The 110,386-nt window shown below is 40.3% G+C and overlaps 2 protein-coding genes and 1 long non-coding RNA gene across 3 annotated transcripts; 1 reads left to right on the top strand and 2 right to left on the bottom strand.

Moving 5' to 3' along the window:
- Positions 1–13,983: 13,983 nt before the first annotated feature.
- On the bottom strand, positions 13,984–14,488 carry LOC110674422. Its single transcript, XR_002498849.1, has 3 exons — positions 14,413–14,488; positions 14,230–14,331; positions 13,984–14,161 (listed from the first exon to the last, which is right to left on the bottom strand). It is a non-coding gene; the product is annotated as an uncharacterized LOC110674422 (long non-coding RNA).
- Positions 14,489–20,524: 6,036 nt separating this feature from the next.
- Positions 20,525–21,888, top strand: LOC5571978 (replication factor C subunit 5). Its single transcript, XM_001660030.2, has 3 exons — positions 20,525–20,750; positions 20,909–21,574; positions 21,640–21,888. The coding sequence occupies exons 1-3, from the start codon at positions 20,654–20,656 to the stop codon at positions 21,867–21,869; spliced, it is 993 nt and encodes a 330-aa protein (XP_001660080.1). The 5' UTR covers positions 20,525–20,653; the 3' UTR covers positions 21,870–21,888.
- Positions 21,889–37,143: 15,255 nt separating this feature from the next.
- On the bottom strand, positions 37,144–110,063 carry LOC5571976 (coactosin-like protein). Its single transcript, XM_001660031.2, has 3 exons — positions 109,599–110,063; positions 38,231–38,554; positions 37,144–38,107 (listed from the first exon to the last, which is right to left on the bottom strand). The coding sequence occupies exons 1-3, from the start codon at positions 109,647–109,649 to the stop codon at positions 37,991–37,993; spliced, it is 492 nt and encodes a 163-aa protein (XP_001660081.1). The 5' UTR covers positions 109,650–110,063; the 3' UTR covers positions 37,144–37,990.
- Positions 110,064–110,386: the final 323 nt, after the last annotated feature.

Here is a 110,386-nt window from a genome sequence, read left to right as displayed (position 1 = left end):
GGGTTCACTATCTGACGTTTTAGCGGTGCCGTGTTATTTATGGGACCATGGACCGATGCACGTGTTCACGAATTTGACGTTTGAGCGGTGCCGAATTCACTCGTTACCATGGTCACGTAAATAACACGCACCACTCAAACGTCAGATAGTGAACTCGTGCATTGGTCCATGGCAACCAGTGAATTCGACACCGCTCAAACGTCAAATAGGGTCTATGGTGAATTATGAACTGAGCCCAGCAGGCGTGGCGATGGGGATTCATTCGAGAACCATAGTCAGTTGTGTGTGGACGTTTATCTCTTTTGAAGTGCGCGAATTCTGTAATCGAATAAATCTTATTATACCAACTTGTTATCGTTATTTTGTGTAAAATACCACATATTCTGGCGACGAGAAGAACCTACGCTGATTCCTGCCAAGCGGAATAATGTAAGTAAGAAAAATCTGAAAACTTTTGCAAAAGTTGGGACATCAGAGAGAAAATTTTCAAACAAATAGTTGCCATAGCGACGGTTTGAACATGCTGTGTCGGGCTGTGAAAAGTTCGCCTTAGAAGGGAACATGCTTCAATGAAAAGTTCGCCTTAGAAGGGGACTTGCCTTAGCGGCGGATACGATCCGTCGGGTCAGGCTGTGCAAAGAAAAGTTCACCTTAGAAGGGAACTCGTTCAAAGAAAAGTTCGCCTTAGAAGGGAACATGCTTCAATGAAAAGTTCGCCTTAGAAGGGGACTTGCCTTAGCGGCGGATACGATCCGTCGGGTCAGGCTGTGCAAAGAAAAGTTCACCTTAGAAGGGAACTCGTTCAAAGAAAAGTTCGCCTTAGAAGGGAACTTGTTTCAAAGAAAAGTTTGCCTTAGAAGGAAACTTGCCTTAGCGGCGGATACGATCCGTCGGGTCAGGCTGTAAAAAAGGGTTCGCCTTAGAAGGGTGTAGTAGATAAAGGGTTTATATCAAATATTAGGTGAATCAAAATGATTATTGATACCAAAAATGAGAGTCAATTTTAGCGTGTTTGACATGCAATCGAAGCATGCTATAATGAAAGAAACGAAAAAATGCTATAATGAAAAAAACGAAAAAAACTTTCCGATAGCTTTTACATGTGATTTGAAGATGTGGTGGTGCTCGGGTTGAGTTGCATACTTCGGCATGAGTGGAAAGCGAGAGGCTAGGCAATTATCCAGTCTGTCGGCTTCGGGACGACGCCGGTCTATGTATGGTTTTAGATGTTGAAAGTGGGGTGTATAGTGTGCGGATGTGATGATGGCTTCGGTTCTCCGGAAGAGAACGAACATCGCATTCTGCGTTGGGGAGACATTCGTTGAGCTTGCGATTCACTTGAAACGAAAAAAAAACGAAGTTGGAAACCGATCTCGAATCGGTACCGAGCATTAGAAGAGGTACGAAGTCACCAAGAAGGCATAGGAAGGGCATTCTGTTGGCTAATGTTAGCTCGACCGGACGTGTTGAATCGAAGTTCCGTGTTTCTTAAATCGAGGTTAATGGGCGTTAGCCGTTGATTAAATCAGGAGAATTAAATGATTCGGCAGATTCTTAAAAAAAATATATTTAGTCACGACAATGGCGCAGTGGATGTTCCCTTATTGTAAGTATCTAAGTGGTTCTGAAACCAAAAAGAATGGAAACAGACGTTATGTGAGTAAGAAAAAATGGCGGCCTGTTGTCAAGCCACGTGGGTAGAAAATTGGAGGTGAAACATTTCGATTTTATTAGCTATGGAATATTTTAGTGTAAAGGAAAATATAGAAAATGGCATCGAAAAGTGAAGTGCAATAAAAAATAAATGAATTTCGAAAAAATAGCTTTCCGAAAAAATATCATAGCGAGTGGTCTATGAAACTTAAAGAAATGACTGCAATTTCCGGAGCGAGAGGTCTCCGTAGTGTGAAAAAAAACTAAAAAAAAATAAGGGAGCGAGAGGTCTCCGAGATAAGATAAAAGAATGCCAGAGCGAGAGGTCTCTGAGACTGAAAAAAAAACGAACACAGATGATCGAATGACGAGTCTTAGAATATCTTATGCTTGCTAATGGGAAATGGAATTTACTCACACTGTCCAATGAACGCTTGCCACATTCATTGGTGTGTGAAAGGAATTCTGTTTCATGGTATATTTGAGGTTTGTCAATCTACTCATGCACAGTAACAGATGCTTGTCACATCTGTTAATGCTTGAGTAAATTTTCAACAGAATCGGAAATTTATTTGGATTTGATATTGATTGGATTGAATTTTGATTGGTTTTGGATTAGATTTGGATTGGATTTGGATTGTCACATCTGTTAATGCTTGAGTAAATTTTCAACAGAATTGAAGAAATGGTTTTGGATTAGATTTGGATTGAATTTGGATTGGATTTGGATTGGATTTGAAGTTTGTCAATCTACTCATGCACAGTAATAGATGCTTGTCACATCTGTTAATGCTTGAGTAAATTTTCAACAGAATCGGAAATTTATTTGGATTTGATATTGATTGGATTGAATTTTGATTGGTTTTGGATTAGATTTGGATTGGATTTGGATTGTCACATCTTTTAATGCTTGAGTAAATTTTCAACAGAATTAAAGAATTGGTTTTGGATTAGATTTGGATTGAATTTGGATTGGATTTAGATTGGATTTGAAGTTTGTCAATCTACTCATGCACAGTAATAGATGCTTGTCACATCTGTTAATGCTTGAGTAAATTTTCAACAGAATCGGAAATTTATTTGGATTTGATATTGACTGGATTGGATTTGGAATGGATTGGATTTGGATTGTCACATCTTTTAATGCTTGAGTAAATTTTCAACAGAATTAAAGAATTGGTTTTGGATTAGATTTGGATTGAATTTGGATTGGATTTGGATTGGATTTGAAGTTTGTCAATCTACTCATGCACAGTAATAGATGCTTGTCACATCTGTTAATGCTTGAGTAAATTTTCAACAGAATCGGAAATTTATTTGGATTTGATATTGATTGGATTGAATTTTGATTGGTTTTGGATTAGATTTGGATTGGATTTGGATTGTCACATCTTTTAATGCTTGAGTAAATTTTCAACAGAATTAAAGAATTGGTTTTGGATTAGATTTGGATTGAATTTGGATTGGATTTAGATTGGATTTGAAGTTTGTCAATCTACTCATGCACAGTAATAGATGCTTGTCACATCTGTTAATGCTTGAGTAAATTTTCAACAGAATCGGAAATTTATTTGGATTTGATATTGACTGGATTGGATTTGGAATGGATTGGATTTGGATTGTCACATCTTTTAATGCTTGAGTAAATTTTCAACAGAATTAAAGAATTGGTTTTGGATTAGATTTGGATTGAATTTGGATTGGATTTGGATTGGATTTGAAGTTTGTCAATCTACTCATGCACAGTAATAGATGCTTGTCACATCTGTTAATGCTTGAGTAAATTTTCAACAGAATCGGAAATTTATTTGGATTTTATATTGATTGGATTGAATTTTGATTGGTTTTGGATTAGATTTGGATTGGATTTGGATTGTCACATCTTTTAATGCTTGAGTAAATTTTCAACAGAATTAAAGAATTGGTTTTGGATTAGATTTGGATTGAATTTGGATTGGATTTAGATTGGATTTGCAGTTTGTCAATCTACTCATGCACAGTAATAGATGCTTGTCACATCTGTTAATGCTTGAGTAAATTTTCAACAGAATCGGAAATTTATTTGGATTTGATATTGATTGGATTGAATTTTGATTGGTTTTGGATTAGATTTGGATTGGATTTGGATTGTCACATCTTTTAATGCTTGAGTAAATTTTCAACAGAATTAAAGAATTGGTTTTGGATTAGATTTGGATTGAATTTGGGTTGGATTTAGATTGGATTTGAAGTTTGTCAATCTACTCATGCACAGTAATAGATGCTTGTCACATCTGTTAATGCTTGAGTAAATTTTCAACAGAATCGGAAATTTATTTGGATTTGATATTGACTGGATTGGATTTGGATTGGATTGGATTTGGATTGTCACATCTGTTGATGCTTGAGTAAATATTCAACAGAATCGGAAATTTATTTGGATTTGATATTGATTGGATTGGATTTGGATTGGATTTGGATTGGATTTGGATTGGATTTGGATTGGATTGGATTGGATTGGATTGGATTGGATTTGGATTGGATTTGGATTGGATTTGGATTGGATTTGGATTGGATTTGGATTGGATTTGGATTGGATTTGGATTGGATTTGGATTGGATTTGGATTGGATTTGGATTGGATTTGGATTGGATTTGGATTGGATTTGGATTGGATTTGGATTGGATTTGGATTGGATTTGGATTGGATTTGGATTGGATTTGGATTGGATTTGGATTGGATTTGGATTGGATTTGGATTGGATTGGATTTGGATTGGATTTGGATTGGATTTGGATTGGATTTGGATTGGATTTGGATTGGATTTGGATTGGATTTGGATTGGATTTGGATTGGATTTGGATTGGATTTGGATTGGATTTGGATTTGGATTGGATTTGGATTGGATTTGAATTGGATTTGGATTGGATTTGGATTGGATTTGGATTGGATTTGGATTAGATTTGGATTGAATTTGGATTGAATTTGGATTAGATTTGAATTGGATTTGGATTGGATTTGGATTAAATTTTAATTGGATTTGGAATGGATTTTGATTGGATTTGGATTGTACTTGGATTGGCTTTGGATTGGATTTGAATTAGATTGGATTGGAATTCGATTGGATTTCAATTGGATTTTGATTTGTATTGGATTTATATTGGAATCGAATTGGATTTGGATTGAAATTAGATTTGGAGTGAATTTGGATTGGATTTGGATTAGATTTGGATTGAAATGGGATTGGATTTGAATTTTAATAGGATTAGATGGTATTTGAAAATAGACTGAAACAAATTTAATTGATATTAAAAAAATGGGTTTGCATGTCAATGTGTATTTCAATCAAATTCAATTAATTTTGTAGTTGATTGGATTCAAATGGAAGAAACACAATATGGAAAAAAATAAAGCTTGGTGTAAAGTTGGTTAATTGATTGGTACTTTTGGTTTATAAATCAAAATAAAAGCTCTCATCGCTTCATAACTGTAATTACAGCTGAATCTAGAAACAAACGAACGAAGATATTTTGTATATCCTGAACTGAAATCTTTAAATAGAGTAGAAGGGGGGAATATTGTAGTAGATACTTCGAAGAACGAACATCGCATTCTGCGTTGGGGAAACACGGAACTTCGATTCAACACGTCCGGTCGAGCTAACATTAGCCAACAGAATCCCCTTCCTATGCCTTCTTGGTGACTTCGTACCTCTTCTAATGCTCGGTACCGATTCGAGATCGGTTTCCAACTTCGTTTTTTTTTTCGTTTCAAGTGAATCGCAAGCTCAACGAATGTCTCCCCAACGCAGAATGCGATGTTCGTTCTCTTCCGGAGAACCGAAGCCATCATCACATCCGCACACTATACACCCCACTTTCAACATCTAAAACCATACATAGACCGGCGTCGTCCCGAAGCCGACAGACTGGATAATTGCCTAGCCTCTCGCTTTCCACTCATGCCGAAGTATGCAACTCAACCCGAGCACCACCACATCTTCAAATCACATGTAAAAGCTATCGGAAAGTTTTTTTCGTTTTTTTCATTATAGCATTTTTTCGTTTCTTTCATTATAGCATGCTTCGATTGCACGTCAAACACGCTAAAATTGACTCTCATTTTTGGTATCAATAATCATTTTGATTCACCTAATATTTGATATAAACCCTTTATCTACTACAAAGGGAACTTGACTTTGCTACGGAAGCGAATGGAGAATAAGCTATAATTTACTATAAAACATTTCACTAAGATCTCCCAAAGTTTGTAATAGTATTTTTGAAATAGTGACGCGATCCCATAACATTTTGTCTGTAATTCACTTAACGCAGATGGAAGACCAGTTGTTCAAACTACCACCGTTCGAATGCGACAATGTTCCAATAACGGAGTTGCGCCAGTCATGGTTCGACTACAAGAGACAGTTCGAATACATCGCCGCTGCAATGGACAAGAAGAAGAAGAAAAAACTCAAGAGTATCTTTCTAGCGGTTGCTGGTCGTCAGCTTCAACGTATATACGAAAGTTTGCCGGAGGACAACCGTGAGACTGCCGATGGTGAGGATGATTCCGACAACGTCATGCGGCGGTTGGACAACTACTTCGCTCCAAAACGACACGATACCTTTGAGCGACACTCTTTCTGGACGCAGAAACCTATCGCCGGAGAAACTCTGGACAAATTCTTGCTCCGCGCCAAAGTTTTGGCAACGAAATGTCAATTTGGGACCACCGAAAAAGAAAGTCGAGATGCAGCCGTGATTGACAAGATTGTTATGCTTGCACCACCGGAACTACGACGCCAGATACTGGAGAAGCCTAACATAAACCTGGACGATCTGACGAATCTGGTCAACACTCATTTATCTATCCAACATCAGATTCGTGAGTTGAATCAACACGCAGGAAACAGCTTACAACCGACTCGTAGCAGTGCTTTTGTTAACAAGATATCACCGAAGAATGAAGACAAATCAGGATGGAAGCAGAATCATCAAGCTACCGAGTGTGGCAGGTGTGGCAACAAACTCCACAAGCCCGAAGAGCACTGTCCGGCAAAGAACGTTAAGTGTCACAATTGTGGTTATATCGGACACTTCGCCAAAAAGTGCCGATTCGATTCCAATAAAGGGAAAACCGAACAACCACGATCAATGAAGCGCAAATCTTCTGATCACCAAGATCATCACCGTTACAAAATGCCAAGAGTCAACGCCGTTGAAGCCAACGATTTTCCCGAACCACGTGCTGTGAAAGATGAAGCTGCATCTCAGAAATCATTCGTATATGCAATTAGCGATAACCACGACGAGATGGTCTGGTGCAAAGTTGGCGGTATACTCATCGAAATGATGATCGACTCGGGTAGTAAATATAATATTATCGATGAATTGACATGGCACTACATGCAGAACAGGAATGCTTTCGTGAAGAATGTGCGTCCATCGTCCAAACAGTTATCGGCTTATGCACAACAAAAACCCTTGGTAATCAGGTGTACCTTCGATGCCGAAATAGCGGTTGTCGAGGGTGGCGAACTCAGTTTTAACGCCACTTTTTACGTTGTAAAATGTGGAGAACATAATCTACTGGGTAGAGACACAGCGAAGCAGTTGGGAGTACTGTTGATTGGCTTGCCAAGCGTCATCAGCTCGGAGAATATCCAACACGTATCAGATAATGGTATTGATAAGTTCCCTGTAATTAAAGGTATCAATTAGTATTTATTTAATAAAGACGTTGTCTAACTTCTCCATACACACAGGCGTCAAAATACGTATAAATATCGATGACACTGTCACCCCCGTTGCGCAGCACGTTCGCCGAGTCCCAATAGCTCTTCGTCAACAAGTCGAAGATCAACTCGATAAGCTTTTGAAATTGGGAATCATCGAAAGGGTTAACGGTCCTAGCCCATGGGTATCTCCTGTTGTAATAGTTATCAAAGACAACGGTGATGTACGACTATGTATTGACATGCGTCGTGCGAACACTGCAATACGACGAGAATACCATATGATACCTACTCTAGATGATCTATTATCGAGGCTCAACGGAGCTAAATGGTTTTCCCGGCTCGATATTAAAGATGCTTACCACCAAGTAGAACTGCACGAGTCGAGCCGATTCATCACGACATTCATTACGCATCTTGGCATGTTCCGTTACACCAGATTAATGTTTGGAATATGCAGTGCGTCCGAGCATTTTCAGAGAATTGTCGAGCAACTACTGAGCAATTGTCCTAACTCCTTCAATTATCAAGACGATATTTTTATTCATGGGAAAACGGAAGCTGAGCACGACGCTGCCTTGCAGGACGTTTTACGCACGCTGGAAGACCATAATGTCGTACTAAATACCAAGAAGTGTAGATTCAAAGTAACGGAGACGGAGTTTCTGGGTCACGACATTTCCCAACAAGGCGTGAAACCAACGCACGACAAAATAATGGCAGTGCAACAGTTCAGATCACCCAGATCAGCGGAGGAAGTTCGCAGTTTTCTAGGACTTGTTGGTTACGTAGGTAGATTTATCCCCGACTTGGCTACTAAAACATTCGATCTTCGTCAACTAACTGTTACCGGACAGAGATTCGTGTGGACAACGAAGCATGATGTTGCATTCGACAATCTAAAACGAGCAGTATGTTCCGCTCCCATACTGGGATTCTTCGATGACAAGCGACGGACAAGAGTAATAGCAGATGCGTCACCCGTGGGTTTGGGAGCAGTTCTAATCCAGTTTGAAGACGAATGCGATGATAAGCCAATTGTGATTTCATATGCCAGCAAAAGTCTGTCTCCTACAGAGCGCAGGTACTGCCAAACAGAGAAGGAAGCCCTTGCTATTGTATGGAGTGTTGAAAAATTTCGTTTGTATCTGCTTGGAAGAGACTTTGAACTCGAAACCGATCACCGTCCCTTAACCGCAATTTTCAAGCCAACCTCACAGCCCCCCGGGCATATAGAAAGGTGGGTACTTAGACTGCAACCATTCAAATTCAGGATCATATATAGGCCTGGAAAACTAAACGTTGCAGACCCTCTTTCTCGGCTTTCTTCATCATCGGATAATCAAGAAATTGATAATTGCGATGATCAGATTTACATCCACGCGATCACGGACTCAGTTGCTGTCGATGTTTCAGAAATCAAAAGTGCGATAGATGAAGACCCCGAATTAGTTATTGTTAAAGACGCTTTGTTAACAGCAGTCTGGACGGATGAAGCAGTTAGAAATGGTGCTAAGAAGTACATCCCTTTTCAAAATGACCTCGCACTCCTCGAAGGCTACGTAATCCGTGGATGCAGGATTGTCGTTCCCAGAAGCTTACGCACAAGAATGCTGCAGCTCGCTCACGAAGGACATCCAGGTGAGACATTGATGATATCGCGCCTTCGAGACAGAGTTTGGTGGCCTGGAATGGATGAGGATGCAAGAAAAACAGTTAAAAGCTGTGAAGGATGCCGTCTGGTTAGTAGACCATCCGCACCTGAACCAATGCAACGACGTGCAATGCCGAATGAACCCTGGGTGGATGTAGCAATGGACTTTCTAGGACCATTACCATCAAATGAATACCTGCTGGTGATTGTCGATTATTATAGTCGATACAAGGAAGTGTGCACTATGAAGCGAATAACATCAGAGGAAACGATAAAACAAATCGAACCAATCTTCGTACGGCTAGGCTACCCAAGGACAATCACTCTAGACAACGGTCGGCAGTTTATCAGCACAGAGTTTGAAGACTATTGCCGCTCAAGAAATATAACGCTTAATCATACAGCCCCATATTGGCCACAAGCAAATGGCGAGGTTGAGAGACAAAACAGTTCTCTCCTTAAGCGACTTAAAATAAGTCATTCAATGGACCGGGATTGGAAAACGGATTTACTCCAGTACCTAATGATGTATAACACCACTGCACATTCAGTTACAGTACAGTACTGGAAAGGCACCTTCCGTTTTATTGCAAAATCGTTTGATCCGGTCTAAAATTCCGTCAATAGGTGATATAGAAACGGCCCCACCAGTCAGTTCTGAAGCCAGGGACCGTGATACTATTCTAAAATATAGAGGAAAAGAAAGGGAAGATATAAGACGACATGCAAAGCCATCAGATATACGCGAAGGAGACAACGTTTTGTTGAAGAATTTAGTATCAACAGGAAAACTTACTCCAACATTTGGTAGAACAGAGTACAACGTCATAGAGAAGAAAGGAAATCGTGTCAAAGTACTTGATCCCTTGTCCGGCGGTGTCCTAGAAAGAAACACGGCACATGTAAAAAAGATACCCAATTTGCAAACAGATTCTATCGAAGAGGCGACATCAAGCAGCGTTGATGATGTGACTAGCAACCCAGTACCCGATCGTGAACTAGAGTTGGTACAGCCCTCTCGTCCTTCCCGTTCGATGTCGCGGCCGGCATGGCAGCAAGATTATATTGTTAATTAACCGTGATCTGGATAAAAAGGGGAGATATGGTGAATTATGAACTGAGCCCAGCAGGCGTGGCGATGGGGATTCATTCGAGAACCATAGTCAGTTGTGTGTGGACGTTTATCTCTTTTGAAGTGCGCGAATTCTGTAATCGAATAAATCTTATTATACCAACTTGTTATCGTTATTTTGTGTAAAATACCACAGGGTCCTAAAGCACTGTCCCAATTTTAGTGCCAATCGCTTAAGTTTAGGCTAAAAACACATGTCTACTCAATTTTTTTTAATGTTTTCCGTTGGTTTAAGTCCAAAAAACATTTTTTCATGTTAAGATTTTCTTTAGATTTTGTCACACCCCTTGGCTTAAACTCAAGTTTTGGGTATATTTTGTTTTCCGTGTCCCTTACGAAATGTCAGATAGGAACAACCCCAGTGTTAAAACTAAAAGCCCTGTGGCGTTTTTGCCGATTAAGCGAACGTCAAACATGATCAAAAGTGTCAAGGTTCATTTATGGACCCAATTTTAAAATTAAAGTTTAAACATGATATAGCCGTTATTTGAGCGGGAAAAATTGCTAAAGTAGTTGAAGTAACATGCTCTTTCGTGTTGTTAAATAAAAACAAGATTTCATTAAAAATTTTAGGACCCAATTAGTGAAATCGTGCATCGGTCCATGGACCTATGCACGAGTTCACGAATTTGACGTTTGAGCGGTGCCGAATTCACTTGTTGCCATGGTCACGTAAATAACACGGCACCGCTCAAACGTCAAATAGTGAACTCGTGCATCGGTCCATGAACCTGTGCACGAGTTCACGAATTTGACGTTTGAGCGGTGCCGAATTCACTTGTTGCCATGGTTACGTAAATAACACGGCACCGCTCAAAAGTCAAATAGTGAACTCTTGCATCGGTCCATTGAAGATAGAAAAATGAGGAATTTGTATAGTTCAATCGCACAACATCAAAAATAGGAAAGTAATCTATAGCAGCTACATGGATTCAGACTAAAATAGCTAAATTTTCACACATTTTCATCGCTATCGAAAAGCGATGAAAATGTTCATTTTACCTGCACTATGTGGGTAAAACGAACAGCGGTTGGTGGTAAAATGAACACCATGCTAAGAACATGAGCAAAACGAAGATTTCTGAAAATTTTCATTGCCTCACCAAAAATACTTCCAATAATGATTGTAACCCATTCAAAAAGAATTCTAAAGGTATTAGATTTGACATCATATCATAACGATATTCACCTCCCTGAAAAACCTCAAGTCTTCCGAGCTAAAAGTTACATCAGTTCTAATTTTCAAACGTGGTTTTCTAAAATTTTAGTTTTCGTTGATATTTTTACTTCAATTGTCCTCCGTATCAACTCGGACACTCAGATTTATGCTCTAAATCGTCCGTATGTGATAAAAATTCATCGAAATATGTTTTTTCTCAGTAAAAGGCACGGTGTTCATTTTACCACCCCTGTTCATTTTACCACCATTTCCCCTACTCAAAATAAAGTACTTCTCCAAACACCTGGGAGGGAGAAACCGATACGAAATTCATGTACGTCAAGGTGAGCCGAGATTATTCTGTCACGAACTGTCACTGTGAGCCCAGATCTTAAACAATGGACAAACATGATAAAAGCGCGTAATTGATCTAAAAATATTTTTGCATTTTATCAAATGTGACAAAAAAAAAGAACTATTGAAAAGCTATTCATGCTTATGGACCAATGCACGAGTTCACTAATTTGACGTTTGAGTGGTGCCGAATTCACTGGTTGCCATGGTTACATAAATAACATGGCACTGCTAAAACGTCAAATAGTGAACCCGTGCATAGGTTCATTCAAAAGTAATGTCACGATAGCACCTTTTATTCTGATTGAATATAAAGTATTCTAATGCGTATAATTTTATTTTATTTTTTCCAATAAAAACAGAAATGAAATGCACGTGTAAACTTTGGCTCTTTTTCCATGTTTGTCCAGAACAATCGAAGGTACACAACAAAAGAAAACTAGTGATTTTCATCAAGTCTGCCTTGATTGTCGTTTACGGAGAAAAAAAATTGGTAAACACAACCAAATTTTAGTTATTTTCAAACTAAAGTTTGGGTTGAATTTTGCTCAAACAAAATCTTAGTTTATTGCAACCTTTAACGGTGGTTGATACAAACAAATTTCTTGGTTGTTTTTACCTCAACTTTCCATCTAGATTCAACCAAAATGTATTTGAAACAAACAAGAAAATGGTTGTTTCGTTTGACAGTTATGAAAACAACCAATGATTTAGTTTGTTTCAAACAAGAAATATTCGTTTGAAGATGCCAATTTTTAGTTTGTTATAAATTGATCTTTTGTTTGAATCAAACAAACTTGTTGTTTGTTGTTAGGTTTATTCTTTTCCTTTCTTTGATTTCAAGATTTGAAATAAGCCAAATCTGAGAGAGACTCGCAAAGATGAAAAATATCAACGTCTTATGCAGCCCAGATTCCGCTGTCACGAAACGTCAAATGCAGGCCATCGTTTCTATGGCTGAAAAAGTGAAAAGTATTGTATTCAAAATGAACTATTATTAAAAACTTCAGTCAGCGGAGCAGTTTTTCCAAAGATGCTGATAAATTTAAACACCCCCCCTAAGCACTGTTATAAGCGGTATATGAACTGTTAAACAGATTTGCAGTGCCTATTAGCATCATAAGGTATTTTCAAATGCTTCTAGGCACTGCAGACTTCAAGCCCTGAAATAAGCCGTATATGAGTATATAACACTATGTTACAGGGCTTGTAAACCCTGTGTCTATAAGCCAAATGCAACGGCTGTTAATGCTTATAAACGGCTTAATATCATGACGTTTATATCGAATGAAGCAAAACAGATTTCAACCAAAACAAAAAAGTGTTGAGCGATGATGCGAATTGGGAACATTTTTTTCCGATTAATAAATGCTACCCGAGAAATTAATGCGTGAGTAGAGGAAATGCTGGTGAAATGCCTTTGCTCAATATAGATTTTGATAATGAAGTGGGTTTGGAAGTTTCTTAACTAATGAGAGAAAGCGGGAAGAGAAAAAGTACAAAAAATAACGTGAAAGTAATTGCGGGGAAAGGAGATTTACCACGAGAAAACATATTCCATCAGCTATCTGGCCATTCTCATGTAGTAAGAAATGAATCCATGTCTAACTAACTACCTACACGATCTTGCTGGCATTACCATAGTATCTTAATCTTTCTTCTGCTGGATACTCTCAAAGGCTAAAGCAAATTTCCTTACTTTATATATGATGCTGGGCGATGTAAATTATTAATGAGTTGGTGGAGCAGTTGGGAAATGCAATGAAAATCGTCCGAAAGGAGCTTCAAATACATAAGTTCGAATCTGGAACAAGCAGCAAAAAAAAAACTCTGGAGAGGAGCATAGAAAGAAAAGTATGGTTCAGAAAATAAACAACTTTTTTTTTCTTTCCTTAGTCCGCGTGCTATAAAATTTTGACACATTTTATTTCAGTGACTCGGAACGAGTAGGCAGTTTATTAGCCGAATAATTCGCCAAAAGTGGCTTTATAGCAACCCTTAATTACGATATAGTTCCAATCAGCCCTGTTAGCCATGCTTTTAAATCGACTATAGAACCGACTTGAGACCGATTTATACGGCCTACTGGTTACTTGGGACAAGACTAGTTATTTATAATGTCTGCTACGTTTGCTGACATGAAATTTCACTCAAAATGCCGTTTATGCTTCGGTGTAATGCAAACGCAATAGTTTTTTTTTTTTGCTGAGATGGTCATGTGAGAGCTTGAACGGTTTGCGCAAAATTGATGTACACATAGAGTGGAATAAGAAAAAAAAACTCAGCAATCGCAGAAAAAGAAGACCGTCTCCACGAGTCTCGTCATAGAGCAAAATATCTTACTTCTTTATTTAGATTAATAAATTGTAAGGTTTATCCGCATTTCATATATTATGTTTTTGCTGTACATGGCCGCCAAAAGCTCCTCCTAACCGGAAAGGATTTTGACCACATCTTAGGCGCTCCGAAATTGGGTTTTTTCATTGATGGCGAACTGCAATCGAAGTTTAAAAATAGATTTAGATCATGGATAAGAGAGATGGTAATGTACAATATAAATACCATTCTATATTATGCATATTATGCATGGAATACAAGCGGATATTCTAGTCGTTTCTGTGAAATATGGCGTTGGTAGAAACTTTGACCATTTCGTTTTTCATGCTGTGAATAAGTGGTGAAAAACTATGAAATCAAAATCTACTTTATTAATTACACAAAACAACACATTGCGGTTCAACTTACTTGATTTACACTTTCAAACTGCGACAATAATTAACGAAAAATATAGGTTGAGCGGTGCCGTGTTATTAACGTGACCATGGCAACGAGTGAATTCGGCACCGCTCAAACGTCAAATTAGTGAACTCGTGCATCGGTCCATGGACTAATGCACGAGTTCATTATTTGACGTTTGAGCGGTGCCGTGTTATTTACGTGACCATGGAAACCAGTGAATTCGGCACCGCTCAAACGTCAAATTAGTGAACTGGTGCATCGGTCCATTGTGTCGCCAGCACTAAATTGAAGTTCGGGAGTCCAGACTTCCGACTTCCGAAGTTTTTTGACACTTGAATTTGGCAGCTACGTTATGATGAGAATGAACTTGTTTTGGATAGGGAAGTGAAGTCCGATTACAGTGCGCCGCCAACAGGCCTACAATGAAAACATTCTGCAAGCTCGATCAATGTGTTTCACACGTGAATTTTCACTAATTGTAAAACACATCAATCGATGGTGTGAAACAAGTCGCTATCGGCAATTCAAATGTAAAACACGTTACTTTACAAACTTTCGAAAAAAATTCTGTAAAACTTATTAGCGATTTCTTGATTTTTTTATACCAGGCACCCATTACGGGTGCACGGTTTCCCAAAAAATAACATGTTAAGAAACATGTCACGCGTGCATGGTAAATGTAAGTTCTTGTCATGTTTGACAAACAAGTTCTACTATGGACCAATGCAGAAGTTCACGAGTTTGACGTTTGAGCGGTGCCGAATTCACTCGTTTTCATGGTCACATGAATAACACGGCACCGCTCGAACGTCAACGAGTGAACTCGTGCATTGGTCCATGGACCGATGCACGAGTTCACTAATCTGACGTTTGAGCGGTGTCGAATTCACTCGTTGCCATGGCCACGTAAATAATAAGGCACCACTCAAACGTCAAAAAGTGAACTCGTGCACTGGTCCATAGTGATTGATATCGCAATTTCAAAACACGTTGAAATTGTATGTTAAAGCCTTTGCCATCGAACTAAAGTCAAACCACAGACAAACAGACGTAACACTTAGGCTGTGAACCGTTTCACCAGTTCGTTTAACTATTAGTTAAAATTTGACATTTCAATAGTCATTTTCCCCTCAAATGGTTAAATTGAACATCGCAGTCGACCCATTTGAGCTTTGACGGTCGAGTAGTTATTTCAGAACAAAGTTGACAGATGGTTAGTTATTCTCAAATACACGGGAGCAAAAAATTACTTTCGAACTGTCAAGTTTAACCATGCTCCAGAGAAGGGTTATTTCTAACCGGAGGGGAAATAACTATCGAGCTGTCAAATTTTAACTAAAAGTTAAACGAACTGGTGAAACGGTTCACAGCCTTAAAACAAATGTCGATTAAAATCATAGTCACGAGGACATGTACGCCCAATGCTAAAATTGGTGTGTTTGGCCGATAGGCCAAAAGATGCCCGAATAAAAAATACAATACAAAAACAATATAACGTATTGTAACAGTACCATTCAATATATTGGAAATACAATACAGTATATGTAAAATTACAATACAATTACAGTACAATATATTGTTTTGAACAGTTCACTGTATGGTATATGAGATTTTTGCAATATAATGTATGGGTGGTTAAAGGCCCAAACGCAATGATAGCGGAACGGCAACGGAATGCGGAACCGGTTCGCCAGCATGAATCACAACATCTCGACTGAGCTGACAACGAATGAAATTGGATCAACACTGAGTCGACAAGCTGATCATAGTTCATGCTGGCGAACCGGTTCCGCATTCCGTTGCCGTTCCGCTATCATTGCGTTTGGGCCTTAAGTATCGTAACAATACAAATATAGATATTTTCTCATACAAACATTTTGAAAATACAATACGATATAATGTTCATGTATTGTCTTGATTAGCAATTCGTGTATTGTTGTACAATACAAAAACAATTCAACGAACTGTATCATGGTTGCATTCGTCGTTACAGCTAATGTCAAGTGACTTCTAAAAAACTACTTATTTTAACTTTTTGAATACACCCACCATTTCTTGCTTTCTGAACTTGTTTTGTTTATTTCTTTCAGCAAAGCTACATAGAAAAACCTGACTTAATCCACCGATGGTGAGACTGAACCCTTCTTACATTTCCATACAGGTATGAGATAATTATTATTCATCATTCATTTGGAACCTTGTACCAGTACAGTGGGGATTCGCTCGTTGGGGTTCCGCTACATGGAATGACTTGATGGTTGGATGTTCGCTGGTTGGAAAATATTCCAACTAAAAGCACTCAAATGTCAACAGAAAATGTCAAACTGACTTTGACGTCTGAGTATCGTCGCTTTGAAGTCTCCATATATAGAACAAATGCGTATGTATATGTGCGTTTTGTGGCGATTTGCTGTCCAGATGCGTTCGTGTGGAGCATTTTCACCAGCTGTCAGTCTTTCCTACAAACGGGTCGGATTCGCTAGATGGAAGGCAGTCGTGTTCCAACCAGCGAATCCCCGGTGTATAACTAAACTTTAGAATGTTGTGACTATGTTCTATCTGCCCTAATAGTTTAATGGTTTGCAAAAAAGTCCAGGAAACTGCACGTCAAAAGGCGGATATCTAACTTTATTAGTTTTCATACGCTTATTATCATAGTTTAAGAGGGTCTATAAACCCATGTTGCCATCCTGTAAAATAATATCGAAAAATGTAAAATTGATGTCCTAAAATGATTTTGCCAGCGATTTTTTTAAGATTTATGTGCAGGTTTAAATTAAAATATTTATACCCTTTTTAGAGATTTTTGAAAATAATAATTTTTATCTCTGTAATTTATAATTCGATTGCTATATGATTGTGAATGATATCCGAGCTTTCAATCGACGAAAAAAGAGCTTAAATTGGATTAAAAATAGCTGAAAAATTGATCAAAATGTAAAAAATATGAATATATCAGAGAATTTTTTATTTCCAGTACTTTAGAAAATTCTTCCAATGATATCTCTGAAACTAGTGATCCGATTTCAATGAAAATTTGAAGGCTTGAATGTCAGAGCTTTCATTAGCCGATAAAAGAACTTAAATCGGTTCAAAAATAGCTGAGATATCGATCAAAATGCAGACAGTTGAAAATATTAGAATATGCTTTTTCTAGTACTTCACGATACTGTTTGAATCATAACTCTGTAACGAAATGTCCGATCGCAATGAAATTCAATAGCGTTCTATGGGAATGTTGTAGCTTTCTTTTAGAGCTAAAAGTGTTTAAATCGGTTGACAAACGGCTGAGATAATTGAGTGACATTTTTTGTAACACACACACACACATACACACACACATACACACACACATATACACACACATACACACACACGGACATGTGCTCAGTTCGTCGAGCTCTATCGATTGGTATATGAGACTTGGCCCTCCGGGCCTCGGATCAAAAGTCGGTTTTTCAAGCGATCTTTATACCCTTCTAATGGTTGTAAGAAGGGTAAAAAGCAACAGTTGTTTTACGCGAAAACAGGAATTTGACCAAAATTGTAAGGTATAAAACCAATTAAAAACAATACAATGTTCTGTTACAATATATTATATTGTTTTTGAATTGTATATCCAAACAAGAATAAAATTGCTTCGACATTCAATTACAATACGCTGTATTGTATCCAATACGTTATATTGTACATTAATGGTTTATTCCATTCACTGAATGATACGTTTTTATCCAGGTGGCGGTAGTGTGCAAACGTCAAACACGAACAAAAACGATGCGAGCGCTGCGGGTGGTGGATCGGCCACCTACCATATTTTTGAACCGACTGTTAAAAAGGTTGTCGATGGCCAATGATGAGAGTGTGACGTCTGTTTGTCTGTGGTCAAGCCTTAACAGAATTGGGTCCTAAAATTTTTAAAGAAGTCTTGTTTTTATTTAAAAAGACGAAAGATTATTTTACTATTATTAAAGGGTATTCGCAAACCACCGTGTAGTGAATTCGTGCATCGGTCCATGGACCTATGCACGGGTTCATTATTTGACGTTTTAGCGGTGCCGTGTTATTTATGTCACCATGGACCAATGCATGAGTTCACTATTTTGACGTTTAAGCGGTGCCGAATTCACTTGTTGCCATGGTCACGTAAATAACACGGCACCGCTCAAACGTCAAATAGTGAACTCGTGCATCGGTCCATGGACCAATGCACGAGTTCACTAATTTGACGTTTGAGCGGTGCCGAATTCACTCGTTGCCATAGTCACGTAAATAACACGGCACCGCTCAAACGTCAAATAGTGAACTCGTGCATCGGTCCATAGGCCAGGGGAAGTGGTTCACCTAGAGTGAATTTATGTCAGAGAAAAAGTAGATTTTGTATGAGAATTGACAGAAAAATGAATGACAAGTTCATCCACTTCTCCTGGCCTACACGCTCGTTCAAATCTACTCAAAAGAGAGTAACTTTGACTCACTTTTGAAGTTTCAAGTTAGCTGTCAAAAGTGAGTAACTTTATTTTATCAAAGTGAGTTACTTTTTACTCAATTATGAAAGAAACCGACCTTACTCACTTTTGAGTAAACATAAACATATTTGACTCACTTTGTAAACGTCAAAGACTTGTGAAAATTTCGCGCGCTCGAACTGACAAATCTTCCGTTGTGGTGAAATTTCTTCCGTCGACGTGATGTCAATAGAGATAGAAAACTATAGAGGACGAATGTCGCTGCTGTTCCCATTGTTCTCGCTCAGAAACATGTCGGGTACATAACTGTCAAACTGCATACGTTTTCGCGTTGACATTTATAGCCCCGCCTATCTCCGCCAGCAAAAGATGTTCCGACGGCGACGCCAGCGACATTCTTCTTCTATGGTTTATTATTTCTATTGTGATGTCAGACTGCTTTCAAAAACATTCGAGACAAAAGCCGAGCCGGCAGAGCAATGACAATTAGTTTGCTTGAAACTTCGCTTCGGAAGTCCAACCGGCGAATTCCAGATTAGTGCTGCGAAATCAATAATCCTGATCAAGTGAAGCGAGGTCGGAGTGAAAATTACCAAGTCCTGGTTTTGATCGAACAACCGCAAGAAAAAAAAAACTATAAACAGTAAGTTTTACCGTCGTACTTTTTATTGGACTAATTATCAATTCTTTACAGTCTAACTGGGAAGGCTACTGGCTCGGTCAAACTACATCCTTCATGACTTTCTTGAATCCCCCAAAGATTTATAACATTCGGGGAACCATTCCAGAACAGCAAAAATTTCAACACAAATATCATAATTTTGTTTTACTTTTTATCATGTATTTTCATATAGTTATGTAAGAGATAATGAATAAATGTTATGCTCTTTGTATATTTCTTCTGATTTTATGAATAACATAATACATTTATTTCCAAAAATATTATTTCCTGGAGTGAGTGACATCTACTCACTTTCGCAAATTTCAGATTAAACGAAGTGAGTAAGTGTTACTCCCATATTGACATTTTGACAATGTTACTCAAAAGTGAGTAGCGATGGTGTTACTCACTTTTGAGCAGTTCCACTTTGTTCCGAAGTGAGTCAAAATCTACTCACTTTTGAGTAGATCTAAACGAGCGTGTAGGGATCAATGCACGAGTTCACTATTTTGACGTTTGAGCGGTGCCGAATTCACTCGTTGCCATGGTCACGTAAATATGGATCAATGCATGCGTTCACTCGTTGACGTTTGAGCGGTGCCGTGTTATTTACGTGACCATGGCAACGAATGAATTCGGCACCGCTCAAACGTCAAATTGATGAACTCGTGCATTGGTCCATCACGGCACCGCTCAAACGACAGATAGTGAACTCGTGCATCGGTCCATGGAAACTAGTGAATGGACCGATGCACGAGTTCACTAATTTGACGTTTGAGCGGTGCCGAATTCACTGGTTGCTATGGTCCCATAAATAACACGGCACCGCTAAAACGTCAGATAGTGAACCCGTGCATAGGTCCATTCGGCACCGCTCAAACGTCAAATTAGTAAACTTGTGCATCGGTCCATACCCCCCCTGCACGACTCCCCGTGTGATTGGCCCTTTTGTAATGTGGCGCAAGTGTTCATTCTGAAATTCATTCTACTGACACATCGTTTGGCGCAAAACACTCGCAGTCAAAACATATCGGTCGTCCGGGCGCGTCTCGCAAGTTTTTGTAAAAGTTCGTAAAATTCAGACGATTCTCCAGTAAAAGTCTCGTAAATTTCTCCTAAAATGCTCAAGGACGGCAAATCAAATCTGCCGTGGGTGGAAAAGTATCGCCCGGCTACACTCAGCGATCTTATTTCTCACGAAGAAATCATCTCCACAAGTAAGTGCAACCAAGCCGAAATTCCGGCACAGTGCTCTTCAGACCGTTATTACGAAAAAAATCTGGCATGTCTGGTCAAAATTAAAAAAAAAATCAAACAATAAAAACCGTAGCCACCCATTTGCTAATCAAAAAACTTCCTTTTATTGCTCCGCCAGTCAACAAATTCATTCAAGAGGAACAGCTTCCACATCTGCTGTTCTATGGCCCTCCAGGAACAGGTAAAACCAGTACCATCCTGGCGTGCGCCCGGCAGCTCTACAAACCGCAATCCTTCAACCAGATGGTGCTGGAACTGAACGCTTCGGACGACCGCGGAATCAACATTGTCCGCAATCAGATCCTGAACTTTGCTTCGACGAGGACGATTTTCAGCGGCGGCTACAAGCTGATCATCCTGGACGAAGCCGACGCCATGACCAACGATGCCCAGAACGCCTTGAGGCGTATCATCGAGAAGTACACGGACAATGTGCGTTTCTGCATCATCTGCAACTACCTGAGCAAGATCATTCCGGCTCTGCAGTCCCGTTGCACCAGGTTTCGCTTTGCGCCACTCTCGCCGGATCAGATCCTGCCCCGGTTGGAGCACGTGATCGATGCCGAAGGGATCAAGGTATCGGACGATGGAAAGAAAGCGTTGATGACGCTGGCCGGGGGTGACATGCGGAAGGTTCTGAACGTGCTGCAGAGTACCTGGATGGCGTACAAGGACGTTACGGAGGACAACGTGTACACGTGCGTGGGCCATCCGCTGAAGATCGACATCACCAACATCGTGAACTGGTTGCTGAACGTCGAGAGCTTCAAGGAGACCTTTGAGAGTAAGTCGTTGCGGAAGAGTTTCTATGGGATTCCATCTGATGACTTGTATTCTTTTTTTTAACAGAAATCCAAGAACTGAAAACCAACAAGGGTCTCGCCCTGGAGGATATCCTGACGGAGATTCACCTGTATGTGCACAGGATGGAGCTACCGCCGAGGGTGATGTCCCAGCTGTTAATAAAAATGGCAGCCGTTGAGGAACGGTTGGCAGCCGGATGTGTGGAGAAGCCACAGATGGCGTCCCTGATTGCGGCGTTCCAGATTGCCCGGGATCAGGTCATCGTGGAAGCCTGAGGGTGAGTTAGAAAGATAAGGTAAGGCAAAAAGGTAGTTCTATGAATAAATGTTCGTTTTGTAATTAACATTTTGGCGATTTGTCGATGAAGTCGCTCGAGGGTAGAAGGGAAAGAACGCCGGATTTGCAAGGATGACATGTAGGTGGCAATTCTCTGCTTATTTATTTTAAATTTATTTCTCTCCTAGGGAATTGCTCTCTGGAATCCCTGAAAATGGGTGGCATGTTTCTTTTCGCTCTGGTGTTGTATGTTCAATCGAAGATGGCACGAAATAGCAAGCACTCCGCGAGCGTGTTGTACGGTTTTACCTAACAGTGCCACCCCATTGAGGCTCCTCAGTGCCCTAGTATACATACATATTTGGCGGGACAAGGTTACTAAGCAGTTGATCACGAGGATCTGGAATTGTATCCGGAAGATGGACGTCAGTGCCGTCCAGCGCTCTTGTGAGAGCATCACGACTAAGTTGTGTCGTACGGTTTTTTAGCGTTATCAAGCGAAACGATCTAGCTAGAACGATTCCTCGATCTTTCGTATGAAGCACTGGGGTTTCCGTAAAATACTATACACTTTTTCACTGCACTCCACGCGTAACACGTTCGATCCTGACCGCATCACCCGCCCCGCAGGAGCAAGCGTCGCAGTCAAAGGATCACACACTACTGCAAAACAGGGGAAAAAATTCTCCGGCAACGAAAATACGCGCGAACCCGTCAGCAAAATCAATCGGACGACGCAAAACCGAACTGTCCAGCTTGGGCTTCACGAAGCACTTACACCACTTACTTACTGGCGGCGACGGCAAATTCTAGTTTCCACAGAAGACGTAGCATTGGGTAAGCTATTTGAAATCGTTGGAGGACACTGTATCTATATGTGACGAAGACTGATGAAATGGACTCAGACGGAAGTCATGTAATGTGAGGAAGTAATGAAGTGTGATTGAATTGTCTATTCAGGCACATAGAATAATAAGCAGGCTTGGAAAAATAGGAGCATAGAAACCAAGTAACAATATTCTGTCAGTTATTGGTCTAATCTTGGCTCGCAAAGACGCTTTGAGTAAAGCGACCATCAAGTTATTACATTGACGTAGACGGTAGAGACGAGATAGTTTGAAATTATGGAACACCTTGTAAGTCTTATACAATATGGACCTATGCACGGATTCACTGTCTGACGTTTTAGCGGTGCCGTGTTATTTATGGGACCATGGCAACCAGTGAATTCGACACCGCTCAAACGTCACATTAGTGAACTCGTGCATCGGTCCATAGATATATAAAGAAATATAGATAAAATAAAATAGTAGTCTCCGACGGACATGGGCGGAGATGAAAGGCAAACGGTTTCTGATGGAAATAGACAGAACCGAGAAAGAATGGTCTCTGATGGACAAGGACAGAGTAACGGAAAATGGATTCTGACGGATATGGGTAGAATTCAAAAGCAAGTCTCTGATGAACACTGAGTTCATCTATAAGTATGAAAAAGAAATGTTGAGGGTTTTTGTTTTAAACTTTATTGGTATTATTCATAAAAAGCAGTTGAAATTGGTAAAAAAATAGCATAGAAGAAAAATCTCCAAAAGTGCTAGAGGCATAGAGAGCCACCAGAACCAGAACAACTTGAAATGGCCCGAAATTCGAATCTGCATGTTTGGTGTCGAAATCCGACGATCAATGTCGGACGGCACAGTTTATTGAAATCCGTGAAATCCATACCGAACGGCTGACTTACATGTGAATCGCCAAAGATTACATCTATGTTTAACTTCATGAGTAAACTGATCGTTCCGGAGTGTAAATCGTGTAAATCCAAATTTAATTTGGATAAGTAAGCATTAACTGCACCGAAAGAAAGTTTTAGTGCATCGCTGAACCTAATTAACGAGTTCGTTTTCAGTTATCTTAGCAATTTATCAAGAACATTCTAAGAATAACTTTATCAAAAATATAGGAGTTCTTACAAAGATCCTTGTAAAAAATTCAATAGAGGTTACTCTAGGATTTTCTTTCTTCATTCCTCGTGCACATTTTTAACAGTTTTCTCCGAAACAATCTGAAAAATACCTTGACGTTTCTCTGGAGACATTCCTGTATGAATGACTAGAGAAATTTTTTGAAGACCTCCTCGAGTAATTTAAAAAAAATGGAAGGATTTCTATGGAATGGAATGGAAGGGGCCCAGATAGCCGTAGCGGTAAACGAGCAAGACCAAGCTGCGGGTCGTGGGTTCGAATCCCACCAGTCGAGGATCTTTTTGGGTTGGAAATTTTCTCGACATCTCAGGGCATAGAGTATCTTCGTACCTGCCACACGATATACGCATGCAAAAATGGTCATTGGCATAGTGAGCTCTCAGTTAACAACTGTGGAAGTGCTCATAAGAACAGCTGAGAAGCAGGCTCTGTCCCAGTGGGGACGTAACGCCAGGAAGAAGAAGAAGAAAAATTTCATAATGCATAATGCATAATTGAAAAATGTCTGAAACAATCTTTGTATGGATTTTTTATGGAATCCTCAAAGTAATTTCTGTAAAAAAAAATCTAGATTGAATTTTTGAAGGTATTCTAAACGATTTTTTTTTGAAGAATTACTTAGAAAGTTCGTAATCCACAATAAAACGAGCAGCTACACTTGTAGTGTCACAAGGAATTGAAAAAAAGTCTTAGAAATAGTCTTTTAAAAATGTTTGTTCAACTTAGGAATCTAACTCTCATGTCGTGGTTCCTGTTAGGTTGCTTTTCGTATTCATAATTCATGTAAGTAAGACCTCGTTTTGGTTCGAAATTGTTCTCTCAAGTTCATATTTTCTTATTTTTGGGTTTTCCAATATGTCAATAACGAAAAAAATCAAAATGTTGTACAGAGAAACATTCTGGGCATGTCGCTGTTGTTCATAAATCTTAATTTCATTTCTAATGAAAGGTTATTTTTTCCTTATGATCGAATAGACTGGGGAATATCTGGCTTTGATGATTAAAAGCATTTTCAGATCAGTTGATAAACATTATTGTTTTTTGTGAGAATTAAGTAATAATCATCAATATTTTCGAATGGTTTTTCCTACGTTGCTTAAACGTTTAGAACAAAACAGATAGTTTTTAGAAAGGAAAAACACTTTTAAATTTGTCGTTACATTATTTCTTTCAAATAATTTCTTAGAGAATATATTTTTGGTCATCTAAAACTAACTATTCGTCGATCATTTATGTATTCTGGAGATTTTTTTTTAACCTCGATTTTTTTTTCAAGACCTGGAAAAACCTGGAAATATTAGGGAATTTCATTTCGGTAAACGAGTAGACACCTTGATTCAGCTCCAGGTCATATATTCTGTACCCTTTTGAATTCTCGGAATATCCGATGAAGATTCCTTCTGTTGATTTGGAGTCGAATTTCCTCCGCCTTTGTTATGGAACATGATACATTGCCTTTGATCCGAATACTTTGAGGTGTTGAAGATTCGGCTTCCTTTGGGACCACACCTGTTCTGGCGTAATTGCTTCCAGCCCTCTAGTTGGACATCGGTTGACTAAATAAGCTGCTGTCGAAACAGCCTCCGCCCAAAATTTCTTCGGTAGTCTAGCATCGGTTAACATCGATCTTGCTTTTTCAACGAGAGTCCGGTTCATTCGTTCCGCGGCTCCGTTTTGTTCGGGCTTGTACGGACACGATGTCTGATGAACAACTCCATCACGCTTCATACTGCTTCTCGTTCTCGAATTTACGAACTCTGTTCCGTTGTCGGTCCGCAGGATTTTCAGCTTCCGGCCAGATTGACGCTCCGCCATCGATTTGAAATCCTCGTACGCTTCGAACACTTGACCTTTCGCTTCCAAGAAGTACCATCAGTGCACCAGTATCCGCTCATGCTCCTATTTCCGCTCACTAGTGTAAAAATTGATTTTTAGTGTCAAAAACCAACATTTTTCGCACGGATATATTCTAGCAATATTAAGAATTTTCAAATTAAGTCGTCTGACATTATTTTCATTTGATAAAATAACTCTTTATATTGAAAACACAAGATCTCGTGAGCGGTTATTGGGTCACTAGGTTTTTTGTGTGTTCCAATAACCGCTCATGCAAAAAATTAAACAACATTTTAAAGAAATGTCGATTTTAGTATACAGCTTTCTTTATTGCAGTAGTAGGTATGGTTTGATCATAAAAAATATCAGGATAAATACCAAAATTCGAAATATTGCATTTTTTAATAAGTTTGTCGCGAAATCTGTTTACCGTGAGCGGAAATAGGAACACTTAGATGCAGTAACAAATACCATTAAATATTTTTTTATGAAAGTTTTTCAAAATATTTTTATTTTGCCGTTGATTACCTCTACTTGGAGCTACATTGTGACATACAAATAGTATTGATTGACACAATAGTTATTTTAAAATAAACATTTGAACACATAACTTCCCTTATATGAGCGGAATCTGGTGCACTGATGGTACACGAATACCTTTTTACTTGCATCGTCCGTAAAAGTAAGAAAATAATTGTCATTACTAAAAATAGCCTTTGAATGGTTCGACATTTTGAATGTCGACGTATTTTCTTAATCTTCTTTATTAGTATATCTTTTCACCGCAGGACAAGATTCGAAAATAGTTTTAAGTAAACGTCGTGCTTTCCCTCCTTATCCATGGATCGCATCATCGACCAAAGGTGACTCCCAGATCTTTTTCCTTCTTCACTAATAAACACCCTTACTTTGGTGATTGCGGAAATGCAGAGGTATTTTCGGTCTCTAGAAGCAACAATCATTACACCCTAACATTCCTTCCCCATCCCAACTGACTGTAAGGACTTGGCCGGCGCCGTTATTGATCAATAATATTAGATCTGCTAAAATTGCACTTCGAGAGTAAGCGGAAACTCCCATCCCTTATTCATTTGGATCTAAGTGCAATTCTTACCAGTTCCGATCAATCATGGAGTAGCAACCATTGACATGTACAGTCAGTCTATGCTATGCTATGCTAAAAATTACATTATTTTAATGTGGAAATATTGGATACAATCATAATGTACAAAGTCAAGTATGACCTTGGCCACGCCTATACGATCATCTAAAGTCTGAATTCACTTTGTACTGGAGTCTTGTAAAATATTACGGTTCATACAAAAATAAAAAAACGCTATAATCTTTCATAAAATAATGAAACAAAGTCTATAAATGAGAATAGAAATAAAAAAAAAACAGTAGAAATTTTTTTTCCCGATTTTAGCTTTTTCCCCATTTTGTCAACCCTAAATGCAACAAGGGGCTGACAAAATCGGGACATTACTGTATTCTAGCTGGAGACGATTGTCTAAAGTTACGGCATATGTTCAGCGACTCGTGGTTAACTTACGAGCCAAACAACAAGGATTACCTTTACGGCGAGGACTATTGTCAAGTGAATAACTGCGATTGGCTCAGTTATACCATTTTCGTCAAGCTCAATCAGATGTACCTATTCAGCGATGAATATATTACATCAAGCTAAAGAAACGGGAAGCCATCAGCGAACACAAGTGGAAAGCAGCAGTCGGATCTACAAAATGGGTCCATTCTTGGATGAAGATAGTGTTGAACAGCGGGGCTTCTAAGTGCCACTTCCTTTTTCCAGATGAAAAAGACCCGATCATACTTCCTGATGACCACTTGGTAATCAACCTTGTGCTAGCGGATTTCTACGAAAGATATCATCATCAGAATTATGCTGCAGTGGCTAACGAAGTTCGTCGACGATATTGTATTCCAAGGTTTCGCCAAACGCAAGATGAGATGCAGTTGTATGTGGTGTCGCAATCGTGATGCAAAACCTGCTCCACCAGAAATGGCCGAACTTCCAAAAGCTAGACTAGCTGCGTTTAGCCGACCGTTTTCCCACGTAGGCGTGGATTGTTTTGGGCCAATTGAAGTTATTGTGGGTTGAAAAGTCGAGAACTGACGTGTCTGACGTTTCGGGTTCTTCATATTGAGGTCGCTAACACTCTTAGCACAAGCTCATGTATGATCGTGTTGAACAATTTCATCGCAAGTCGGGAAATTCCTGTTTGCTTCAATGGACCAGTGCACGAGTTCACTAATTTGACGTTTGAGCGGTGCTGAATTCACTTGTTTCCATGGTCACGTAAATAACACGGCACCACTCAAACGTCAACGAGTGAACGCTTGCATTGGTCCATAGCGTCCTGGCCGTTAACCTAAGTAACCGTAGACAATGAATCAGAGCCAGCGCTAACCCCTAACCCCTGAAGGCCGGTTTGCTACTGACAAGAAAAGGAATCGCCTACCTCTATGCGTGGAAAATTTCTTCACAGAAATGGTCCAGAAAATCACAATTCTCTGATCTCAGTACGCAGTTGAGAAGAGATGTCATTTCAAAGGAGGCACTCTGTTGGAAATTTCTTGACCCATTCAGTGCGGGGTCCTCTTCTGTAGCTGCTATGCGCCTCCGAGTTGGTCGACCGACCGGTTCACGCAGATGCTGGACTGTATGACGACCGTGCTGACAGGGCGAAAGCCAGTAGTAATAGCGGGTGACTTCAATGCCTGGGCCGTGGAATGAGGAAGCCGTATCACGAACCAGCGAGGTCACTGCTAGAGGCACTGGCCATGCTAGATGTTGATCTGGCTAATGTTGGTACCAAAAGTACCTTTAGCCGAAACGGAGCGGAGTCGATTATCGACGTTACTTTTTGTAGTCCTGGCCTAACGAGTAGTTAGAACTGGAGGGTAGACAATGCCTACACTCACAGCAACCACCTGGTGGTTCGCTACAGTATCGACTACAACAACAGCAGGCCGCGGGTTGAGGAAGCGGCTAGGTCAAGGCCAAGCCCTCGTAGGTGGAAGACATCGTACTTCAATGACGAAGTACTTAGAGAGGCGCTCCGCCGTGAGCGTAACCTACTCGGCCTAAGCGGGGACGAACTGGTAGCGGTGCTGTCGCGTGCATGCGATGCGACCATGCCTAGAAAAGCCCACCCTAGGAATGGGAGACCACCGACGTATTGGTGGACTCAAGCAATCGCGAACCTGCGTCGTGCCTGCCTACGGGCCAGGAGACGGATGCAGCGTGCACGTACCGAGCAGGAGCGTGAAGAACGACGGGCGGTGTTCACCGCTGCCAAAGTCGCGCTGAAGTCCGAGATAAGGGCAAGCAAAAAGGCCTGCTTTGAGGGACTCTTTTTTTTTTTTTGTTTTTTTTTTTGTTTTTTTACAAGGGGGAAATCTGCAAACAGATCCCCTGAGAAGATAACTCAGGGAATGCGGGGATGACGCACCAACGACGACCCGCTAAAACCAGCCTATGCACTGTGCATGAACAATTCATTTAGAATTGCTCAAGTGGTGAACAGTGCATCGACATGACCCTTGGACTCAGACCCTCATCTCCCCGGAACCACCTTACGGTATTTCTTCGGGAAGGGACCAGTGCATATAGCACAACACGTGTAGCAGAAGTAGCCTAGGCAAACTGCTTCTCCTAGCCGACTTAAACAATGTTACAAGGGACCAGCCTCGGCAGGGCTAATCCTCTGCAGCCAACTCTTGGTCGGCGCGCCATAGACGCTGCAATTCTAACATAATGTGAGTGACAGCCGTAGTTACTGCATTCCAGCACTCGGCATCCGCACACATTCTCTCTATAATATTGTCGGGGGACGTGTCCCCTCCGCATGTAGTGAGCATGCGACCTCTCACAACAATGAAACGGGGGCAATCGAACACGACATGCTCCGCTGTTTCCTCTACACCAGCACAATTGGGGCACGCAGGAGATTCTGAGTGCCCGAACCTATGCAGGTACTGTCTATAGCAACCATGTCCTGACAGAAACTGCGTCAGGTGGAAGTTCACTTCCCCATGGCTTCTACCATACCAATCTGACACATTTGGTATTAGTCGATGGGTCCATCTACCCTTAGTGGAGTTATCCCATTCCTGCTGCCAGCTTCTGAGCGTTTCCTCTTTACACGTGTCGCGGACTCCTCTGGTACCCCTTTGGTTGAAGCATTGAACATCTTCCTTGATGATGAGCCCGATGGGCGTCATCCCGGCTATGATGCACACGGCCTCTTTAGATACCGTCCGGTATGCACTTGCTACTCTTAAGCACATTATCCTGTACGTGCTTTCCAACCGCTTTAGGTTTCTGTTCGTTCTAAGCGCTTTTGACCAGATTGGTCCTCCATACCTTAGTATGGATAGCGCCACGCTTGCCAGCAGCTTGCGTTTGCTGGCAATTACAGCAGAGCTGTTAGACATCATCCTCGAAAGCGCCGCTATAGCCGTAGATGCCCTTTTACAGGCATATTCAACGTGGCTAGCGAAGCTCAGCTTGTCATCGATCATTACCCCAAGATGCCTAAGGGATCGCTTGGACTCTATGGTGCAATCACCTACCGAGATAAGCGCCCGTTGCTCGGACTTGCGGTTGTTGACCACCACCACCTCAGTCTTGTGACGGGCCAGTCCTAGTTTCCTAGACTTCATCCATTCCTCAACCAGGGAAATAGAGTGCGCTGCTGTCAACTCTACTTCCTCCATCGATTCACCATAGAGGGACTCTGTCAGAGTGCCAACGCGAATCCGTGGAGTGATGCCTACAGGATCGTCGGCGTATAGACCGATATGCTTGATTGACACGGCGGGGAAGGCGCTCGAGAAGATCATCCTCAACAGACTGTTGAGGTACACCGAGGGTGTAAATGGTCTCTCAAGCAACCAGTTCGGCTTCCGGAAAGGGAGGTCCACCGTAGACGCTATTCTGACGATTAAGAAAACCGCTGAGATAGCACTCCAGCGTAAGAGGAGGGGTATTCGCTACTGCGCAGTAGTGACTCTGGATGTAAGGAACGCATTTAATAGTGTCAGTTGGGCGGCTCCTGCGTCTGGGGATACCCGAGTACCTGTACAAGATTCTCGGAAGTTACTTCCAGAATCGGGTATTAGTCTATGACACAGAGGTGGGTCGGAAATGCTTTCACATAACCTCAGGAATCCCGCAAGGTTCCATCCTGGGTCCGGTGTTATGGAATGTCATGTACGAAGAGGTGTTGAGATTAAAATTCCCGGCGGGTGTGGTCATCGTTGGCTTTGCCGACGATATTACGCTGGAGGTCTACGGTGAATCGATCGAAGAAGTGGAATTGACTGCAGCCCACTCGATCGCAATTGTGGAGGAGTGGATGAGCTCCAGGAAACTGGAATTGACTCACCACAAAACTGAGGCGGTTGTTGTCAACAACCGAAAGTCGGTGCAGCAAGCGGCGATCAGTGTAGGCGACTGCACGATCACTTCGAAGCGCTCCGTCAAACACTTGGGGGTGATGATCGGCGATAAGCTTACCTTCGGTAGCCACGTTGATTATGCCTGCAAGAGAGCCTTGTCGGGGCAGGTTGTTCGGGGCAGGTGGAGGCCCCTTCGTCAGCAATCCCAGCTGGTGCTAGCTGATAGGGCCTGTGCCTTCAGTAGGTCAAATTGCGAAGCCCGCAATATCAGTTCTTGATACCTGCGGTGCAGCTGGGCGCGGGCGTAGTGGTCGACCCTGCCCGCCTTCAGCGGACAATGGGAGGTGAGGACCACCTTGGGAAGCTGGCAAAGCGCCAGCATGCTACCTTGGTGGACCCTCCTAAGCGTGTCATCGATGTTCGTTGCTGCATGGCTGCGCAGCTAACCTGGAGGATGCGATGTGCAATAGCTCCTCTACGAAGCAATGCCTTCTTGGTAGTCCCGGAGAGATGAAGGGTTTGGCGGCAATGGGAATGGTTTAGTGGCTCGGGGGTGTAGTCCTGTTTACTGCTTGCATGTAGTAAATGGTCCCCAATTCCACACTCCGGGACCTTGGTCCGGAGTCTGTTGAGCAGATTATCCCCCCATTGCTTAGAAGGAAAAAAAAAGACTGTCGGCAGTCAGCATTGTCTTCTCCGATCGTTCCTTGAGATGATACAGATTGCCTTGCCGTTCGCCAAGAATGTGCGTTTATCTGTTCTTGAGGATCTTGCATGACTTCTGATCGAAAAATACTGATAAACCTTGATCGGTGATCTTGCTTACCGATAGAAGATTCCCAGCTTGCTCCGGAACGTAATAAACTTGAGTCAGCTTGATATTTATCGGGTTTCATCGTTGACGCCTTGAAACATGCCTATGCCAAATGCCGTTGAACCTGATCCGCTTTCTGTCCGCTACCGTAATACTCATTGTTGGTCATGGACCCACAGTCCTCCATCTGAATCACCGGTATCTGCAGCAAGACACGTTTCGTCAGTAGTGGCTATCTTCACCTTCTGCTTCGGTTTCTTCTGATCAGCAGCCTTGCTGTTCTTCGCAAGCTTCTTGCAATCACGACGAGTGTCTCTCCTTGTTGCCATAGTGGCACGTTACTTTCGGTTTTCCAGATGACGGTCCCGTAGATTCGGCACCGGTTCGCAGTAGTTTTTCTGCCGCCTGGTGCTCTTCGCGACGTCTCCACTCCTGAAACTTGCCCTTAACGAATTTGAGAGTAAGATCCTCCTCTGACCGATTTTCCAGTTCCGTGACCAAGCTCCCGTATGACTCCGTACACTTGAAAACAGCCTTGCCACGACCAGATTTTTCTTCATTTCTTCCCCCATCGCAGTCAGTCAGATGGTCCGACATACTTCCACCTTCCAGTAACCGCTGCGAGCTAAGCTTCCGTAACACATGGACCTTGCTTGAGAGGGATGACCGGTCATGGTACTTCTTCAAGCTGTCCCCCATGTTATTTGCCGTTGCAATTCAAATGATGTGAGATAGCTGACCATCTTCAATCGACATTCGCTCGGCACCATCGCACCATCTTCAATCGGTTCCGTATCGACGGCCTTCAATTCTACCTGGATCAACACCAACTTCCAGACTGGATAGTCTACGTTGTAGCAGCAACAAAGAGCCACAATCCGAACTGTATTGACGAGTGGCATCGGAGGCTGAGGCATGGTGACACTGAAGCCAATTTGGAGGCAGAGAGACAAAAAAATAGAAATTTGCATCAAGATTCTTAAAAAAAAATTCTAAAAGAATTGCTCAAGCACAGTGCATAGGCTGGTTTTAGCGGGTCGTCTTTGGTGCGTCATCCCCGCATTCCCTGAGTTACCTTCTCAGGGGATCTGTTTGCCGATTTCCCCCTTGTAAAAAAAAACACTGGAGATCTACGGAGAGGACGGAAAGGTTACAGTATTTGAAGATGGTAAAATGAGTTTAAAGAAGACGAGGATTAAGATGGAAGCACTATCAATTACGATTTGATGTAGGAGCCTACAGTCCGACGTTCCGAGCGGAGCACTAAGGGAGTGCCACCACCGAAGTATCGAGTGGATATGCTGACCGAAAGTTCGACGTCCAAATAGAATAAAGAGCCTCTATCATAGCCGACCGTCCAATCGGAGTGAAACCCGTAGGCTGTCGGTGGATCTTTAAGAAGAAGCAGGACGCAACAGGAAAGGTGATCCGGAATAAGGCACGTCTAGTAGCACAGGGCTACACGCAGGTTTATCGCGAGGACTTCGACGAAGTGTTCGCGCCTGTAGCGAAGCAGGTGACGCTCCGTGTACTTTTGACAATCGCTGAATGAAACGACATGCTGGTGAAACACATCGATATCAACACCGCTTATTTGTACGGGACGCTTGATTAACAGATTTGCATGAGCTTGCCACCTGGAATCGAAGCTGGAAGTGCGAAGACCGCATGCCTACTGAAAAGGAGCCTTTATGGACTGAAACAGTCAGTGAGAAAGTGGAACCAGCGGATCGATGGTATAATGAAGACGATGGGCTTCATGGCGTCGGATGCGGATCCTTGTCAACATCGAAACGGTAAGACAACTTGCATCGTTCTCTATATAGATGACATGTTGGTGACGTGCTCGAGCAAGGAGGATTACGTCGAAGTATTGAAGAGCCTGGAAAGGGAGTTCAAGCTAACCGAACTAGGAGACGTTCATAGCTACCTCGGAATTGACATCGAGAAGCGCGGTAAGAAGTAGGTACTACCTGAATCGATCGGTTTACATACGACAGTTGGCTGAACGGTACGTGATGCATGAAGATACATCCGACAATAGTAGGAGGGAGAAAGGCTTCCGAACAACGAGAAGTGCCATAGGAGGTTTATTGTGTTTAGCCGTGACCACCAGCCCGGACATAGCACAACACTTAATTCGAGATTTGTCAATCAAAGGGAAGATCAACGCGGAATATTGTTCGATTACGGATATGCTTGCCGATATGCTACCGAAGCCATTTAACCGAGTGAAGTTGGAAGATTTCCGGTCGAGAGTTGGCCTGATCCCATGTTGAGGACTTTCGAGAGAAACTGTCTTGTGGGATTCAAGAAACGTTGTTCTACCAAAAGCTCATCCCGCAAAGGCCTGGTGCCGAGTGCCGAGATGTGAAGGGATAAGTATTGGAGCTTATTGACGGACGAACGTAAGGTGATCGAAAGGTGGAAACAGCACTTCGATGAGCGTCTGAATGGTGCTGAGAGTGCAGGTATTGAAGGTAAGTTAGCAGCAACAGAGTTGCTGAGCTAGTTGCGGTATCAGTCAGTAGCCTGCGGTGAGAAAGGAAGACTTTGTAGGTTGTGAAGTTTTCAACAAAACCAAGGAATTAGTACACGTGTTATTGTTATTCACATAGGTACACGTCAAAACTTTGAGTTTGGCTCAAAAAATATAATTAAAAATACAAGGAGTTGTGTTTGATCCTTCGACCTTGACGCTTGCTCCTGCGGGGGCCGGCGATGAGGGCAAGATCAAACATGCGTTCGATTAGTCTTTTTTGATCTTTCGACGTTGACGCTTGCTCCTGGGCAGTGCGTCAAGAAAGCCCGAGCAGGCGTCAGTTGTTTTCCCTCTCGAGTCGCGCGCCTATTTTCTCTGAGTGCTTTTATATAGCCGAGCAAACGAGTGAAGCTGAAAGTGAATTGTTGCTGCTCAAGGATGACGGATCAATTGGTGAGCTCGTTTCATGCTACTATTTCTAATCTGTAAAATATGTATGACTGCACCTTTAATTGTTACAACGGTGAGACGTAAATATGATTTTTCAACAAACTATGAATGGTTCGTCACTGTGAGTGTCGACATAAACTCTGATTCATAAATTATTTATGCCTTATTTTTTTCAAAACACCTTCTTTTTACCTTAATTTTTGTAATTAAAAAAAACTTTGAATGGTTCGACACTACAAGTGTAGACTTGCGAAAGGTACACTTCATTCAACAAACTTTGAAAGGTTCGTCACCTCAAGTGTCGGCATATTTTTTCTCTTTATAGATATTGTTCATATCAAATGAAAATATTATATTTACATATAAGCATGTCATATCTCACAAATAATTATTTGTCATGGTCTAATCGCTTATCAAAGTGAATCCTGTGACCCAACGATCCTCCCCATTAACAATCATCCCTCCCAGTAACCTTTGTGGAGATGCAGAGGCAAACACGGTCTCCAAATAGCAAAGGTTACACACTAACATTCCTTCCCTCAATCGCACCTGACTGCAAGGACGTGGCCGGCGCCGTTATTGACCATGTATAAATAGAGGCACTGAATTATGCACACTGAAGAAGATTATGGCCAATCCCAGCCGAACTTCTAGTTGATTCTTTGTGCATTTTCACTGACTTCGGTCAATCACGGAATAGCAACCATTGATATGTGTAGTCAGTCTAAGCCAGTGTTTCCCAAACTTTTTCGACTTTCGCCCCCTCGAGGCCAATATTTTTTGGAATCGCCCCCCTGATGAATGGTTCATATACAAGTTCATATATTTGAATTAATCTATATACTGTACTAAACATTTGATCAATATTATAGAAAATTATCAAGTTTACTCGTATATTACTACAAAAGTGTTAAAAATATCAAACATATTTGCTTTGGAAACAATATACACTCCACAAAACGGCTTTAATTCATCGTTGGAACCTGATTTTGTCAGCCAAATATTCAGAGATTTGTTAATTAAAATATTTGTACCATAATAAATAAGAATGGTAAGAAAAAGTGCAAACTAAATAACAAAAAAAGGGTACAACATATTTTTCTCTGTGAAAAACTATAGAAATATTAAAAAAAATCTTTATATTGAATGCTAGTGATCCTGGAAAACTTCGTCTTGCCATCAAATCATAAAACTTCCTAAACAAATTTACAGATTAGTTTTCTTACGTTTTCCGACTATTCTAGAGATTTTATTAAACTTTTTCTTCGGGCGATTACTTTAAAGTCCAGAATAAATGCAACAGTGAAAGTGTTTCGAATCCATTGATCCGTTCTTAAGCCAACTCATGGCATACAAAACTTTTTCACTTTTTTATACAGATTGAGTATTGTGGGCTTTGTGTCCAGTGGATAGTATCGTCAAGCAGTGATCGCATCGTGTCATGAGGTGTGGGTTCGATTCCCGCTTCAGCCATTGACACTATTCACCAAAAAAATTTCACGGCTGTGCCACTGGAGCATGCTTGTCCGTTGTCTAGTGTTAAGTTACAGTCTGTGCAGCTAAATGTCTGGGGACGGTGTCAATGTGTGTTATCAATGCTCTCCGTATCTTGAAATCATTCTGATCTTGAGAAAACCTAAAATTCTTAAAACTCATATGATATGAACAAAATCTGAATGCATAACACAAATATATTCTTTTGAAAATCATCAAGTGTTGTCTAGAATAAATTAAAATTGCCATGCTTAGATCAGAGGTATATTCGATCTAAGGTGAAACTAGAAATAGTTTAGAATGAAATTGATTGTCCTTCAGAAGCATTAGCATACATTTCTATCAAATCCTGTGTCCTCCGAACGTTATGAGTCATTTTTCAATTTCTCCCATACTAGACTTTTCGCCCCCTTTACTGGATTTTCCGCCCCCCAAATTCTGTTTTGAAAATTTTCGCCCCCTTCGTCGAAAAAATCGCCCCCCAGGGGGCGAATTCGCCCACTTTGGGAATCACTGGTCTAAGCTAAGCTAAGCTGTGTAGTTTTCAACAAAACCAAGTTTTAGTAAGTGATTCTAATCAAAGACAAAATCAAGAATTAGGTTCAAAATGGGTACCATATCTTGAAACAAATTTGGTCTCTCGACACCAAGGTTCAATAGACTGCAGTAAACATTCTGAACTTTGCTGTTTTACATCACGAGTCATGCAATTTCAATCAAATATGCCTCTTTTGGTGTTAAACACATTGTTGAATTTCGGTATGGTTTAGAAGCTTCTACAAACCATTGGCTTTATTTTATCGGAAATTTTCCGTCTACATATATTTATTCCGTCTCAAAAAACTACGACGCTTCTACCTGGGGGGTGCACCAGTGACGACCTTTGTCACAGTTACACAATCGTCTTCGTCGTATCAAAAAAACTGCTTCCATATCGTCAGGCACCTCTCTACTACACACTACACGCATGTCTCATCGTTGTTCTATACACTTGCGTAAAAAATAGGGTTGGTTTCAAAAACAGAAATCTGCGATTGATCTTCGTCATTCTGAGCGCCGTAAATGGGAGTTTGATTTTGCATGTTCTCTTCCTAACCTTAACAGTTTGGCTCTCGTTCACCATTTCTCATTCGTCAGTCACAGCATATGATTGATGGAATTATACGGGAACGAACGTTGCGATTCAATAAGAATTCTTTTTGTTGTTTTGCTTGCGTGTACACTTAATAACTAGATCAATTAGTATGATAATATTGCAATGTTTCCAATATTCGTTTGATGCTTATACTCATTGATTATGGTGTCATCATGAATGCAGGAGGGGGGAGGACCTCTCATGATGGGGCGTTGTAGCTAAGGGGGGGATTACTAGGACTGCGTGTAAACAACCTCCAAAAGATGATTTTCGTTTTGTCTCAAATTCGTTCAAAATCACAATTTTGGTTAAATTAATGAAGTTTATAAATAGGAAGTTTAACTTTAGGGGAGAGGGAGTGGGGAAGACCGTTTCTCTGCAACTGTTCTCTTCTTAACTACTAGTTTTTTTTTAGTGGGTGAGTGGATGTGATTATTGCGTTGCAGATTGTCGCAAGAGGAGGACAGGAAATGGGGGGAAAGCGATAATTCTAAAGCGTTGTTCTACAGCTCGCGAACGCCGGTACCGTAGTTCGCTCCGCCGGCTTTGTTTAGGTGCTCTTTGAACATCATGAGGTCTAGGTCGTTGCTCGATTCCACTTGCAGCTCGACGGCAAAGTTCTGAAAGGAGAATTGTGTGATGATTTCGTTCAGTGTATGAGGTAGTTTGACAGATGAGGCTAGGGATGTCGAATTGTTCGAAAAATCGAACGTTTTGGGACATCTCCAAGCTGATCGACTTACATTGATCACATCCTTGATAATGGACTTGTCGGTGGACATCTTGGCTCGCTGCATGACGCCGACCTCCGGTCCGATCCAGGTGACGAACATGAATTTGCTCCGCTTGGACATCTCGTCGCCCATCTGTATCCGGATGTAGCCGAAGGCTCGCTCGTTGTCGTGGAACTGGGCGCAGAACTCGTCGAAGCCGATGCCCTTCTCGGAGCAGACGATCTTGAGGCCGTCGAATTTGAATACCGCCCACTCGTTGTCGGTCAGGTTCGATCGGACGTCCTCGTACGCTTCCCGGATCGCGTCCTTGTCGAGGGATGTGGGGAGGGCCATCTGGAAAAGGGACGGAGGAAAGATACGTTTGAATAATCTTGTTTGAGGATAAATGTTTACGTTGTGGATGAAAATGAATCTTAAGTCACGAAATACAAGTGTTTTGGGCTTATAAATTTACTTCCAGTTAGCCTTTACCCATCAGTGCATTTCTGGATCATTTCTTCCCGGTTACCACGATCAGTGGGTCAGTATGTGGGACGACTTATGCGCAACGGTCACAACCGAGTGACGTCCGTCGAAAGCAAACGTTTTATTTTCCGTTTTCATGCAAAACATATGGCGTAATCCACGCCATAATATTGCACAACCATGTGACCATTGGTGGCGGACTCCGGTGCAGAACTATCCAAGTGTGCGCTGGAGGCACGCGATTCTTCAACTCTCGATCGGACTCCCGCATCCGCCGCCGCCGACGCAGCCTACTCTGCTCTGTTTGAGTGAGTGGTCATTCGAGGAAAATTCTTCCGTGATGGTTACGAAAGTGAAAAGCGCCGCTTTAACTTTCCTTTTGTTTGCCTTGCGCGGCGCCACTAAAACCGCAATTGGGTCCTAAAATTTGTAATGAAATCTTGTTTTTATTTAATAACACGAAAGAACATGTTACTGTAACTACTTTAGCAATTTTTTCCCGCTCAAATAATGGCTATATCATGTTTAAACTTTAATTTAAAAATTTGGTCTATTAATGAACCTTGACACTTTTGATCATGTTTGACGTTCGCTTAGTCGACAAAAACACCACAGGGGTTTTAGTTCGACCACTGGGGTTGTTCCTATCTGACATATCGTAAGGAACACGGAAAACAAAATACACCCAATATTTGAGTTTAAGCCAAAGGATGTGACAAAATCTAAAAAAAAAAATTTTGAGCTTAAACCAACGGAAAACATTAGAAAATTGAGTAAACATGTGTTTTTGGCCTAAACTTAAGCGTTTGGCACTAAAATTGGGACAGGTCTTTAGGACCCTATTTCCACTCCATTGATCGGGTAAGTGTGCGGCCATTAGAAATAATGAAAACAATATTTTCGCACGCATTTGCGGGGTTCGGTTTCAGTGGTTTCGATTGAGGTAACAGCTAATTTGACAGTTTCATTAGACAAATATGGCCGCCGCAGTCGCCAGTGGAGCGTACGGTCCGTGCGATCACGTGCTTGCGGTTGTTTCGCGACAAAAGTGAGGTACATAACCTTCTGTAAAAACGATCCGAACAACGACGAAATAAAGACATAATAGTTGAGTTCAGAACGGGTACCACTACTAGTACTACAATCGGTCCCTTGCTACTAGGCTAGGAGAAGTGGATGAACAAGGATGAATCTGTCATTCAAATACTTGTCAAATTTCATACAAAATCTACTTTTTCTCAGCGATAAGTTCATCCCTCATTCATGCTAGGTGAACCACTTCCCCTAGCCTACTACTCAGTACCCAAGTTTGACAGATCGCAGTACATTTCTCACAGCATCCTTGATTCTATTACCTCATATGCTATAAAATTGTGGACATTAAAGCCTTTATTTCCGTCTTAGATCCAAATCCACGTGAAGTTTTGATCTTGATGAACGAAAAGCAGCGGAGATGATTATAAGATAGCAAGGGGAAGGAAGATATGACGCTGCGAGCCGCTTACGGTAAGGGGTAGAAAAAAAAAACGGAGCAAAAATTGGCGAAGAATTCCAACCATCGTTAACCGTTAGGTTAGCTTGAACACACAGCAACAGCCCAACAACGAGCAGCGTGTTGTTGGTTGATCCGAAAAAACAGATAGGTACAAGAGAGAGAAACGTGGATTGTTTTGCATGATATGCGTGTTCGAGCAGAGAAGCACACGAAGGAAAACAATCGATCGCAACCGCAAGTGAGATGAAGACTGCGAAGGCTTCTGGGCGTGGTGCGCTATCCGTGGAGTACCATCTGTCCCGACGAACGGTAGCAATCGCAGCAACCCGTTCCGTTTCGCTCACGAGCGGGTCAAAAAACTCCCAAAAATGGAATCGATTCGACTTTGACAGCCAGCTACGGTGAGGTACTAGATTGATTGCTCCATTTCATGGCATGCTTGATTGGGGTTTGCATTGCATGACATTCGTCATCATAATGGCGATAATTAGCGACCATTCACCTGTTTTGTCAGTCAAATGACGTTCATTTACGGTACGTATCGTTTCTTTTCCTCTTTCCAGATTCCTCTAACGTCAAATTAGAGAGGTAAGCGATCTTTGCTTTCTTCTTCAATACGTCAACCGCGTATACACATACGTCCCTACAATAGCGGAAATGCAAGTACGTCACCACCCTCGATGATCTTGAGATTCTTTCCCCCTGACCACGTGACCCTGAACCGGGCCGTCGAACGACGCGACCGCAGTCGATCATCGCCCGGCCAGGGTTCTTTGCGCCATAATTAGTACCTTATAAGTAGGTTGGCCATATGGAGGAACTCTCACTCTCGTCGCTCACGTGTGTTCAATGCGTACCGTATCGGGTGCGTTTAGTGCTTCACGCGTAGACAGTGCGCAAACATATGGCGACCAGAAAACGAAAACAAACCGGCGAAAAGCCTCCATTCTGGGGATTAAATATTGAATGAAGCGGAACAAATTTGCATTTTCGCAGCTAGAGCGTCGTTAAATCAAAGACGAAATAAAAACGTTCGCATGTTCCTAGCAGTTGTCCAAATTTTATGACACGTGAGGTGATAGAGCAATATCTGTTCTGTAAAAAGTGAACTGCGATCTGTCAAATTTGGTTACTGTGTAGTACTAGAAGTGGTACCCATTCTAAGCCCGACTACAATGTCTTCATTTCGTCTTCGATTGAATTCCTTTCGTCCATTTCCAACGCGGCACAGAATTTATTTCGCACCGCCATCATCGTCGCCTTGAGGACGATCGATGGATGATTGTTTTTGTTTTTTTTTTATGACGAACGGATGTTGGCCGCCGCGTCGCTGTCGCACGTCGACATGCGTGCGGCGGCGGCGGCGGCTGTGACTTATGGAATCCGCGCATCGGATTCTTTGTTACGGGCATGCATGCATGACGCATCCCATCCAAGTATGCGGCGTGCAATTTGCCAGCGCGCGTTCCCTTTCCCTTTCGATGTATTTTCATTATGCCGGTTCCTCGCTAATGAGAGTGGGAGCGGACGAATAGTTCAGCCGGAATGGTGTGTGTTTGTGTGTGGGAATGGTGTGAATAGCGTATTGACTGACTTTTATAAGCTGCGGCGGTAGCGTTGGGTGTAGCGATTAGCGGCGTGATTAATGGGGGGTGTGTTGCATGTCTAGGAAAAGTTAAGTGTTTTCTTTCAAGTTCAGAAAGCGGTGAATGTTGGGACTTGACTTTCGCACCCCTCGGTTTGACAGCTGTGACATTTGAGCTGGGGATCAAGCAGGCGAGAAATGTGGACTAATGTTCTGGTACTACAGCGATTATTCAACTATTTCTTTCGAATGCGATAATTACTGTTTTGAGGCTTTCAATGCTGTTCTCATTTCATCGAGAAGCGAACGTGACATTTCTTCCGAATGGATCTCGTCACGTGTTTAGGGTTTCGGTTCGTTTAGGTTCTTACCGGCATTTTCACTCATAGGTGCTCTGTTGATTGTTTCTACAGACATGAGAATAGACACCATTCTACCAGGTTCGTTCCACTCGGGCCCAACTTGGGTGCCACTTCTAGTACTGCATTTGGTCCCTTGGTACTGCAAAAGGTACTTAAGTTTGACATATCGCAGTACACTTTTCACGGCATTCTAGATGTTGCTCTATTACCTTATGTGCCATAAAATTTTAGGCAATTGCAAGGGACATGGAGGTCTCTATTTGTCTCTGATTCTACTGTGAAAACACTTGTAACAATATGTATGAGATTAGAATCATGGTAGAAACTACCGATAGAAAATTACAAAATGAAATTTGAATCATATCTGCAACTGATTTCAGTTGCGTAATGAATATTACAACACTTGTTTAGGGATATTCAGTTTCTTACATTGAAAATTGAACAAGAATCCAAAGTTTCACAATTGTCCGTGACCAACACGTTTAAAATTCATATGGAAATCACTTTTGAATCACCCCTCGACAAATTTTACTTCGGGACGAGTTGTCATTATGTTAATTGAAATGTCATTGAGTCAACGGATTGAAATCTGTTTTAATCATTTACAATATCAATATTGAGATATTGAAGTGCAATAAAATCGTGTTAAGGCTCACCCAAATCGACGCGATTATTTTCAGCGACAGCGACGACAAATCGCCGCGATTTCGCCGTTGTGTCACTGCAAGCACTCTTATATGAAACCATCTATCTAGACCAATTCGACCAAAATCGCTGCGAAATCGCGTAGCCGTGATTTAGGCACGCTCATAAAATTGGCTGCATGTACAAAAAATGCACGAAATCGCTACGACTTTTCGTCGCTGTAGCTGAAAATAATCGCGTCGATTTGGGGTTGCCTTTATACTTAAAAATGTGCTCTTTCGCTTCTCCTAGAAGCTTGGAAAGCTTCTCTCAAAAGCTTGGAGAGCTTATCCCAGAACCTTGAGAAGCTTATCCTTGCAGCTTAGGAAGCTTCTCTTAGAATCTTAAGAAGCTTCGCCTAAAATCTTTGGAAGCTTCTCATTAAAGCTTGGAAAGCTTCTCCTAGAAGCTTGGGAAGCTTCTCCTAGAAGCTAAGGAAGCTTCTCGTAAAGGCTTGGGAAGCTTCTCCTAGAAGCTTGGGAAGCTTCTCCTAGTAGCTTGGGAAGCTTCTCGTAAAAGCTTGGGAAGCTTCACCTAGAAGCTTGGGAAGCTTATCCTAGAAGCTTGGGAAGCTTCTCCTAGAAGCTTGGGAAGCTTCTTCTAGAAGCTTGGGAAGCTTCTCCTAGAAGCTTGGGAAGCTTCTCCTAGAAGCTTGGGAAGCTTCTCCTAGAAGCTTGGGAAGCTTCTCCTAGAAGCTTGGGAAGCTTCTCCTAGAAGCTTGGGAAGCTTCTCCTAGAAGCTTGAGAAGCTTCGCCTAAAATCTTGGGAAGCTTCTCCTAGAAGCTAGGGAAGCTTCTCCTAGAAGCTAGGGTAGCTTCTCCTAGAAGCTTGGGAAGCTCTCCTAGAAGCTTGGGAAGCTTCTCGTAAAGGCTTGGGAAGCTTCTCCTAGAAGCTAGGGAAGCTTCTCCTAGAAGCTTGGGAAGCTTCTCGTAAAGGCTTGGGAAGCTTCTCCTAGAAGCTTGGGAAGCTTCTCCTAGAAGCTTGGGAAGCTTCTCGTAAAAGCTTGGGAAGCTTCTCCTAGAAGCTTGGGAAGCTTCCCCTAGAAGCTTGAGAAGCTTCTCCTAGAAGCTTGAGAAGCTTCTCCTAGAAGCTTGGGAAGCTCTCCTAGAAGTTTGGGAAGCTTCTCCTAGAAGCTTGAGAAGCTTCTCCTAGAAGCTTGGGAAGCTCTCCTAGAAGCTTGGGAAGCTTCTCGTAAAGGCTTGGGAAGCTTCTCCTAGAAGCTTGGGAAGCTTCTCCTAGAAGCTTGGGAAGCTTCTCCTAGAAGCTTGGGAAGCTTCTCCTAGAAGCTTGGGAAGCTTCTCCTAGAAGCTTGGGAAGCTTCTCCTAGAAGCTTGGGAAGCTTCTCCTAGAAGCTTGGGAAGCTTCTCCTAGAAGCTTGGGAAGCTTCTCCTAGAAGCTTGGGAAGCTTCTCCTAGAAGCTTGAGAAGCTTCGCCTAAAATCTTGGGAAGCTTCTCCTAGAAGCTAGGGAAGCTTCTCCTAGAAGCTTGGGAAGCTTCTCCTAGAAGCTTGGGAAGCTTCTCCTAGAAGCTTGGGAAGCTTCTCCAAGTAGCTTGGGAAGCTTCTCGTAAAAGCTTGGGAAGCTTCTCCTAGAAGCTTGGGAAGCTTCTCCTAGAAGCTTGGGAAGCTTCTCCTAGAAGCTTGGGAAGCTTCTCCTAGAAGCTTGGGAAGCTTCTCCTAGAAGCTAGGGAAGCTTCTCCTAGAAGCTTGGGAAGCTTCTCCTAGAAGCTTGGGAAGCTTCTCCTAGAAGCTTGGGAAGCTTCTCCTAGAAGCTTGGGAAGCTTCTCCTAGAAGCTTGGGAAGCTTCTCCTAGAAGCTTGGGAAGCTTCTCCTAGAAGCTTGGGAAGCTTCTCCTAGAAGCTTGGGAAGCTTCTCCTAGAAGCTTGGGAAGCTTCTCCTAGAAGCTTGGGAAGCTTCTCCTAGAAGCTTGGGAAGCTTCTCCTAGAAGCTTGGGAAGCTTCTCCTAGAAGCTTGGGAAGCTTCTCCTAGAAGCTTGGGAAGCTTCTCCTAGAAGCTTGGGAAGCTTCTCTTCTCCTAGAAGCTTGGGAAGCTTCTCCTAGAAGCTTGGGAAGCTTCTCCTAGAAGCTTGGGAAGCTTCTCCTAGAAGCTTGGGAAGCTTCTCCTAGAAGCTTGGGAAGCTTCTCCTAGAAGCTTGGGAAGCTTCTCCTAGAAGCTTGGGAAGCTTCTCCTAGAAGCTTGGGAAGCTTCTCCTAGAAGCTTGGGAAGCTTCTCCTAGAAGCTTGGGAAGCTTCTCCTAGAAGCTTGGGAAGCTTCTCCTAGAAGCTTGGGAAGCTTCTCCTAGAAGCTTGGGAAGCTTCTCCTAGAAGCTTGGGAAGCTTCTCCTAGAAGCTTGGGAAGCTTCTCCTAGAAGCTTGGGAAGCTTCTCCTAGAAGCTTGGGAAGCTTCTCCTAGAAGCTTGGGAAGCTTCTCCTAGAAGCTTGGGAAGCTTCTCCTAGAAGCTTGGGAAGCTTCTCCTAGAAGCTTGGGAAGCTTCTCCTAGAAGCTTGGGAAGCTTCTCCTAGAAGCTTGGGAAGCTTCTCCTAGAAGCTGGGAAGCTTCTTCTAGAAGCTGGGAAGCTTCTCCTAGAAGCTTGGGAAGCTTCTCTCCAGAAAATCGAAAAGCTTCTCTCTAAAGGCTAGGAAAGCTTCTCTACAGAAGCTGGGAAAGCTTCTTTCCAGAGGCTGGGAAAGCTTCTTTCCAGAGGCTGGCAAAGCTTCTCATTAGAAGCAGGAAATTCTTCTCTGGAAAAGCTTCTCTCCAGATGCTGGAAAAGCTTTGCTCCAGAAGCTGGAAGAGCATCGATCCAAAAACTGGAAGAGCTTCTAAACAAAAGCTGGGGAAACTTCTCTCCAGAAATTGGTAAAGCTTTCCTCCAGAAACTGGAAAAGCTTCTCTCCAGAAGGGATTCTAGAATAATCTATTTTTTAATATATGAAAATTACTTCGTAAACCTATCTTGTAAGGTATTATAAAAACACCCACATTCAAGTTACTTTATACATATTCTTCAGAAAATTTATTTTCAAACTCAAAGACAACCGTAATTTTTCAAGTGATTTTTTAGAGTTATAAAAGTTTACAATAATTCTTATAAAAGTAGATTACAGCATTTTTTTGCGGGCGTTAATTTAATCTTGTGAGGGAAATTCTCTAAGAGTTCATGGGAAAACTCATGTTTAAATTTTTGAATGAGTTTCTAATGGAAATTCTGGAATTCTTCCAATGTTCTGAGGAAATTTTCTTAGCAATATCAACGGAAATTTCCTCAGACGCTTGTTCTAGAAATCTAGAAATTCCGCCAGTAAATACTCAGAGATTGCAACATGCATTGCTCCAAGAACTCTACGAAGTTTTTCCCCACAAGTTTCTACGGGAAATGCTTAAATCAATCAATGGATGATTTTCAGTGATTTGGGAGAAATATCTAGATCACTAATCCTGAAAATGCAATTCATGATGAAAACCATAAATTAACTCTCAAAAGTGTTGTCAGATGTATCTCTGAGATGCATTTCATCAAGGATCTTTTGAGAAATTCCTCAGTATAGAGATCCAAGTAGGAATTCATGGTATAACCTAATGAGAAGCTTCCAGGCTTCAGTATAGAAGCTTCCAGGTTTTCGATGAAAAGCTTCCAGGCTTTTGATGAGAAGCTTCTAGGCTTCTGATGAGAAGCTTCCTGGTTTCTGATGAGAAGCTTTCAGGCTTCTGATGAGAAGCTTCTAGGCTTCTGATGGGATGCTTCCAGGTTTCTGATGAGAAGCTTCCAAGCTTCTGATGACAAGCTTGCAGGTTTCTGATGAGAAGCTCTCAGACTTCTAACGAGAAGCTCCAGGCTTCAGATGAGACAGGCTTCCGATGATGAATTTTTAGGCTTCAGATGAGATGCTTACAGGCTTGTGATTCGAAGCTAGCCGATTTCTGATGAGAAGCTTCTAGGCTTTGGAGGAGAAGCTTCCAGGCTTATGATGAACATTTTCTGATGAGAAGCTTCTTAGTTTCTGATGCATAGCTTCCAGGCTTCTGTTGAGATGCTTCCAGGCTTCTGATGATAAGCTTGAAGACTTTGATTACAGAACCAGTAATTTTGTCGTCAAAATCAGATACCTCTCGTTGAAGAACTCTTCCCAGATGCTTGGTCAAGAATCTAGAGCAATTTTGGATTGTTCCTCACAATTTCTTAATGCCTCTAAACGTAACTTGGAAAACAATTTCAATATGTTATGCTTACTACCCAAAAAAAAAACTGTGGCTTTAGCGGTATCAAGATTTTTAAATATTCTGATTCTACTTCAAAAATTGAGCCTGAACCCAAAATTTCATAACTTTTCGTGTCCTGGAACTATTTTTAAAACACGTTTGAAGTTAGTATCGAAATCTCTTTTGAATCATCCCTCGGCAAGTTTTACTACGGGACGAGCTGTCATTATCTAAATTGAAATGTTGAGTCTTCAGATTGGAATTTTCATTATTCATTTATAATGTCAAAATTAAGATATTGAAGTGCAATAAATTTGTGTTATGCTTAGAAAATTGTGCTCTTTCGATTCAGCCATGAAAACCAGTAACTTTTTCATCGCTAAACAACCCAATTCAGTGCAGGAAAGTTGGCTGTTTCAACAGCCTATTACGATGAGAAATTGTAAAATAGTAGTTTTTGCAATTCCGTCGTATATGAGCCTACTTTTTATCTAGGAGATGAACAATATAATGGCCTACTTTTCCTACCAGATGAAGCAGTGCTGAAAGGTGTTACTTTTCAGTACTGTTTTTGGAGGCGTCAACTATTGAATAAGTGTTATCACACGTCTCTTCTCTAATTGCTCTGGATTATTCAAACACCTTTTTGACTAGTTTCTAATTCTACATCCGTTGGGCTATCCAAATTCGACTTAGAAGAAACATTCTGATTAAGAATAGGATCGTCTGGCGGACGTAGAAGATGTAGTTAAGTAAGCAGGTTAACTCACAAAAAATCCGGATCTTTCTGCGTTGGCTCGTGCGGGCCTCATCTGCCAACATGAGGAGCAACTGTGTATAAAATATGGCAAAAAATGCATGTTAATGCAGCGTATTACCTGTTCCGCATGAAGTTTAAATGTGCTACAGATGGAAGTGTGAAAATTTGTGACAGTCCTGTGTGAACAGTATCATAGCCTACGTGATTAAAAACTCTGGTTCGATACTACACGTGGATGTTTGTCCATGTGGGTTGTCTTCTGTTTCTAGAAATAATCCAACTAGAACGGCATTTTTCGTTATTGCAAAAAATGATGTATGCAACGCGTTGCAAAACTCGATTTTTTCAGCACTCGTATGTATCCAACTCGGCAAGCTTCGTTGGATAAAAGTACAACTCGTGCTAAAAATATCATCATTTTGCAACTTGTTGCTTAAATAATTATTACGGAACAATTTGCAGAACTCGATTTTTACAGCACGAGTCGTAATAACTACGACGAGTGCTGTAAAAATCGAGTTCTGCAACGAGCTACGTACAACATTTTCTGCAAATTCGTAAGACCACTTGAGGGTATCAGAAATTATATCGGAATGCAATCACCATTATTTTACAATTTCTGAAAAATTATTGTGTTATGATTCATTACGCAACTCAAAACAGTTGCGTAATGAGAAAGCGTTGCGTAATAACTATGAATCGATGCACGAGTTCATTATTTGACGTTTGAGCGGTGCCGTGTTATTTATGTGGCCATGGTAACCAGTGAATTTGGCACCGCTCAAACGTCATATTAGTGAACTGGTGCATCGGTCCATTCCCGCACTGCATACTTCAGTGCAGGAAAGTAGGCCGTTCCATGACAGATTGGCGTGACGAAAAACAGCCTATTACGATGAGAAATTTAAAAAATAAAGTTTTGAAACGTTATGGACCGATGCATGAGTTCACATATGACGTTTGAGCGGTGCCAAATTCACTCGTTTTCATGGTCACGTAAAAATTACACGGCACCGTTCAAACGTCAACGAGTGAACGTGTGCATTTGGTCCATTTGGTCCATTATTAGGGGCCTAAAAGTTTTGATAAAATTTTGTTGTACAGCGTGTTCTTGCTACAACTTTTTCAAATTTTCCCGCTCGAATAGCGGCTGTATCATATTTAAACTTTTGTTGCGATGAATTTGTGGTGAAACTGGCTACACAGAGGTGTTTGCATATAGCTTTGTGAAAATGTATTGGATTGGATTAGTTGTAGATTTAAATAGAATAAGAAAGGGTGGCGGGTTTGTTCCTCGAGGGTAATTGTAGAAGAAATCAGAATGTTAGTAATTTTGTTCTTTATTTTGTATGCAATAAGTATATTTTGTTAATAAATTTTAGCTTTGAAGCTGTGTACCATAAACACTGCTGTCGAGAGGTTTTTCATTCAAACCAGAGGTAACGATCCCCCAACAACTTTAATTTAAAAAATGGGTTCGAATTTGAACCTTGACATTTATGATCATGTTTGATGTTCACTAAGCCGACAAAATCGCCACTGGAATTCAAATTTTGAACACTGGGGTTGTTAGATAGGATCTGTCATTTCGGAAGGGACACGGAGAACAAAATGCACCCAAAATTTGAGTTCAAACCAAGGAGTGTAATCACTAAAACTGGAATAAAATATGTTTTGGACTTAAATCAATGAAACACATTTAACAATTGAGTAAACATGTGTTTCTGGCCTAAACATAAGCATTTGGTACTAAAATAGGGTCCTAAAGCCCTGTTCCGATTTTAATGCCAAACGCTTAAGTTTAGGCCAAAAACACATGTTTACTCAATTTTCCAATGTTTTCCGTTGATTTAAGTCCGAAAAACATTTTTTTATGTGTTTTTAGATTTTGTCACACCCTTTGGCTTAAACTCAAATTTTGGATGAATTTTGTTTTCCGTGTCCTATCCGAAATGTCAGATAGGAACAACCCCAGTGTTAAAACTAAATCCCCTGTGGTGTTTTTGTCGACTAAGCGAACGTCAAACATGATCTCAAGTGTCAAGGTTCATTTATGGACCCAATTTTAAAATTAATGTTTGAATATGATATAGCCGTTATTTGAGCGGGAAAAATTGCTAAAGTAGTTGCTCTTTCGTGTTGTTGAATAAAAACAAGATTTTATCAAACATTTTAGGACCCAATTGAGATAGGACTTTAGGATCCTATTGCTGTTGCTACACTGAAAAACAAGAATAGTTACAGAATTTCTAATTTTTTAGTATTTTATGGTTATTTCCAATCGATAAACTTTTTAGCTTGAATGGCTGTCTGGTTCTCTAGATTTGTGCTTTTAAAGATTCATGGTATGACTTCGGTTTATGTTTACCTAATTCATGTATCGAATTCTGGCGATGACGAAAAGAGAAATACAGATTTTAATTACTTAGAAAAGGAATGAAAGATGACATAGTCTAATGTTAAGCGCCATATTGGACGCCATCCGCGCTGATATCACAACGCTACGCTTTATTCGCACCACTTCAGGGGAATCCCTTCATATAACACAACTGCGTTACGCAATTTATTAGCTACGTATTTGTCCAAGATCTTCACAGAAAATTTTCAATCCTCGCAAACGCTTGTGCAAACAGCATTATCACAGTAATTATTATCAAGGTGCAGTCGCTCAACTCGGCTCAGTCTTATCATCGACAAATAGAGTGCTGCAGTAACACCGGTTATTTCAAAGTGTCTCCACTTTGCTTTTATGGAGCGTCAATTTCCTGCTCGTTGCAACTTTCAATGCCATCTCAGCGAAAACAAGCACGTGTTACTCAATCCTTATCCTCCGACAGAGGGTGTTAACTCTTTCCGACTCACCAACACTCTAAAAACGTGTGAGGCAACACTCCCCTCGGGAAAAATTGCATAAGATTGATATCAACACACAAAATCATCAAACAAATTACGTTTTTCTCCCATTTCGGCAGCCCAATCTCGATGGATCTCTGCGTAACATGCACTCATCAGATAACAATTCAAACAACACGGTTTCGGAAACACACAAAGCCGGCTGAACAACGCCGAAATTAAATTCGAGAAACCGTTTGCGAAATATCCCGTTTTCGCGCGCTTCCGTCGTCGGTCGTCCGTCCGTAAACAGGGATGCCAAGCCGTTTTTTTTACAAAAAAATCTGAATTCTTTTGGAAATTTTGTCTGGAAGATGTCTGGCTTTGGTATGTTATATATGGAGAACCTTACAAATTCACTACAAATTTTTATCTGGATCTTCCAGATTTTCGAAAAATATAGCCTTGAAAATCTGGAAGGTTGGCAACGCTGGTGGTGGAGAAAGTCGAATCGATGGCAGGGACCCCATCAGAAAAGACGGTCACGTCACGATCTCCATCCAGCTCCACATCCGTCTGAATGTCGCAAAGCCTGCTTCGATTGACGAACCTGCTTTGATCTGTATGCTTTTGGCACCCGTGTTTCGTCGTCCGGCCGTCGATAGTCAGGGTCCATCCATCCCCCCGTTTCATACTTTCTGCTCAACTGCGCCCGGTGTATAATTGTCACATAAACATCAGCGTCAATTAAACGAGAGTTTGAATTCGTTCGCCACCTCGCTTTGATTGACCATTTCCCGGCAGCAGAGACGCGGTCAAGTCGACAGTCTCACCTTTTCGTACGTACGAAGAAAAAGAGCGGATCGTGATCGCCGTTGTTTTTGTTGTTGATCACGACAATGGCGCGTCGCTACGCGGCAGAAGCGGCGGCGATGATCATCATGATGATGAGCCTGCGTTGCGCTGCGCACCTCAACAAAGTAGTAGGCCCTGGCTGTGGGCCTACTACGCTAAGCGCTAAATTCATCAATCTTGTGCGCTCGGTGATGTCTATTTTACACGCACCGGGGTTTTGTTTAAACTTTCCTTTCGTTTTGTACCGAGACCGAGCGCTGATGATTGGACCGGTCCCCGTCTCTGATCGAAGTCGCGCAAATGCGATGCAGTTTAGTAGAGATGTTGGAATTTCTCCGGATCTTACTCCGGTTTTTTCGTTGTTTTGCTGCTGTTGTTGTTGTTTTTGGTTTTTTGTGCAGTAGGCTCTGACTTCGATGCCGTGCCGCATCGGTGAAGAATTCCAGTTGAGCACGCAGATCACGTGCAGCCTCAAGAGACCGTTTATTTTTCGCTTGATTAGAGCTGGTCTTGGCCCCGAGCGAGACGAAAGTTTGCTTTCTTTATAGCGCCGATGATGCGCCGAAAGTTTGGTTATGGGCTGCCCACATTCCACGGCCCCGCGGACCGACGTGGATTCGGGTTTTTTGCAAGGTGAATCAGGCTAAACTTAAGTGAAAGAAAGCCATTCGATTTGCGTAGCCCTAGATTGTTGATTGATTTGTGTTTTTGACTGCGTAGTCAATTCATTTGGACATTTAAACGATCATTCGTTCGTTTCTGACATAAATTTGTGTTTTACCTCCACAATGATTTTGTACTGAATCCAACTTTGATGCAATAATTTCGATTGTAAACCTTTTTCTTTTCATGTTGTTTTGCATTTCCTATCTTAGTTTTTCCTCAATAGCCTATTTCCGTTAGATCTGACATACATTTTTTATATTTTTGATTAAAAATTCGTTTTATTCTTGACGATTTTATTGATTTAGTTGATTTTACTCTCAATCTTCGTATGAACTTTTGAAGACTGAGTTATTATTTGCAAATTATGTTAGAATTTTTAGAACTCTTTAATATACGTTCGGCTTGCAACATGACAGTTCGTCATGTCCATTATTCACACAGATTTGTTCACTATGCAGAGCTGTGCCATTGGAACTTCTTGAAAATGGAACCTGTGAAACTTCTACTTACTTTAGAAAACAAACATTTATTATCGTGTTATCTTATTTTTCAATGCGATATTTGAAAACTAAGGCTGTGAACCGTTTCACCAAACGTTAAAAGAATGAACTTTTAGTTAAAATTTGACACTTCGATAGTTGTTTTCTCCTGGGATGATTGAGTTAAACTTCACAGTCGACCCAATTCAGTTCTGACAGTCGAATATTATTTCAGAACAAAGTTGACAGATGGGTAGTTATTCTCAAATTATCGGGAGCAGAGAATAACTTTTGAACTGTCAACTTTAACCGTGCTCCAGAGCAGGGTTTTTATTCTATCTTTATTAACGAGATTTTTAGCCCTGGGCTAGTTCATCTCGGGACCAACGGCTTTACTTCCCTTCCGAAGGAAGTCGTCACTACTGAGATTTTTAGTGACTATCTCGGGGATGGGATTCGATCCTAGGTCCGAGCAGGGTTATTTTCAATCGGAGGGGAAATAACTATCGAATTGTCAATTTTAACTAGAAGTTAAACGAGTCGGTGAAACGGTTCACAGCCTAAAATGATGAATCCAGTTAAAAAGTAATTTGCTCACAAACTTTCAACCTTCAATCCTCGCTTTACATATGTCTAGCACCGATTTGATTCCGAATCGACCGAACTTAATGAACACTCCAACATTCCGGAATGGAACGACACGTCATCGCCTTTTCCCAAAAAAGGTGGTGTGCTGTCTAGTGCAGTAAATTTTATGGTCCGTCCTCAGCCATAGAACATAAAACACATTAGTTGGCGGAGCGAGTGAGCGGATCTGACTCACTTTGCCATTCAGGGATACGGAGGTGCTAGGTTTGGATCGGGAAAGCGAAGAATCAAAGAATTTTCCTTCGCGGAGCAGACTGTCAAGTGGTAACAGCTGTATGTGAATCATCGTAATGATAGCGATTGTTTCTTTGTATCTGCTTGATTTTTGTCATTTCAAATTGGATTTTCGATATTTTTGTACTATTACAGTACCTACACTTTTTATATTCGTGCAACCAGGGCTGATCAATGTCATGAATATCACGTGACTTTAACAATTGAATATTGCTAATAATATCGTTCCTCTTTGAAAAAGTCATCGGAAAATGTGTTATCCGGTCACCTTTTCCGGATGGCAATATGTGCCGATGAGATATTTCGCATGCTAAGTTGCTATAAGCATTTTGATTTTTCCAAAATTTTGACATTTAACAGCAACACATTTGTGATTGATTTTTCGAAATGAAATATGATAACTGCAACAGATTGACGTCAACGACTCGCCAAAAGGACTTTTCACGAGATGTTTCAAATCACCTGGTTTTGAAGCACTTTGACAGCTCAACTATGAAGATGACAGTCCTCCACCGATGTAAACAAATAGGCTAGGGGAAGTGGTTGACCTAGGATGAACGAGGGATAAACTTATAGCCGAGATAAAGTAGATTTTGTATGAAAATGGATCAATGCACGAGTTCACTATTTGACGTTTTAGCGGTGCCGTGTTATTTATGTAACCATGGAAACTAGTGAATTTGGCACCGCTCAAACGTCAAATAGTGAACCCGTGCATAGGTCCATTGACAAGTTTTTGAATGACAAGTTCGCTACCTTTTGTAGAATGATAAAGGATACCAACATACAATTTGTTCATAAAAATGAGGATTTTTTTTTGTGCGAAAAATAATGCTTAACTTTGACAAACAGTTTTTCTTATGCGTTTTTGGAAATAAATATTTAGTTTTTTAACTAAAAGCATTTTGTAAGATTTTATTTTTTCATAAAGGCCGGTTTGCTACTGGTATCAGGTATCAGGTATCAGAAGGCCGGCTCCAAAGGCACGTTCCCCACCAGTTGGGAGATTTGTGCCATCGCCATATTTGAGCCTATTTCATCATCTACCCGATGGGAGAGGAAAGGGAAGGGAAAGATGGGAGGAAATAGGAGTGGGGTCCCTTGAAGAGGGAAGATCGCATAAGCGAAATGAGAGCATGTAGCTCCATACCACAATGGGTTCGAACAGCGCCCTAAAAAGGGCACTGCAAAACGCATGAGCGTAAAGAGAGCCTATAGCTCATTACCACAGCGGGTTAAGAATAACAGGATGTCCTGAAGATTCAGGCTTCTGTATTCAGTTTCACTTAATAAGTGTTTACCAAGTAATTGGAATCGCATTTGCGCAAAAACTGGACAGTTACATATCAGGTGATACGAAGTTCCATAATCGGAGTCACAACTATCACACACAAATGAGTCAGCACGCTGAATATTTGCCATGTGATAGTTGAGTCGGCAGTGGCCTGTCAACGCTCTGACCAAGAGACTGCAATTCTGCTTTGACAGATTTGTTAAATACTTCGCCACCTTTGGAGATGGCTCAGTAATATACAATTTTGTTTGACGACACGACTCCAAACTATTCCAATATTGCTTGTGCTGAGTTGCCGCCCAAGAGTTTATCTGAAGCTTCACCCAGCACTTCGAAATTGGAATAGCCGGCTCAGGGCCAATGAAGTCATGCGATGCTCCATCGCGAGCTAGCTCATCAGCCAATTCATTTCCAGCGATGGAAGAATGGCCAGGTACCCATACAAGGTTTACAGAGTTGACTGAATTCAGTTCCTCAATTTGAGTTCGACATGCGATAACAAGCTTCGACCTTGAGTTGGCCGAAGCAAGAGCTTTTATAGCAGCCTGACTATCTGAACAGAAGTATATGACTTTACCCATTACGCGCTGTTGAAGTGCTGATTGCACTCCACACATAAGAGCAAATATTTCCGCCTGAAAAACGGTGCAGTTTCTACCAAGTGAGTAAAACTGATTCAGCCTTAGCTCACGAGAATATACTCCTGCACCAGCTCTACCTTCAAGAAGGGAGCCATCAGTGTAACATACTATATTGTTTGATATACTTCTTTCCAAATAGCCAGACGTCCACTCTTCCCGTGAAGGGAATTGTGTGGTAAATGTCCTGTAAGGAAAGTTACAAGCAATTGTGAGATCACTTGGAGCAAGGACAATTTTGTCCCAATTCACCAAAAGTGGAAACAACGAAGTGTGTGTAGATCTACGATTCACTGGATTTTTCTCCAGTAGATCCAGTACCCATAAACGGTAAGAGCAAGAAAGTGCTTCTTGTTTAAGATATATGTGTAGTGGCGCAACGTCGAAAAGGGCCTCGAGCGCTGCTGTGGGAGTTGTAGAGAACGCACCAGACATCGCCATCAAGCACATCCTTTGGAGATGACCCAATTTTGACTGGATTATTCTCACTTCACCCTTTTGCCACCACACAAGACATCCATATGCCAATATTGGTCGAACAACTGTTGTGTAAATCCATTTGATATATTTGGGTTTGAGGCCCCAAGTTTTACCAAAGGTTCGCCGGCATTGACCGAAGGCCATGCAAGCTTTTTTGACTCTGAAATCAATGTGAGGTGTCCATGAAAGTTTGGAATCTAGAATGACTCCGACATACTTTACTTGATCAGTAACATTAATCTCAGTGCCAAAAAGACGTAAAGGTCGAATTCCATCGCGGTTTCGTCTTTCCGTAAAAAGAACAATAGATGTTTTATTCGGGTTAACCGAAAGGCCATATTGGCGACACCAACTCTCGACTACCTGAAGAGCACTTTGCATCAGGTTGAATAGGGTGCTTATGCACATACCAACTATCAGAGCTAGATAGTCGTCGGCAAATCCATAAGTTGGAAAACCGCAATTATTGAGTTGCCTCAATAGCGTATCTGCTACGAGATTCCACAAAAGTGGTGACAAGACTCCCCCTTGGGGGCATCCGCAAACACTCAATTTTCGAATCGCTGCTTGACGCAATGTCGAGAAGAGATGTCGGTTTTTGAGCATTTGATGAATCCAATTGGTAATCATTGTAGGTAGCCCATGGTTTCGTGCGGCTTCCAATATGGCATCGAAAGACACGTTATCAAAGGCACCCTCAATATCCAAGAAAACACCCAAGCACGATTGCTTCTGAGCGAATGCTTTCTCGATATCGTATACAACTTTGTGTAAAAGAGTCACAGTGGACTTTCCAGATTGGTAAGCATGTTGATTCACATGAAGAGGCATGTTTGCCAAATAAACATCACGGATGTGATGATCGATAATCCGTTCCAGACATTTCAGAAGAAAAGAGGTCAGACTGATTGGTCTAAAACTCTTCGCTTCCTCATACGACGCACGTCCTCCTTTTGGGATAAACTTTACAGTAATATCACGCCAGGATTTGGGAATGTACCCGGTAGCAAAACTGCTTACAAGTAGCTTTTTCAAAACATGTTTGATAAACTCAAATCCCTTTTGGAGCAGAACAGGATAAATCCCATCCGCTCCTGGAGATTTGAAAGGAGCAAAACTATTAAGTGCCCATTGAATCGATTCAGTAGTTACAATACTGCGAGCCGAGGCCAGAGACTCGTAACTACATGAAAAGACATTTGGTTCATCCGTAGATGCTATGTCCACACATCCGGGGAAGTGTGTATTGAATAAACATTCTAAAACTTCTTCATCGGAAGTTTTATATCCTGCAAATAAATAATAAAATAATATGTTAATCCGTCCACAGTCCAGGAAATCTCTCCTCTGCACCAACTGCAGCCAGTACTTATAGCTCAGAAATACCGTAGGTACGAACAGATAAAAGGTACCAACTCAAAAGGTAAAATAATTAACATCACTTGAGATAGGTAGACATGACAGTCCTTTCCCCTTTAGAAACTTTCTAATAACTCTTTAAAAGCCATTTAGCCAATTTTATCAACTCATACAACGAACAATCGAGAATATATCCAAAGAATTCCACGATCTTATCTTAAATACGTAAATTTGCTAATTCCATGACTATAACATTCAAATCATTGGATTTTACTGCTCAACATTACATTTGACAATTCGTCAACACTAAAGAACAATTTCGTTCATCTCAATACAGCAATCGCTTCACAAAAGAACAACTATTTTCACAATAAACGACAATTTCGTCAGCTCTGAAGAACAATTTGGTTCAACTCAAATCGGCAATTTCACCACACTTTCAAAAATAGATACAATTGGCAATTCGCCACCCCAAAGAAAATCGATTATCTTCAACACACGTTTCCATGATCCTCGTCTCCACTTTTATATCCTGCAAATAAATAATAAAATAATATGTTAATCCGTCCACAGTCCAGGAAATCTCTCCTCTGCACCAACTGCAGCCAGTACTTATAGCTCAGAAATACCGTAGGTACGAACAGATAAAAGGTACCAACTCAAAAGGTAAAATAATTAACATCACTTGAGATAGGTAGACATGACAGGAAGAAGTAAAGTCACCATTAGGTAAGCGAATTTCGTTCACTTGGAAATCCTTAGATTTTGCAAGAATTTTGTTCAACCGACTGACTTCACTCAAACTGGAAACATTTGTACAAAGGTTTTTCCAGCCGGATCGTTCAGCAGAACGAAGAGCCTTCTTGTAAGCCTTGCGAGCTGACTTGAACGACTCTGATCCAGCTGAACGGCGTCTGTTCCAACTCCTTCTACATTGTTTCCTGAGTCTAGTCAGATCGGAATTCCACCATGGGGTCCCTCTTGTAGTCTTTACAGACCGCAGAGGACATGCTTCTTCAAAAGCTTCCATAATGTAGGATGTTGTAGTATCAACGGCATCATCCAGATCACTTGGATTTTCAATGGACGGAGAATATCCATGAAATTTGGTCGCAACCAATTCAATGTAGAGTTCCCAGTTTGTTGACCGGGGATTCCTAAAACGCAAAGTCTGCGCAGTTACATTTGAATGTTCAAAGAAGATGTAGCGATGATCAGATAATGATTCCTCATCTGATACATGCCAATTCGTCAACTCGTGACTGATTCTATTCGAGCAGAGCGTTATGTCTAACACTTCTTCTCTATTAGAAACCATGAAGGTTGGGCGATTGCCTATGTTAAGTAATCCAAGGTCTGTACTACTTAAGTATTCCATCAGACTGGAGCCTCTCAAATTGATATCCGAGCTGCCCCAGATGATGTGATGAGCATTGGCATCACTGCCCACAATCAGCGGAAGGCCTTTTGTTACGCAGTGTACGACAACTCGTTTGAAGTCATCCGTTGGGGATGGTTCATCATGTGGTAAATATACCGAACAATAGACGTACTTCCTGTTGAGGTCACCAACAGAAACATCGATTGTGACAGCACATACATCTCTGGTAGTTAACTCAGAAATGAGTGTAGCAACGATTGCTTTATTAACGAGCACGCATGCGCGGGGTATGGAGCGCGAGTTTGCCATTTCAAGCTTGCTAAAAGTAGCAAAAACTGGGTCCACAAGGTTACCTAGATAGAAGTTCCCTCTACGAAAGTAGGGTTCTTGAACTAGCGCCACTTGGGCTGCACCATTTTGCATGAGTCTGCAAAGATTGATCGTTGCTGTTCTTTTATGCTGAAGATTGATCTGAGCTAACCTAACCGTAGCCACTACCCAAACTAGGCAGGATTAAGCTTTTTGCAATCTCAGCACGAAAAAGACCAGCAACGAAAAAACCAGATCGGTATCTATTTAAAGTCGCCAAAGGCGAAAGAGCACAGAATACACTGTGTAAAACGCATAATGCGAATCCATATAGGTGATAATTTAAATTAAATGTCAACATATTCATAATCCCACCCTTATTAAGCCTCAAGATAGAGACTGAAGAAGGGCAGCCGATTATCTCGGAGAAACACAAGGTCACCTGCACCATTGCTCCGGGTAGCACAGGAAGGACTCAATACTGTGGAGGGCGCCCTGGTACCCCACAGGCTCCGTTTGCGGTTAGGTTTTATTTAGACCCCCCTAACCATTCATTCTTAGGCACGGTACGCATCACACCATAAATTAGGGGTCACCTGTGAGGTGGACTTTAACCACCGGAACAGGCAGTCCGTAGTGTTAATTCTTAGCCAGTTGAAACAACCGCTACCGACACTACGCGGCTATCTAGGCTGCTCGGGAAAAGGAGGTTAATATTGATGATTAACTCCTGACGTGCCCAAGCAGCCCCAAAACAACAGCAACACATTTGTGATTGATTTTTCGAAATGAAATATGATAACTGCAACAGATTGACGTCAACGACTCGCCAAAAGGACTTTTCACGAGATGTTTCAAATCACCTGGTTTTGAAGCACTTTGACAGCTCAACTATGAAGATGACAGTCCTCCACCGATGTAAACAAATAGGCTAGGGGAAGTGGTTGACCTAGGATGAACGAGGGATAAACTTATAGCCGAGATAAAGTAGATTTTGTATGAAAATGGATCAATGCACGAGTTCACTATTTGACGTTTTAGCGGTGCCGTGTTATTTATGTAACCATGGAAACTAGTGAATTTGGCACCGCTCAAACGTCAAATAGTGAACCCGTGCATAGGTCCATTGACAAGTTTTTGAATGACAAGTTCGCTACCTTTTGTAGAATGATAAAGGATACCAACATACAATTTGTTCATAAAAATGAGGATTTTTTTTGTGCGAAAAATAATGCTTAACTTTGACAAACAGTTTTTCTTATGCGTTTTTGGAAATAAATATTTAGTTTTTTAACTAAAAGCATTTTGTAAGATTTTATTTTTTCATAAAGGCCGGTTTGCTACTGACAAGAAAAGGAATCGCCTATCTCGATGCGTGGAAAATTTCTTCCAAGAAATGGTCAAGAAAATCACATTTTTCTGATCGCAGTACGCAGTTGAGAAGAAATGTCACTTCAAAGCGGGCTCTCTGTAGGTAATTTCTTGACCCTTTCAGTCAAAGAATTTCTTTACTTTTCTTGAGTGAATCAGCATACTTAGCTTAACATTGAAGAATAATATTTGAACGATGTACAGAAAACCGATTGCGAATTTATCAATAAATTAAAAAGATATAACGAAAACAAAGTGTCCACTTTATAAAATGAACAGTCCTTATATGGAAATTTCTGACTACACCAAAAGAGGCCCCAATTTGTGAAAATGATTTTCGTTAAGAGATTTGCGACCGAATTCATGTTCTACTATAACTGAGGTGTCGAAGATAAGTGACAAACTGTTTAAAATTTTATCACATTATGATCGTAGAATCGATTTTTTCTAAGGGTTTTAAAAGTGTCAAAATCCCATCGATTTTTAACATTCGAATATAAAGCTTCAAAAGTAGTTTTTATATGAGGTATGACACCTAATACTCTTTATATTTGCATTCGGTTTTCTTAACTGATTACAAAATTACGTTAAGTATTTCGTTTAGTATGTTGTGAGTCCCCCGCTATCAAAGATACCCCGCTTTACTGCACTCAATTTGATGCTCGTAACGGTAAAGGAATAAACGATTGTCTAGCGTTGCTTTTGAGGACTGTTTTTGAGGACAGGCAATAATTGCCTTCAGAAAAGCACGGTCAACTAACAACTTACAGAATTACCTACATGAGCCTTCCCCTGGCTTCATGTCTTAGTCCCTCGATTTATAATTTTAATGCTTCAGATATTGACTAAAGAAACTATAAGCAAAGAAGCGAAATGTTCCAATTGGAATTCCAAGTTTACTGTCAATGTTATTCAAATCGAGCAGGAGACTTGTCAGAAACTTTTTCACACAAGCTGAAAACGGCTCACACAAAAATGTTGCCGTCCACGAAAATTTTGCTTCTTCTGAAGTAGCATATTTTCTGAATACATGAGTGTCGGTTGCAATTTTCATGCTTTGCATAAAAAATGCTCTTATCATTACATTGGCTTTCCACACATTCAGTAAATTTTTCATTCGTTACCCAAACCTGTGAAAATTCAACACATAAAACCTGTGACCTACTTTTAGCGTGGGATTCAACATTGGCAGTGCTGCGTAATAGATTTGGCATAGTTGCTAGCTGATTTATTTTGAATATGATCAGATTTCGTCTCTTAATAATTTAGACTCTTTAATATTGACAACAGTTTGGAAGAACTATGCACACTAGGCAACTTTCAAATGATGTTTTAGTTTCTGTAAAAAGCCCTTTGGTTAAAATTTGGCTATAAACATAGCAAAATTACTTTTATCATCTATCCACTTGGGCTGTATTGTACTTGTATTTAAATTCTGTGGATTTATGTCAAAGTTATGGTAAACTTTAAGCTTTTAATAAAATTTGAAATATTTAAACAAAAATCTGTGGATGTGGGTCAAAATTATAGTAAATTATAAACTCTTATTGAAAATTGCAATATTTACATAAAACCAAATCGTTTGGAATTAACTACTAACTATAAAACATAATCTCATGTCATAACATCTCTGTAAGAAATCATATGGAATTTGTATTTTAAATTTAAAATCATATAGGGTAAATGATGGCTTCGGCACCCTGAGGGTATTTTCGGCAGCACTAACTTATCGTCCTTGTTTAAATTTATTTACGGAACAAGAGTTAACTTCACTGTACTCAACATATTCCTTGAACTATAATCTGCCATGTAAATCACATCTTTCACAAAAATATTATATAACATGGGTTTTATCGTTAAATGAAATAAATGCTTACGAAATTATCGTCATTCGTGAGTTGCCGAATAAAACAACACAAGAACAGCTTACAAAAACTCACCACTTCAAAAGGTCCAATTCTCCGCTCCAATGCCGATTTTTTCACAATAGCTATGCACCGATCACTTATGCACTATTGAACTTTTGGTTTGTATAGAACGCACTCGAAAATACTTCATTTTTATGCTTTCAATCACAAATCAAAATTAATGCACTTTGATTTCCTCGGCAATCACTTTTTATTACGGGAACAGGTTGCCAGAAAACCATATTCAATTCCGGTGTGTTTATTATTCACGATTTAAATTCACAGAAAAAAACGAACATGACTAATTGCTTTATTGAAATTAGGCAACAAAGCATGCATTGGTAACAATTGAGCCTTTTAATACTTTCTTATTTGAAGATTGTAGTGCATAATCTTCAATATACTACGAAACATATAAAATATACGTCTTTTAATAGTTGAACTATTTTGGCAACACTCCTGTTGTTCTACAGGCAATAGGCCTTTCCATTTGACGTTTAAAATCAGCTGATCTCGAAGCATTTTGACAGTTCTTCTATGAAAATGACAGGCCCGTGCTAGCACCGGTGCTCCACCGATGTAAACAAATGCATAGACGGACCTGTCAAATGAAAAGGCCTATCAGAGCATGATGTTTTTGTGTCAAGCCATAAGTGAATTTGATTGGCAAAGGGCCTATTCGGATTTTCTCATACACTGAGAATAATAGGAGTGCAAATAAATTTTACTTTTTTAAGTTTGGATTTTGATCCGAATCCGAAAAAATCGTGGAACATCGCAATCGTATTTTATTTAATGTTACTCTTCATTCTCTCGGTAATAACTTGATGATAGAGCGTTCAAGAGCAGCAACCTTCACAGACCACAACCATATCGAGCCATTCAGCGTGTCAGTTCAATTCACGGTGAAATTATTTACTTTTAGAAATTTGAAAACAAATGTGCAAGTATCGTTGTTGGGTGTGAGATTCAGCCAAAAATGCGTAGATCCTTATTTATTTTTTAACAAATTTCGCAATTTGACTTGATGTGTTCGGATAAATAAAAAATAATAATAATATGTATTCTCATTGCAAATTCCGAACAAATAATTGAAATTCGATTATTTTCCTTTAAATTGGAGACGTAAAATTTGCCCAAATTAAACATGGAAACCTTCATGAAAATTCGCCGCAAGAAAGAGGATTCAAATTCATAAATTTACGTTACAAAACCAAATTTGAAAACAAAAATATATTTCACGGCAACCTCAGGCAGGCATCAACATTATCAGATAGACGATGATACTATTATCTATCTGATAGACAACTGATACTACCAGTTCTGCCAGATGATACTATTACTTTTTGTCTATCCTGATAGTATCACTGAGAGAATGGTTTCTATCAGAGATAGAGGAGAGAGTGATAGTATCCCTATCCCAAAAAAATCTCTATCAGTGCAATATCTCTCCAATAACAATGATAGAGGTTCTATCTTCATCAATTTATAATATTATAGAATAACAATTGTTGTGCGATGGGTATAGAAAATTCACTAAATTCCATATTTAGCAATCCAAGCTGGCGGCTTCAGGAGTGTAAGAATTGTTGGAAACCCATGCAATACAAGGGTGGAGGGCGGCTGTCAACTGGGAGTAAAATTGAAAAGCCGCCAACCTAAGTCCAGAACCAGTTTTAAGGCTTAACGCGGAAAAGTAAAAATCATTCTTCGCAAAGTTACAGGTAATCAATGCGCTTGAAAGAAATTGTTTGCAAGCAGTTATTTGCTACGTGCTTCTGCAGTGCGCTGTTGGCAATTTCATAAGAAAATTCTTCTAAATTCCCATAATACATGTTTGTGAGAAAATTGATTACGCCTTCACCATTGTTTGGTCGGTATTTTGTATGGTTGTTTACATTTTAGAACCAGCGACACGTTGGGGTAGCAATAAAGAGCCGCCAGTACCACCCTTGATGCAATATGGGTATTTTCCAGGCCCATGACAACCATATATAGATACACAGTGTTCTTCGTAGCCAGGATGTCCCGGGCGATAAGTGAATATCGCCCACTGTCAGTTGTAAGAATTGTGAAAATAAAGACCATTGTTTTGTTTAATTGTTTGCTATGGTTTGATTATCAATTTTTGATATTGTTAAATCAGCTGATAATGTGCCAAATATTTGAAGCACGTTAACATTTCGATGGTTTTGGAAGGAGAGTAAACATTAAGGGGACACGGGAGACCGTGTTATTTTCTCTATCTTTCGTCTCACTCTAACAATAATCATCAAAACTTTGTGGAAGCAAATCTCGAGTTTTAGTGAACCGATGAAGCTGAAAATTTATCGGGTTGTGCATTACATATATAGAATCATAGTGATGCATTTTCGCATCGATACATGGAGTGGTTCTTGAGATTTGCTTCTTGAAATGGATAGGGTGATTATGATGACGTCCCGTGCGGCCTTAAAAGGCATCCTGCAAGCCTCCAAGCAAGCAATCACAAGGGTGGAACTGGCGGCTCTTTATTGCTACCCCGACGTGTCGCTGGTTCTAAAATGTAAACAACCATACAAAATAACGACCAAACAATGGTGACGGCGTAATTAATTTTCTCGCAAACATCTTTTTTGGGAATTTAGCAGTATTTTCTGATTAAATTGCCAACAGCGCACTGCAGTAGCACGTAGCAAATAACTGCTTGCAGTAAACACATGGAGATGTTGACTACGCTAAAAATCGCCCTGTGCCATGGGCCTGATATTTTCGGAAATGGCGCGACGAGGTGATGACGAAAATCAATGTCTGACGCCATTTTGAAATCCAAGATGACGGCATCTGGTCAAGGAAAATTGTTGGAAACTCATGCAATATGGGTATTTTCGGAACGGACACGACGAGGGGATGACGAACATCGATATACGACGCCATTTTGAAATCCAAGATTCCCCAAAGATAGATGATAAATTGTAACCGTTTGGTTACAAAATTGTTGATTTTTGTTTTTCATTTATGTGGAATGTCGTACCCTTCACGTTTCTTGTACAAAAACAGAAGGAAATTACCGCAGGAGTGATAGGGTCCAGTACCGCTGTGAACGTCTTCGTCCGCTACCAATTGATAATCATGGCGGAACGATAGCCATAAGAAGCGAGATAGCATATGGAAAGGTAAAATAAGACGGAATGTGGGAAACTGAAAACTCAGTAGCTATTGCCCAAATTCGGCAGCTATTTTAATTAGGCGTCCGTGTGCTTAAGACGTGGTTTAATAGTGCAGTGGTTTAGTGAAATACACTGAACCCCCCCCCCCCCTCCAGCCCTTAGCAGGAGCTAAGTGGGTGTTAGGGATAGTCACCGCTCAGGACCTCTTGTACCTGTTCAATTCCGTCCAGCACACGATTCGTCACGTCAGGCTTCCGCGCCTAATCGTCAAAGACCGTAAGTCCTCTGAAAGGACCAATATCTCGGGCCGGAGGCCCTAAACGTAAAAGAGATTCCCCTCTCGGCCGTCCAAAGTGGCCATGCCACGGCCGGCCGATTGCGCCTCAGAGGAAAGACGCCTGCATCCCCACCGTCCAGCAACGCCCGCTGGCTCGTCAACGGAGTTGGATACAAGCCCGTACATCCGCCCGCTTCGCCATTCCGGCGAGAGTTCCGGCCGCACAGCCGGTGTCGCTGTGTCGGCCATTCGTCCACCTAACCACAAACGGCAGCGGTATGTACCGGTACGAACATTAGTCTAGGTAACACATAACAAATTTACACTTCATTGGAAATAACAGAACAACACGCACACGACACAATTAGGAATTTTAATAAAAATGTTTGAGTAACGTGAAAGTTCCCCGTTTTGTTAGTTTTTGTACGCGAAAGCCCTTGATTACCCAGTAGCTAGCCGACCCTGGGATTGCCGAAGAGTCTCTTGTGCAGGGATGAGAAAAGTACTGGAGCAAACATTTACCGCCTCTACATTTACATCTTTCTACACGACCATCAAAATCCAAAGCAAACCATGACGGTTCAAAACAAAAAACGTCACGGCTCTTCAAAAAATGTAATCTTCTTCTTCCTAACGTTTTTCAACTCCGAATGCGAAATGACTCGAGCACAGTGGTGACACGATTTTTGCGGTTTTCTGGGTTTTGCATTTTTGCTCGATAAAGGCAGTATGAAATTGAACTTGTTTATATGTATCGTAACGGAATGATTGTGGTCTTTCTGTTAGAGCTAATAGATTTCAATTAGTTGAAAACACAAGCGAAATATTAGCGATTGAATGATTTAACACTTTTTTCAATCATTCAGCTTGGAATGGCTGCCCGAAAATGGTCATAGTGGAGAGACAAAAACAGTCAAGCAGTGTGTGAACCGTTGGCAGCGCAACGCCTGATGGTATTGATGCTGCTGCTGCTTTGTGTTTTGGTGGAATGGCAGAATCGATGAACTGTAGTGAATTGTGGTCACAGTTCCCAAGACTGCTCTTGTGTCCTGAGCCGGCCTGGCACTGTAAGTTTTCCCGCATAGTTTCAAAATATATGCTTGATCCATCAGTGATGAAAAATGCTGATAGTATCTCCATCCGTCTATCAATTGATAGAGATAATATAGTCTATCTTCTATCCATCATTTTTCAAGAAGTGATAGATGGTGGCCTCCGGTTTGGTAGAATCATTGAAAATCAATGCGTAGACATGTTGTCACGATGAGAGGGGTTCCAATAAATTGGTCAGATGAAGTTAAGTATCTAGGGCTCATGCTAGATAAGAATTTAACTTTCAAAAGTCACATTGAGGGCATTCAAGCCAAATGTAATAAATATGTAAAATGTCTCTATCCCCTTATTAATAGAAAATCAAAACTTTGTCTTAAGAACAAGCTGTTGATATTCAAACAAATTTTCAGGCCAGCCATGTTGTATGCTGTACCAATATGGACTAGCTGTTGTAATACCAGGAAGAAAGCTCTGCAGAGAATTCAAAATAAAATTTTGAAAATGATTCTGAGGCTTCCTCCCTGGTATAGTACCAATGAGTTACATAGAATATCCAATGTTGAAACATTGGAACAAATGTCAAATACAATCATTAATAATTTCAGGCAAAAATCGTTACAATCTTCTATTGCCACGATTAATGCGTTATATGTTTAGGTTAAGTTAGGTTAAGTATATTAAAAACGTTTTTTTTTTCTCTTATAAGCAGGTGAAATCAACTCACCTGTAAAAAAACTGAACTGCTACGGCAAATGAAATGTAATATGTTGTTAACAAAATGTTAATTAAATCTTAAATTTGTTTTACCAAATTAGGATGATAGTGTTGTCAAATAACACAGAACACCTAGATATAAGAAATGAATGTAATGTTTGAAATTATACTAATAAAGAAATTAAAAAAAAAAAAATTGAAAATCAATGCAATATGGGTATATTTGGAACGGGCGCGACGAGGGGATGACGAAAATCGATGTTCGCCGCAATTGTATTGCAATAATCGTTCCATCTTTCTTAAGGCAAAATGTATGAATTGCTATAGTCAAGATCGCCGCGTGTAGAATTGATACGCAATAAGAACTAATCAAGAGAATCGTGTTCGACTATTCCCCCTCCGCAACGGTCTTTGTATGAAAAAAATAAATTTTGTGTTTGAGCCGCAACGTTTGAGCCTACTTCCCTCCCCCTAGAGCGTTACGTAATTTGTGGACGGCACCTTAGTATGCACAAATTTAGTGGCGTTGTGTACTCAATTTGACTCTCAGCTATTCTATTTATAACTGCAATGCTGTTCTCAGTGTAGTCTGTATTTTTCTGCATTGGCCCTTTCAACGAGTAGAACATAATGAGTGACGTTCAATTTCAGGCATTGTCAACAAATACGAAAAGTTACCATTACATAACCTAGTTTTTGTATAATTTTGGATTGCCGAAGAGAACAATTTTGTTGCCGACAATAGTAGGGTGCAGAGCTACTTGGGCACTTCCAAGATTCACTTTGGCATGGGGGGTTTTTCTCGGCCAAATTGCCTGAAACTTTGCAACAAAAAGCAGTTAAGTATAACGCATATTGTGGCCAAATATGAGCTCTGTAGCTTTGAAAAAAACCCACTGCCGAAGTGAATCAAAAGTGCCAAGAATAGGATCCGGCTCCCTAATTGCATTGCCGATAAAAGAACAAGTGCCTCGTGACTTTGGTGAGGAAAAATATATGATTTAGAGAACAAAATAGTGTTTTGTGCATAATAATTAATAAATGAAGTGTGCTCAAGTGTACTTCAGGCAGGCTATCGACATGATGGAGACACCATCTTCTATGGTGACAGAGGGCTCGATTGGCTTGTCAGACAGATCGGGCCCGGGACATCCTGTCTACTGCAAATCGCTGCAGTTGATATAGGGCATGTCCATTGCCTGAGTTCAGGTGTCTCCTGCTAATTTTTGTGCTTTGTTGTTGTGTATGTTGTTGTATGTTATGTATTTTAACAGAAGATATTTCTGTCAATATCGGTAAAAATGCCGATAATCATATGTGTCCAAAGAATTTCTTTCGAATTTTTGGCAAATGACAGGTCCTTAAGCGATACAGGAATATTGCTTTATTCAATTGATATCCCGATATATCGGTGGTATCAATACATTGATTCGATAATCGCTAACTCGATGGTTTCATGGATTTTTTGTTCTGTAACTCGATACATCCCTAACTCAATGATCCCTTCAACATCGAGTTATGGAGAGCTGACTGTATGACTATAGTCCATTTAACGAAACGACAACACTGATGATATTGCTGTTACTTTCACACGATACGACACCGCCTCCTGTCAAAATTTCATTCATAAAATAAGCGATCAGCTGTTCAAACACGTCTCGTAAAATGTACTATTCTCGGTCTTGCAGTGAAAAACGTTGCACTTGTCCACATTCTATTGTAGATCTATATCTATATCTATGTACAGATCTAACCAAAAAGGAACACGTCATCACCGACACCCATTTTAGCGAATCCAACCGAACAAAGACGGATGGGTTCTTTTACAAACCGATAATGATGATTCGCCCGACGTGCTCCAGATTCAATCGCGCCTGGAAAAAGCACCGCCTGCTAATACCTACAATGTGTCACGACGAGCACGCTTCGATGACGCATCGCCATACAGAACAGTGCCATTCGCAGTCGATTATCGCAGCCTACTACCACTGTTCAGTTGGCCACGCAAGGCTCTTGACGGCGTGGCGATATCTGGAGGTCAGGTCCGCAATGAAAATACATAGCAATCAATTTATGGAACCGTAATCACACCCGGCAATCCATCCTTCACCATGTCGCGAATCCTCAGCCGCGGAGAATACATATTGCACTCGACAACGACGACGGCGACCATCAGAGTCATTGACGCGTCGCGTATGGCGGGGTACATATTGGTGCAGTCGATGACGACAACGGCGACGATTGCTGGATTGGTGTGCCCTTTTATGGGCAGAATGCCCCGCGCATGGTGCGCCCCAAGATGGCGTGTAGTCGCAGTGAGAGTGTGCTCACAGACAAACAGACGTAAGAGTGATGAAATTTCCATCGATCACGCTTTAAACGGTCATTTCAAATTTCCTACACGAAGAAAAAAGAGCACCTAAATTTTGATTACACAGTCAACCCAAAATCTCTGGGTATCCTCTTTCATCCTCACGAATGTCAAAAAAGGGAGAGCTGCATCTACCTAATAAAGGTACTTTGGCCCAATAAGCCAAATTATAAACTCTATTGTACACCATAGCTTTTATGGTGTTCAATAGGTTCGTGACGATGGATTTTAAAGAGAATTGTTCTAAATGTTATGTCTGTTTGTTGCTGATTGCTGTTTTTCGCTGCAGAGCAACGAAGAGCGACCAGACGGCAGTAAAACTTGGACGAAGGATACTGACGACTGCTCCTCTAGTTCAACAGGCGAACTGGCCTTTATTGGGAGAAACCGGTTCTGCCGGCGCGGAGCGAAAACTAAACAAAATGCAACGTGGTGCAGCTTTCTGGAGAAGGAGATTTATTTTTCGGAAATTTACATGGGGTGGTCTTCTCTCCGGGCCGGCCGACGACAAACCTAGGCGAGTGTAGTCCGATCACGAACCATTCCGAGACCGTGGTCGTAAATTTGACCAAAACAGGAAACTGCAATCGATACTAAATTAAAAATTTGTCATGAGTCTGAAATTGAATCGAAATCGAATCGAAATCGAATCGAAATCGAAATCATCGAAATCGAATCGAAATCGAATCGAAATCGAATCGAAATCGAATCGAAATCGAATCGAAATCGAATCGAAATCGAATCGAAATCGAATCGAAATCGAATCGAAATCGAATCGAAATCGAATCGAAATCGAATCGAAATCGAATCGAAATCGAATCGAAATCGAATCGAAATCGAAATCGAAATCGAATCGAAATCGAATCGAAATCGAATCGAAATCGAATCGAAATCGAATCGAAATCGAATCGAAATCGAATCGAAATCGAATCGAAATCGAATCGAAATCGAATCGAAATCGAATCGAAATCGAATCGAAATCGAATCGAAATCGAATCGAAATCGAATCGAAATCGAATCGAAATTCGAATCGAAATCGAATCGAAATCGATCGAATCGAATCGAAATCGAATCGAAATCGAATCGAAATCGAATCGAAATCAATCGAAATCGAAATCGAACATCGAATCGAAATCGAATCGAAATCGATCGAAATCGAATCGAAATCGAATCGAAATCGAATCGAAATCGAATCGAATGATCGAAATCGAATCGAATCGAATCGAAATCGAATCGAAATCGAATCGAAATCGAATCGAAATCGAATCGAAATCGAATCGAAATCGAATCGAAATCGAATCGAAATCGAATCGGAAATCGAATCGAAATCGAATCGAAATCGAATCGAAATCGAATCGAAATCGAATCGAAATCGAATCGAACGAATCGAAAATTCGATCGAAATCGAATCGAAATCGAAATCGAATCGAATCGAAATCGAATCGAATCGAATCGAAATCGAATCGAAATCGAATCGAAATCGAATCGAAATCGAATCGAAATCGAATCGAAATCGAATCGAAATCGAATCGAAATCGAATCGAAATCGAATCGAAATCGAATCGAAATCGAATCGAAATCGAATCGAAATCGAATCGAAATCGAATCGAAATCGAATCGAAATCGAATCGAAATCGAATCGAAATCGAATCGAAATCGAATCGAAATCGAATCGAAATCGAATCGAAATCGAATCGAAATCGAATCGAAATCGAAATCGAATCGAAATCGAATCGAAATCGAATCGAAATCGAATCGAAATCGAATCGAAATCGAATCGAAATCGAATCGAAATCGAATCGAAATCGAATCGAAATCGAATCGAAATCGAATCGAAATCGAATCGAAATCGAATCGAAATCGAATTGAAATCGAATCGAAATCGAATCGAAATCGAATTGAAATCGAATCGAAATCGAAATCATTTCAAAATCTATTCGAAATTAAACGAAATTAACGGATCATAAAATTTCGGAACTTAGAAACGATTAATTTTATTGGATAGATATTGAAACTTATTAACATTTCATGCAGTGTTGCACCAACTAAATTGTCTGCAGCATAAAATCATTAGTTTAATTATCGTTGCGTTATATCGCAACATAATTCTCCCAATCAATATGCCATCAACCAAATTGGACCAACTCAAGTGTGATCCTCCTAAATTGAGCCGTAAACAAACACTAATCACGCGTTTCAATTTCTCTTTGGATTGCGCCCAGCTTCGAATGATTCATAGAAGCTCCATATTTTCTCTGCATTGAAAAAGCAAAATTTCTTGCACATGCACTTGCGAACCAGATGTGACCGCCAAGTGACGTCACACTTATTCTTGATACGGGTGTTGCAGTGCATGGCCTTCTTATCTTCCCTCTAGATGCACCCATATTTGCTTTTCTTTTGACGTATACATCTTGTGAGAAAGTAAACAACAGCAAACCTCGGTTAATTGTTTTCAACAATGCAATCCGATGCGGAGCAGCCACAGACAAGCAGACGGAATGTCGAGATGACGAAAGAAACATTCTTCGAGCACTGCCGTCAAATTTGGTAGCTGAATCAGTGTTGCCATTCAGATCTGTCAGAGCTTATTTGAACCAAAAAAGCTGAAAAGTCTGGCATAAAAACGATCAAATTTGATCGTTTTTAGTCACGCGGTTGAACTGTTGAACAATACTTTCTTCAGTTATCTTATTTGTTTGGTAGGCTCAAGCGCCAAAGAGTTTAACGGAGCCGAAATAAATGTTGATCGATTGTACGAAAGAAAACTAATTGGATGTGTAAAACTCGTTTGTCTATGCGTATAATATCGCGTGCACTTCCTCAGCTTACTAGATGAAAGTGTATTCACGTGATCTCAGCTCGTCCTCATCTTGCAGTTCACATTTTTCGGGCTTAATTGTTTCCTCTCACTTGAACCGCTTATCATTTAACACATGTTTGTCGTAAACCGTACGAGTCTGCTTTTCTTCGTCGCACTTTGTTTTTCGACGCCCGTCACTGTGTCCAGTTAGGTTGGTCAGTCAAGTTCAACGCGTATAAATTTTCCGTTTCCCTAACCTTTACCACACCTTTCTTTTGCGAGCGATCGCAAGGTTTGGTGGGCGTCCCCACTTGGAGAGATCGGGAAGAAAGTTGACCGAAAAGGGAATTCAGGCGAAACGCCCACCGGGGCCTCCAAAATTGGGCACAATGCGCCGTTTCCTCGGGTGTTGCATTTATTGTCCGTGATTTTTTTTTTGGGTTTGATAGCTTTTTAAGATGTGTAAAACGGAAAATTATGCAGGCACTGACACAAAAGCTAGCGGACCAATCCAATTAACCATTGTGGGGGAATGGTTGACTTTTGGCACCTAATACTGAGGCTAATTCAGCGTTTTACAAAACGCTAATGGGCGTATGCACCGTGACGTTATCAGTTTATTTCGTTTTCTTTCGTTGTTTGATCAGTGCCCATTGATAGGATTTCAGTTAGTGTCAATTATACACTCACTGCCGTCATTGTTTGCATTTGATATCAGCTTATGGGAGTCAAGCAGCTTAGTTTCGCCACAAGTGGATTCTGTTTCTACTAGGAAGTAATAGATCTGACATATAGATTAGGCAGTTTGGCAAAAAAACGATAAGATTTCAATCTAGCTCGATTTCTAGTGGATGATGAACCATCTAAGGTCGGGTTTGTTTCGTATGACAATTAATCGATCATTAATATCATCGATCAACAATCAAACAATATAAAGCTAGATGTCAGATCGTTTTATATCGCCAGAAAACATTAGCGTTCATATAAAACTAAGAATTCTCGATTACTTTTTCAAATCGACGTAAGTAACTTTCATACAGTTTTGAGAAAGTTAATTAAGAAGAATCACAACCTTTCTTCTAAAACTGTTTTAAAATTAATCCCATTTTTAACATTTTTTTACAGTGTACATCGCTCGAATTTTGCATGCAATCAGCTCGCGTTAAAACACTAGGTAGTTTCTATCATTTCCCACAAAAATTGTATGAGAAAATGATAAGCCGTTTCAATCAGTTACTTACGACGTTTTTGTATCGGTGCAAAATCGACTCAAGTAGTGTTTTGTTTTGATTCGTGGTTAAGTCACTTTGTCTCCCATACAACGAAGCGGCGAAAGTAGCGGTTAGGTTGCGAAAGTGGAGAATCTTACTTTCGTCGTTTTGTAAATTCGGAAATTAAACGTTCTAAAAGTGAAAAATCAAGTTGGTTTAGAGCGGAATGTGTAGAATTTCGTCTGCGAAACATATATAATCGATAAAGTAAGTTTATATACTTTTTTGACTTGAGTCTATTTGAATACGTCTTCGAGAATTGCTCTTTTAAACAATACAAAATCGATAATTTAGGGCACTCACCACAACGAAAAAGGGGCGCTAGCGGAGTAAACTTTGCGAAGTAGGTGTTATCTGTGCTCGTCCCTGTGACTGTGACTGATATTATAAGTTAACCATCTTATGAATGGCGCCCAACTAATTCGCTCTGATTGGACGAAAAAAGAAAAGATTTATTTTTAAATGCCTCAAATTGCCATTAATGCGGACCCTCCTCATTTGCGCAAGTTTTTTTGCGATCGTTCCGAAACAGATTTCACATCTGTTTCGAGCTGTGACTCCGTTTTTTTTTCTCGGATCACCTGCTGCCATAATGACCATATAGGTAATTGACCACCGTGAGTATCAAAGTGAGAAAATAGTTTTTCGTCGCTTCCGAGTCGACGACGACTGCCATATGCGGTTGGAGAAAATCACAATCAAAATTGTGCAATCGTTGAGCGAACAGTCGAAAACTACTGACACAATTTCGATGCACCGTGGAATTTGTGGAAAATTGACGTTTGATGATGCTTTGAAAATGTTTTCATCGATAGGCTGTTTGACAGTTGGTAATTGGCGCCCAATATGGCACAAAATTGTGGCATTTAATGGGGATTATGTCACTACATGTTATGACGAAACATCTTCATACAATTGACACTGCGTAACTCAATGTTGGACTCCAACAAAAAAACTGCCTGAAAATTCAGTACAGTATTTTAATTTTCTGATGAAGACAATCCCTGCAGTAAATTTGAATTTCCGATAGAGCAGTTTTATTATAATAATCTGGCCTTTTAAGAGCGCCTATGGCCATTGGCCACCACAAGCAAGCTCGCTTTTTAACAGGGATCAGACATTTGGCTTAGATCGTTTGACAGCTGATCGATAAGTTTGATGATGGATTCTATCGATTTACTGTCAAGCGCCACAAGCCAAACGTCAGATCGCATGATCCCTACCAGAAAGCAAGTTTGCTTGTGGCGTAGAAAAGCTGGATTCTTTGAATAACAGAGAAAATTACAAGCTTTGGGAACAATCTAAAACCTAAGATAGGATGTACTTTTTGTATGTTTTCTTCTACTCTTTTATTATCTTTGTGTTGCCAGAAATGTACTGTATATCGATGGAAATTGAGAAGGAGAGGAGATCACAAAAGGTGCCGATGTTATTGTACCTTCCTGGCAACACTGTTTTGTGGTCCAAACAGGGGCTGGTCCGTTTTGGTCACAAAGTGAGATACGTATTGTCGAGTAGCTGTCTCAGCTTCTGTGAGAAGCTGTCTCAGCTTTTGTGAGAAGCTGTCTCAGCTTCAGTGAGATGCTGTCTCAGCTTCTGTGAGATGCTGTCTCAGCTTCTGTGAGATGCTGTCTCAGCTTCTGTGAGAAGCTGTCTCAGCTTCTGTGAGAAGCTGTCTCAGCTTCTGTGAGATACTGTCTCAGCTTCTGTGAAAAGCTGTCTCAGTTTCTGTGAGAAGCTGTCTCAGCTTCTGTGAGAAGCTGTCTCAGCTTCTGGGCGAAGCTGTCTCAGCTTCTGCGAGAAGCTGTTTCAGCTTCTGCGAGAAACTGTCTCAGCTTCTGGGACAAGCTTTGTCAGCGTTCTCAGCTTCTGGTAGAAACTTTCTCAGCTTCTGCGAGAAGCTTTCTCAGCTTCTGCGAGAAGCTTTCTCAGCTTCTGCGAGAAGCTTTCTCAGCTTCTGCGAGAAGCTTTCTCAGCTTCTGCGAGAAGCTTTCTCAGCTTCTGCGAGAAGCTTTCTCAGCCTCTGAGAGAAGCATTCTCAGCTTCTGCGAGAAACTATCTCAGCATCTGGGAGATGCTTTTTCAGCTTCTGGCAAATGCTTTCTCAGCTTCTGCGAGATGCTTTCTCAGCCTCTAGGGGAAGCTTTCTCAGCTTCTGTGTGAAGCTATCTCAGCTTCTGTGAGAAGCTGTCGCAGCTTCTGTGAGAAGCTGCCTCAACTTCTGGGCGAAGCTTTCGCAGCTTCTGGGCGAAGCTTTCTCAGCTTCTGGGCGAATCTTTCAGTTTCTGGGCGAAGTTTTGTCAGATTCTGTGAGAAGCTGGCTCAGCTTCTGCGAGAAGCTTTCTCAGCTTCTGGGAGATGCTTTCTCAGCTTCTGCGAGATTCTTTCTCAGCTTCTGCGAGAAGCTTTCTCAGATTCTGCGAGAAGCTTTCTCAGCTTCTGGGAGATGCTTTCTCAGCTTCTGCGAGATTCTTTCTCAGCTTCTGCGAGAAGCATTCTCAGCTTCTGTGAGAAACTATCTCAGCATCTGGGAGATGCTTTTTCAGCTTCTGGCAAATGCTTTCTCAGCTTCTGCGAGATGCTTTCTCAGCTTCTAGGGGAAGCTTTCTCAGCTTCTGTGTGAAGTTATCTCAGCTTCAGTGAGAAGCTGTCGCAGCTTCTGTGAGAAGCTGCCTCAGCTTCTGGGTGAAGCTTTCGCAGCTTCTGGGCGAAGCTTTCGCAGCTTCTGGGCGAAGCTTTCTCAGCTTCTAGGCGAATCTTTCAGCACAGATAACAGATGTTTATGCTAGAACAAAAATCTTCTAGAAACTTGTGTAAATACTCAAACTAAAACACGTTGAAAACATTAGCGCCGCCACACAACGTTTTGCTGCAATCAGTGGTGAATATAAGTATCTTGAAATGTTTCATATTCACCACAGACATCACCATGGGAACTTAGAGATAACAGCGCCACCACAATGTTGCTACTTGTGTTGCCACTTAAAATCACCATTAATAGGGTCCTAAAGGCCTGTCCCAATTTCAATGCCAAACGATTAAGTTTAGGCTAAAACACATGTTTACTCAATTTATTAATGTTTTTCTTTTGCTTAAGTCCAAAAAGCATTTTTTTAGATTTTGTCACACTCCTTGGCTTAAACTAAAATTTTGGGTGTATTTTGCTTTCCGTGTCCCTTCCAAAATGTCAAATAGGAACAACCCCAGTGTTAAAACTAAAAGCCCTGTGGTGTTTTTGTCGATAAAGCGGACGTCAAACATGATCAAAATAGTCAAGGTTTATTTATGGACCCAATTTTTAAATTAAAGTTTAAATATGATGTAGCCGTTATTTGAGCGTGATAAATTGCTAAAATAGTTGCAGTAACATGCTCTTTCGTGTCATTAAATAAAAACAAGATTTCATTAAACATTTTAGGACCCAATTGTCTTACACAGTTTTACAATCGGAAATAAATATCTGTTATCTATGCTTTCAGCTTCTGGGCGAAGTTTTGTCAGCTTTTGTGAGAAATTGTCTCAGCTTCTGGGAGATGCTTTCTCAGCTTCTGCGAGATGCTTTCTCAGCTTCTGCGAGAAGCTTTCTCAGCTTCTGGGAGATGCTTTCTCAGCTTCTGCGAGATTCTTTCTCAGCTTCTGAGAGATGCTTTCTCAGCTTCTGCGAGATGCTTTCTCAGCTTCTGCGAGATGCTTTCTTAGCTTCTGCGAGAAGCTTTCTCAGCTTCTGAGAGATGCTTTTTCAGCTTCTGCAAGATGCTTTCTCAACTTCTACGAAAAAGCTTTCTCAGCTTCTGCGAGATGCTTTCTCAGCTTCTGGTTGATGCTTTCTCAGCTTCTGGGAGAAGCTGTCTCAGCTCCTGGGAGAAGCTTTCTCAGCTTCTGTGAGAAGTTGCCTCAACTTCTGTGAGAAGCTGCCTCAGCTTCAGTGAGAAGCTGCCTCAGCTTCAGTGAGAAGCTGTCTCAGCTTCTGGGAGAAGCTGTCTCAACTTCTGGGAGAATCTTCCTCAGCTTCTAGGAGAAACTTTGTCAGCACCTCGGGGAAGCTTTTTCCGCTTCTGGAGAAACCTTTCTTAGCTCCTGGGAGAAGCTTTCTCTGCTTCTGGAAGAAGCTTTCTCAGCTTCTGGGCGAAGCTTTCTCAGCTTCTGGGCGAAGCTTTCTCAGCTTCTGGGCGAAGCTTCCTCAGCTTCTGGGCGAAGTTTTCTCTGCTTCTGGGAGAAGCTGTCTCAGCTCCTGGGAGAAACTTTTTCAGCTTCTGTGAGAAGCTGCCTCAGCTTCTGTGAGAAGCTGCCTCAGCTTCTGTGAGAAGCTGTCTCAGCTTCTGTGAGAAGTTGCCTCAGATTTTGTGAGAAGCTACCTCAGTTTCTGTGAGAAGCTGCCTCAGCTTCTGCGAGAAGCTGCCTCAGCTTCTGCGAGAAGCTGCCTCAGCTTCTGCGAGAAGCTGCCTCAGCTTCTGTGAGAAGTTGCCTCAGCTTCAGTGAGAAGCTGCCTCAGCTTCAGTGAGAAGCTGCCTCAGCTTCAGTGAGAAGCTGTCTCAGCTTCTGGGAGAAGCTGTCTCAACTTCTGGGAGAAACTTTGTCAGCACCTCGGGGAGAAACTTTGTCAGCACCTCGGGGAAGCTTTTTCCGCTTCTGGAGAAACCTTTCTTAGCTCCTGGGAGAAGCTTTCTCTGCTTCTGGAAGAAACTTTCTCAGTTTCTGGGCTAACTTCCTCAGCTTCTGGGCGAAGTTTTCTCAGCTTCTGGGAGAAGCTTTCTTAGCTTTTGGGAGAAGCTGTCTCAGCATCCAATAACAGTCCAATTACAGTCTCCACAGTCAAGCTGTACGTTCTGACAGGGAACAACCTATATGACGTTTGGATTGTACTGTTTGACAAATAATCGATAAGATATGATTGGAAAATCCTGTCAGACGACATTTCGTCAAATCCTTTGCACCCTTCACAAAATGAACTTCAGTTGTTATTTGACATTTAAACGATCAAAATGTGATATGCTCGATTTGATTCATTTACACTGTACTAAAAGCAGTACCCAATTTCAGAAACGATCACCTTTTTTCCTCGTTCATCATACAGTCATCGATTCCGCAAAACTCGTCCAAACGTGCCAGCAGGAGTTCCTCTAAATACATTATTCTCTCGTGCCCGGTACATGATGGGACCGACCGCAAAGGGAAAGCGCGCACAGTGGCGCAAGAATTGGGCCGAATTGCGCGTGTTACCGACCGACGGTCCCGGACTCATTATGGTACGTGCACGGAGCCGGTTTGACCAGCTTTTCGAACAACCACGTACGTCCTCGTCTCGGTCAAATCCCGATGTCCGCGTGCACGGACAGAGAGGCACTATGGCAGGGACATCAGGTTTACCACCGATTTACCTCATCTTCTTCGGTATGGTGGTACTGCTTGCTGCAATGAAAGAGAGTGGTCTTACTTCTTGGGCGAGATCTTGAAGAGGAACCGGTTCTACGAATGCGGGATAGCGACAAAGTAATTGTTGCTGAAATCATTCCGACGCATTGACTGATTAACTGACTGACTGACTGGAATACAGAGCTTGAGGCCGTTTTGAACGCTACGTGATGTCTTGTTGCTTGAGGAGCGCAAGTAATGGTTTAGATGGATGTTTGTAGTTCAAAGGAGTTCAGTTTATGAGTCGAATTTTGATCAGAACATGCACATAACTGTCAATATCAAACTCGCTTTCTGGTAGGGACCAAGCAATCTTACTTTTGGTTCGTGGCATTTGACGCTTAATCGATAAGATCGAAGAACAATCTTATCAATCAGATGTCAGACGGCACAAGTCAAACGTCAGATCGTTCGATCCCTATCAGAAAGTGAGATTAACTGTGACATCAGTTAATCAGAATGTCAGATACAAAAAAAAAACTCATAACCGATCGGTCAGCTGATTTCGAAGCTGAAAATGGCACAGAACCGTAAACATTTCCATCCAAGCAAATGCATTAACCCAAATCAGACTCCTTGGATGAATAATGATGATAGTTTATCTGTCAAACCGCAAGACGAAATTGCAACTTTAGAAAGTTTGTACGAAAGGTTTTGATTACAATGTGCAAATGCATTCGGGGTAATTATGGTCCGCCCAAGGAAAGGTTGATAACAGTTCACCGAAAAAACACTGAAACAAACGGGCCTTACACATCGTTACAATGTGCCCAGCAAACTGGTTCAGATCTACACATATAGCAGCACGCGGTTTCGATGGGGCCAACTGAACCGAAAGTGCTCCCATAAATCAAGTTCCAGCCATCAGCTCCATCGCCCCCTCCCCTCCCGACCTCCTGCGATCGACCGGAGGGGGGATTGCACCTCATCAATATTTCAACTTGTTTTATTTTTCGCCCCTTTCTTCCTTCCATACGCTGGATGTCTCTAATTGCCCCACATGGCCTACTTGATTGCGATCGAGGCGGCTGGTGCTGGTGCTGTTGCCATGATGACGAGGAAGAAGCTGATGGCACTTGTGGTGTGTGATTCCTTCGATGGATGATGGGTAAATGTGCGCGTACAAACCTAGCGGACCTTGAAACAACAACGAACGACTCAGCCAACTACAATGTAAGGTTTAAAATGCGATTCCGCGGGGTTGTGAGAGTGTAACCGATCCGGGTAAAAGTCTTTCTGTAGGTTAATAATGTGATCAATAACCGGTTGGTGGAATTGTAACTGTTTTTGTCAGGAGGAACTGTGCGCATCACACAGTTTCTCATTATGATTTATTACAGATGCTGGATACTTTGTGAGATTTATCGTTAAAGAACTGTTACAAACTTAAATATACCATTTTTTTTAAATAACAACAATAAGCCATTTTACGAGACGTTTCGGAACAGCTGATCGCCGAAACGGCGTCAATGAGCCATTTTACGAGACGTTTCGGAACAGCTGATCGCCGCAACGGCGTCAATTGACAGGAGACCTGGGATTAAATCCAGCGTGATTTTTAACAACGCCTCATCTTACCAAACGTGGACATGGAGAAAATGACAAAAAAGAGATCCAAAAATGTTTGTTACTGCAACTTTACACCTAGTTATTGTATCAGCTATCTCTTTTTCACCTATATTTCACATAAAAAGGCATTTTTGTGATCAGAAATATTTTAATATTTTTTCTCCATTTAAGTTTTTGCCTGTATGAAAAGCTACGCTTGAAATGCGCACAGTCATCAACCATCATCATCGCCATAACTGACGACGATGATTGAAAAATCCCAGGTCTCCTGTCATTTGACCTGCTTCGTAAAATGGCTCATATTGAGACCAATTTTGACGATTATTCGTGCTGGTTGACACTTGATCGATAAGATCTTACCGATTAACTGTCAAGCAACGTTTAGGATCGTTTTATCCCTATTATTTTGGCTGTTGCACTCTGTCATTGATGGTTTCTTATCGTTTTATCGTTTTGGTCACGCGACAGTGACTGTATGAGCATCCTTCGTATTCAACAACGACATATTAACGATCAAAACTTATCGTTTTCGTAAATCAGCCTGTCAAATCATCCTGATCACGCCAAACGTCAAACAAAAGCATGAATACTACTATTTCCAACCGATATAACTCGTCACAAAATCCTCAAATTTTAACCACATTAACCGTACACTCCAAAAGGGCATTGCAAATTTGCGGAATGCCGGCGCCGAATCAATTGGTTCACACATTGGCAAGTGTGGTTGGAATTTCCATGCCATCAACCTGGTACACCTGAGAGAGCGTGCAGTGCGCGAATCATTTCGATCGATCTCAAAAACACACACGCGGTGGGAAAGCGAATTCGATTTGATTGCAACCAGCCTCCTGACACCGCCTATACAACCCCATTGAAAAATAACGAGCAAACATCTCTGGTTCCTACTGGGAAGTGGTTCCCACTGACAGCTCAATGTTTGTAAACAAATAACCGCTTGAGGAATAACAATCGATGATGGCGGAATCTTTTTCTCCGAAAAAAATCTTTTCCCGCATAACAACAGCTATTCGAACAAACAAACGGTTGCAAACTATTGGATTGCAGTACAGCAAGTCAATTTGGGTTGATGTGATTAGCTAGAAACACATTTTAGTATTGGAGGAAAAAATCCCCAATATGATTAGGCCAATGTACGTTGTTGCTCTTGAGTTTGATGCTGACCACGAAAACATGGCTGCCTAGCACCGGGTTGATTGCAACCGAAAGATAAGAGCGTGTAGGTAACGTACCTACATACCTGCATAAATGTATGTGCTGTTGACTTTGATTTGGCCCATTCATCAAGAGAAGCAAAACTGCTGACCAGGAATGCCCTCCCGTAGTCATCGGCGTGTGGCCATATGGGCGAAATTAAAGTAATAAGGTACAATTTTGAGGAGAATTTGGACTGAAAAATTGTCTTGCAATCATTAACACTCTTCACTACTCATTGTTCGTCGAGACTGACGTTAAAACGGTCAAATTATATCGTTTAAATGTCATGCATTATCATTTGAACGGTGGCATCTGAAATCCATTGCATTCTATCAGCATCTGCAAAAAGCTTTCTCCTTTTCTACGACAAGCATTCTAATCTTATTGGAGAGCTTTCTTAGCTTCTGGAAAAGTTTTCACATCTTTTGTGAGAAGCTTTCTCAGCTTCCACGAGAAGCTTTCTCAGCTTCCACGAGAAGCTTTCTCAGCTTCCACGAGAAGCTTTCTCAGCTTCTGCGTTAAGCTTTCTCAGCTTTTGTGAGAAGTGGTTCCGGCTTCGGCGAGAAGCTTTTCCAGTTTCTGCGAGAAGCTTTCCCAGCTTCTGTGAGAAGCTTTACCAGCTTCCGCGAGAAGCTTTTCCAGCTTCTGCGAGAAGCCATCTTAGCTTATGGAAGAAGCTTACCCAGGATCTGCGAGAAGCTTTCTCAGCTTCTGTGAGAAGCTTTCTCAGCTTCTGTGAGAAGCTTTCTCAGCTTCTGCGAGAAGCTTTCTCAGCTTCTGCGAGAAGCTTTCTCAGCTTCTGCGAGAAGCTTTCTCAGCTTCTGCGAGAAGCTTTCTTATCTTCTGCGAAGAGCTTTCTCAGCTTCTGCGTGAACCTTTGCCAGCTTCTGCGAAAAGCTTTCCCAGCTTCTGCGAGAAGTTTTCCGAGCTTCTGCGAGAAGCTTTCCGAGCTTCTGCGAGAAGCTTTCCCAGTTTCTGCGAGAAGCTTTCCCAGCTTCTGCGAGAAGCTTTCCCAACTTCGGTAAGAAGCTTTCCCACCTTCTGCGAGAAGCTTTCTCAGCTTCTGCGAAAAGCTTTCGCAGCTTTTGTGAGAGAAGCTTTCTCAACTTCTGAGAGAATCTTTCTCAGCTCCTGCGAGAAGCTTTCTCAGCTTCTGCGAGAAGCTTTCTCAACTTCTGCGAGAGCCTTTCTCAGCTTCTGCGAGAAGCTTTCTCAGCTTCTGCGAGAAAACTTTCTCAGCTTCTGCGAGAAGCTTTTTTAGCTTCTGCGAAAAGTTTTCTCAGCTTTTACGCGAAGCTTTCTCAGCTTCTGCGAGAAGCTTTCTCAGCTTCTGCGAGAAGCTTTCTCAGCTTCTGCGAGAAACTTTCTCAGCTTCTCCAAGAAGCTTTTTCAGCTTCTGCGAGACGCTTTCTCAGCTTCTGCGAGAAGCTTTCTCAGCTTCTGCGAGAAGCTTTCTCAGCTTCTGCGAGAAGCTTTCTCAGCTTCTGCGAGAAGCTTTCTCAGCTTCTGCGAGAAGCTTTCTCAGCTTCTGCGAGAAGCTTTCTCAGCTTCTGCGAGAAGCTTTCTCAGCTTCTGCGAGAAGCTTTCTCAGCTTCTGCGAGAAGCTTTCTCAGCTTCTGTGAGAAGCTTTCTCAGCTTCTGCGAGAAGCTTTCTCAGCTTCTGCGAGAAGCTTTCTCAGCTTCTGCGAGAAGCTTTCTCAGCTTCTGCGAGAAGCTTTCTCAGCTTCTGCGAGAAGCTTTCTCAGCTTCTGCGAGAAGCTTTCTCAGCTTCTGCGAGAAGCTTTCTCAGCTTCTGCGAGAAGCTTTCTCAGCTTCTGCGAGAAGCTTTCTCAGCTTCTGCGAGAAGCTTTCTCAGCTTCTGCGAGAAGCTTTCTCAGCTTCTGCGAGAAGCTTTCTCAGCTTCTGCGAGAAGCTTTCTCAGCTTCTGCGAGAAGCTTTCTCAGCTTCTGCGAGAAGCTTTCTCAGCTTCTGCGAGAAGCTTTCTCAGCTTCTGCGAGAAGCTTTCTCAGCTTCTGCGAGAAGCTTTCTCAGCTTCTGCGAGAAGCTTTCTCAGCTTCTGCGAGAAGCTTTCTCAGCTTCTGCGAGAAGCTTTCTCAGCTTCTGCGAGAAGCTTTCTCAGCTTCTGCGAGAAGCTTTCTCAGCTTCTGCGAGAAGCTTTCTCAGCTTCTGCGAGAAGCTTTCTCAGCTTCTGCGAGAAGCTTTCTCAGCTTCTGCGAGAAGCTTTCTCAGCTTTTGGGAGAAGCTTTCTCAGCTTTTGCGAGAAGCTTTCTCAGCTTCTGCGAGAAGCTTTCTCAGCTTCTGCGAGAAGCTTTCTCAGCTTCTGCGAGAAGCTTTCTCAGCTTCTGCGAGAAGCTTTCTCAGCTTCTGCGAGAAGCTTTCTCAGCTTCTGCGAGAAGATTTCTCAGCTTCTGCGAGAAGCTTTCTCAGCTTCTGTGAGAAGCTTTCTCAGCTTCTGTGAGAAGCTTTCTCAGCTTCTGTGAGAAGCTTTCTCAGCTTCTGCGAGAAGCTTTCTCAGCTTCTGCTTCTTTCTCAGCTCATTGCTAGCTTCTTGTAGAATTTATGTCAACTTCTGGTAGAATCTCTGTTAGCTTCTGATAGAAGCACTGCGAGAAGCTTTCTCAGCTTCTGCGAGAAGCTTTCTCAGCTTCTGTGAGAAGCTTTCTCAGCTTCTGCGGTGAGAAGCTTTCCCAGCTTCTGCGAGAAGCTTTCTCTGCTTCTGCGAGAAAACTTCTCAGCTCTTTGCCAGCTTCTTGTAGAATTTCTGTCAACTTCTGGTAGAATCTCTGTCAGCTTCTGATAGAAACTCTGCCAGCTTCTGGTAGAATCTCTGACAGCTTCTGGTAGAAGTTCTGCCAGCTTCTGATAGAAGTTCTGCCAGCTTCTAATAGAAGTTCTACCAGCTTTTGGTAGAAGCTTTGCCAGCTCCTAGTAGAAGCTCTGCCATCTACTGGTAGAAGCTCTGTCAGCTTATGGTAGAATCTCAACCAGTTCCTGGAAGAACCTCTGCCAGCTTCTGATAGAAGTTCTGCCAGCTTCTGGTAGAAGTTCTGTCAGCTTCTGATAGAAGTTCTGCCAGATTCTGGTAGAATATCTGCCAGCTTCTAATAGAAGCTCTGCCGGCTACTGGTAGAAGCTCTGCCAGCTTATTGTAGAATCTCTGCCAGCTTCTGGTAGAAGTTCTGTCAGCTTCTAATAGAAGTTCTACCAGCTTCTAATAGAAGTTCTGCCAGCTTCTGATAGAAGTTCTGCCAAAAAAAGCTGTTTTTTTCTTCTTCTTTGTGGCGTTACGTCCCAACTGGGACAAAGCCTGCTTCTCAGATTAGTGTTCTTATGAGCACTTCCACAGTTATTTACTGAGAGCTTTCTTTGCCGATTGACCATTTTTGCATGTGTATATCGTGTGGCAGGTACGAAGATACTCTATGCCCTGGGAATCGAGAAAATTTTCTTTACGAAAAGATCCTCGACCAGCGGGATTCGAACCCACGACCCTCAGCATGGTCATGCTGAATAGCTGCGCGTTTACCGCTACGGCTATCTGAGTCCCACAAAGCTGTTTTACTATCCCCAAAAGAAACTCCTCTAATGAGTCGCGACCAACATCTCTCCATGCTTTGTCTTTAAAGCTTCTAATTGAAATGCAAATTTCCGACATTCTCTCGCATATATTAATCCTGAAATAGAAAAAAGTCGAAATATTTGGCCTGGTATTTCCTTTTCATACTAATTGAGCCAGACGTGTTTACTATGTTCCAACACCATACTCAGGTCGATGCTATGTGATGGATTAAATCCATGCACTCAAACCCCCCAAAACTTCGTCTTCATCGTCGCAGTAATCGCCGCCAAAAGCAATCCAAGCAAGCAACGTCATATTGGCACCGAGAATGACGAAGCCATCGTCAGTCAGTCAGTCAGCCAGTCACCAAGCCGGGCTACTGCGATTCCATATGTGGAACGACACCGTGATGAGGGAGTGCAAACCGGCGAGACAGATCGATAACATGCTTTTATGATGCATCAGAGTTTGACGATTTCTCATCCAGACTGGAACCTAGTAGGGGCATCACAACTAGTCTAGCAGTAGCAGCAGCAGCAGCAGCATCAGTAGGCCATGCTTGCTTCCATGGGAACGAACTGGAGTCAAGCAAACATGCATCTCATCGTCATCTTTGCAACCACACTATCATCACAGACAAATAGACGTAACACTTGAATTATATTCATCGCAAAACAGCGCTCAATTCTAATACTATAGCAGTTGGCGAACTGCTCATTCGTGGCGCTCATATCCCTTTCGTTCGAGTTTGACATTTGTGCACAACCACCATCTAGTTTCTATTTGGCTAAACACAGCATTTTAGCATTGGATGTTAATGCTCGCGATACTATGTTTTAAAATAATAATTGTTACAACTGTTACGTCTGTTCATCTGAGCCATCATCCTCCGGAAGATGGAAGAGATGCGAGTCGAAGCGCGAGAATTGCTGCTGCTGCTGTTAGAAGGTCATGCACCTCGCTCCGCGCGAGCTGCTCAGACTTTAAGAACCGGCGAGAAAGCTGTTGCTCCACTACACACATATAGCGCTGCTGCTACTAATGCTTATTTGCCATAGTTAGTGCTGCCACCGTTGCTCTTGGTTTGGTACGAAAGTGAAGAGAACCGCGCGCGTGAGGAAGAGAATAATAAAAGAGTTTAGAGTTCTTTGGCTGCTATGCCATCAGACGGCAGATCCCCTCGCGGTCGCCTTCCGCCCCCGCCTCCGGTTCAGAACCCGGTTTTCTCGCTTTCTGCTTGCATCCGTGATCCGGCCTTTGCTTGCTGGTAGTTCTTTGGATGTCTGTGTGTGTACTGTTATTTCAGGTGAAATTGATAACTTTTTTACATTTGTCCATGCCTGTTTTAGAACAAGGTAATGAACCTGGGCCTTCCTTAGCCGAGTGGTTAGAGTCCGCGGCTACAAAGCAAAGCCATGCTGAAGGTGTCTGGGTTCGATTCCCGGTCGGTCCAGGATCTTTTCGTAATGGAAGTTTCCTTGACTTCCCTGGGCATAGAATATCATCGTACCTGCCACACGAGTTACGAATGCGAAAATGGCAACTTTGGCATAGAAAACTCTCAGTTAATAACTGTGGAACTGCTTATAAGAACACTTTGCTTAGAAGCAGGCTCTGTCCCAGTGAGGACGTTAATGCCAAGAAGAAGAAGAATCAAACTGATCAGAAATGCGTAACAGGTAAATAACTCAATCATATCAGAATTTGTTATTCATATCAATGTTTGTTATATAAAGATATTTTGCTGAGTATCGATCTGAAAACATTTTAACATTATATTCAAATTATTACAAGGCCAGTTATACTTGAACTCGTTGTAACTTCCCATCAAAATTTAATATCTAATGTGCTATTAAAATCCCACTGCATAGGATTTCGACTTTGGCATGCCTCATTTGTGGCATCCCTCGATTTTGGCAAAAAAAATGGATATATTTTTGTCAACACTTTCCAATGTATTAAAATTTGTGTTTTTAGCGAAGTATGCACTTCAACAGAAAAGTAATTTCTGAAAATTATCGAGAACTCAAAAATACGTATTTGAAGCAGAAATTTTTAACAACTCATGTCGCATACTGGGTGAGTAGTCAGAAAATAATTCTGATAGAAATTAAATTGCCACCACATTACGAGTCTCGCGTATAACCTTAAGGTGAAACATCTCGGAATCCAAAGATGGCCGGCACAATGGCCGACTTCTCCCCCTACTCACGTTTTCAAAGGCACAAAACTGGAGATATAGTTGGCAAACGTTCCTGATCTTCTTATTTTAAGCTTTCTGCTAGTGCACAAAGCCAAAATAAAAAGTGCATTGTTGTGGGATGCTTTCTTCGCGAGATTTGTGCCTTTGAAGTTTTAGTGCAATCTTAGAAGTTGATTCCAAACTGTTTTACCTTAATGTGACTGTTATGCGGTTACAATTACGAATGTGACAAAACAATTTGGTATTTTTTCGAATTTCCTAGAACAATGCATTATCACATATTTCAATAAGTTGATAGAAAGTATTCATCTATTGATGGCTTTCCCCGGTATTAACTCGAAATTGTCAAAAATGTCGAATGTGACAATTATATGGGCAGTGAAGTAATAGAGTAATAAGTAAAATGCTGTGAAAAGTGTTCTTAGATCTGTCAAACTTATCTACCGAGTGTAGTACCAAGGACCCAAATGTAGTACAGGGTGCGCCATCTACTACGTCGGTATGTAAAAATCGAATAACTGTGTAAAAAATCAATCAATTCCTATATATGATGTATTTGTATTTAGTATGACCCTTTACAGTTTTTTTTTTGGACTATTTCATGAAAACAACGTCAATCAAGGGACCGTCTTTATTGAACACAGAAAAATCAGCTCATTTTGCTGCATTTTCAATAACTTTTTCGAACTTTTAAGGAGATTTTGCACTAATTTTGACAAGAATGTGTGCCTTTAACTCGCCAATGGCTCGAGAATATTTGGCAAATACTTTGCTTTTGATATAGCTCCAAAAAATTAAGTAAAGAGGAGTCAAATTAGGACCTCAAGTTGAAATCAAATGTCCCTTCATTATCCAGAGAATGAACGATATACGGCTGATAGAAATGATGAACATAACAGATAATCGACGAATTCAATTTTCTTAACAATAATTTATCTCGCGATGGCGGCCATGATTTTACGTGTCTTTTGGCTAACGGGTTTCTTCTATACTTCTGGCTACACACTGAAGCGCAACTACTCAATCTCGTGGGTATTTGAGTCTAAAGTAAAGAGCAAGGTAGTTATAATAATGGTAGGTGGAACAATACCAGTAACCGACAAGATCATTTTTATGAATTTGAAGACAGATATAATTATAATGATAATTATTGTTTGCCACGAGGGAGAGACCCATTATGAATTCAGTGTGCATCGCATGGAGGGTGTTTCCTTTCCAAGTGATAATCCTAAACTCCACACAGCCCACCTAAGTCTACCTATAGTTGAAACAATATACTAAGGACTGTTCATTTTATAAAGTGGACACCTTGTGCATGCTATATCTTTTTAATTTATCAATTAAATCACAATCGGTTTTCTGTACAGCGTTCGACTAATATTTTAAAATGTTGTGATAATAAAAATGCCTTCAAAATAATTAAATTTCAAACGAATAAGGAACAACGTGTAGAACTGTTGATTTTTGGAGGTTATCAAAATCAATCATTGTAAGAAATTGCCTGGAAAATTTGACAATCTATATATTTTTTATTTTCAAAAAAGGCTTATTCTTCGAAAGCATCATCAATCAGAAGCCTGCTGAAAAATATCAAGTAAAATAGAATAAGTAGAATTTTTAAGGTTTAAAGTATGTCCTGGCGGAAGTACTAATAAAGTTTTAATGTGAAAAATAACTTACGCCTCCATTGCGTTGCTTATGACATTTCCACGTCACATTCAAAGCACATTAGAACTACATTTGATTTATTTTCAGAAAATCTCTCAAATCACATTAAATTTCATCAAAATTAGCTAAACTGTATTATTTGCATAATAAGTTATTCTGAGATAACCGATTGAAATATTTGGAGAAAAACGTTTACAATTTGCTGTAGATCGATAAATATACGTATATGATTTTGAAGTATGAGACTTTTTAGTAATCCTACCATTAAGATTAAAATTTATACTTAAGAATGCGAGTAAAACTTACGATTTAGCTATTTTTGTACAAATTTGATTCTTTAGTAGTCTAAACTAATTTTGGACACGATTTTTTACTTTTCTTTCTGGTGGGAGTAATATGATGGTGTAACAGCAAATTTGGCCATAATGGATAAATCACTAGAGTGACCTAGTGTCAGAGAATGTTAGTATATTATTGATTTTTTTAAAGCTCTACCTTTAGTAGAATAGAAAAGGATATCAACATACAATTTGTTCATTAAAATAAGGATTTTTGTTATGCAAAAAATATGGTTAACTTTGGCTAACAGCATTTCTTGTAAGTTTTAGTTCTGTATAGTTCTTCAACCAAAATCATTTTGTAAGATCTTATATTTTCATTACATTGTAGAATAATAGTTGAACGATGCACAGAAAACCGATTTATTTATTTCATCAATAAATAAAAAAATAAATCATGAACAAAGTGTCCACTTTATAAAATGAACAGTCCTTATGTTACAGATTTGGTACAGCTTGTGTGCTGAACACATAAGCACTTACATTCATAATCTTATATTGCAATTTTAGAGATAACTTTCCGTTCTACGGTTGAACAGAAAGCTACCGCAGCTGTCACATTACTGATTTTCACAAAGCATCATCGATCGGCTTGGATACCTTGGAAACCAGACTGATGATTGTTGTTTTCGGCTGCTTTTCAAAGCTTTGGACTCTACTAGCGTACTTTGATTAGATTGTTTCGTTCAATGATACAATGATTCTCAAGGCTGCGATAGAACTTTGACAGCTGCGGTAGAACTTGGCGACTATCGCAGAACGGAAAATTTTCAAAAGAACCGTAATAATGCTTTTCAGTCTAGACACATCTTGTTGCTACGATTTAAATTGTGGATTTGATAAGTTAACATCAAAACTGCCGATAAATTGCACCATGAACTTGTTTCTAGTTGGGATTCATCTGATGCACTGACAAGGGAAGGTCACGATGGTGTTACACGGAGTTTTCAACCGGACTATTTTTGTTAGATTCTACATGTCTAAATATGAAAAATCCCAAAGCCTTTCGGGTGATGGACCAGTGGTGTAGCCAGAAGGGGCAATTTTGTACGTACATTATATTATTATGCTTATTGAAAATTTGACAAAAATATTTTTTTAGTGTTCATTGTGATGATAGAACAGAATTGACATTAATGTATGTTTTAAATGTATTTTTTCCATGCCATAGGCGCAATCGGGATGGGTTCTTCTTGGTTTACTGTTCTAATAAAACCAAATTTGTTTTGGTGTCTGTATTCCATGTTAGTTACGCCAATGGCATAAACATGCATTATAAACATGTATAAATGTCAATTCTATTCTGTTGCATTCTCACGATGTTTATGAGCACAGCGCACTATTCAAATATTAGTCGCGATGCTTGGAGATTGAGAAAAAAATATATTTAGAAAAATGTGTGTCCTTATTTCTGTCGGATCCATGATATCAAGGGTTTTCTTCAAAAAAAAAAAAAAAACTCTTCAAGATACTCATGCTAAATGCTTTGTTATTAATGGTGAAACTTAATCACCAAAATGAATTGAATATAAACCGTAGAGTTGTGACACGAATTTCTTAAATAATTTTACCCATTTCTTGCGAAATTTGAAGAATAGTTCGAAGGTAAATCTATGATAGTTAATCAAGAAGAAATTATGGAATCTATACAAAATTAGAAGATAAATTTCTGGACGTTCTTGTGGAATTACTGGCAGAATTGAGAATTTAGAGGGAAAAATACCAGGAAGAAATTATGTGTCCAAAACAATCATATCACTGGAGGCTACCAAATAACACTTATTTAAAATTGGTTTCAAAACAATTAGCTTATGTGCCAATCTACTAGAAATAATTCCCGAACTTGTTACTGATAAATTCAATAAACAGTTTCACTAAAAATTTACAGGCTTCTTCCTTGAAAGAGTTTGGTGAGCTGCTTTCAAAATGAAGATGAAAGATATTCTTTGGATATCCGCCGTTGACTACTTCATTAATTAAAAAATAAATTCACTAAGCAAGTCTGCCAGGAATTCGTTCTGGTTTTCTGCCTAAATCCATTCAAATACCTTCGTCATAAAAATCAGCCAGCGTTGACATTTCAAAATTATACCAGAATTGTTATCACCAATGAACCGATACACGAGTTCATTATCTGACGTTTGAGCGCTGCTGTGTTGTTTACGTGACCATGGCAACGAGTGAATTCGGCACCGCTCACACGTCAAATTAGTGAACACGTGCATTGGTCCATTCGTCACAAAATACTACAAACAAATTTCAAACATTGGGTCAGAAATGTATGAGTAATATTCACTTGTATTCTTCCAAAAAGTTTGCAGAGAATTCCTCCCTGTTTGTTTTTGAATAAGGTACCGCGGGATAAGTGGAAATAATTTGTATATTTGTCTGAATTAACGTTATAAAATAATACGTAAACCTTTGAGGCTATTCAGAGCATTACAATAGGTAAGAAATTCCTTAGATTTTTCAATCATTATTGCATGATAGAGCGAAAGATTACTCCATGGCAGTTGTCGGCTTGCAATTTTATTTTAATATTTTCAGTACAAAAAAGTTGCTGAAATATATTTTTTGTACCACTTTAAGTTGTCCTCTCTGGCAGTTTCAAACAGAAATAAAAACAAAAGTTTTAGAAATAATTCAACGTAGACTTAAAAGTAACTAAATTATAATACACACACTTAGATTTTTTCACGAGCTCGGCTGTGCGAATCTCGGTTTTTCAATTTTAAACGAGACTCAGCTAACAAATTGTCCGGTTGCTTAGCAATGAAGAACAATTAACTGATATTCAGCTTTTATTTCCTGAGATCCCAGGAAATTTGTTTGCCGACTACTCGGCTGTGCGGATCTCGGTTAAAATTAGCCGGGATTCGGCATTCTAAATTAAGTGTGCAGTCAATTTTCTAATCACGTGGGTAAGTGAAAAGTTTCTCATTAGAGATCAAATTTGTGTTATGTCTTTAGGTAGTATAAATAAACAAGTTTCGCAATTTTCATAGAACAATAGCACGTGCTGATAATTAAAGAAACACTATACTCAAAGCGTCTATTTCGGACAACCGAATCGAAAGAAATTATTGATTGAAAAGTTCCAATATAAGAAAACACACTCAAATCCCGTGGAATGTCTATGTAGAGCAAGCTCAAAACATAAAAATGGGGTATAGGTTTATCCACACAACAAAAAAATCTAAATAATTTTTTGAAGGACTCCGTTCCAATAAAGGATTTGTCCCGAAGAGATATCCGACTTTTTTAACCTTCGAGCTGTCGCGCTGTTGTACTTTGTACAACAGATGTGATTTATATGGTATGATTTTGTAATAAAGATATCTATCGACACCAAACCAAAATGTATTCCTCAAGAATTTTCTAAAGAACAATACTCAACAGTTTTTGTTTACAGTATGGCTCTTTATAATGCGGTTAAATAAACAAATGTACAAAGAAGTCGCATAATAATGGGTAGACCACAATTTTAAATCGGTATATCCCAAAATCCAGATAATTTCGAAACATGGGGTCTTCAGTAAAGTTGTTCTGGAGGTGGAGCGCTTCTGATGGTAGCTCATTTATTTCGGAATTTGACTGCTAGGTGGCACTAGTGGGCATGGAACTTTTACTTTTGTTCTGCAGATATTTCAGAATCCTGATCATTTAGAAGGATGCCATCTTCGGCAAAGTTGTTCAGTAAGTTAAGAACTATCATTGTTCGAGCTAGTTGATTTAAAATTTTGCCACCAGGCGGCGCTAGCCAGCATGAAACTTTTGTTTTGCTGATACTTCAGATTCCTGACCTAATAGAAAGATGGTATCTTCGACAAAGTTTATGCGTAGCTCAAATACCATCATTATTTTAGCTAATCTCGAATTTCAAGGATTAAACAAAGAAAGGATTTGAGCTACTGAACAACTTTGCTGGAGATGCCATCTTTCTAAGTGTTCAAAATCCTGAGATCTACCAAACAAATGTTTCATGCTCACTAGCGTCATCTGTTGGCAAAATTAAGAATGAACTAACTCGATCGATTATAGCCCTTGAGCCACTTGCCGAAGACGCCATCTTTCTAAGTAGTCAGACTTCTGGGATATTCGCAAAACCAAGCGTGTTGTATAAAATACAACGCGCGACGACTGAAAGGTTAAACAGAAATAACGAGCGATAGAAATTCTACAGAGCAAAAATGCACTTGCTGTCCCATGGTGTAAGAACTAACATTGAAAATGTTGTAGTTATAATGTAATCCAACAAACATGACTGAACAGAAGAAAATTGAATGGACAAGAATAAAATTTTATAACTTGTTGCTTATGTTATTGTTCATTGGGACTTCTTAACAATTGCTGAAGTTAATAGAAATCCTAAATATAATTACTAGCTTTTCAATTTATTGTTCAAAACGACAAACTTTTCACTTGTCCCACTTGATTTATTACAATTTAAAGTCTTTAGAACTTGAAGAATCTCAAGTATACGATTTCCATTACCCACTTGCCTCACGGCACCTAACTAAAAACCAGTAAAACATTAAGCTAAGTATGCTGTTCAGCTCAAGAAAAGTAAAAATTTCTGCGGAAAGAAATGGTCAAGAAATTTTCTACAGTGAGCCCCATTTGAATTGACATTTCTTTTCAACTATGATCAAAGAAAAATGCTTTTCTTGAGCATTTCTTGCAAGAAATTTCCCACGCATCGAGATAGGCGATTACTTTTCTGTTGAAGTGCATACTTCCCTTTACTGTCCTGCTTTTTGAGCTTAGGAGGCTGATCCATAGCTTTATCATCAAATCATGAAAATAGTGATCTTAGTGACCATTTTTCTGAAAAAAAAGTGACTTTAACCACTTTTGGTTGCAAATAGTGAATCTTTAATGACCAACTTAAACGTACAACTTTATTACGGAATTCAGGGTTATGGAATTTTGGGGAAATGGAATTTGGGTCGTTGCAAAAGGGTTAATGCATTCATGGTTGTTTATCAGTTCTGAAATTCACACTACAGTAGGCAAGCGTAGAAAATCACAGTCAGCGGAGCCAGTGAAACTCACGCGTATCGCTGCTGTAGACAAAATGCCTTGAAAATAGCAAAACACCCGTTGCTAAGGGCAACCCAAAACTACTGTAGAAAAATGTTTTATTTCCCGCTGTATTTCCTGCATTTGCAGCCTTCAATGACACTACTGATTTAGAAAATTCATGTACCGAACATAGGCTACTTGATGAGATTCACAATTTTGAACTACTGTATTAGAAGAGCCGTGATTTTCGCAAAAACTCAAGCCTACTACCAAAGACAAATTAAAGACCTCCATGTCCCTTGCAGTTGCCCAAAATTTTATGGCTCATAAGATAATCTAGAATGCCGTGAAAAGTGTACTGCGATCTGTCAAACTTGGGTACCTTTTGCACTACCGAGGGACGAAATGCAGTACTAGAAGTGGTATCCAATCTGAGCCCGAGTGTGACGGACCTGCTACTACTATTAGCATTCCCAGCTCTGATTATTGTCACACGCTATGCCTGCACTAGCATATCAGTCGGATCTATCTTGTTTCTATTGGTACAATATTTTCATTAACAGTATTTGGATAAAGGGAAATTATTCCATTATGGATTGTATATAAACCTATAATAAACACAGCATTTTACTGCCCTGAGAGCGAGGCACAGATACTGCACACGAAGTATGAAACAAAGTTTTAACAAACTGCAAGATAACTCCAGCTTGCCAACTATAATCAAGGCAGACTTGATGAAAATCGCTAGTTTTCTTTCGTTGTGTACATTCGAGCTTTCCGGACAAACATGGAAAAAATGCCATAGTTTTCTATGCATTCAATTTTCCATTTTCATTGGTAAAAACAGAAAGATGCGTATTTCAAAATATAATGTTCAATCAGAATAAAAGGTGCTCTCGTGACAGCACTTTTGAATAAGTTTGAATAGATTCTAATTTGATTTTTGTCACCTTTGAAGAAATGCGAAAATTATTTTGATCAATTACGTGCTTTTATCATGTTTGTCCATTGTTTAAGATCCCGTAGCACAATGGCAATTCGTGACCGCAGAATCTTGGCTCACTTTTACGTACAGAAATTGCGTATCGATTTCTCCCTCCTAGGGCCCAAATGCTTCTTAAATTGTCATTGATATAATTAAATTGATTTTCAAGAAAATTTATTCCAAATAAACTGCCTAAATGTAGCCAATTTCTGGAAGAATGTCTTAATATCTCGAAGAAATGTGGGCCTCGTGGTCGTGCGGTTAGTGTCGTCAGGCATGTAAGCGCATCGTGTCATGGGATGCGGGTACGATTCCCGCTTCAGCAATTGAAATTTTTCGTCAGGAATGTTTCTCGGCTGTACCACTGGAGCTCGTCCGTTGTCTAGTGTTAAGTTACAGTCTGTACAGCTAAATGGCTGAAGGTGGTGTCCGTGTCTTCTTTAAAAGAAATTCTATTATTTCCACTAAGTGAACAAATGTGTAGAAATGTGGAGAATGGTGATACCGTGGTGAATCAAAATCCGGACGGTATCAATATCCGGACACTCTGATAGTATTTAGCAAATTAAATATAAAATTAAACAATAAATGTAGGTTTGTAATTTATATTCATAGCTTTCAATATTACTCTGTATTTTAGCTCATAGTTCCATCTAGTAATCCTTTGCAATCAAATATTAAAAATAAAAACAAAGAGTTGAATGTCGTTCCTCCAAAGCACCAAATCCAATAGTGAAGTTTTTGACAAGAACGTCAGCTACTTTCGACTTACGATGAAGCTACTTAATCATGCAATTATAATATTGTACGCCTATGAAAAGTGTTTGGAATAATAGTGTTGAAGTGTAGTGCACGAAAGAGTGGGAAAACTTGTGCAAATAAGTATGTACGGTGTGAAACTAGGCTTCCTCGAACGCTGTCCGGATTTATAGCCTAGTGATCATTAATGCGGACGCATCGAAAAACCTTATATTTATTGAGCTTTTGGAAAATACTATAATGTGAATTGGTGCAAAACTGTACAATAACATAACAAAAAGTGTAACAAGCTACCAGATAATGGATTTACGCAAGAAAAGTATTAATATTGAGGATCATTTCAGTGAACCCAAACTGCAGGCTGTTGGCACGGGGTGCAGGTAAAACTATAGTAATTTTCCTCAAAGTTTTGGCCTTTCATACATTTTTAAGCATATGAATGCATCCAATTCTATTGTATTGAAGATTTTAGGTTTGAGTTATATGTCTTTTATTAGTTTTTCATATGTTTTGTCTTCCCAAACGCTACTGTCCGGATTTCGATTCAAAGACGTCCGGCATTCTGGTGCATGTGTCCGGATTTAAGAACACGACATGCTTCAGTAATTTAACGTTTTACATGTTATATTTGTATTTTTAACTATATTTTTGGTCCATGATACAAAGTTTAGACGTGTACCTATGTGAATAACAATAACACTAGTACTAAATGTGGCAGAAACATATTTAAAATAGCATTTGATCTTTCGGCGTTGCTTAAGTGTCCGGATAATGATGCATCACGGTAGAACTGAATTTGAAAGAAATAAAGTCGTGTAACACGGTGATCAATTTCACCCAAATTTACGGTATGTGCGGGCTGTTTTCTTCTTGCGGGAGTTCCACCCGCCGAACTCCGCGGTTCTATGTAGAGTTGGTACCCATGTGTACACTTTTTTTACATCGCGAAGCCGGTCCACGGCGGCAAGTGGAAGCAAAAGCAGAAATTGGATAATGACACGGATGGCGCGCGGCGAGTAAGTGTTCTTGAGCTTGAGGGAAGCAACGGAGCGCACATTTTGCGATTCGGGGCTTCATTTAGCTGGGCTTGATCTTCGGTGAATGGATTGCTTAGTGGGCACGAGGGTCGGTCGATCCAAGCAATCATTGAAGTTGTTCGTGTGATTGCTGTACGGAACTTTCTATTACACAACATGTTCGAAGCGGATCTGCACCTGATCAGCTGAATAGAAGTTCAGAATGGATTCAATACATCGTTGTACGCCTTCTTCGGGTTACCGAATTTGGTAGTGTTTTGTAGATCAGTTTTATTAGAACTTAACTAGACGCCTCAATTATTTGCTGACTTCAGCGAGTAGAAACGAACAATTGAGAATTAGGGGTCCTTCCTTAGCCGAGTGGTTAGAGCCCGTGGCTACAAAGCCCGCCTACTGAGATCAATACGTGTGTACAATCATTTTTATTCGTAATTCACGATTGATACTGATACCTATCTTGCAATCAGTGCAGCCTGGTGTCGCCATCATTGTCGGTTGATTTGATGAACAAAAATTGTAGGTAATCGAGATAACAGCATGCCAGACATAGCACTTTCCATTGCATACGATATCAATCAATCATTTGTTTGCCAAGCCTTGATTGGAAGTGGTGTGGCTTTATTTGGGTTGCAAAAAGTGAATCAGTTCGAACTGGTATGAGTAACATTATGGCTATAGAGTGCATTATCGCACTGATGTCACCCAGCTTTCAATTGAGTTCTTTATGTATTCGAACCGTCTGAGCAGAATCTCAATAAAGAGAATCAAAACAGTATATTCAAGTATTGTGCCTTTTAATTACACCCTAATTGCTTATGCTTTATCATTAAAAGAAACTTCAGGGATATTTGACGAGACAGTATTGAAGAATTGTATATTGGAATGAAAAGCTGAATCAGGTTAGATGAAGGTAACTTCTTATCTGACCTTATCTAGATAACTAATATCCCTTACCATGACCACTGTGGAGAAGTAGAAGATGCTTCGGTCTCTAGTAACAATGGTTGTTCAACCAACATTCTTAAAGACGTAACCCTCGACATACTACAAGTACCTCAGAAACCTTTCGAGTTTCTCGAAAGATTTTTGGCAAATACCTTACTAAATCAATACCATACTAAACAGAAACTTTGATATATAATCTGATAAGATGTATGAAAGAAGCCTAATTGTTTGAGGACATTTATTTTGTTAAATTCGAACATTATAGAAGGCTTTGTAGAAAATAATTGTTTTAAAATTTTGCCCAGCTGACTGTGGGGAAGGCAATGCCTCCTTCTGACTACGCCCAAGCTTCCACATCCCTAGCTGGAACTTCATAAATTCGACTCCTGCTAACGGAACCGGTTTCCAGTAGTTGCACCGCAATGTGTAAATAATTGGCATTAAAAACTTTCTCCCCCGAAAGTAGAACTCCCTCGAATAACTAGACTAGTAAAGTATTCTATTACGGCTTTCCTAACGGACTCGTAGCTCCAGTAGTCATTTGATACACATTCAGAAAGCAAAGTTCTGCACATGCAGAGGATTAATAAACCAAAGAACGAGAGAGAGAGAGAGACCCCCCCCCCCCCCACACACAGAACCACCGCCCCAAAAGGTGGGTGTGTGTGGGAAGACATAAAACATCTTTCTCTGCTACTAGCTATAGGCCACGTGATGCACTGGAACCATCAGCAGAAGTGCCATCCAGCTTTGAGTGGCCTCAAACCAACAGCAGCGCGCGGACGAGGAGAGGAAAAAATCCGACTCCGCCGAAACAAAATATCCGAGTGGGCAGACGTCCTCCAGCCGGATTCATTTTGGTGGTGGTGGTGGTGGTGGATTGCACCACTTTGTCGCCTTCGTCTGACGTCGTCCATTGGCGTAGCCAGTGATGGGAAAGGGGGGGGGGGGATGTAAGAAATCTCGCTACGGGCGTCACTCTTATGTGTTTAGAATAGCTAAACATCGTCTTCAGAACTCATTTTTATAAAATCCTTGCTCATAATATTTGGAGGCACCAAGCGGAGAGTAGTGGGTTCGAATCCAACCGGTAAGTAATTTCTATAGAAATTGCTCCTGATAGTTCTCTTTGTGCGCTGTCAGCAATAACTCCATGAACTCTTGATAGGAATCCTCCTTAAATCTATTCACATTAATTTTTGACACGAAATTCTAAATGACGGATTTCACGCCAACTCGACAAAAGGATTGGCAGCACCCCTTCAGAATTCAATGAAACTTTCTGGGTGTGAAGACTATGTGAAACTAAGATACTTTACATACTTTGTTTTTTCAAAATCGATCTAGACTAACATTTGGAAAGGGTCAAAGTTTTTTTTTACTTTTTTTATAAACCCGTATAACTTGAAAACGGTAAGACCTACAAAAAAGTGTTGTATGGAGGACTGTCGTGAAATTTCCTGACGTTTTAGAAAAAAAATATTAAAAAAATAAAAACACATTTTCTACACTGAAAAAAAAATATTCAAAACTTTAAAGTCGATTTAAAAAAACGGCCAGATCAGATTTTGATCATCCTTAAGCAAAAAGTTTCGTAATTAAATTTACTAAAAGTCGTCCACACATTTTAAATTGGGCATATTTTAGAGAAAAAAGTTTTTCTAACATCGAAATTTTTAAGTCCCAAAGTTTTTTTTTCTTTTTTTTTATAAACGCGTATAACTCGAAAACGGCAAGACCAACTAAAAAGTGTTGTATGGGGGACTGTCGTGAAATTTCCTGACGTTTGAGAAAAAAATATTGAAAAAATAAAAAAACATTTTCTACACTGAAAAAAAAAAATTCAAAACTTTAAAGTCGATTTAAAAAAAAAACGGCCATTTCAGATTTTGATCATCCTTAAGCAAAAAGTTTCGTAATTAAATTTACTAAAAGTCGTCCATACATTGCAAATTGGGCATATTTTAGAGAAAAAAGTTTTTCTAACATCGAATTTTTTAAGTCCAAAATGAATTTTTTATTTAATTTTCATTTCGCTTTAAATAGTCTAGTCTGATCATATTTTCAAGTGATAAATGAGTTTTAATCACAAAATAGATTATATTTGTTTTATTGGGAGTAGTTAAAAGAAATAAAACGAAATGATACAGTTTTTTTGATTAAATTCAATTGATCTCGCACCATACCGCTTATGAGAAAATCAACTCCTTCTAAAAATCCGATGGGTTTTTTATGGTTGGAAAGATATCACAATAATATTTAATTTCTTATTTGGTCAAAGCCAATCTTAACAGGTGTCTGGAAATATTATGCTTATGAAAAAAGTCGTGGTTTGTTTTTATTTTTATTATTACTATATATCCTAAAACGTAGTATCTGCACATGAATATTTACATTATTTTTGGGCTTTACTGAATAAATTGAATATTTTTGGTTCATCCTCTGAATTGGTATACCGTTTGGCTGCAATTTGTGTATCACTGGTAGGCATAAAACAATGATATTTTTGGGTACCAGGGACAGTTTTAACCTTATCAAACAATTCCACCAATTCCTCTGACATTTTAACATATTGTTCATTAGATATATAACAGAAATTTAATTTGGTGATACATGTATCAGATTGTTTCACTGCCCAGTCGAATAGTTCTCGCGGAGTTGCGATACAAACAAAGTAACAATACAAACATATTCATTATTTCTTATTCATCTGGCGTTTAAGGCAGGTACGTTTAGTAAGTTTTTTTTCACAACACTTTTTATAGAAGAGTTTACAGTTCTAGAAGAATTTAATGGGATATGGATAAGGTTGTTACTTTTCAATGTTTGCAATACTGTTGTGATACCTTCGAACCATGAAAATCCGTCGGATTGTTAGACGGAGTTGATTTCCTCATAGGCAGAGGCGAAGTCCATTGATTGCCTTCATTTATAAAACAAAATCACTGTATAAATCCGTTTTTTAACTATTCTCAATCAAAAATACAATTTATTTTCTGATTCAAACTCATTTATCACTTGAAAACACGATCATATTTGACAATTTCAAACAAAATCATTGAAAAAAAAATTCAGTTTTGGACTTAAAAAAATTTAAGTTAGAAAAACTTTTTTCTCTAAAATATGCCCAGTTTGCAATGTATGGACGACTTTTAGTAAATTTAATTTCGAAACTTTTTGCTTAAGGACGATCAAAATCTGAAATGGCCGTTTTTTTAAATCGACTTTAGAGTTTTGAATATTTTTTTTTCAGTGCAGAAAATGTGTTTTTATTTTTTCAATACAGTCGACTCTCCACATCTCGATGTTCTACATCTCGATATCTCTCCCTATGTCGATGATTTGTTCGGTCCCTTCATTCTGCATACATTTTCACTCTCCGTATCTCGATATCCTCCTTATCTCGATATCTCCCTATCACGATGTGATTGTCGCTCCCGATTTTCTCTCAGTATGTTGATATGCCCATTATCAAAGGTTACTAGACTAGATTTTACGGATTTAAAACAATTTGCAAGGACGAAATGACGTCTGTTTGTTTTCAATTTTCCCAGTAACTGAGTGATTTTCAATCTAGTATTCATGAAAAATGTGTTCTACGTCTCGATCTCTCCCTATCTCGATGGTCCCTTCGATATCGAGATGTGGAGAGGCGACTGTATTTTTCTCTAAAACGTCAGGAAATTTCACGACAGTCCCCCATACAAAACTTTTTTGTAGGTCTTACCGTTTTTGAGTTATACGGGTTTATAAAAAAAAGTAAAAAAAACTTTGACCCAATCGCGTGTCGAGTTGGCGTGAAATCCGTCAAATGAAACGGACCTGCTGCAGCATCTCATAAAAGTATGGTGGTAGGTCATTTGGCATAAAGTCGTTTGGCATAAAGCCGTTTGGCATAAAGCCGTTTGGCATAAAGCCGTTTGGCATAATGCATTTGAAACCAAGAATTTCTCAATTTTTCGTTTTTACGTTTCTATTGAATCTTTCTGATGACATCAGGCTTGTTTTGGAGTCAATTAATACAAAATGACACTTTATTCAACAATCATTCGCTCTTGAATAAGTTTAAGCATATAAGGAAAGTTATTGTCAATAGTATTTTATTATTTATCCAGAAATTACACTTATTTCAAATATTAATTCTTCTTTTGAGTTTCGCTATTGGACAAATCTTTGCACTGAAGATTTTTATACATTTAGCACAAATTTACCCTTCTTTTAATTGTTCTATTTTTTTCTGAATATGATGTAACCATGATTATAGGTATGAAAATTGTTGATTTAAAATTTCAAAAAATTTCTCCTTCTTTTATGCATAGCCTGTTCTTTGGAGCTATATTTTTCATATATATTTTTTTGTTTCCAACTGACAAGAGTGCGGCAATCCATAACATTGATCTGCTCAAATTATCAGTGAAAAGTGAAATCGAGTACTGCAGTTACTTCGATGGGTTGTGCTACTTTGTCCCGAATGTCGTTTCCCTGGACACCAGTTTCCCGAATGCCAGTTCCCCGAGTACCCCGTTTCCCCGATTAGCCCACTTCCCCGAAAAGTTTTTAGTTCTCATAATTGTCGTATCTTTATATATTTCAGGGTTGTAAACGATTTGGCCAACTTTAACCCTTCTCTATATAATTGGCGGTTCTTTCGAGTTTAACCGTCCTCAGCATTTTTGCCAACATGTGTATAGCCGAGAATGACAGAATACTTCCTTTTTTTGACTGTTTATCGTTCTTTCTCGTCATCACTTTTCGGGGAACCAGTCATTTTTTGGAAATGGCATTCGGGGAAAAGTAGCACAATCACTTCGATGATTCTGAACGCACTTTTTTATGTCTTTTCGTTTTTTATGCCGCAATATTTTTGGCGTCCATTCTTCTATTGGTTTAATTATAAATTTTGCCTTCTTTTAAAAATAGGCTGTTCTTTATGTTTATACAGTTTTAAATTTAATTATTTAGTAAAGCTAAATGTTAACCATTTTTATGTTTTGCTGTTTTATCAACTATTGCCAGATGTGTTGTTAGAATGATAATTACTTTAGAACCTGCCAATATTCAACATATACTTTTTTAGGGCAAACGCGTGATCTCCTTCCGAGTTATGCTAGAAAAAATATTATTTCAATCACAAATTTTCCCTTCTCTCGATGTTTTTGATGTGCACTTCCAAAATTAGAATTTATATTGAGCCGTTGAAAAGTTTTGTGTTACAGCCTTAAATATTTTAAACGAAAAATAATCTGCTCTCGTATATAGGCTATTTTTGCATCAAGTCATTGATAAATCTTTGGATCAAAGTTTTTGATATTTTGCAAAAAAAAAATCCATTCTTTTATCAAGTAATTTTCATCGAGTGTTTCGTCCAAACTGGGACAGAGCTTGATCTGTAGCGAAATATTCTATGAGCGTTCCCTTGATGAATAAATTGCCAATTTACTGTTTTCAAATATGTACATCGCAACAAGCTCAAAGATACTCTATTAGAGTGTTTCAAAAAATCGTTTTTGCTCCACACCGCTCATTCGATTCTAGATCAAATTCTGAGTGTCCTCCCAAAATTTGAGCTCATTTGGATGAAAACTGAGACTGCACAAGTCCTTTAAAGTTTATATGGGAATTACAATGGGAAAAGCAAGCAATTCATTCAATTGTTCATAGTGTTTGCCCATGTGCTCTTGGGGAATAGAACTATGTTGATACTGTGAGATACAATAATCAGCTCCAACTTTGCCAAATACCGTTTTTAAATCGGACGCCCCGGTAATTAGTTATTGATTTTTGAATGAGTTGTAAAACTTTGGCTATAATTATTGGGCTGTTCTGCAGGCATCACTGGATATATGCAGTAAAACATAGTAGCCATGATTTGTGCGTGCTATCTTTCGCGCCAGGTGCAGCAATGTTGCCTGTTCAGAAGTTAAATGAGCACTGCTGAAGAATTCGTGACTGGATTTAAATCAATAACTAATTACTGAGGCAACCGATTTGAAAACGGTCTTCGGCAAAAATGTAGCTGATGAATGTATCTAACAGTATCAACGTAGCTCTAATCTCCAAGAGCACATGGGCAAACACTGTGGCCGGTGGAATGAATTGCTTGCATTTCCCATAGTAATTCTCATATAAACTTCAAAGGGCTTGTGCAATCTCAGTTTTCATCTGAATGAGCTCAAATTTTGGGAGGACACTCAGAATTTGATCTAGAATCGATTGAGCGGTGTGGAGCAAAAACTATGTTTTGAACCACTCTAATACTCTATGTTCTGAGATGTAGAGACCCGTCACAAGTTTTGTTTAGTAATGCTCTCTAATGTCACAACAATTTTTGAAATTCTTAGCTTGGAAAATCTCTGAACGAATACAACGCTACCTACCAAAGTTTTTTTTCTATGTGCTCGATGGAGTTGATCTCGGTGAAAACTTAAAACATGCCGATATTTATTTCAAATCAATCATTATGCCAAACGGCCATTATGCCAAATGACCATTATGCCAAACGGGGTACAATCTAAAAATATGTGTATCGTCAGCTATCAGAACTACTACAAGCACTCTTCTTAGGATTCCTTCAGAAATTCCTCTAATATTTCTTCTGGAATATTTATAAGATTAATAATGTTATCGAAGGATTCTTACAGGAATCATCTCACGAGTTTTTCAAGTACTTGATCAGGAATTTTATTAAGAACTTATACCAAGTAATAGCATTGCCTTGGCAGGGATAAGGATACTCCTTCCTGAAGAAGTGATTGTTGCCATTTCAAATAAGTGGCTGAAAAAAAAATTTAGAATTTTGGAGTAGTTTCTGAAATAACATTAGAAGGTATTTCAAGGAGAATATTTTCTGGATAAAATCCTAAAAGAATTTGTTGTTGTTTTCTGAGAGACATCTCTAACAGATCTTTTGGAAGTTCTTGAAATCATTTCATAAAGAACGTCAAGAGAATTTCAAACAGACCAATGGAAGAATCTTGAATAGAGTTCTTAGAATATTAATGGCAGAGTTCTAGAAAAATGAACGGAATGAATTTCAATATAGATATATTGAGGCTAACACTAGATGGAGTTTGGAAACAAATCTTGAAAAATTTGAACAAACTCCGCGTGTTTTAGCCGAAGGAATTTGAAGTAAAAATTTTAAGGAATCATTTAAGAAATTCCTGGATGCGTCATTAGTACAACTCTTAGAAATATACGAAAATATTTTGGAGGACTTGTAAAAGTAGTTTATAGAGGGATGTTTGCAAAAAAAATCTTCATTTTATACTCATGAGTTCATGTCTAGTGTTGGAACGTATATTGGTCAATCAAAATCGGGTCATTACTGTATTTGATAGAATGCATTGATACATATCTGGAAAGTTTCTTGAAGAGTGCATAGTACTGGTAGAAAAAACTGAAAAAAAAATCCGAAGAAATGCCTACAATTTCTTGAGGCAATTTCTGTACTCCTAGAAAGAATATCCCAAAATAGTTTTTTATGCAACAGGTTGCAAAATGATGATTTTTCCAACGAGTTATAGGCAACATTTTTAGCAATTAGGAAAATTTCAGTTGAAGTTGGATTATTTCTAGAAATATGAACATGTTTCTAAAGAATCCACATGAATCATGAATGAGTTGGTTGATCTGTTTGACTCATTGTCTCAAATTTCCACAGTTTACTCACATAAAGCAATTATTGTTTGTCAGGTAGAATTGTAGAAATCCTTTCTAAAGTAAAGAACAACATTAGGTTTTCACGAGTTTTTGGCAGGTTTTATGACTAAATAATTTTTGGCGGCTTGAGTGGTTTTGCACGAAAATCTCAAGCATGAAATGCTTCTGAATTTGCTGTCGCAGGAGATTTAATTAATTTAGATGTGTGTGAGTCTTTCAACACTGCTCTTGGTTTCTGAAAAACGTAGTGCCCGGCCATGGACTCTCCACTATGGTGTTAGGTGCAACAAAAATTTGTTCGGCTTTAAAGGCACATCAACTCTTAAGATTGCACTTAAACTTTAAAGGCACAAATCTCGCGAAAAAAGCATCCAACAACAGTCTACTTTTTATTTGGGGTCATGCACATATTACGTCACGCTCTGAGAGGGGGAGGAGGTCAAGCCAAGCGTGACAAGCCTTACAAAAATTTCGGAGGGCTCATACAAAAAACGTGACAAAGGACAAAGGGGTCAAAAAAGTTGAAATTTAGCGTGACATAATTTGTGTACCATCCATTTTGGCTTTGTACACTAGCAGAAAGCCTAAAATAAGAGGATCAGAAACGTTTGCCAACTGTTTGTTCAGATATGGGCCTTTGAAAACGCGGTCACAAGTCGGCCATTGTGACGGCCATCTTTGGATTCCACGATGTTTCACCATAAAGTGGCAGCCAGAAGTATAAGGCTATCCATGAGGACTTTTCGTGATAGGACTGACAGCCGAAAGTGTGAATGCAACCGAAATGAAAGAGTAAACAAATCATGCGAGTGTTATCGGAGCTTTACATTTTCCTTTGTAATCGAAAGTCACTCCGATCGCGAAACGTCAAAGGCACATGGTAAACAAAAAAAAACAACTGATCACAGCTGTCTCATGGATTGCCTTATAACTTATGGCCAAATTTCAGGGCTATTTTATAAGTCGAGACGATCAAAAACCACTCCACAGGAGTCAGTATCTACCGAAATTTTTGCTCGTTTTGGTACAAGTAGGTCAAGTAGTACATTCTAAAGTTTCTGAGTTTACTTATTTTTTGCGAAACATCGAAAATCGGGAGGGAGGCACCGATACTACACACGAAATTGGATACAATTGTTTTTCAAATTGCAAGATAACTCCAGTTTGCCAACGACAATCAAGGCAGGCTTAGTGAAAATCGCTAGTTTTCAAGTGTTGTGTACCTTCGATCTTTCTGGACAAACATTGAAAAAGGGCCACAGTTTTCTATGCGTTTAATTTTCAATTTTGAAGAAAACAGTAAAAAGAGCCTCATTCCAATACGTTGCATTCAAATAGAATAAACGGTGCTCTCGTGACGATACTTTTGAATGTGCATGAATTGATTCTAATTCGATTTTTTCTACTTTTCATGAAATGCAAAAATATGCTTAGGCTAATTACACGCTTTTATCATGTTTGTCCATTGTTTAAGATCCGGGCTCACAGTGACAGTTCGTGACAGCAAAATCTCGGCTCACTGTGACGTAGAGAAATTTTGTATTGGTTTCTCCCTCCCAGGTAAACACTACCTCGGCACAGCACCAGTCGATTCCTATAGAAATTACAAAACTTGCCGATCCCACAGATGAGGATCAGTGAGAGAGGATGATCCTTATCATACAGTTCTGTTAAACCTCAAAAATGTGGAAAAGTATAAATGCTAACAACACATTCTCAATCGGAATATGAAAACAGCCAATGTGACCAACCGATAGTAATGCAGAATATGTTTTCGTATACATTTTCGAGTCTAGTACAAAACATTCATCCCTATTCTTGTTTACGGTCGAATGCTCTTTTGATCGAAAACCGTTTTGCATTCCCGTTTACGCCAGCAAATCAAGTGGGCGATGGATTCGATCGAAAGGTGGATCCGCCGTGAACAAGATTGAGGGTGATTGTGGGTGGGACATGTCGAATACAAACGCTTTGCATAAGGACTTTTTGAGTAATGAGTATTAAAAGCCTTCCTAAAAATGCTAACTGTTTTCTTTTACTTATAGGTGTTTCACTAAACAGCTTGAAAATTTATTATACATTTTCCGATGACATTTTCCACGAATAAGAGTTATATTTGCAATATCCCATTGTTAAGGGGGCAGTATCCGTCATTGATTTCGGAATTTTCAACAGCAGTTTTTTCGTTCAAAGTAAAGAAAATTTACAGGAAAATGTGTTCACTGTATTCTGTTCTCCAACCGAAACACAATGAACATTTTTTCATCCAATAATGTTTAGTTTTGAACAGGAAAACTGCTTTTGAAGTTTCGATGATGACGATGATTATGATGACGGAGCGTTGATCGTTAAAGTCATGTGATGTGATATTCATGACATTTAACAGCACTGCAGTGATGTTTAACAGTGCACTGTTGAATATCACGGATCAGACGGACGAGTATTATGTATCAGATCACTACAACAGCAGTACATCCGTGAGATAAATGAATAGTGTATAAGTAAAAGTATACGTTTTGGCGTTTCTTTTAAAATCACTTTCTTTGATTCATAAACTTTCTAATAACCAAATTTTAAATATCATTGTTCGTTATCTAAAATCGTTCTAAACACATTTTGGGCAATATGAAATGGTTTTTACTGCCCCACACACATGAATCAACGGTTCTAGGAATGTAGTTGACATATTATTTTCTGGACGAATGCTTAACCATAGTTGAACCATAATTGAACGCAATGATCTATAGAGCGATGGTCCACGTGGGTCAAATGTGTTCTACGAATTGGCAACTCTGTTTGATGAGATATTCTTCGTTTAATCCAACATTGATCTCTAACTGTGGAGGGACTGTACCTACATTGAACCTAGACGCTTTTTGGACTCCACGTTGCTCACTTAAAAAAAAAAGTAGGGTGGATATTTTTCATAGTTCAACGCTTCATGCAGAAAAGGATGCAGAAACTCTGTATAATAATAGTATTCGCGTGAAATTCCAAAATGCACATCTGAGGTCACTCGCAAGATTGGAAATCCTGACTACGCCCATGCCGTTGTCCGCAAGTCGGTTTACCATTTACGGGAAATGACGATAAGCCACACGTTCGTCGTCCTCCTTAAGGCCCCCACACGAATCCCCCATAAATTATGGACCGACTACGACCGAGCAGTCGGCCCAAGAGCCGGCACCCGAATTATATTGGATGCTGCTCTGGATGGTCGTCGTCTGGGCTCCCCAACCAAATAAGCCTCAGCGGCTCCAAATCTTTTCCAACCAATTTTTTTTCTTTCTTTCTCAGTGAATGATGCTGTATTGTATGATGATGATGCTTATTAGTGCGGGTTTGGTTCGGTTCGGTTACCTTTCTTGGCTTGGTTTCGATGATTTGCTCGACTTCGACTGCTTCGGACATTTTGTTGGCTGAGATTTGAATTACTCGCTTCCTGCTCACTTGCTGTTGCTGATTTCAGGTAATCCCTGATTTGGATGCTCTCCGTGCGTTTCTTTCGTTCTTGTTCTTTTTTTCGCCGGCGGCCAAGGTAATCCACAGGGGCACCACGTCAGGTCAGACGCCTCGCGAATCGATATCTACTATACACGGCACTCACTCACTACGAGCAGGCAGCCAGCTTCCGGTCTGGGGAGATAGCACACAGAACAACCGCTCACGCAGTCTTTCACAAAACTCACACTCAGCTTCTTCACAGCAGAACACCACAAAAGTCTCTTGCACCTTCGGTCGTTGGTTTCGGTTGCGCTTCCGGAGCTCCACTTAAGTACACTTAACTCGTGCGAAACAAAGAAATAACTGAAGAAGCTGAACTGTTTCCAATTGCTACGAACCGGTCCGCCGTCTCCGTGGCCGTCTCGATGAACCCGAGTGAGGTTCGGTTCGGACTCGGTTTGGGCTCGGTTCCATCGGTCGGCGAACTTGTTGGGGCTCGCGGATGCGCGGGGCGGATTTCTCTTTCTCTCGCGTGGAGCTGTTTCCAGGTTTATGCTTTGTGCAGTACATTCACGGCGATGATTGCAGCCGAGGTGATGATGATAGATGGTGATGACGATGATTGGGGCAATAAAAGTGAGTGTATCGCTCTGGAATCGCATCGTCGACTTGCACGGCGGCGATGACGATGGAGGCGCATAATC

Source organism: Aedes aegypti, chromosome 1 (genome assembly GCF_002204515.2).
Source record: "Aedes aegypti strain LVP_AGWG chromosome 1, AaegL5.0 Primary Assembly, whole genome shotgun sequence".
NCBI lineage: Eukaryota > Metazoa > Arthropoda > Insecta > Diptera > Culicidae > Aedes > Aedes aegypti.
This window is presented reverse-complemented; position numbering and strand designations above follow the sequence as displayed.

Excerpts from the sequence above, each read along its gene's own strand:
- LOC5571976 (XM_001660031.2), bottom strand. The coding sequence starts at position 109,649 with ATGTCCGAAGCAGTCGAAGTCGAGCAAATCATCGAAACCAAGCCAAGA. Across the intron at positions 38,555-109,598 it reads TCGAAACCAAGCCAAGAAAG|ATGGCCCTCCCCACATCCCT; the intron begins GTAACCGAACCG and ends TCCCTTTTCCAG. Across the intron at positions 38,108-38,230 it reads TTATCAAGGATGTGATCAAT|AACTTTGCCGTCGAGCTGCA; the intron begins GTAAGTCGATCA and ends TTCTCCTTTCAG.
- LOC5571978 (XM_001660030.2), top strand. The coding sequence starts at position 20,654 with ATGCTCAAGGACGGCAAATCAAATCTGCCGTGGGTGGAAAAGTATCGC. Across the intron at positions 20,751-20,908 it reads CGAAGAAATCATCTCCACAA|TCAACAAATTCATTCAAGAG; the intron begins GTAAGTGCAACC and ends TTGCTCCGCCAG. Across the intron at positions 21,575-21,639 it reads CTTCAAGGAGACCTTTGAGA|AAATCCAAGAACTGAAAACC; the intron begins GTAAGTCGTTGC and ends TTTTTTTAACAG.